The sequence below is a fragment of the Chiloscyllium punctatum genome, chromosome 4 (genome assembly GCF_047496795.1).
Source record: "Chiloscyllium punctatum isolate Juve2018m chromosome 4, sChiPun1.3, whole genome shotgun sequence".
NCBI lineage: Eukaryota > Metazoa > Chordata > Chondrichthyes > Orectolobiformes > Hemiscylliidae > Chiloscyllium > Chiloscyllium punctatum.
The window spans coordinates 28,998,167-29,142,345 of NC_092742.1; the positions used below are offsets into that span (position 1 = coordinate 28,998,167).

The 144,179-nt window shown below is 40.3% G+C and overlaps 1 protein-coding gene across 2 annotated transcripts; it reads left to right on the forward strand.

The window, feature by feature from the left end:
- Positions 1–8,239: 8,239 nt before the first annotated feature.
- On the forward strand, positions 8,240–67,549 carry LOC140476139 (leucine-rich repeat transmembrane protein FLRT2). 2 transcript variants are annotated; one of them, XM_072568268.1, is made up of 4 exons: positions 8,317–8,385; positions 60,476–60,718; positions 61,543–61,831; positions 62,196–67,549. In XM_072568268.1, the coding sequence occupies exon 4, from the start codon at positions 62,636–62,638 to the stop codon at positions 64,610–64,612; it is 1,977 nt and encodes a 658-aa protein (XP_072424369.1). In that variant the 5' UTR covers positions 8,317–8,385; positions 60,476–60,718; positions 61,543–61,831; positions 62,196–62,635; the 3' UTR covers positions 64,613–67,549. The 2 variants fall into 2 exon arrangements, with proteins under 2 accessions (XP_072424368.1, XP_072424369.1); XM_072568267.1 differs by lacking the exon at positions 60,476–60,718 and having other exon boundaries at positions 8,240–8,385.
- The last annotated feature ends 76,630 nt before the right edge of the window (positions 67,550–144,179 follow it).

Sequence of the window (144,179 nt, forward strand, 5' to 3'; positions counted from 1 at the left end):
AAAGCTACTCCTGAGGACATCCCAAAATCCCTTACAGCGAATTAAATATGTTCTGAAATGCAGGTACTGTTGCGATATAAGAATGACGGTAGGCAGTTTGTTTGTGCACAGCAAATTTCCCCAATCTGCACAATCATAATGATCAGATAATTTGTTTTTTGTGATGTCTGAAGGGTAAGTATTTTCCATGGGATTTTTTTTAGGTACATGAAAGAGGACTTTGGGTTCAAATTAACTTCTTACATTTGGCTTCAACTTGTATTCTTGAATGTTGATATTCAATATTTTTTTTTCCTTCTTTTCATTTAAGTTTTCAGATCTTATTCATTTTTTTGCCTTTCCTCCAAATTCATTCCAGTTAGTTGCAATTCTGTGCGGGTCCGTGTAACATTAATGCCTATACCATGTGGACACACTGAGCATGTTTCATAAACATTTCAATTGCCTAACAACATTAAGAATAAGTCAAGCGAAAAATAAAACATTTTTTTTTATGTGCAGACATAGCTGGCAGAGTTTCATCCTAAGAGCATTTTCTAGCAATGCACTTACCAATTTCCCAAACCCAACTTTTTGGGACGGGCTGACGTTAAATTGTAGCTTTCCTCTGCCTATTTGCTGCTTCTTCCATTTCACGTGCTGCACTTTTGCTTTTTGTCATTACCACCTCCCTCTGATTAGTAAATTCCCAATCATTTCCAGATCTCACATTAGGTCTGACATTCAGGAATATAACACCCACCTTTGAGTTGATCAATAAAATTCTCAGTCTGTCAGGGCATTTTTGACTTTGGCCGATAATGCACTACAGATAATATTGATTCAGCCATCCATTAAACTAAATGGAAACAGACATATTGTCAATGCTGAATCAATATTTTCTACTTTAAACTATCACCAACTGTCAAAATACACCCAGGTCCCCCTTATGTGTGGATAGAGCACAAAATTAACCAAACCTGTTGTTGGAATCTATTGTGGTCTTTCATGAGACAGTATTTTCAGGTTATAACATCATGGGTTGTAAATGCTGATATTTGTGCTCTTTAATATCTTTATTCTACCATTGTATAATATAATCTGTACAAATTCAATACTAATTTGTCTGGATAATATCACTGCAATTGAATTGAATTGAATTGAATTTATTGTCACGTTTATCGAAACACAGTGAAAGCTTTGTCTTGCGAGCAATACAGGGAGATCACAGAGTTAAGTAGCATAGACAGTAAATAATAGGTAAACAGTGGCAAAAACAAAAAGCATTTGTGAGTCCATAAACACATATTCTAACAACAGTAGAGTAGAAACTGTTTTGAAACTGGCTGGTGTGTGTGTTCAGGCTTCTGTACCTTCTCCCTGATGGTAGAGATTGTAGAAAAACTTTGCCAGGATGGGATGGATCTTTGAGAATGCTGGCGCTCTTTTCTTGACAGCGGGCCTGGTAGATGAATTCTATAGATGGGAGGTTGGCCTTTGTAATTGTCCAGGCCGAATTCACCACTCTCTGTAACCGTCTCCGATCTTGAATGGTACAGTTGCCATTCCAGGTAGTGATACATCCAGAGAGAATGCTCTTGATGGCGCACTTATAAAAGTTGTTGTTGCTGTTCTTTGAAATAAAATGTTTTTTAGAATATAGCTTCCCAGCTAGAGCCTCAGGGAGGCATTCATATTGCATTGATGGAACAATAACAATATATCAGTATGTAGCATATGTCCTGAGAACACAAAGGAAATTTACAGACAGCAATTGATTTTGAGGTGAGAGAACAGGATATTTTCTGATCACAGGGTAATGAAAAATAATATTCTCTGTGAATCAATGCAAACATGTAATTATTCACTGTAATAACTGAATGGGAATATTGTGAAAGTGTATCCCAAATTTCTGTGATGATACAAATTTAGCATGTAATAGTACAGAAGGGTGCAAACATTTAAAAAATATGCATTGAATGACTGGGCAGACAAGTAGTGGTTGTAATCTAATAGATGAAAGCATGAAGTAGTTGACTTTGAACATATGAATGCAGTCTGGATACTTTAAATAGGAGAAGTTAAATTTAAGATGCCAAGTGCAGAATTCATGAAAAACAATATGATGAATCCTGGGCTTCATCATAAATGGTATGGAAGAGAAAAGTAGGGAAGTATATGGAATGACACATGCAGTTTTGAGCAGGAAATCATAGAAAGCAGAAGCTTACAAAAACAAGCAATATCACAATTCATCAGAATGATGCACAGGATACAGAATTGAATGGATAGGATGAATTTGAGTTCCAGTCCATGGAGCTGAGAAGATTAGGGGTAAGTTGGATTGTGGTGTAAAAACTGGAATCAAATTGTAAATATGAAAATGTTTATGCTCTTAGTAGGGGAGTTCAAACCTAATTTGAGCTAAACTGGCTACAAGCCAATTTAAGGTTTGGGACAATTTGGATTCCATTACACCAGGAGAGCACATTAGACAATTTAAGTGCTTTTCCTCAATAATAATTGATTATTATTGAGGAAACAAATGTAATTATTAGAGGTGGAGAGGTTTGGATAATTAGGATAAAATTGGCAGGTGATATGCTGCTATGAGTAAGAAAAAGGTTGAATCAAGTGGCCCACTCCAGTCTATATTCACAAAAAGTGTGTCTCATTTCTCCAAAGTCCATGCTAAGTATTAATTTAAAAATACATTTAACCTCGATATTTTTACATTATTCATACAGTGTGGATATTGTAAATACGATAGCAGCATGATAGTTCTTGATGAAATATTTAATTAAAATATTCTTTTCACAAAAACAAATCGAGGAAGAAAATTACTTAACCTACCTAACCCAATTTCCCCATTGCATCTACAATCTGACCTGTCAGGGCCTCCATTTAACCCAGTTGACTTCACAAAACTTACCTGAAAGTAAAAGAAACAATCTTCCATTTATTTAGTAATTTTCATGACCATAGATGCCTCAAAGAAATTTACAGTTAAGTACTTTTGAAATGTTGCAATGAAGGGAACAAAGTAGCCAATTTGCTCACAGTAAACTCCCACAGAGAGAGATGTGATAAAGAACAGATAATCTGGTTTTGTGATGTTGACTGAGGGATAAAATGTTGTTTAGGACCTGAAGGGTATGTTTCCTGCTCTTCTTTCAAACATTTCCATGGGCTCCTTTACATCTACCTGAGAGGCAGACTGAGCTTTTCTTTAACACCTCATCTGAAGGATGGCATTTCCTTTAGTCCTACATTGGAGCGTCAATCATGATTTATGTGCAAAAGCATTCTGAACTAAAGTGCAGAATAACAATCTGACCTTCAGAGTCTGGTCTGTGTACTGTCATTTTGTGTATAATCAGGAGAGACTCCGTCAAGACCAATAATAGACAACATAACAGAGAAGAATGTAAAACAGAAACCAACAATAGAATAAGAGACTTTCAATGATAGGTAAAGGGTTCAAAAGTTTAAAGATTGATTAATGTGAAGAAGTTGTCAAAGCAGGTACCATTCCAATAAACTATAACAATGAAGAGAAATTCAGAATGGCTTTGGAGGTCAAATAGGAGAGAGTGACATCTGCCCAATATGTGCATGAGATTGCCACATTAGTTGCACTCCCTTCTTGGAGCTGGCATCAGGTATCTCAGACCATTTGTAGATGCTGGAGAGCTGCTGGCAACAGTGGATGCTCACCTACAGCAAGGTAGCTGAGGAGGGCAGAAAATAATCTGGCTGCCAAGTCAGGCCTTGACTGGAGATTGGACGTGATCCTAGATGGGGGAGGTTTGGTCTTTGTCAGACTGACAGTGGGATATGTTTTGTCAGATCCCAGGACAGATTTGGTCATCCTGACCCTGCAAATTTTAAAAGTATTCAATTTTTGAGCATTCTCTGGCGGACCCAATGACTATGTCACTCAATGCCTGGTAAAGTAGAAGTGTGAATGGTGACTGCACATTTTGTTCTCTTCATGTCTGAACATTGAAATGATGCTCCTAAAAAGGCATGGAATAAGGATTCCATATTTAAGCAGCATCATACCTGAATCAAACTGAAATTCTTAACACTCATTTATGTGACCTGCCTGAAATCCAATAAATTCAATGTCAATGATGTGGCAAATATGTTTTCAACCCATCATGTTTTTTATCGACGATTGGGTAATGGAGTATTATCAGACAGTGTAAATCATGATGATGCAACTGATAATATAATAATACAACACTCTGACATCTGTAGAGTGAAAACACCAGGCTAGAATGAGCCTGTGACAAGAGAGGTCTGAGACAATACATCAGGGAGTTGTATTTGCTAACTATGTACCAATCTAAATCGAGGAGTGTTACAGTAAAGAAAGAGTTAATGTTAAGGAGCAAGCAGCCTCAGGGAAAGTATATGCGCAGATACAACTTGAGACACTTAGACTCATATCTCAATAGGTTCTGAAGAAAGGTCAGAGACTCAAAACACTAATTCAGTTTTTGTACCACAGATGTTGCCAAACCTGCTGAGTTTCTCCAGCAAGTTCTGTGTTTGTTTCAGATGTCGAGCATCCACAGTTCTTTGTTTAATTTAGTACCTTAATGTGCATGTAGAAGTATTGGCTTGAAACACAAATAAAATAGGGCAGAAAGGCCTATGTTGTGCTTATGCAGAAGTCTAAGGTTGGCTTAAAGTTCCTTGGAGTTTGTCCATCTCTAGTAGTGGCTGGTTTGCTTTGTCACTGAAAACTTCCCTGTGTCTAGGTAAATGCAATTATTCACCTGAAGAATTTAAATGGACTCACAGATGATGAGAAAGACATGTAGAAGTATCATGTTGACTTTGCCAGGAAAGGAATTTAAAGTAATAGTATCACAAAGTGCTGGAGAAACTCAGCAGATCTGGCAGCATCTGTGGAGAGAGAAGGTTTGGTTCAGTGTGATTTTTCAACTTGAAACATTGTCTTTTCTTCTGTCTCCACAGATGCCCTCTACTTTTTTGTAATTTACATAAATGATTTGGATGCGAGCATAAGAGGTACAGTTAGTAAGTTTGCAGATGACACCAAAATTGGAGGTGTAGTGGACAATGAAGAGGGTTACCTCAGATTACAACAAGATTTGGACCAGATGGGCCAATGGGCTGAGAAGTGGCAGATGGAGTTTAATTCAGATAAATGTGAGGTGCTGCATTTTGGGAAAGCAAATCTTAGCAGGACTTATACACTTAATGGTAGGGACCTAGGGAGTGTTGCTGAACAAAGAGATCTTGGAGTGCAGGTTCATAGCTCCTTGAAAGTGGAGTCACAGGTAGATAGGATAGTGAAGAAGGCGTTTGGTATGCTTTCCGTTATTGGTCAGAGTATTGAGTACAGGAGTTGCGAGGTCATGTTGCGGCTGTATAGGACATCGGTTAGGCCACTGTTGGAATATTGCATGCAATTCTGGTCTTCTTCCTATTGGAAAGATGTTGTGAAACTTGAAAGGGTTCAGAAAAGACTTACAAGGATGTTGCCAGGGTTGGAGGATCTGAACTACAGGGAGAGGCTGAACAGGCTGGGGCTATTTTCCCTGGAGCGTCAGAGGCTGAGGGGTGGCCTTATGGAGGTTTACAAAATTATGAGGTGTATTGATAGGATAAATAGACAAAGTCTTTTCCCTGGGGTCAGGGAATCCAGAACTAGAGGGCATAGGTTTAGGGTGAGAGAGGAAAGATATAAAAGAGACCTAAGGGGCAACTTTTTCACACAGAGGGTGGTACATGTATGGAATGAGCTGCCAGATGATGTGGTGGAGGCTGGTACAATTGCAACATTTAAGAGGCATTTGGATGGGTATATGAATAGGAAGGATATGGGCTGGGCGCTGGCAGGTGGGACTAGATTGGGTTGGGATATCTGGTCGGCATGGACGTGTTGGACCGAAGGGTCTGTTTCCATGCTGTACATCTCTATGACACTTTGACTCTTTGTTGCCAGACCTGCTGAGTTTCTTCAGCATGTTTGGTTTTCATTTCAAATTTCCAGCATCCGCAGTATTTTGCTTTTGTTTTAAAAGATTTAAGTGAAGATATTGTTGAGTTGGATGAAGAGAGATCACGAAAAAACAGTAGGAGAAAGAAGTGATCATGGATCAGATTGATGTGACAGATCTTCTTGAAAGTAGGGTGGGAACAAGAATTTTCTTTTTTGCTTTAGTGGTGATTTACCATTGATGCAATGTAATGTACGTTTTCACAGTAGGTATTTGAAGATAAATTTTAAAATGAGTTTCCAATAAATCACTAATATAGTGACTTGGGGGTCTTTGACTACACTAGCTGGGTTAGTAGCATTGGCATAACTAGTTGTTTCCTGTGAACAACAGAGCAGGCCCAGCAGCATCACAGGAGCAGGAGAGATGATGCTTTGGGTCCTGATGAAGGGTCGCAACCAGAAACATCGACTCTCTTGCTCCTCTGATGCTGCTTGACCTGGTTTGCTTCTTCCAGCTCCACACTTTTTCAACTCTCACTTTCCAGCCTCTGCAGTCCTCACTAACTCCTGTGAACAATACACTTGTATGCAACTATGTGGTTCAATACCATGTCATTTTTGGGAGGTACCTTTCCTGATTTCTAAATTGATTTATAAATTGAAAAAAAATTTATAAAATCATGAGGGGCATGGATAGGGTAAATCGACAAGGTCTTTTCCCTGGGCTGTGTGAGTCCAGAACTGGAGGGCATGGGCTTAGGGTGAGAGGGGAAAGATTTTAAAGAAACCTAAGGTGTAACTTTTTCACACATAGTGTTATGCGTGTATGGAATGGGCTGCTGGAGGAAGTGGTGGAGGCTGATACAATTACAACATTTCAAAGGCATCTGGATGGGTATATGAATAGGAAGGGTTTGGAAGGATATGGGCCAAGTGCTGGCAAATGGGACCTGATTAATTTAGGATATCTGGTCGGCATGGATGAGTTGGGCCAAAGCGTCTGTTTCTGTGTCATACATCTCTATGACTCCATGAGTGTAATAATTTCATAGAGTCATTAAACATGGAAACAGACCCTTCAGTCCAACAAGTCCATGCCAATCACAATCCCAAACTAAACTACTGTAGTTCATCTGCCTGTGCTTTGCCCATATCCTTCCAAGCCTTTGTTATTCATGTACTAATCCAAATATCTTTTAAACATAACTGTACCCGCATCTACCACTTCCTCTGGCAGTTCATTCCATACACGAACCACTCTCTGTAAAAATGTTGCTCCTCATGTCCTTTTTAAATTTTTCTCACCTTAAAATATGCCCAGTGGTCTTGAAATCCCCCCACTCTTGGTAAAAGACACCTGCCATTCACCTTACCCATGCCTCTCATGATTTGAAACAAACTTCTATAAGGCCATCCCTCCATCTCCTACTGTGAATCCAGCCCTAGCCTCTCCCTCTACATAACTCAAACCTTCCAATCCTGATAACGTCCTGGTAAATCTTTTTGGAACCCTTTCTTGATAATATCCTTCCTTTCCTTTCAGTTAAAGTTAGTGCTGAGTTTTAATAACGGAGACAAGACGTTGCTTTTTTTTTCTTGTCTTGAAATCTAACAATAAAAATGTTTGTATCCAATGGATGAATGTGAGCAGGCACAGAGCGAAGAGTGGGGGCGAATGCGAGAAAGGGAGAATGAGAATGAACGAGGGAGAGAGATAAAGAGAGAGAGAAAAAAAATCACGAACATGTAGCACCTGCCGCAAGTCACGGTATTTAGCATTACAATCCAACAGAACGGGCGTGCTCAATTGTACTCCTATCATCTGAGGTGTAACTGTTACCACTCCTGAATAAACAAAGCGGAGTTGAACGGGGCTGAAGCCCTTTCCCCCTTCTGTTGGCTGACAGAGCTAATTTCACCCACTCCCCTCTATTTACTATTTCAATAACAATGCTCATTGCCTGCTGGTGCACTGGCGGCCCGAGAGGTTAAGTACAAGGGAAGCTGAGTACGGAACACGAGTGCACTTGTGGCGAACGGAGAGATATGAGGCCACTTTGTCAGAGTTGTTCCACACTTAGCCAAGGTGACTGCGCGGAGGAGAGGCACAATGGGGCCGCTCGCTTACCGAGCTTGTAACATCCCTCTCCACAGCATGGCACCGTGTAACTTGACTCCACCTGTGAGCTCATTGGAGACAGCCCTGGCGAATCCCCCAAGCATGCAGGAGGGCCCGGAGAGTGGTCTGCAAGAGTTGAGTTACATTCGTGGGTTAGTGAGATCAGCAAGTGGGCGTTTTCCCGTTTCAGACTGAGCGAGTGCGAGGGTGCTTCAACTTCATTCCGTTCCCAAGAACTCAACAGGTCTGGCCTGTTGTCGGACGGGTAAAGAGCTGCAGTTCTCAGGAATCCGCCTCACCGTTAACGGTAAGCGCTTTATCCTCGTCCTGACTCGGAGCTGTAGATTGGCGCAAGCGAGGCAGAGGGACATGCTCCTGGGAGAACAGGCACTATCCCCCGGTCATGCAGCGTCAAGTCCAGTGGCTTCAAAGTCAGGGGAAGGAATAATCGTCAGATGCAAACAACTTTGACGCGCAGGGTGGAAGTTGTGAAGAAGTCACGCACCCTGTACATACTTTTGCTAAGTTTGCACTAAGTGATCTCAGAAGCAGTAAATCTCAGGGGAACTATGGGAACTGGGTAGGGAGGGGGCTCTTAGTGTGACAATTTAGGGACTCTTGCTAAAAAGTCTTGGATGAACAAACTCCACCGCCCCAGTTTTCTGAGGCACTGTCTCCCTCATTCGCGTCTTCTCTGGGGTTCTCTCTCTCTTTCCGACATTCGCACACACACACATCTTCCACGCCGATCCCTTCACGCTCAGAAGATCATCAATTCTTCCAGGCTCCGATTTCTCGTCCAATAGCCGCATTTTGCAGACTGGAATGTGGCTGAATCGCTCAGTGAAATCGCACAACTTGTTGGAGTTACCAGTTCAGGTGCAAGTTGTTCTGTACTTATGTTACACAGGGCAGGTCGAACCGATTGACTGCACATTATATACCTTTCAAAGGTTACCTGGCTGACTCTCTCTCTCTCTCTCTCTCTCTCTCTTTTCAACAGTCCTCCTCATTCTTACTTCACACTTTTAAAAAAAATGATATTTTCTTTCCCCGTCTTCTGAATCCTTGCATGTTAAATTGCACTGTCAACGCTACTTCTGTCTTCGCTTGGAAGGAGATGAGTTAATCGGCGCAATAATATGTAAAATAGAAATGAGAAAGGTGCGTCTAACCTCTGTTTTGTTTTTAAAAAATTACCCGGTCAGAATTTTAAACTGTGTCAGTGGTTATATATTTGCATCAATGCCTGTTTAAACTCTTCATGTGTCGCCCTCTGTCCTTGCCATTTACTAATGCAATCCGCCAAATGAGCCAATATATCAGAAAAGAAGAAACAAATGTTTCAGATTTTAGAAGTATGTTTTTTTTTTAAATCTAGCATTTTTTGTTTAAGAGGATGGTTTTCACTTTGCCAATATCTACGCCTTTCAGACTTAGTGAGTAAACTCTTTCATTACTGGTCCCAACTGACCTGTAGAGTCAGGATATGAGCCACTGACTTCAGTTGCGCTTTTTTTTAACGTTTCCTTATTAATGTGACCTTTCATCTCCAGTCTATCTCTTCACCCGCTATTAAAAGAACATTGTCTATGAAGGGAATCAATCTTTCAGTGTGCTCTCGTGCGGAACGAGATGAGCTTTGGCAACTGCAGTTATCATTGCTCATTGAACAACTTGAACTGGCTGTGAGCTTTCGAGTTTTGCTGATTTTTAAAATCCCCAGGAGAAAGGGTAATCTGATAGAGCTGTTTAAAATTGCGAAGGTTCGGTAAGGTAGACATCAAAATAAATGTTTCCAAAGTTGGGTGGGGGGGGGTCAAAAATGTGCAACGTAGTCGCAAATTAATCCAATAAGGAGCTGAGGGGAAATCTCTTTGAGGGAAATGGAGGTTTTGAGAGAGAGCAGTTTGGATTCCTGTCAGAGGAAACAAGATAAGGAAGTAAAATGTATCTGTTGTTGGGATGCCTGTGTGAGAGCAAAACTAGCAGCATCGCCCTGTTGGACCCAAAGCCCTGAGATTCTGTGTAAGTTAATGGTCGATAATTTAGTGTGTAATACAGCCAGCAAAACACGCGTTAACCTGACGCAAAGAAAGAGAATAACCCGCGCAGAAAATGACTTCAGGAGAAAAAGACACCAACTCCCCGGTGAGGGAAAGCAAATAAATTGACTCAGTGTAACCCAAAGAGGAAACCACATTTACGAAATAAATCCAGTCTAATAAATATTAACACGAGACATAGCAGAAAGTCTTGGAGTAAGAGAAACGTAATGTCTCCTCGGAGAATTAACTTTATTTACACCAAGTTCAGACATAAACCCCCAAAAAATTCAAATCTAAAATTTCAAGGCCTGATTTGGTAGGATTTGCTGTTCATTTTGTATTCAATGTTTATTAATGGGTTTGAATCAATTAATAATTTGCAAACTAAATATCCATAATGATTCATTGTGGCAATTATAGATTAAATGCAAAACACTTCATCATTTGGGGTGACATTTTGATTTATTTTTTCAATGTCGATCCTAGACACATTTAAAAGCGCCAGATTATTCAAAGTTTATTTTATTAAAGCATTTTGATTGTGCACGTGGGCAGGAGGCCATGATTGGTGAGAGGCAAAATCAATCCTTACCTCAGCTTTTCTTGAATCAGTGATTTCAAGTTTTCCCTCTCCAGTATTCCACCCCCCCCCCCCCCCCCAAACCTCCCGTTTGCAGCAGCTTGGCTCAGTCCAGCCCTGTGTATAAAATTATAGGAGTCAAGAACGCAGATTGAGACTGTGTGCTGGGATGAGATTGAATGGCGCTGGGATTTTGAGAAGCTGCCTGGGAAATATGTCATCACCTGTCGTGTGCTGTAATTTTGCTGTTTTGTTTTCGTGTGACTCATTATGTGTGAGGCCTTCTAGACAAGTTAATGACTACAGAATTCCTCCTGTGTACATTGCTCGATGATCACTGTGCTGAAATGTTGCTGTTTCCCTTCCCACTATTCACCCGTTGTTGACTTGTTTATTCATGTGCCGAACAGAAGGGGCACGTTCCAAAAGCAATATGAGGCGCTGCTTTCTGCAAACTACTTTTTGGAATCTCACCAGAATATTCCCCGCCCCTATTCTTTCTCTGTCTCACACGCGCATTTCTTTTAGGGACTTGTTCATTTTAGGAGCCCGTGTCGCTTTCTCCTTGGCACATTAAGCTGCAATCCACGCTCAACTGTAAAATTTCCTATTGATCCGCATTCTCAGCGGCTCGCCTTGTCAAGGCGCTGATCTCACTCCGAGAGTTGGCGGCAGCGAGAACTGATGTATTCAAGCCATTTGTCTGGCCATGGAGCTGGGACTGGCTGTGAAATTCACGAACCCTGGGCTAAAAATAGTGAAAGGCATCAGGGAGAACGCTTTTGTGTGTGTGTGTGTGTGTTTCTTCAACAGGCACTGGTCACGTTTAAGAGTTCCCGTTAGTCTCTGGTTCACTCAAAGATGTGCACTGCATCCCGCTACGGCCTTATCGAATGTTTTCTACATTCAGCAGAAACCAGAGTGAATATCTCCTGAAGCTACAAAGTTAAAAATCACACAACACCAGGTTATAGTCCAACAGGTTTAATTGGAAGGACACTAGCTTTCGGAGCGACGCTCCTTCATCAGGTGGTAGTGCTACATCACTGTAACACGATGCAACAATCTAGGTCCCTCAGTTTGTTCACTCAACAATAGTTGGATAGTTGAGCAAAATAAATATCACATGCACAAACGTTTGTTTTCTTATCTTGCCCTATTAATTCAAAAGGTAGGGCTCTGAAATTGTACGTTAAACTTTCAAAGGTATATTACTTTTATAAAACAGTTGCCATAAATGTAACATTAATTCTGTTCACTGGCACGAGCCTTTGTTTAACATCAGAAGCTTTATGCTTGTATAGTCAGAATACCGTTTGAGATATGTACGACATGCGGACGGCTGCTGTCATCCATCTCAAATGTTACACATTGCTCCACTGCCAACACAGCCTGTTCCAGCTCTCCGATATCAACACTTTTGCTATTATAAGCAGACCGTTTACCGAGATGATAGCGTTGCATGTGTAGGAGTTGAAAATGAGACATAAATTAATCATATATCATGACAGATGGGAATTGTTCAGGTATACCTGATGCACAAGACAAGTTGAACCGCCAAATGCATTACAAATGAGATTGGTTCATGTACAGATCCGCTTGACATTCATTTAATAATACAGTCACTGGGAGTTAGATTTCCATGGAAAGGGGCCATTCGGCCCACATTGTCCATGCTGGTCATTAACATACATCTATTCTAATCCTATTTTCCAGCACTTGACCTGTAGCATTGTGTGTTATGGGTTTTCAAATCCTCTACTAAACACTTCATGCTTCCAGTCAGTGAGTTTGAGATATTCACAATTCTCTGGTTGAACACAACTCTGAACACTCCTCTAAGCCACCTACTCCTTACTGTGAAACTATGACACTTTGTTATTGATTCCTCTACTAAAGGGAAATGTTTCTCCTATGTATCTGTTCTATGCCCCTCAGGTCTTTGTACACATCAATCAAACCTCCCTCAGTCTTCAAGAACAACTTCAAACATTGAGAAACATCAATAAATTCACCAACTTCAAACACTGAAAGACACAAACATTGTGTTGTACAACACCACCATGAAGGAAAGCAACCCTAGCCTATCTAATCTCTGATCATAGTTGAATCAGTCCAGGTCAGACTACATCCTGATGAATCTCTTCTGCATCCTCTCTTTTTTTACTCACTTTTGGAATGTGGGCATCGCTGGCTGGGCCAGTATTTATTGACTGTCCCTAGTTGCCCTTGAGAAAGTGGTAGTGAGCTGCCTTCTTCAACCACTGCAGTCCCCCTGCTATAGGTTGACCCACAATGCCATTAGGAAGGGAATTCCAGGATTTTGATCCAGCCACAGTGAAGGAATGGCGATATATTTCCATATCAGAATGGTGAGAGGCTTAGAGGGGAACTTGAAATGGTGGTTTTTCCTTATATCTGATGTTCTTATCATTCAAGTTAGAAGTGATCGTGGTTTTGGAAGAAGTGCAATCTTTAGTACATTCACATCCTTGCTATAGTGCAGCAACCAGAACTGCACACAGTACTCTGGCTGTGGTTTTATGAACATTTTATACAGCTCCTTCTTCATTTCCTTGCTCTTGCATTCAATATCTTGACTAATAAAAGGCAAGTATCACATATGCCTTCATAACTGCCTTATCTATCCATCCAGCTGCCATCAAGGGTCTATGAACATGCACACCAAGGTCCTTCTGTTACAAAAATAGAAATTGCTCGAGAAACTTATGATCTGACCTTCCAAGATTCTGATCTTCTGTACTTCCTAGATTCTTACCATTCAACATTTACTCCCTTTCCTATCTATTTCACCCTGTAATCTAAGGCTTTCCTACACCATTAATTTTCAAGTCACCTCTGAAATTAGTGGTCTTGTTCATGTCAAGATTATTAACATACACAAAAAACAACAAGAGAGTCAGCACTGAGCCATATGGTTTGCCACAGGATACAGGTTTCCAGTCACAAAAATTGCATTCAAACATCACACTCTGTTTCCTGCCACCAAGAAAATTTCAATTCCAAGTTGCCAAATTGCCCTGGATCACGTGGCCTCTTAGCTCCTTAATCAGTCTGCCATGTGAGACCTTATCAAAAGTTTAATGAAGTCCATGCAAACTACATCAACTGCATTAGCCTCAGCTACACCCCTACTACTTCTTTGAAAATTTCAATCATATTTGTTTGACTCAACTCCCCCTGACAAAACCATAGTTTTGCTTTCAACTCATTCATGGCCAGAATGGTTTAATTTTGATTCCGAATAGGTTAGTTTGTTTCCAAAGTTTGGAATCTGCAGTTTAAAAATAAAACTTATTCTCTCATGTTTGATTTATAGAGCATTAAAGTCATGCATTAGCTTGCATTTCTGGTAATTCTGTTTCTTTGCCATGATCCAACAAGACCCACTGAGACTGAATGCAAACAATATGCCTTTAAAGTTCCATGAGGATCACAATTGGATTCTCACCCATAACAACAGTAGGAGCCTCACACGGAATTCAGTTCCACTCCATCGATGCCATTTCTGGAGTTTCTGGTTTGCTTCCTAAAGACTGGAAAGCCGAACTGCATTTTAGATGGCATGGGATGGGAAATGCTTCTCAGGTCCTGATACTAAGGCAGATCAGACTCCCGAAGTGAGATCAGACTCACTGGTTGTGCCGAAGCTTCATGACTGATCTGAATCCTCCAAATGAAGGGAATCAAATCATTTCAATTTTCTGGTCTTCTCACACCAGGGATAAATTTGAACAGCATTGGGATTTTTAAGGAAGGAGGCTAAAGTATTGCCTCCTCCACAGGTATGTATTCAAAAAAGGTTTGCATTTTCTGTAGTGTCAAGAAAGTATCCCTAGAACAAGCTCCATGCAAGTAAAGGGCCTTCCCAGTATCCCAGTGATCCTACATGAGGATGAAGACTGGAAATCACTAACTGTCATGACCTACATCAAATATCTGAATATATACCTGTAGCATTTCAAAATATGTGCCCCTCCATTGTATTATTAGGGGACAATGTGGGATTTTGTGTTATATCTTGATTTCAGTTCTAAGGAAAAACATGCTTACTGCATCAAGAGCAATTCTTTTGCTACTGTTCACATCTTGTCACTTCACCCTATCCCCCTTGCATCCAGATGTGAGGGCACAGTTTTTCTGTTCCTGGGTCCCTTGGTATACTAGATTCTCTAGGCAGCAACCAAATGAGCATTTAGAAGGCAATTGCCCTTTTTACTCCCATGTGGTCTAATGCATTCAGGGACAGGAACAGCAAAGATCTATTGATGTGATCACAAGGAATTCAACATAGTTTACAAACTTTCTTCAGAAAAAAAGTAGTTTCATTCTGTTAATTGAGGTATGAGAATTTTATACTGAGCAATAAAACACATTTTGCTGTGCTTCCCAGGACAGATTAGACTGAGTAAAACTTCATTATTTCCACACAATGTTTCTCAATCTTGCAGAGGAGCTGTAAGGTATTATGGTGATCCTTTTTGTGCATTGTCCCTGCTAACTTTTTCTGTGAATACTGATTTTGTGTCAATTAGTGCCTAATTATCCCACAGGTCTCATGCAACTGACTGAGACAAAGAAAGATTCTGGATTAGTGGTGCTGGAAGAGCACAGCAGTTCAGGCAACATCCGAGTAGCTTCGAAATCGACATTTCGGGCAAAAGCCCTGATGAAGGCTTTTGCCCAAAACGTCGATTTCGAAGCTACTTGGATGCTGCCTGAACTGCTGTGCACTTCCAGCACCACTAATCCAGAATCTGGTTTCCAGCATCTGCAGTCATTGTTTTTACCTTTCTGAGACAAAGAAAGGCCATTTCATGTTAAAAGTGCTTTAAGCAGGTGAACAGATGAACATTTCATCTCGCATCACACAATCCTATTATTTTTCTATTCCCTAATTCGGAGTGGTATTTCTGACTTCCCAAGATGCTCTCCCATTTGCCGAGACTTTCTTATGCTTGCTGACTTTCTTACGCATCACTTCATCCTAGAAGTAATTCTTGTTGCTCACTTGCTCTCTGTCGTCACGCCTATCCTGAGCCCACGCTCACATTGAATATTAGGGAGTGGAAGAAGTGAGTGGGAGAATCAAACAGTCCAGCAGTAACAGGGGGAAGAGTTAGAATATAGGAATTAAGTAGATTTAATGTATTGCTTTTTTGCATTGAGTATATTTTAAAAAGTTATTTCATTACTGACATTGGAATGTACAATACTTTGAAATGCAAGGCATGTTTTTATGATTTTTTTAATGAAAAATGTCCTATTGAAGGTAACTACACCTTTTATATTGTTGATCATTGTAATTAGCAGATTCATTTAATGTTGTTTTACTTAAAACTGCATCGTTAAGGAGCACAACTGCATCTTTAAGCAAGGGCTTACTGAAGTATGTATCATATGCAGTGTAAGGCTTCCTTTATAATTTTTAAGAGTCTTTGCACCAGAAAATCACCCTATAACTCAATCAGGTATCTTTGTTTCTGCTTGCCATACAACAGTCACCCTTGAAGAGTCTATGAATGAAATTACCAATGAGCTGTTTCTAGTTACCTATTATCAACTTAGAGAAGAAGCTTTCATCTAACCAACTTGAGACGGATTTTGACCAGAGATGAAAGATTCTTAACATAGCATGTTAACTCTGGACCACCCAATCTCCACAATGTTCTATTTCTGAAATATATAAAGTTCAATGTATTTTAAATGTTAATCAAATGTGAATTCAATTCTAGAATTGCTAACATTCTCTACTCCTTTTTACTTGAAGTTTTCTTTTCAATTGTACCATTATAATTATGATATATGCTCACATTTAACAAACATATTTATATTCAACCTTTTAATTTCTTTGAGATCTTGTATTATATCTAATTGATCCTTGTAAAGGCTCCACATAATTAACCAAAAAAATGTGGAAAGGTTTCTCCAAATAAATTTTTCAAGGTGAAATGTAATTCAAAATATTGGTCAACTAAAGCTGAATGAGTCCCACTGACAACAATTAGGCTTCTTTAAGCTTCCCACAGTCCTCCGTTAACTCAGCTGTAGTTACTAACAGGAAGAAATGAGCTTTATTGTTCAATTAGTTTGGGGGAATAAGCAGACAAATAATAGGGAGTTTCTCAGGCAACAAACAGTGTTCTGAAACTGCTTCTGTTGAACCTCTATATTACACTCAACCTCATTAGTTTCCAACTTTTCCATTAACAGATAAAGAAAAAAGCTCAATGACTTAACAAACACTCCTGAATAATGTACAAGAGTAGGTTGCTGTCTGATAGCCAATTCCTTATTCATCACTCTCCTTCAATTGCTTGCTTATCTTGATATCTTTGCCTGTTTTACTGATAATTCTATTATCAGTAATGGTCTGAGCATTCCACTTTCATTCCTTCCAAATCACTTCCATACTCCATTCTTCCCTGCATTCATAAGAACCAGGAGCAGGAGAACGACATTCAGCCCCTTGAGCCTGCTTCGCTATTCAACAAGATTTTGGCTGATCTGTCCTAGGCCTCAACTCCTCTCTCATGCCAGCCAGTAGCAATGAGCTCCCTGATATTTCAAATACCTATCTACTTCCTCTTTAAATACTGCTAGTGATTTAATCTCTAGACTCTCAGGGGTAGAGAATGGCAAACATTCACTATCCTCTGGCAGAAGAAATTCCTTTGCATCTCAGTTTAAAACGTGTGATATCTTATTCTGTAACTATGTTTCCAACTTAGAGATTTCCACACGAGTAGAGAAACCTGCTCAATATTTACTTATCAAAGACCTCTTTAAGCCTACTCAGAACCTTAATTCTCATTCTTGTATGTTAAAATTCATTCCCTTATCTGATTACTCTCACTCTTTCTTTCCCAGGACCATAAACTGTCGATATTCTTACTTTGCCTTGTTGCTTTCCGTTTACAATGTGAGGGTCTTTAAGATAGCTCTCTCTATCTCTCATTTAACAGTGTGTCAAAATAGAATTCCAGAGACTTGAGTACATAACTTGAGCTATACTGGCAGATTTATTGATTTTTGGATACATTATTAACCAAACATCATCCTTTTTGAGTGGATGTAAAAAGCAGTATTTAAAGAGCAGCAGGGAGTTATCAGTATCTTGGTTAATATTTGTTTGTCAACCAACAATGCTAAAACAGATTATCTGGCCATTATCTCATTGCTGCTTACATTTCTGCATACAAATTGCCTGTTGCATTTCTTATATCACAGGAGTGACAGTACTTCAAAAAATACTTAATTGGCTGTAAATGCTTGCAATGTCTGTCTTATTTTAGATAAATAATGTCAGTGTTGTGGTTCAAGCAATTTTCTTTAAATATTTTAGCAGTTTCAAATATTTCTGTTCTAAAGAGACCATTAGACAAAAAAAAGCTTAAAGAGGAAGACAATCTAAATAATTGTAAAATAATTATCAAAAGACAAAAGTTTACCCTCTCCCTGAGTGACATAATGTTTATGGAGCAGCAAATCCAGGTTTGGTTAGATTGCATTCTCCCTTTGGTTGATGTTGTGAAATGGCTCAGATTAACTTCTAGGGATATGTACCTATTGTATCTGATACAGTCTCTCAAATATATTGTACGTACATTGAAAGACAAAAAAATTAATATAAAAAAAACTAGAATAAAGAGCCCATGGCATTCCGTTGTGTTAAAATTCCCTTTCCCTTATTATATTGACCTGTCCCATTCTCATGTTACTTTGCTGTGTTTTCCTTCACCCATACATGTAATCTTTTATAATCTTGAATGATAAAGTTTCTGTTTTTGTTCTATTTTCTAGTTTATCATATCCTGCTCTTCAATAATCTGTCAATGTTTTCAGTCGAGCTATGGTCCTTCACTGAATTCTTTTCATTATGGGTGAACAGTTTATTTGCTGACTTTGGATTCTTCTCAGCTTGAAACAAAACTCTCTCTATATGAATAGGAAGATTCAAATATCTGGACTGTATTAAGTTTAAAACTGTGTCTACTTGATGGGTGTGAGGAAAGTTAGTGAAGTTTCTTTGGGATCAAGCTAGCTTCAGAACGACTTGCCTGGAACTGAGTTGATCTGCTGTGGAATTTCAGCAATCCAGGATTGGAGAGTGAGAGGAATGCTGGATACCAACATGTTGCTGATGATTCATCTGCAAGACAGATTTACTCATGAGGCACAAAATAAGTGGCTCTTTCATTGGGAGACTAGCATTCTTCCTATGCAGATCCACAAAACGCTGTCAGCATTTCTAAGGAGATAGACTGACAGCAGGAACATTACCAATGTTCTGAATACCTTTTCACTTTGAGGCAATTACAAGTCAGTGGAACCCCTGTGTCAACTCAAGTCTTCAACCATTGATTATGACCACTGGTGGAGATCCGTGTTGGCTCAGCTTAGCTAAGTGAGATATTTCCAGTTATGAAGACAGTAGGCAAACCACAAAATAAATTGCAACAGTATAATTCAATCTTGTTAAACTAATCGTGCGCATCAATGCAATATATGGCTGTGGAGGCCAAGTCATTGAGTATCTCTAAAATAGAGATATATAGGTTTTTGATTAATAAATGGGATCAAGGATTATGGGGGATAAGGCAAGAGAATGGGATTGAGAAACCATGATTGAGTGGCAGAGCTTACCTGATGGGCTGAGTGGCCTAACTCTACTCTATATCTTATGGTCTTATATGTAATGGCTGACCTTCAGTGCCTCCTGGTATCCAAAAGTCTTAATTTTTAAAACCATTAATGGTCTCAGTCCCTCCATATCTTGCTATTTTTCTCCAGCCATATCCCCTCTAAGAACCTGTGTTCTTGTTTCAAGTTTGACCTTATTTGAGAAAGAGTTAGAGTTAAGGTTAGGGCTTGGGGTTGGGATAAACCTAACCAAACCCATTTCTGTTGCCACATGATTTACGTAAGTACTTTCAGCCATCAAAATCCCAAACTTTAGAATTCTGTTCTGCCCTTCTCAAACATTTTCTCAACCACTTAAGACTTGCTTAAAATCTATTTCTTTGATCATGCTTTCAGTTGCTCCTCTTTTTCTGCTGTAAAACACCCATTTTTGTTTGATTATGGTTGTGTGAAGTGCTTTGTGATGGTTTTCTACATTAAAGGCACTATATAAATGGAAGTTGTCACTGTTATTTATATAATCAATTGATTCAGATATTGATTTCCACATGATGTTCCCTTACAGGTCTTGAAACTACTGAAAGAAAATTAGCTCACAAACGTTCAAAGACAAGTTTCATTTCCAGTGCTGTTTTTACTGTTGTAAAAGCATCCCAAGGTACTTCATACAGGGGAGGACTGGCACTGATTAGTGATAGGTTGAGGCTTATTGACAGAAATCATGGCCAAAAAGATAGCTTTTCAAAATACATTTGAAAGTAGAGAAAAGGATAACAAAGGAAGGGATTTGCAGAGAGTGTTCCAAATATAGGATCTAGCCTTTGAAAGATAGACCAGAGTGGCTAGTGAATGTAAAGGAGCCAGGAGGGTGCAGACTGCCACCTGGTACTGGAGAATACTGAGTATGTAGGATTGGACAAGGTCTGGGAAGAATTTACAAATGAGGGCAAGGATTCTGAACTATCTGTGTGAATGGATAAAGAGCCATTAGACCATAACAATGTAAGATTTAGGAGCAGAGTAGGCCATACATAATGCTACGTATGCTCCACCATTCAATAAGATCATGGCTAGTTTGTCAATCTTCAACCCGAAGGTCTTGCTTTTCCTCCATATCCTTTGATTCCCTTAGTAATTAAGCAAAAGTCTATCTTAGCCTTGAATATGCTCAACAATGCAGCCTCAGCAAGCTTCTATAAGATAATATTCTACAGATTTGCTACACTCTGAGAAAAGAAATTTCTCCTCATCTTTGTTTTAAATGAGCGACCCCTTACTTTGAGATTGTATTGTCTGGTCCCAGACTCTCCCACAACCTTTCTGTATCGAGCCTGCCAATCTCTTCTAAATCTGGTGTGGACAAGCCCAATCAACTCAATCTCTCATCAGAAGAAAATTCCTCTATACCTGGATGCAAAGTACTGGACATCCTTTGGACTGTTGCCAATGCCAGTACATCTTTCCTGAGATAAGTGGACCAAAACTGTTCACAGCATTCCAGGAATGCTCTGAGTCATACATTGTATAATTTTAGTAATACCTCCTTATTTTAATTCTTCATTCCCTTTGAAATATAGGCCTGAGTCTGTTTATCTTCCGTATTACCTGATGAACTTGTATTTTAGGTTTTTGTTGTGCAATCATTCAATGAATACTGGTTAGAACAAAATAGTTGGTAAGTGTGAAGAGAGTTACAGAGGCTCAGGTGGTGCTGGTTGTAATAGTAAGTGTGGCCCTGTTGTCACATGGGCACACATCTCCAAGAGGAATATCACTCTCTTGTTATGGACCAGACCAAACCCCCTTCAAATATATCAAGATAGCCTAGACCTAGGTCTTTTTTTAATTTAATGGCAAGTGTAAAGTGATATGTTCCAGATGTAATTTGATTGGTTACACTACTCAGCTTTAAGAAAGCACACTTTATCCTTACTTGGACTAGATTGGGTTGGGATATCTAGTCGGCATGGATGGATTGAACCGAAGGTCTGTTTCCATGCTATACATCTCTATGACTCTAAGTGTGACTTAGTCAGTCATAGGTTGTGGATGGAGGAGCCTGAGGTGCGTTGACTTCAGTGTAGTTTGGAGCTTGATCAGCTATGCTCCATTCATAATAACAGTGATTAGATTCATTTAGATTAGATTCCCCACGGTGTGGAAACAGGCCCTTCGGCCCAACATGTCCACACCGACCTGCAACCCATCCCCCTACACCTAACACAACAGGCAATTTAGCATGGCCAATTCACCTAACCTGCACATCTTTGGACTGTGGGAGGAAACCACGCAGACACAGGGAGAATGTGCAAACTCCACACAGACAGTCACCTGAGGTGGGAATTGAACTGAGGTCTCTGGTGCTGTGAGGCAGCAGTGCTAACCACTGTGCCATCATGCCGCCCAAATTTAATCTGAGAAATCACCAACTCATCAATCTAATTTCAGTGTGTCACTGGAAAAGCGCAGCAGGTCAGGCAGCATCAAAGGAACAGGAGAATCGGCGTTTCGGGCATAAGCCCTTCTTCAGGAATGAGGAGGGTGTGCCAAGCAGGCTAAGATAAAAGGTAGGGAGGAGGGACTTGGGGAGGGACGTTGGGAATACGATATGTGGAAGGAGGTTAAGGTGAGGGTGATAGGCCAGAGAGGGGGTGGGGGTGGAGAGGTCGGGAAGAAGATTGCAGGTCAAGAAGGCGGTGCTGAGTCTGAGGGTTGGGATTGAGAAAAGGTGGAGGAAGGGGAAATGAGAAAGCTGGAGAAATTTGCATTCATCCCTTGTGGTTGGAGGATTCCTAGGTGGAACATGAGGCGCTCTTCCTCCAGGCGTCGTGATGCTATGGTCTGGCGATGGAGGAGGCCAAGGACCTGCATGTCCTTGGTGGAGTGGGGGGGGGAGTTAAAGTGTTCAGCCACGGGGTGGTTGGGTTGGTTGGTGCGGGTGTCCCAGAGGTGTTCTCTGAAACGTTCCGCAAGTAGGCGGCCTGTCTCCCTCATGTATAGGAGGCCACATCGGTTGCGGCGGATGCAGTAAATGATGTGTGTGGAGGTGCAGGTGAATTTGTGGTGGATATGGAAGGATCCCTTGGGGCCTTGGAGGGAAGTGAGGGGGGAGGTCTGGGTGCAAGTTTTGCATTTCTTGCGGTTCCAGGGGAAGGTGCCAGGAGTGGAGGTTGGGTTGGTGGATGGTGTGGATCTGACGAGGGAGTCGCGGAGGGAGTGATCTTTCTGCAACGCTGATAGGGGTGGGGAGGGAAATCTATCCTAGGTGGCGGTTCCTTCGTCATTTCCTCCACCTCCATTCCCCTCACTTCCCTCCTTTCTGACTCCTTAAAAACAAATGTTAGGTGTGTAAGGGAAGATTTTCCATTTATACATATGAGGGCAACTCCAACAATCTGCCAGAAGTGCATCTTGATTGGCATCTAATTCACCACCTTCCACATTCACTCCCACCACCACCAACTCATTGGCTGCAGTATGTGCCATCCATAAGATGCAGTGTAGAAACCCACTCAGACATTTTTGACATGCTCCAAACTCATTACTTTTACCAAACACTGCTAACTGTAAGTTCTCTGACCAAGTGGCCTGGAAATACGTTCCTCTCTTCATCATCAGTGGATCACAGTCCTGGGCCTTTCACCTTAACAGTGTTTTCATCTTATAGGCTGAAGCCATCTCACGGGCAGCTTAGGATAATTAATAAATGTTTGGCTTGCCATTGATGCACATGTGCCCATTAATGAAGCAAATAAACTTGGAAGGCCAGTAAAAAGAGAATTGAAGGAGTTGAAGCTGGAGGTGATAAAGTTAGACTGACAGTTTGACTACTGGCGGAGGAGAGCTTAGGTTCATGAACAGACCTACAGTACTGATGAATAAATAGGAAATCTTGGTGATTGGTTCAAAAAGTAAAGCTGAAACTCAATTGAAGGTAAATTAAGGACATCAAAATTGCTCTGAGTGAGCAACTGGGGAAAGATTTTAAAAGAAACTCCACATGATAGCTTTATACCTGCCAATGTATTTGCATACAAGTGCTCTTTCTGCTGTTTTACTGAATTCAGTAACCATCTCGAAGTAACTGGATTCACCGCTGCATTAAAACTTTAACAAAGGAACAATGTGCTAATGTTCTGTACAACATTTTATAGAACATGGAATTTTGCAGAAAAGCATTTAATGCCTATGTGCAATCTGTAAACAAAGTACGTTTTAAACATTTTATTAAGGTAACTTGTAAGTATTTACTGTTTCAGAATGCATGGTCAAATGGCAAGTATATTTAAAAATTCCAAATGCAACAAAATACGCTGATGCCATTCATATGTTAAAATTTAGTGTGAATCTGCAGTAAATGTGCAAATAGGGTACAAGATGCTTTTCTAAAAGAGTGGGAACAGCTGTTCACACTACAAAGCAAATCCACTTGTGAAAAATATCAAGCATGTTAATTACCATGACAGTAATTTCCCCTTTATCCATCTTTTCCAGCACAAAATCAATCCATTTGCACTTATTTTATCATATAAAGATAATCTATTGTTCTGCCACCCTCATTTTACTGGTGCGATTATGTCCTGATAGCAGTTTCAGTGAAGTTCGTTGTAAACGATCCAAACGATAAGTCAAGTGAAGTAGCTGTACCTTTCACTAGCAATATCAAGTTCTGTATTCAATGTCAAGGTTGTTCATAATTTTGATCTGCAGAAGATTAATACTAATTTTCATTTCCGATTTCCTTTTACCTTAGGAACAACAACTTGTCTCAAATAATATTGTGTCTGTAGTAACTAATCATAGTTTAAAAAATAGAAGTTTACACTTAATTGTTTTAAACAAAGGGATATTCTGGGGTAGTTTATAGAAGTGTAAGAAATTGGATCAAAGCCAAGAATGCAATGAAACATGTGTAATGAGGATTCATCAAAGGAATTTTCTTTTTAACCTAGTTTTCCAATCAACCTGTTCACAGATGTTATTACACACCTCTGGAACAGGGGGGACTTGAACATGGACCTCCTGATCCATGGCTAGGGACACTGCCACTGCACCAACCCCAAAGCTATTTGAATTTAAGCTTCACCAGCTGCTGTGATAGGATTTGATTTTGTTGTTTCCAGAGCATTTAGAATCCAAATCCAATGACATTACCACTTCACAAGATAAATCTTGAAATATAATGCAAATGGAATGTTGTAGAATTTCAAGGCACAGCTACTCTGCTGATAGTCAGAATGACAGCAATGGAAAGTGTGGGAGTTAGAATGAACATTCATTTGCTTTTATACTAGATTGTCTTTATTCAGGTGGACTGAACTTGCTCAATACCTGATTCAAATGGAATTAGTGTGCATTGACTTCTGCAGATTCTAACTAAGATGTGAAGGGATCTTGGAGAGATTTAAATGGAAGGGTGAGAAACATAAATTTGGAGTGTTTGACATTCTAAATCAGGGCAAATATTTGAATAAGCTGATATTTATGAAGTCAAAAAGGATGGCGCTGGAAAAGCACAGCAGGTCAGATAACATTTGGGGAGCAGGTCATGGAGAATGGAAAGAAGAGGGGTCGACCGGGTGCAGTGGAGTATAACAAAGCAAGGCTGAGATTTTCAGATGGGCAGAGGGACGAGCAAAACATTTGGAACAGCAAATGAAAGGAAAATGTAGCAGAAAGGTGGAACTAGTGTTTGTGATGGGGAATATATGTCAACAGTTGCTCAGAACATGTTTATTCTGGTATGAATAGATATGTTCAGTTTGGGCTGAGGTTGAGTGAATGTGTTCAGCTTGTTACAATGGTCACAGTATGTAGTGATGAGTATGTGGAGCCTGAACTGCTTCCCAGAAGAAGTTTGGCAAAACAATGGAAACCCAGTAGCTGGTGATGTGGTTAAGCCAGATTTGATCATTATTTCAAGCAGGGTTAATGAAGCATAGAAATATAATCATTTTCACTTGAATCCCCAATCGTCTCCATTGAAAATCTGTCCAATTCTATCCTCATAACGTTGGAAACCTCCACCCCACTCCATCATCTGTACCATTGAAACAAAACCAACTCAAGAGGTTGCATTGACCATGGGCTTGCTATGTGTTAGTTCATTCATTTCAATGAGATGTGATCACTGCCCTAGTCAAGAATCTATCCAGCTCTATCTTGACAATGCTGCCAGCCAGCTCCCACTGCCTGGCTGGCAAGGCATTCCAGATGTTCTGATGAAAAGTCACATTGTTTTCTTCCCATAGATACTGCCAGACTTGCTGAGTTTCACCAGCAATTTCTGTTTTTGTTTCAGATCTCCAGTATCTGCAGTTTGTTTGTCTCATTACTAAAGAGGTCATTTAGCTTGTAACCTAAAGTGTGCAATTCCAAAGGAGAATTGATGTTCATTGCACAGTGTGGTCCAGATGGCTACATAATAGCACTCATACCCAGTTAAGAGCTAAATAGACTGAAGCTGAGAAACAGCTCAAAGAAGCAACTTAGTTGGTAGTATGGAGATTTGGGACCTTGAATGGAACCTTTTTCACGACTCCAGTTTGGCTCTTAGTCACTGGACTATATAATCCCGAGTAAAGTGTATACTTTTCCCCACAAGATGCAGTAAATAATGAGGTAGAAAATGTTTGCACTTTTTTTGGAAAAGAAAATTCCAATCAAAGGGTTAACATGCAGATGGTCTGAAATACCTGGCTTACTGTGTCGTATGTTTACCTTCACCCGACCAGGTGTCATGCTGTTCAGTCTGCGATGATAAATTGTTTAGATTTCAGAATTTGCCATGAAAGATTACAGATGGTCAAAAAAAGAGCTTCATTGTACCATAGTTAACAGTTAAGACCTTGAAACAGCCAGGGGCAGGAAGTTGTCTGCGGCAAAGAATCTTGATGAATATTAAACAAAGACCCCCTGACACAACTTTCAAATAATTGTGAAGGAACAGCACCTGGAAACCAAAATGTCGAGCATAATTGATTTTTCTTTTTTTTAAATGTACTGCATCTAAATAATTTTTATGTTTTAACTAAAATTAACTATTAAACAACTTGAATTGTATAGTTTATCTGGCACAGTAGCAAATGTGATAAACACAACTGCTATCATGATTTCAAATGTTCAGCATGGAATGAATGCACCTTTGGGACTCAAGGCACATCTAACCTGTTTTTTTTTTAAAATTATTGAATGGATGGAAACTCCTGCAGATCCTACCATCTCCAGGCTCCCAATATATGCTTCTATTTGTGATGCTCCAGATAGAGTTCAAATGTGAAGGAAATGACTGTCCTTTTGGCCAAACTATTATCACCTTAGTACACCTTGTGGTCTAACACTGAGACAGAAGGTCCCAGGTTCTTCCCTAGTCCAATGTTTCTACTTGTGGCTTAATTCAAAATCTGAAATCGTAGATCATAAATGTAATCTATTCATTAAGAAACCTAATAAGGATTCCTGGAGAAATGCCTCTATCAGAAATTGGTTAGAATGTGATACTTGATACAACATAGAGGACTGAAAAGTGTGCAGGTGCATTTTAAAGAAGTGAAGAAGAAAGGAATAGAAGATTAAGTTGACGTGGTGAGATGAAGTAGAGTGGGAAGAAGCTTATGCGACTATCATCTAACCACTTGCTTACATCACCACCACCCCCCCCCCCCCCCCCCAACCAATCAGACCTGATCACGTCACCAAACAGACCTATCGCAAGACTCACCTGCCCACTTGTCTTTCCAACCAATCTCACTCACATTCACTACCTATGTACTCATGCACTCATTCATCTATTCACCTGCTCATTCACCTACTCAATAACATTTGAAGACTGGATACTTAAACTTACCATGCAGTGGATAATCTCTTAAATGGAAGTGTGCCCTTTTTGCCCCTGACTCCACACTAGTTTAGTGAAATTCCTAAGGATCACTGCGCTCTATGCTTCCAGAAAAGCCAGTCTCAAACGGTCCCAAAAGAAATGCAGAGCAGCATTGTGTTGGGAGAATTGTCAAGCAGAGCTGTAATCTAATAACGACTGCTGCCTCTCGGAAGATCTGCGCCATTAACAGTGTTTCTCTGTCTACTTTGTTTTTATTTCTGAGTTGCTGAAAGTGTTTGTCCTCATGCTCCACAAGATAAGCAAAGCGACAATGGTGTGCCTTTTACAACAGATCATTAAAATGGGCATTGCATCAAAATACAACAAGGTGCTAAATTATCCTCCTGAAAAGTGTGGTCAAACAAACTATAATTTTAGATTGGCAGACCAAGCCAAAACTTCTTTGACTTGTGGAACCATTCCTGTAAAGTAAAGGATTAGCAGGCAAATATGCAAAATGAACCACCTATATCAATAGACAATAGACAATAGACAATAGATGCAGGAGTAGGCCATTCTGCCCTTCGAGCCTGCACCGCCATTCAATATGATCATGGCTGATCATTCCTAATTAGTATCCTGTTCCAGCCTTATCTCCATACCCCTTGACTCCACTATCTTTAAGAGCTCTATCCAATTCTTTCTTAAAAGAATCCAGAGACTGGGCCTCCACTGCCCTCTGGGGCAGAGCATTCCACACAGCCACCACTCTCTGTGTGAAGTAGTTTCTCCTCATCTCTGTCCTAAATGGTCTACCCCGTATTTTTAAGTTGTGTCCTCTGGTTCGGCACTCCCCCATCAACGGAAATATGTTCCCTCCTGCCAGAGTGTCCAGTCCTTTCATAAGCCTATACGTTTCAATCAGATCCCCTCTCAGTCTTCTAAACTCAAGGGTATACAAGCCCAGTCGCTTCAGTCTTTCCGTGTAAGGCAATCCTGCCATTCCAGGAATTGACCTCGTGAACCTACGCTGCACTCCCTCAATAGCCAGAATGTCTTTCCTCAAATTTGGAGACCAGAACTGTACACAGTACTCCAGGTGTGGTCTCACCAGGGCCCTGTACAGCTGCAGAAGCACCTCTTTGCTTCTATACTCAATCCCTCTTGTTATGAAGGCCAGCATGCTATTAGCCTTCTTCACGACCTGCTGTACCTGCATGCTTGCCTTCATTGACTGGTGGACAAGAACACCCAGATCTCTCTGAACAGCCCCTTTACCTAATTTGATACCATTGAGGTAGTAATCTGCCTTCCTGTTCTTGCCACCAAAGTGGATAACCAGACATTTATCCACATTAAACTGCATCTGCCATGCATCTGCCCACTCACCTAACTTGTCCAGGTCACCCTGTAATCCCCTAACATCCTCATCACATTTCACCCTACCACCTAGCTTTGTGTCATCAGCAAATTTGCTAATGTTATTGCTGATACCATCTTCTATATCATTTACATATATTGTAAAAAGCTGCGGTCCCAGCACGGATCCCTGCGGTACCCCACTGGTCACTGCCTGCCATTTCGAAATGGAGCCGTTAATCACTACCCTTTGTTTCCTGTTAGCCAACCAATTCTCTATCCAATCTAGTACTTTGCCCCCAATCCCGTGCGCCCTAATTTTACTCACTAACCTCTTGTGTGGGACTTTATCAAAAGCTTTCTGAAAGTCCAGGTACACTACATCCACTGGATCTCCCTCGTCCATCTTCCGAGTTACATCCTCAAAAAATTCAAGAAGATTAGTCAAGCATGATTTCCCCTTCATAAATCCATGCTGACTCTGTCCTATCCTGTTACTATTATCCAGATGTGCCGTAATTTCATCCTTTATAATAGACTCCAGCATCTTTCCCACCACTGAGGTCAGACTAACTGGTCTATAATTTCCTGCTTTCTCCCGCCCACCCTTCTTAAAAAGTGGCACAACATTAGCCGCCCTCCAATCCTCAGGAACCAACCCCGATTCTATTGAACTCTGGAAAATAATCACCAGCGCATCCACGATTTCCCGAGCCACCTCCTTCAGTACCCTGGGATGCAGGCCATCAGGTCCCGGAGACTTATCAACCTTCAGACCTAACAGTCTCTCCAACACCAAATCCTGGCAAATAGAAATTCCCTTAGGTTCAGGTCCTTCAGCCACTGTTACCTCAGGGAGATTGCTTGTGTCTTCCCCAGTGAACACAGATCTGAAGTACCCATTTAATTCCTCTGCCATTTCTTCGTTCCCAGTAATATATTCCCCTGCTTCTGTCTTCAAGGGCCCAATTTTTGTCCTAACCATTTTTTTGCCTTGGACATACCTAAAAAAGCTTTTACTATCCTCCTTTATATTCTTGGCCAGTTTACCTTCGTACCTCATTTTTTCTCTGCGTATTTCCTTCTTACTAATCCTCTGTTGTTCTTTAAAAGCTTCCCAGTCCTCCGTTTTCCCGCTTATCTTCGCTAAGTTATACTTTTTCTCTTTTAACCTTATATGTTTCTTTACTTCCCTTGTCAGCCACGGCCGCCCATGTCTCCTCCTGGGATCTTTCTTCCTTTTAGGAATGAACTGATCCTGCATCTTCTGCATTATACACAGCCATGATGTAAGAGGTCACATAACAGCAAACTCTAGAGAGAGATGATTCTGGGTACATTCTCATTTAAGTGTGATAGTATATATTGTTAGCAGAATGTGAAATACCAAAGCAATCCTATAACCAGCTTGGATTCTAATAGTTACTCAAAACCTACCAAGGAAACAACCATTTCTAAAATGCAGCATGATGATAATGGAATTACAACATGGTAAAATCCATCGGTGTAGACAATAATGATTTATGAAAGTGATGAAATGACAGGGGCTGGTTAGCTCAGTTGGCTCAGATTGTGGTGTCCTCATGATGACCTGAGGTGATTCTTAGAACTAAGCTTCTTGTCTTGCTCCTTTATGCTATCATGGCAAAAATAATGATTCATAATTCTCAGTTGATGAGAATGTTACATGAAAAGAGAGCAAAATTGTGCTTCACATAAATATTGGAGCTTTTAGAGTTGACAACTAACAGGGTAGATAATGGGGATTATGTATGCATATGGGATTATTGGATTTTCAACAAGCATTTCAAGTGCCACACATCTAAATTAGGGCTCATGGAATTGGGCTAATATTTGAGCATGAATTGAGGTTTGATTATCAACAGAAAATTAAGAAGTGAGTAAGAACATTATTTGGTTGGTAGGCTGTAACAAATGGGTTACCACAGGGGTTAGTATTGAGGCCTCAAATTTCTACAATCTGTTAATGACTTAAAGATAGTAATGTATCCAAATTTACTAACAATACAAAACTAGCTGGGAAAGTAATCAGTGGGAAGTTGCAAAGGGATGCAAATGCATATAGATAGGCTAACTGATGAGGCAAGAAGGTGACAAATGGAACATATTTAAATACAGGAGAATGGAAGTCTTGGTGCGTTTGTAGTATGGAAGTATTTCTGCAATTGTACACACCTGGTGTATTATGGAAGTTAAGTCTCTGCAGCTAAGGAAGAATATATCTGTCTTCAAGGTAACTTAATGAAGATTGGCTAAACTGATTCCTGAGATCAGAGCTTTGTGCTTTTGAGGAGAGATTGAGAAAAATGTCTCTATACATTCTTTTTGTAAGGAAAATGAGAGATAATCTTATCTCATCACAGCACTTAAGATTCTGAGAGGGTTAGGTAAAGTGGATACACAGATAATCTCCTGATAAGGGGCTGATTATTTAAAGCCAGGATGAAGAGAGATTTCTTCACTCAGAGAATTGAGAACTTTGAAAATTCTCTTTGCAAAAGCTTGTTGATGCTTAGTCATTGAGTATATTGAAAACGGAGACCAATAGATCTTTTGGATCTGAGAGAACAGTGATATGGGGATCACATGGGAAAGTGGAGTTGTGTTCAAAGATCAGCTGGATATTATATAGATAGAAAAGGCTTGATGCATGACATTGCCTTCTCCTGCTCCTATTCTTATGATTGTAATCGTCAATTTCCAAGGCCCATATTCTATATTTGTAGTTTGAGAAAAACATTGGGAATTTTGGCTTCAAAGCTCAACACAAAAAAAACAGCTGTTCAGAAGTTTCAGGTATCCATGGAGCTGTATCTTTCGAAACTAAGGGACAGAAACAGAACAGCAAAACAAAGTTGTAGTATTGGAAATACAAAAACTTATCTGAACAAAAAGAATCATACAATGGTTACAGCATAAAAACAGACTATTCAGCCCATTAATACTGAGGCACCTCTCTGCAAAAGCAAATCAGCTAGGCCTACATCTTCTCCCATCCTGTTACTGTGACCTGCAATTTGTTTCTTTTCTGGTGATCATTTAACTCCCTTTTGATATATTGTCTGCACCACATTTTCAAACATTGAATTCTTGATCCTAATCACTCACTGCCTTAAAAGCAATCCTTTCATCTGTACTGTAGGGTAAAAGAATGAAGTAATGTAATCCATGGAAAACTTCTACCTATATTCCTGTGGTTCTGTGACTGAATAATGTGCATATTTCACTAGCAGGTTTAAATTTTAGGTATCCACAGTATGTAACAGCATAAATGAGCTCAACTCATCTTAATTTGTCCTGCTCCACCTGCACAGAACTGAACTAATTTGGAACTGCAGATAAAAAAGACTGTGAATAATGCGAGCTCTATCTTGTCAAAACGGTTGTATTGCATTTTTAATGTCTGTTGGACCAATCGACTGAGTTTCAGTTTAACATTCTACTTGAAGGACTGGACTGCTGACAGTGCATGCAGTGCTTCTTTAGTATCATATTAAACTTTCTAACTGCAGGATACTAGCAACTGAGGCAAGGTGACAGTATGAGCATGATTCATTTTGTTCAATGGGATTTGGGATAATTAAGTTGAGAGGCTATGGAACTGCAAATGCAATGGAATGTGAATAATTGCATGGCACACTGAATCAGGAAATGAAAGAAAAGTGTTCATAATAATGAATGTTAATTTTAAAGAATGTGAAAAGTAGCAAAGGATTCAAAGTACTTCCTAAATGTATCCAATTACTGTGAATGTTACCAGTAAGGCTTATCAAATACTGAGCAGATCTGAAGTGATCTGATTATGCAAAGTAGTCATAGCTTATTTTTGTTATTGCCAGATCATTGTTCATGTCATAATTATAATGGTCTAGGCAACTTACTTTAAAAAGGACAGTGATGCTCTGGTGAAAGTTCAGAGTGAAAAGGATTAGACTGAATCTTAAAATTCCAAGTTATGAAGAGGGCCTCAGAGAATTGTTTTACTCTGCACTGGGGGAAAGTAACTTAAAGCATATAATCCTTGTCTTCAAAATACTGACAGGCACTGATGATGTAGATTTAAGTAGACTGTTTAGCTTGGACTGTAGCCACTGATTCTAGAAATACAAAGACAACCTCAACACACCTATAATAAACTAACAGATTAGAAGGAATATTGTTTTTCCCACATAATGGGAGATATGTTGAACAGTCTCAACAAAAATCTATTAATTTTGAGTTTACACACAAAACAGCTGTAAAAGTATTTATTAGGAGGTAGTATTGACAAATCAATTGTATAAAGTCAGTGTCAAGCACTTTGAAAAGAAAGCAGCTATTTTGCGATTCAGATCAAAAAAATTCCACAACTTCAAATGATTGAATCAGGCAGATTCAACACTATTTTAATCCACCTTCTGTGCTGGAATCAGGCTCACTGTAGTTGCTAGAGGAGTTTGGAGAGTTGCTCTGAAGCAGTGATCGTGAAACCCTGAGTCTTTCATAATACGGAGCAAAAATATCGTCTTCCTGATATAAATGCATACTTTTTGTCAATAGCTGGGTGACAGAATCAAAGGCTCCATTGTGCTCCGATATTTCACATGTGATATTGTCAATGGCACAACACAGTGAAAGTTAATAAAAGTCATTTTAGCTTTCAGCTTCTGGTATTCCTCTGTAGTTGTAGTCAAGATGTTTAATATCAGATTGACCGCTTATTGAACACTCTGATTGATTAAGGTTTCTTTTCCACTTAGGTTTAAGGATAAGGTCAGCTGGGGTGAACAATGGGAAGAAAACCAGTATTGCTTGGTTTACATCCTGCAGAAGGGTTACACCTGAAATGTTGACTTCTCCACCTCCTGATGTTGCCTGGCTTGCTGTGTTCTTCCAGCCTCCTGCTTGTCTATCTTGGATTCCAGCATCTGCAGTTTTTTTTCTCTAACCTGGTTTATATTATTGGTACAAGTTACCATTATCCTATTAATCTCACAGATAAAGATCAACTTAAAAGTTCATCCCTAATGAGTCCAATTGGCCTAGCCAAGAACATTTCAGATGCACAGATTTCTAGTTGTATATTCTGTTCAAAGTATGTGACAGTAGATAATGACATACAAGTGAAAATTTTATGTTCAACTCCCAGTGGGGGAAGTATGTTTGAAAGGGACATCTGTCAGAAATAGACCAATAATCTAGAAATCTTATCGGGCAAACCACATCAGAGATTTTCAACATAATAACTTCAACTGCATCATGATTAGTTGCTAAGATTTTACAAGGCCTTCATCAGGCCACACAAGAAGAGTTCCCTTTTTTAGGGAAAGGTAAGCTGCCATTGGAAGTAGTCCAGAGACTTTTCACTAGATTTAACCTGAGCATGAGGTAAAAACAATGACTGCAGATGCTGGAAACCAGATTCTGGATTAGTGGTGCTGGAAGAGCACAGCAGTTCAGGCAGCATCCAAGTAGCTTCGAAATAACCTGAGCATGGAGGAATCTATTTGTGAGGAAAGGTTCAATAGGCTGGGCCTGTGCTGATTGAAGTTTTGAAAAATGAGAGGTGACTTTATTAAAAAATGCAAGATTTTTAGAGAGGTTCATGGGGTAGATACAGAGGGGTTGTATTCACTTGTGAATGAGTTGGACCAGAAGTCAAAATCTTGCAGCAAGGAGTAACCCATTTAAGACACAGATGAGGAGGAATGTCTGCTCTCAGATGGTCGTGAATCTATGGAATTCTTTGCTGCAGTGGGCTGCAGAAGTTGGGTCATTAATATTCAACTTTGGGCTGGACATACTTACAATCAGTAAGGGAGTCAGTGGTTATTAGGTAAAAGGCTGGAAAGTGTAGTTAGGATTAACAGATCAGCCATGATTTCATTGAATGGTGGAGCAGACCAGTTGGGCTAAATAGCCTACATCTGCTGTTATGGTCTAGTGGTCCCCTCCCAACAATTTTCTTCTACTTGCACTTGTGTAGGCACTGACTCATACTGAGGTATGCCTCAATCAGGGCAAGCAACTTGCTGTTTCCAGTCTTAGTTGGAGACAAAAACACTGAAGATGCTGGAATCCAAGCAGGAGGCTGGAAGAGTACAGCGAGTGAGGCAGAAGCAGGAGATGGAGAAGTCAACATTTTGGTTATAACCCTTGAATATAGTCTTAGTGGATATTGTACCACTGTTTAATGGTTATGCATAATAGTTAACAGCAAGAGGGGAAGACGCATCAGAGTAGACGCTAAGCTTTCATAGTTGTACATGTGCTGTTCTGAAATAGGCTTACAAGGTCAATGCCAGTATCTGTCTTCCAAATGAGCCTGCTCCCATACTTTGTCATTTAATCGTATTAAAATACTTCCCATTCATGTTTCACTTATGTGCTTAATGCTAGATCAATTGCTAATTTCATACCTAAGATAGATAGGGCAGGTGGTTATATAGAGTTAGATTGCAGATACACCACTATTTCAATGAATGTTGTAAAGGATCTCTGATGTTAAGTGGTTTATCCCTGTCTCAGACCTAAATTACCTTAAGTGTCTATGTTATGCACCTCCACTACTTTGCGCAGTGAGTTCCACAAGGATCCTCAATTTTCTGTGAAATTTTCCTTTGAATTTATAATATAATAACTGGAGGCCATAAACATTTTATTACTTCATTCATGGAATGTGAGCATCATTGTCTGTGCCAGCATTTATTCCCATCCCTAATTGCTCAGAGGTAGTCAAGAATCAACCACATTGCTGTGGATCTAGAGTAACATGTAGGCCAGACCAGATAAGAATAGCAGTTTCCTTCCCTAAGGGGCATTAGCGAACCACAAATGTTGGTTTTCCCCAACAAACAATATTGGTCATTATTACACACTTAATGCCAGATTTTTACCGAATTCAAATTCAAACATCTGCCATAGTGGAATTTGAACTTAGGTCCCCAGAATGTTTTCTGGGTCTCTGCATTAACAGTCTAGCAACAATACCACTAGGCCATTACGTCCCCACAATATATGGATGTAGATTTCGTATAATCTGCCTGAAGTTCATTTTCAAATTGAAAGAATGTTGAATATTGACCATTTGAAGACAGCTGCTCGGGTGAAAACTGTGAGAAAGACTTAGGATTTTCTCCATCAGCTCCTAACAGAGTGATATCTTGTGAAGAGCTCCTATCATAACCCTTGAATATAGTCTTAGTGGTTATTGTACCACTGTTTAATGGGTTATGCATAATAGTTGACAGCAAGAGGGGAAGACACAAATTAAACCGAGAGTTTTTAAACATCAATAATCTAGACAAATCAAGGAGTAATTATTTTGTATAAAACACTTGTTTTGATTTAATTTTGGATGTTAGTGCCATCGTTCATCAAAATTAAAAACAAAGAACATGCTTGTGCAGGGAGTGCACATAATAATTTCATATACCAATGTAGAGAAGGTATAACAGAGTGGCATGATTGTAAATTCAAGTCACGGAACCAGGAAATGAGCAACAGAAAGAAAATCAGAAGGAGCAGAGCAGAAGCGAGAGAAGAAATCCAGAATGTTAGCAGCGGAATCCTGCAGTGTATTTATGCATAGTGATGAATTTAATCTATGTATGCAACTAAAACTGCTGATTGTTTCCTTTTTTTTTGAATATGTAGATATTTGAATAAAGAAACCATGTATTTCAGCACTATGCACATGAAGACATTTAAATAATGTCAAAGTGACAGACACACCTTCACAACTGCAAACAGGCACCAAATTGCTATTTTACTTTAGCACAGTACACAGGTCATTGTAGTGAACATTTTGTATCATCATTATAACTTTCTCTCTTTTGATTCATTGTTGTCATATGTATTGAGATACAGTGAGAAATGTTGTTTTGCTTGCTGTACAGGCAGATAGTATTCTGCACTCCGCATGATACAATGTTACAGTCACAGAGATGGTTCAGAGAGAGAGATTACAATTTAAAAAATTGAGAGGTCCACTCAAAAGTCTATTAACAGTAGGGAACAAGCTGTTCTTGAATCTATTCCTACATGTATTTGAACTTTTATATGTTCTGCTCATTGGAAGAGTGTGTAATCAGGGTGGGAGAGGTCCTTGATTATGTTGGTTGTTTTCCTGAGGCAGCGGGAAGTATACATGGAGTCAATGGACCGAAGGCTGCTTTTTATGATGGTCTGGGCTGTGTTCTCAACTCTCTGTACGTTCTTGCAGTCTTGGGAAGAGCATTTGCCATGTCACACTGTGATGTATTTGGGTAGGATGTTTTCTATGATGTATTTATAAAATTTGGTAAGAGTCCTAATGGACATGCCAAATTTCCCTAGCCTCCTGAGGAAGGACAGACGTTATTGTGCTTTACTGAGTATTGCGTTGGCATGGGTGGACCAAGACAGATGTTGGTGATCATCACTCCCAGGAAGCTGATGCTTTCAACCATCTTCATTGAAGCAGATGGGGGTGTGCTCCCCACTCCACTTCCTGAAGTCAATGACAAATTCCTTTATTTTGCTGCCTTGATGCAGAGATTGTTATCATTACACCTTACTGCTAAGCACGCAATCTCTTTCCTGTACTCTGTCTTGTCATTGTTTGAATCTGACCTGCGACAATGTCGTCAGCAAAAATGTAAATGGAGGTGAATTTGGCCGCACCGTCGTGAGCGTATAAGGAATATACAATTTTTAACACTTTTAGGAACAGTGAGGAGTACAAAAGAAATTTAAAGATCACTTCCATCACGAGTCTACGTCTGATTTAGCTTTATACATTATCAAGGCTGCACCAATAAGACTCGTGAACGTCTATAGAAATTAAACAAAAGTCATTAAGAAAACACAAACATTGCTCGAGAGAAGGATGGGACAGATGTGTCATTTCAGATGTGATACTATTGCAGTATAGATAGCAGGGTGATGAGCCATCAGCAAACAATGACTTTCTAGCCTTTCAACGTGTCAGAGCTGGCCTACACTACTCAGACAGAAGGCAGTATGATTTTACAAAAAAGAGAAAATTGACACACCTAAAAACAAAACTATAATGTCTTCCCAGACAGAGAGACATATGTAATTTTCTTGAGGAATATCTGTAATAAGGACTTTATCTCTGCATGTTTAAACACACCAGTATAATGCCTCTATTATACCGAGGGTGTTGATATTATGTCAGTACCGTGTGTCTATTAGGCAGAGTGCCCAAATACACTGGGAACTCGCAATGCTTTGGGGAAAATGCTGGGGCTCCAGATGTGGGTGCACAAATACAAGAACAAAGCTTGATTCACTGACCTGCTGCTGTGTTACTGTATGTTTAAGTAAGTATAAATGGCTAATGGAACAGTTAACCCCTTTGAGTCAGAATAAAAATAGCAGTTGATGTTTGAATGCTGATTAATGGAAGGTGAGTAAAATACAATTGGATGGTGGGTGCAGTCTTTTTGAGCAGGTTCACATTTTCCTGCTGGTGCATTGGTGAGTGCAGGTTAGGAGCACCATCCAGATATATGCTGTGTAGACCTCACAGCCACTTTGGCCCCCAACTCAAATTTGAGAATGCTGATTTGACTCTGCAGTCTTCTGGCTTCCATTTTTGTATAATAGCCAGAATGTTCCACAGCCAGTGATCATTCCCTCTGTTGCAGACACTCAAGCAGATAGCTTAAGTGCAAGCCTGCACCTGGGGAATGCTAGGCCAATGTGTCAAGTTGATTCTATGTTGAAATCAGGTCAAATCAGGTAAGCAGCAATTGGGTGTATTCCACCTGACCTGTGCCTTGAGGGTGGGGTGGAGATGGAGGAAAGTCAAACCCAAGACGATGCCAAATTAACCTAATCTGTCAGAAAATATTACTGACAGTACTTGCGTAGTGTGTATATATTTTGTGCCAAGTCAACTAATTATTATTTATATCCTATGATATCAGTCTAACATGTGCTGTATGCTTCAGTGTTTTAAGAAAGTGGCTAATTTAAAGGTATGCCTTTGTTGATTTCTTTTCATTATCAATAGCTTTATCATCCATTAATGCAATATTTTGCCGATACCCTGGAAAAGTTGTAAGTCAACATGATACTTATCTGTGAGGGTCTTCCTTCATGGCCAGTGAATGTAGATTAATCAAATGGGAGAGATTTGAAAAATAATGTCAATAAGTCGGTTGGAGCCATTCAAAATGTTAACTAAAACTTCTAATTTATCGAGGAGATATTTGTGGAGCTATGGTGGAAGAGCAGGGGAATGGGACTAATTTTATTGCCTTTTAAAAGGACTGTGACAGACATGGTTCCACTCCTATGTTGATTAGATTAGATTTCCCATTGACTAATATTCCTAACACTGGGCAATTTAGCATGGCCAATTCACCTGACTTGCACATCTTTGGACTGTGGGAGGAAACCAGAGTACCCAGGGTAAACCCACGTAGACACAGGAAGAATGTGCAAACTCCACCCAGACAGTCACCCAAGGCTGTAATTGAACCGGGGACCCTGGTGCTGTGAGGCAGCAGTGCTAACCACTGAGCCACCATATTCCAGCCAAAGTCAAACTGGGAACTTTATCATGGATTCTTTCCCCAGCTTAAGTATAATAGGGCTGATAACATTTAGAAATGGTGTCGATCTGAACACCTAATTTGTTTGTCTGTCATGGGTGATAGGCCCCTTCTCAAATGCAATGATCAGTTGGAACTGATCAGATAGGGTACTATGAGCTTTCTAGTCCGTTCCACTGGTAATGGCACCAAAGAGGCTTAATCAAAGAAAGTTGAGAAGTACTTTTATCAGAGTAGGAGAGTATTCTGGGCCCTGTCATCTTAAGACTTCTACGCTCTATTGTCCCTAATTCTTTTTCTTCTTTTAAAAGTACAACAGATTAGAGAAAGTTTAGTTTCAACACAGCATTGATGTAAAAATACAAAACTAACCACAGGATAATGTAGGCAGACACTCACATAAAGATAATAATGAACGGCAGAAGACAGGAATCACTCTTGCCTGCCTTGTTTAGTTTCTGAGATGTCCCCCCAGATTTGCTAATCACACTTTTTTGCCATGTCCGTGTCACCTGAGGGATGTCTGTAGATATTGTGATTTGCTTCAACCCTATGCAATCCTGACCTGAACCTTATTGTCTGTCATGTGTTCCAACATCCTGTGGAAATACAGCTACAATGTAACATTCTGAGAGGACAAAGTTGTCCAAAATTATAAAATAAAATTCCCCCTTCATGCTTAAAATTATTTTGTAATCACTAGTGTTGATAGGAACAAGCTGGAGGGTGGAATCATTTACTATCAATTTACTACAGGTTCTTTGTAAATGTTTTCACGTAAGGATAATATTTAGCCTGTGTTCCACTAAATTGTAGCTGTGAATTGTTTAGAAAAGTAAATTCACAGAAATTCAGATTTGCAATGAAAAAATGACAAAGCAAACATAAGGATCTGAGCTAGACATAAGGATATGAGTTCGTGTTATGATTGTTCTGACAGAGTGAGGACAATTATGATACCATTTTATGAGTTGCTGACATGTCTGATGTGCATCATTTTTAAGAAAGTTCTAGCCTAACAAATAGAGAATGTGCATATGCCTGTCCGATTCTGTTCATCCGCATATTTTTATGAAGCACAATAAAATATTATTTCATAAGGATGGCACAGTCCAAAACTATAAATTTTTTTGACAATTGCACTGTATGCCATTCCACGTATGCATTGTTGGACTACTGAAACAGCCCATGGCGTGCAGCAAGACATGGACAACACCCAGGCTTGTGCTCCTTTGTTTGCATTCAGTAATCAAAGGTGGATATCGCTGGCGAGGTCCTCACTTTCTAAAAAAAGATTGATCTGTTCAGAGATGTTCCTGATACTCCGCTGGTACAGGCAGGTCTTGAAGCTTGAAGACCTTTGGGTTCAGAGGTGCAGATGCTACCACTGTACCACAGGAGCCCCAGAAAGAGTGGGCCATGAACAGAAAGAAAGAAGAACTGTGCTTTGGCCATGAATCCAGCACAGATTGCCTTAATTGCCCTGAGGGCAGTTAAGAGTCAGCCATATTACTATTGGCGTGAAACATTTGGAGACACTTATCTAGATGAATATCACTCAAAACAGTTGACCTCATCAGGACAAAACAGCCCACTCGACCGACAATGTCCAAGACCTTAAACGTTCACTCTTTGCATTACTGCTATAATATGGCAGCACTGTACAACAGCAACACAATGCACTTCTTCAACTTGCAATAACTTCTCTCAATGATCTTCCCATTGGAAGTAGGTGCATGGAAACACCACCAGCTGCAAGATAGAAACATTGAAAATAGGAATAGGAATAGGCCATTTAGCCTTTGAGTCTGATACACAATTCAATATCATTCAATTGAGTACCTTGTTCCTTCTTTCACATCATACCCTTTGTTCCCGTTGGTCTGAAAATCTATATCAATTGCTTTCAATGTTTTGCCAACAGCTGCTTTCTGTTGCAGAGAATTCCACCGACACACCACTCTCTGGTTGAAAGGCATCCTTTTCCCAATCACATGTCCTTCTGACTTAGCAACACATCACTGTTCTTTTGTCAGCACTGGGCAAAAATTCTGGAACTCCTTCTTGAGCAGCACCGTGGGAGTACATTCTGTTTGTCCTTCAGTGTGAAGATGATCATGTTCTTTGTCTGGGGTATTTGGTAGGATTGAGGTGGGTGAGTAACTGACAGTTATGGTTGTGCTTGAGAGGTTCTGCTGCCTGTAGGATTGGATACCACCAGTGATTGTGTTTTGGGCAAGTTCTTTCGCTTGGAATTTCATCTGCGTGCATTTTCTCTCTGCTTGTAATGCGTCATCACCGCACGGATTGCACCAGTTGGAGGAGATGGTTCATCGCTTTTTTTTATGGACACTTGGATGTGGAAAGTAAATAGTGGTTTTTCCTGTGATATCCACAACTAGTGAAGGAATGCATTGTGGAAATATTGGTAGATTTCTAACTCCATATTCAGTCAAGACCACCCCACTTGTTGGAGAATTGGTTTATAATACTTGAACAGGAGGCGTCCTAACCTTTTATTGAAGGTCTATCTTTTCAGTTGCATTAGTCTGCCAGGCTGTCTAGTTAATTATCCACAGTGCCCCAGTTTCAGATCATTACAGTAAAATAGCTCCCTTTTTTTTCCTGAAACTTTGAAGTGTGTGAAACTTGAGATTCAAAATGTTTATATATCATCACAAATCTCCTGTTAAGATGCTTATGGTATCCTTGGTACAGTAGTTCATTTTATAAGAAAAGCATATTATACCAGATAGAATTCATCTGATGCATTATCTTCCTCAAGTGTGCATCCCTTTAATTAAATATTTGGCAATTTTATGCAAAGGTTAATTAAAATGTTAAAGTTACGGTGTGATCAGTTGAAGAACTTGTCTGTGTACATCAAATAAGTATCTTTTGTTCCTTTATGTTGCTTTTTAAGTGCAACACAAATATTTCTATTACATGGAGTGCAGTGCGTGAAGTGTGATGGTTAGGAAGTTTTTTTATAATATCGAAGATATGTATTAGTAAATTGCCTATGGCATTACTCATTACGATTCACAGATAATGCTGCAGCGAAGAGGTGTTAATGTAAACCTGTCCTGATCAGACTCTAGATGATTTTGACAGATAAGAACTGGAAAACGACACTGGTGCAAACAGGCAGACATTTATTAACTAATGACTCGAGTGACAGAAACTTTCTTTAGCAGGACATCATTGGACTTTTGCATCACAGTTTCAAGGGATGCGGCACCATCTGAAGGCACTAATGCTGCACTCTAGCTGTTAGTCATTAACCCATTATGCTGCAGTCAGCTGTGGCAGCCATGAATAATAAAGCAAACAAGAGTTTTTTTTCTGGTGGAGATTAGATGAACCTCAGTGACATAAATATATTTATGGGATTGATCATTATTCAGATTGGGAAACTGGCGCTGTGTGAGAAGTGCTAAAGAAAATGTCACGGACGTGTATTTTGATGTGAGGAGTAATGTTTGTCATGAACAATTGCTTTCTGAGCTTGGCTGCAAAGATTTCCCAATTTTTCTATTATGGCACCCTCTATGGAGGCTTTGTGGTATCTGTGAGCAGGTCAGGTAACAGGGAGGATTGAAGAATCAATCTGATTGAAGAATCCTCAGGATCAAGCAAACTGCAAAGTAGGAAGACTTTTTTAAAATATAGGCAAATATAAGATACTTTTGTATGGGAAGTAAAATTAAGACAAAAACCTGGGATTACATGAGTGACATAAAAGAGAAAAGTAGAAAATTAAAACAAATATATAATTTGTATTTTAATCAAATGTCTGCAAAATCAGTTTTCTTTGGGAATCTGTCACGTATAAAATTAATTTTTCAGGGACAGAGAGCATTTTCAGCAATAATCACCAAACGTTCATAACATTTTATAATCATCTCAGCAAAGGCTTTAACAGTGCACATCGCGGAGGGTTCACTGACAGCAACTTTTGGATACAGGGTCATTATCCAAATTCTGGCTATCCAGAAGGCAGTCATGTTTCTCTCATGAAATGTGAGTACTGGAATAGTGTACATACAGAGCTGAAGGGGCCATTCTTGACTTTGACTCCAGAGGACAGGATCAGAGAGACACACCCCCCCACACCCCCCCACACCCCCCCACACCCCCCCACACACACCCACCCACACCAGTGTGGAAACAGGCCCTTCAGCTCAACAAGGCCACACTGACCCACCGAAGCACAACCCACCCATTCCCCTACATTTACTCCTTCACCTAACACTACAGGCAATTTAGCATGGCCAATTCACCTAACCTGCATATCTTTGGACTGTGCGAGGAAACCGGAGCACCCAGAGGAAACCCACGCAGACACTGGGAGAATGTGCAAACTCCACACAGTCAGTCGCCTGAGTTGGGAATTGAACCCAGGTCTCTGGGTGCTGTGAGGCAGCAGTGCTAACCACTGTGCCGCCCCAATCTGTGAGATTACAACACTTCAGCATCTGCCGCCCCATTAGAGTCATAGAGATGTACAGCACAGAAACAGACCCTTCAGTCTGACTTGTCCATGCTGACCAGATATCCTAACCTAATATAGTCCCATTTTCCTGCACTTGGCCCATATCCCTCTAAATCCTTCCTATTCACTAACACATCCAGATGCCTTTTAAATGTTGTAATTTTACCAGCCTCACCACTTACTTTCTTTGAAAGCTCATTCCATAACCCACTCTACTCACTATTGTAGATTTATAGCAAGGCCACATTTAAAAACTATGCACTTATTTGTTCCTGTGCTCTGAGCTCTCCCACACAGGTTCCTCTAAGGTTCTCCAGAGACAAGCTTGTCTGTTCCACTGGGTAAACCTGTCTTGGTCTCAAATGTGTCGGATATTGGATATGCAACATTTATGGTTTTTTAAAATTCTGATTTTGTAAATGCAAAAAGTTGCTGTTAGCTATGCTTTGAAATAACACTGAACACCGACAGCTTTGCCATAATTATTAGTATCGAGGCACTACTTATGGTCAACCTGCTGTATTGTACAGTTATGTTGCTGGCATATTTTACTCGAGACTTCAAAAACAAGACCTCTACTCTGGGCATTGTCATGGTAAGCAGCTGTCAGGATGGCAGATAAACCACTTTGAGGACGTCATCAAAGCGTCCTTCGAATGTAACATCCTCACTGGCTCATGGGACTCTGTAGCCCAAGGCTGCCTGAACTGAAGAAGAAACATTTCTGCCTGTTGGAGAAATTCAAAATGGCTGTCACTTTGCCAGATGGAGACCCAACACCATCAGCGCTATGAGCTTGTGAAAACCTGAGCATTGTACCCAGCTGCTTCAGCAAATACCACATTCCCCACCAATGGCACGGTTTGTGGAACTAGCATTGGGTTATTTAGATAAGGACACACAAGACTGGAGTGCAAGAAAGTCATCCTCAATCCCAAGGGACTGTCTAAGATGAAGCAAAACACAAACCATATGATTGTTACAAGAAACATAATTGTATCAACTAATAGATATATACCCAGAATCAATACAGATTTACTTAAGCCCACAGAAAAATTAAGCAAGACTCCTAGCTGATCAGAAAATTGAAAATCCGATGTCTATCATAATTGACAGTGAAGAGCAATATTTAAGTATTCTTTAGTTTAATAGGAAGGTCTATTTTTGAGCTCTAACACTATCCAGACAACTGTAGTAATCTCGTTGCTGGCCTTGTATGAATGTCTGCAAATTGTAATAAGGTGTTGATTTACTAAATGATCCCTTTGTTTCATTTGTTGAACACTTTTTGAACTTCAAAGCTCATCCTTTTGTATCAACAGAGTGGTTCTAAATTCAGTCATGAAACCTCCTTATGGTGCTCAAGATCAAGGCTAAGTAGAATGGACCAAGTTGAACTCAGCACAATACGACACTGATTAGAAAGTAAACATAACGTTCCACTGTGCAACATTCTCTATCCATCTGCGCTGTATCACATGAATTACATATGGTTTAATGATTTGCAGGGACCACAAGACAATTTCTGAGTTCCCATTTATCTTAATCAATTTAGTCTTCACTGATTCATGTGATTAATTGTGGTTGGTTAAAATTGTATTGCAAGTTATATATTACAAGTTAGGGCGTGTGCGAAATCATGTTCCCATGAGTGATGAGTTTTGTAAAAAAAAAAGCTAAGTTTGTTTTAACTTGAAATAAGAACCAGTTTAACTCAATCATTTTCAGAGAATATTCACCTCCTGTTATCCTCCCTAATCTGTCATTGATATTTTTGTGTTTTCTGAATGTAAAATGAATGTAAAAAAATACATTATGTTTTGAAGAGATAAAATGATCCGTTCACAGGTACAAAGAGGAGGTATATCATATCGTACATGGTAACAGCTTTGAATAAATACTGTGGGTTCCTATTAAAGGATGGATGAAGGCTTCTCTGGTGATATGGTACAAATTTAGCAAAGCGATATATTCCCCCAGAACCAGCAGCAGCCACATCTTGTTAGTACAATATTGCTGCTTTCAGCTCCATTCATGCCTCTGTTTTCAGAACCCCACCCCTCCCAAAGCAACAAGGACAGAACCCCCCAGTCCCCACCAACCTCCGCATCCAATACATCATTCTCTGCCATATGTACCACATCCAGATGGACCCCACCACCAAATATATATATTTCCACCCCTATCAGCGTTCCAAAAAGACCATTCCCTCTGCAAGTCCCTCGTCAGGTCCACACACAACATCCACCCCCCATCCCCCACCCCAACCAGCCCACATCCCACTCCCGGCACCTTTCCCTACCACCACAGGAAGTGCAGAACCTGCGCCCACACCACTCCCCTCACCTCCTTCCAAGATCCCAAGGTATCCTTTCACATCCATCAGAAATTCACCTGCACCTCTACCAATGTACTGTACCCGTTGCACCCGATGTGGTCTCCTCTACATCGGGAAGACAGGACAACTTCTTGTGGATCATTTTTAGAAAGCATCTCTGGGACACCTGCACCCACCAACCCCACCGCCCCATGCCTGAACACTTCAACTCCCCCTCCCACTCCCTCAAGGATATGCAGGTCCTGGGCCTCCTCCATCGCCAAACCATTACCACCCGATGCCTGGAGAAGGAACGCCTCATATTTTGCCTTGGTATCCTGCAACCACACAGGATAAATGTGGACTTCAACAGCTTCCTCATTTCCCCTCCCCCCAACATTATCCCCGATCTAGACCCATCCATCACTCTATCCCGACGTATCTCCTTCTTCCTCACCTTCATCCACCTAGTGCTTTCCCAGCTACCTGCCCCCAAACTCCACCACCCTCCCATTTATCTCTCAGGCCTGACCCACAAGCCTCATTCCTGATGAAGGGCTTATGCCCGAAATGTTGATTCTCCTGTTCCTCGAATGCTGCCTGACCTGCTGTGCTTTTCCAGCATACACTTTCGACTCTGAGCTCCAGCAATTGCAGTCCTCACTTTCTCACAGTTCCTCAGATTGCTTTCCAACTGGCCTCCCAACCTTGCCTGACCTCTCCATAATTTTACAGTCTGACGGATAGTGTTGAGGCCTGTTTCAATTAATACACTTAAGTGACCAATTAAGTATCTAATTAGTGACTATGACTATTTAAAGTATGTTTACTGTCCAGCTTCAATCTTCAAGGTGATGGGAGGAATTCAGGGGTGGGGATAGCCTAGAAAGTGACCCTACTCAGCCATTAAGGCAGGAAAGAGGTACACCTTCACCAGCAAACTCCTTTCAAAATCAGGTCAGTGTTGCGCTTACCACTAACATTTTCAGTGGTGAGAGGGGTAACCTGATCATCCTGAAAATCCTGGCCTTGGATTTTTGTATAGAGCCTTTCACAGCATTCTATAGTTTCTCACAGCCACACACTTTTTGGATCTGTATTATTGTTGAGAAATCTGGCAGTGAAGTTATGTACGGCCCACAAAAAGGAGATAAATTACCAGGGAATCTGTTTTCCTTATGTTCATTGAAGGATAAAGGTTAGCCTAGGCACTGGAAGCATGCCCTTGTTCTTTGCTTAGTGAAATGGGATATTTTAGGTTTTAACTAAGAGGACAGTTAAGTGCCATGCATTTAGATCACACCCAAATTACACATCCTTAAAGGTACACTATTCCCTCAGCACTGCACTGAAGTGTGACCTGGTAAGATTGTGAAAGGGTATTCACTTTGTGATTGGTGATAGCATGAAGGAGGGGTTTCAGACAGACCCATCAGCAAGTAAAACCTGAGGATTTTGACAATTCTAAATGTGTGAGAAAGACAAGAGTTTGAGGCAGTCCAGAGAGGTTTCACTCGGCTGATGCCAGGTATGGAGGGACTGCTTCATGAGGATGGGTTGGGCTGATACTCATTGACATTTCAAGAAATGAGAGGTGGCAATGTTGAAACACATAAAATTCTCACTGGGTTTGACAGGATAGATGTAGAAAGATAGTTTCCTGTTATGGCAGAGTCAAAAACAAGAGGCCATAAACTCAGAATAAGAGATCTCACATTTACGACAGAAATGAGGGAGAATTTCTTCACTCAGAAGGTAGTGAATTAATGGAATTCTTTACCTGAGGGGGCTGTAGAGGTTGGGTCATTAAGTATATTCAAGACTGAGAGAGGCATATTTTTAAACAATAATGGAATTAAGGGTTATTGGGAAAAGGCAGGAAGGTGGAGTTCGGGATTGTCAGATCAGCCATGATCTCATTGATTGGTGGAAAAGACTCCATGGACTAAATGGCCCACTTCTGTTCCCTGTATCTTATGGTTTTCAAATGCATTTAAATCTCTGTTTTGGTCTTACCTGAATGTACAATATTTAGAGCTGATCTCATCTGAACTCACACTGTCAGGAATATGAATTAAAATGTAAACCAAATGGGATATATTTAAATTACCTAGAAACATATAAAACAACACAGAGGACTAACTGGCCTTTTCGTTGTGAGGCCAGATTGTCGGAGTTAAAGCCTCTTCTCATGCTATTTGAAAACTTCTAAAATTGAGTTTGAAATAAAGTCTATAATTATTTATGATTCACATGAACTGATCTCAGGAGTAAAATGCCAATGCAGCTTACTAAAATCTATGCTTGTCCATCTGTGCACAACAGAGGCAAGTCTAAAATAAACATCCAAGATAACTTTTTTTTGTTTTCAATAATGTGCTTTAATAATGAACTCTGTGATACACAATGTTTAATGCATGAAGTAACTAGTTACATCTGTTCATGTAGATAGTTGGCTAGACTATAAAATAAAGTCCAAGAAATGAGGGGGGAGGTAGGGGAACTGGCTTGACTTGTCTCTCTGTTGCTGTGTTAATTTTCCATGGAATGTTGGCTCAGAAAGTACATTTATTTTATTTGAGTCAAAACTCTATGGAAACTTCTCTGAGATGGCTGCAGAATGCAAACTAGAACCATTGATACAATCTTACCCAGAACATATTGCAGTAATGAGACACAGTGCCCAGCCATGACCTGATTATTGTTGGAAAATATAAAGCCACACCCTTTTATTTTTTCGCAGACTAGCAATACCGTGTATGTATAAAACATGTTAAGGCTATTCAGCCCCTTGAACTAACCAAATAAAGCATAGTTGAACCGTATTACAATTTAATTTGTCCACCTTGTTCCAAATCACCTATAGACCAGATAGCCCCCTCTTCTAAATGATCTATGACTCTGTGATGACTTATTGCACTTCTCAAACATGAAAACTATCAATTTCAGTCCTTAAAATTTAAATTGAATCAACGTCCACAACCTTTCGGAGAGTTAGCTCCAGATTTCTGCTCCCTGTAAATAAACTCCTGAATTCCGAACTCCTTATTTAAAGATTATGTCCCCTTAATATGGAGTCCTGTACTAGAAAAAATACTTTCTATGTATCTACTCTATTGAATCCTTTTATCATTTTTAACATCTCAAATGGATGATTTATCAACCTTCCATGCTTCCAAGGGAATATACTTTGCGTTTATGTATCCTATCATCACAATTTAACACTCCACTGAGAAACCTTGAATCTTTGAAAATACGGTATAATGGAAACAATAAAAGAACATGCACTTCTACACTGTCTTTCACTACCTTAGGATGTGCCAACTGCTAAACAGATGATCAAATACTTTTTGAAAAATAGTCACTGTTGCAATACAGGAAGAGTGAAAAATTCTATATAGAAAAATCTCACAAACAGTAAAGAATAAATGGTCACTTCAATAGTCATATTGATGAAGTCTATAAGAAAGTTAGATATAGACATGGACACCAGGAGAAATCCCCTACTCCTATATTTTAAATTGACAGTGTACCCTGTGTCAATAGAGATTCATGCTGTACTCCATTGGAGTGTCAACTAAAGTTGTGTTGAAGTTGGGATTTAAGAAGACAACCTTCTAATTTGGAAATGAGTCAAGAATAGCTGTTTCTCTTTGTAATCGGAAATTCTTAATCCAATTGTAACATCGTTAATAGCACACTTCACAGCTACGTGTTACCGCGGTGTTGCTGGTAGATGATAACTATTTGGGACAATGGGCTTCTACCTGTTATTTAAAGAAAATAATTTTGGTCCCTATTCAAGTTATAGATTAAACACTATTTTGACACCTTATGTCAATCTGATTGTCTACAGTGTGAACTGAGTTTTCCAGTTACCTCACATAGGTGAACGTAATGGTGGAACAAGTGGTAAAACTGCGAAATAGTCTTCTGCTATCTTCCTGCCTTGAACTGAAGTTTCTCTTTCTGGCCTTCACTGGAACCATTGCCAGCTTCTCCTCACCAAGGTATCCACATGGCTGGAATGGCTCATTTAACAACATGGAACAAGTGAATCTTTCAAAGTTTGATTCTTGTCACCACTCACTCCCCACCATCCTGTTAGAGAACTCCTAGGCTCCATTCTGCAGTTGTCTGGGATTGCGTAGTGAAAATCACAAGTTCACTGTGCAGAAAAGTTGTGTTCAGACTTGTGTTGGCAATTCCTGGAGGTGTCCTCACGTGACTGCCTGTGTCTGTCCCAGCTCCAAACTCGTGCCATCAATTTTCCAACTTGTCCATATTGCCTCCTATGACAATCTGAACTTGAATACACTCTTTGTTCCCTGACTGGATAATTTTTCACTGTCAGTCGCAAAGCCTGCTTTTCTATGTTGATATTTTTATAAACTGGAAAACAAAGCTGCTCGAAGAAAAAACATTAAAGACAATATTTTCTCTGTCCCTCTGATTTTTCTTCTGAGTTGTTCGTAACAGTGTTCTCGAGGTTAGTGTTTGATTCCAGACACACTTGGAGCATTGACAGCCTTAGCAGACAGCCACTTTTGATTGTTGTGGAGGAATATTGGACCATATCCAATGCATAGCCTTTAAGTGAGGCAGTGCTTCCTTAGCTTCATCCCTGCGGCCTTACTCCTGAGTGAAGACCAAAAAGCCATCTTTAATATTTAAACAAAAGCAAACGAAAGCAGTGTGAGACTCAACAGAAAATGTAAATCTCATGTCCATTCCTTACAGATTTGCTAAAATTATACAATCTATCCCTAAGGTTTTTGAACTGATCACTTAATCATGTTTAAGTTGTATTTTTAACTATCTTGAGTAATACGGCTCATTCTGCTGTAATGCACGTTTTGTTAGTGGACTGGGGACAATGTTTCCAAAGTGCAAACTTTTAAAATGTGTGTTGACTGTAATGTAATTACATTGCCAACATTTTAAGCACTGTTTCTAAAGTGTGATTTTTCTATAATATGGGGTTGCACAAGAACGCAACCATTGCGTTATAGAAGCACTACCCTGAAAGACATTTTTGTACTAATACAAATCATACACAGTTATTATGCCATAAATCTGCCTCAATTTGTTTTTAAAAAAATCCTAATTGCTCACTATATCACACGTGTCAATGCGACTTGTTGGGGTAGAGTTCAATAGTTATCGGTGTGGTAGGAACATTGTATGGGCAGAGTTTCTGTGAGCCTGCAAATATTTCCCAGGCCTTGAAGAAGTTAGCCATAAATCAGTGTAGGCTTCTACAACCATCCAAGGAAATCTGAACAAGCGTGAACAAATAAACTGCTTGTACAAATTTCCTGTCACATTGTCAGTTCCTTAGTAAGTGGTTTTTCTTTATATGTGAGCACAGGCACTTCAACTACACACAGACACAAACACACATGTCTGGCAAGTCAACAGACTGTACACTTGTGAAGGAAACAGATTAGATACAGATAAGTCCTACTCTGCCCTGGCAATATCCATACATAATTGGGTTCAACAAGAAGATAGTGATATGACTGACTTTAAGCTTCTTCCTCATTCTTAGTTTTGGTGTGCAGAAGCCAAAAGCAGAGTGCCACCTCCAATTATTCCTTCTGCACTCTTACATTTTTTAGTAGAAAATGATTAGCTTGCCCTTTGGCAGATGAATTATATATTGCATATCCACTAATAGATATCACTTTTAAAAAAGGCCTAGAATATCTCATGGTATTCTGCTGATTTCCCTGTGTGACTGAAGACTGTCTGAAAGCACTAAGCAAACAGCATTAAATCAACATTTTTAACTGATTTCTCTGTGGGGATAATGCCAATTTCCTTCTGGACAACCAGCAGAAATGGTCAGTCTTTGAAATCCTCAAAAAAGAAAGAAACAAAACCTGTGGCAAGACTGGGACCCACATGTGATGCCTGAGTCATATGTGGAGTGAAAATCAGCTGACAATTTGCTGTGGTGACTGGTGCCCTGTTATTCTCCGTTATGCTATTCCAAAGCATATCAATATTTTCTCAAATCCTCTTTGATAAAACTGTACATAGCGATTTTCTTTTGGAATTCCAGTTTTATTGTTCAGCTGTTCTGAAACAACAGTAAAGTGACTCCACTGTGAGATCAATATCTCAGTGAGTTCATACTCAGCCACTTGGACTTAGTGGCTCAAGTAGACTTTTTTTGTGACCTTGGGAAGGATGTTGAAAGGATCATCATTTCCTCAGCGTTACTATTCCACTGTTTCAGACGTTCTCTCACTGGGTGACCTTTTCCTAGATTTTCACTACACTCGCTGACAAACACAACCTTTTTGTTCAAACCTAATATTTTTACAGCTTGTCGCAGATGACCAGGATGTAGCCAGCTGAAGTAGTGATGTGAACTTCTTTCCATATTTAATTTGCTATTGACTGAGTTATTTTGCTTAAATACATAACACCGAGCAACTTGGATAAACACCATCCATTTGGCAAAAATTAAAAGTTATAAGCCTTTTTACTATTACTTCATGTGTACATTGCTACAAACAGCAGAATCATATCAGTATCATTTATTGGATATAATAACATAAATCTCCTTGTGCTTTATTTCAGTGAGAGTTTTGGCCTTGCTGTTTCTAATTCATATTGAATAATTGTTATAATTAAAACTTTCCTGTGCATCATATCTGTCATCTACACTTTTATCGATTTTCTTCCACTTCATTGGTTAGGGATCTGTTCTTTTCACCCGTCTAATTGATTATTTTGCCCTTTCGTTATACATCAATGATATTACATAAAACATTTGCACACAACCCCCCCACTCCCCCCCCCCCCCCCCCCAATTTAAGGCTTTCTATAATAGCTTTAGAAATATCTTCACATTCCAATATGAAGCATGACATCTACCCATGGAGCTTATTGTGTGCCTTAAATTCAAAACTTAGCAACACTAAGACAAAACTTGGGCTTAGCTATAACCTGGGGCTACTGACACACTGTTATACAGTCTAGCAAATCTTACACTGCCACTCCACATCGTAGACTGTGACCAAATATTATGTCTGTGAAATAAAAAAAGTGAAAAGGTAAGTGATATATTTTTCAGAGACCTTTGTTAGAACAACAAATTATTGACCAAAAGCTGCAATAGAATCAGGAAATATTATGAAAGTGATGTAGTTAAGTATTTATTAAGATGCTGGGTGAAGAATTTAGGAATGGGATTAAATGAATGCCACTTTGAAACAGTTGGCACAGGCATGGTGGTCAAAATGGTGACAACCTGTTCTATACAAACTGTGTTGAAGAGTGTTACAACTCCTGAGGAGCCACTAGACACACAAAGGAACTTGTTCATATTTACATGGAACCAGTAGTATTCCTTATATGCGCAAAAGCAAAGATCCAGTCCACTTGGACAAGTATCTACCCATATACATTCTAGATGAGGACAGTGAATAGGCAGACTGAAAATGGACACATTTAGTGAAATGTAAGAGGTGGGGGCATGACAGAATTTTCCCTTATTTGTAATTCAATTGCACTTGAGCAGCAGAGATATTGTGATGGAGGGATTGAAAATAGCAGAAATCTAGCTAGGTAGAGGTTAAGGATGACGAGGATTAGAAAGATACACCCAAGGAAGGGTTTAAAGAGGGAAAGGAAGACTGGAAAGAGGAAGAATTGCGGAGAGAGTGACCTATTTTCGAGAAAGAAGGATTTTTTAAAACAGATGTAGAAATAAAAGCATAGAGAGAGAAAACAAATGAACTGCAGACAGAATACAGATTGGAATTTTCTACCTGTGTAGATATCAGATCTATGTGACATAAACCAAGTAAGAGAGAAAATGCTAAACAGATAATGAAGGACGAGATCTTAAGAGAGAAACTGTGTGTCAAGGAAACAAGAAAATGTTGCATTACACAAGGAGATAAACCGAATGAAACAGTGAATAAATGATGACATAACAAAACGTCCTGTTATGATGGATGGTGAAAGATAAATTGTTGAGGGGAATCTGCCCTCTGGGGGGACATTGAGATATTTAACCTTGTTGCACAGAGGGCACCTCTCCAATTGAATGGAGTATGTCCTCTTGGGTCTACTGTGTGCCTGAATAAAACAGCATACCCCCTTACTAACTGTGACCAATGCTGTCGTAGATCACTACATTTTTTTTTCATTATTCACATAGTAATGCATTTAATTAGAGGCATGCTGTAAGAAAGTTCATCTGCGAATCATTCACATGCTGCAAGGCAAATTAAACTTTAAATATTGGAAACAGAATTATAATGAAAAAGTAATAGTATCATTTTTTTTTCCACAGAGGTTATTGCTAATTCATGTACAACCATAGTAGTCACAAAGTAAAATGAGCTGTTTGATAAATGAGTATTTAAGACATTGAAATTATGCCATGTGAATATTAGCTTACGAATTTTTACACATTCTTGCAAATCCCTTTGTTCACTATTTCAATAGAGAGGTTAGTCAATTTTAAACTGATTTAAGCCCCAGACAAAGAAATTTTATATAAATGCCTTATGTTTGCATGTTGAAATTTGCACTGTGTAATTGCATGGTCTGAATCTTGCCAATTTGGTATAATATCAGACCACTCTAAGTTAGAAATTGCTTCATCCTTGACTTTGGTGAGGGTATATAAAATGAAAGGAATTTGCTGTCTCCAGACAGATATTGTAATCATGAAATACACACTGATTATACCATAAACAATAGCTCCAACCACTGTTTTGAAATTCATGCAGCTTTAGTGACATTTAGAAAAGTAGCAGCTGGACTGATGTCCAGACTAGAAATATAAAAGGAAATGTGAAACCTGAGTACAAGATGAACAACATATAAAGAATGAGCAATATAAACAATACAATTAAAATGAAACAGACAGCAATCCATTCCATTTAGCTTCAAGCTCCAAACCAAATTGTGTTTCAGGGAGTTAAATGGTTGACCTGAGAAAACATCTGACAGCATTGATTCTGAAAGTTGCAAATTGCTCAGACATTTGTTCTTGTGAAAATAGGCTTTAGAATACCTGATTATTATGATATTGAGATGTTGGAGCTTAACTTGTAGGTGTTAAAATATATTATCCATCATGCAATAAAGACATAGCTACATTCAGTAGATATCAAAATGTAGCACTTTGCCAATCTTAAAATGTTGCAATTTACGTATTGTTCTAAACATCATTGCATTCAACTGCATTCTGCTGCAGCAGTCATCATCTTCTACTGCCATATCCGTGCCCACAGCAACCTTAAATTCTTCTACTCCCTCACCATGTTTTCGAAAGCCCATCTATAAGATCTCATTGAGTGAGCTTTTAATGACAACTCAGTTCCTGTCACTCCACCCATCCCATTCTCCTGTGCTTTCCCCTTTTCCAGTCTATTCCAAAATGGACATCTTTGCATCTGAAATGAAAATTGTTGACGTTCGGCTGAAATGACAGTGGCTGAAGACTTTTAACCTAATTAATGCTTGCTTTGATACAATTTTCATTTGACCTCTGACAGTGTTTAAAGTGAGGGTTCAGCTTTCTCATCATATGATTTATTCTAAGGTTAATAGATCAAGGTAGGCTCATGATACTTTCTTTAACATTATACATATTACAAAACATAGAAGTATTATAAACTCTGCAAAAATAGCATGAAAGTTCAAAAGGCCATTGTCAGGTTGGCAGAACTGGGCGGTATTGTGGCAGATGTAATGATAGCAGTGAAAGTTGAGTTATTCATTTTGGCAGGAAGAAGGTAGAAAGACAAAATATAATCAAAGGTACAATTCTAAAGTGGATGTAAGAGTACAAGGTGTGAACGTGAGTAAATCACTGAAGGTGACAGGATGGGTTCTGAATGTAGTGAATGGGACTTAATCAACAGGTGAATGGAATACAAAAGAAGGAAGTTATGTTATGATTTGGAGATGCCGGTGTTGGACTGGGGTGTACAAAGTGTTTTTAAAAATCACACAACACCAGGTTATAGTCCAATAGATTTATTTGGAAGCACTAGTTTTCGGAGCACTGCTCCTTCATCACAGCGCTCCGGAAGGCACTGCTTCCAAATAAACCTATTGGACTATAACCTGAAGTTGTGCGAAGTTATGTTAAGCTTGCTTCAAATACTGGTCAGATTCAACTGAACTACTGTGTCCGGTTCTGAGTTCCAAAATTTAGGAAAGAGAGGTAGGGTCTTGCAGAAAGATTTCAGGTTTTGAGGAAGTTCAGTTATGTTAAGTATTAGGAGAATTTGGGGCTCCCCTCCTTGAAAGAATTTGAAAAGAAATTTGATCGAGGTTCCAAAATCATGAGGGACCCAAACAGAAAGAGTGAAATTAATCTCTTTGGTGGAATTATTGAAAGCCAGTTTAAATTTGTGGTCAAATGAGCAATGACGACATGGGGAAAAATGGAAGGACAATTTAAGACATTCAAAGAGAATTAGATTATAAAGTGGAAAGAAGGAATTAGCAGGAACTACAAGAAAGAGCATTCAGTGAATTGCTCTTTCATAGAATGAGCATGGACACAGCAGGCTGAATGGTGATCTCTACACTATAAATATTCTATAATTCTATTAATGGAGGTTCAAGTGATTCTAAAAATTATTATTGAAATTTTGATATATACATTCCAGTAATAGCTGTCCTCACATCTGATCCTGCTGCCTAACTACCTACCCACCCACACACTTTTGTTGAATGCTTATCTAAATTCCTAGCTGTCTATTCCACCCTCTAAATACATGAGCCATGCTCAATGGTAGCATTCCTATCTAAGTCGGAAGGCCATGGGTTCACGTCCCACTCAAGAAACTTCTCAAAATTCAGATTAATATATCAGCTCATTACTGAGGGACTGCCATCCTCTTGTCGTGGCATCTTTTGACTGAGATGTTAAACTGAAACTGCTGTGCCCATTTCTTTGGACAGAAATGTTCCCATTATATTTTTAAGGTGAAGGGAGAAAGATTTAAAAAAGACATGAGGGGCAACTTTTTTCACAGAGTAGTTTGTATATACAACGAACTTCCAGAAGAAGTAGTGGATGTGGGTACAGTTACAACATTAACATCCGCATCAGTAGATGAATAAGAAATGTTTGGAAGGATATGGGCCAAGAGCAGGCAGGTGGGACTATTCAGTTTGGGATTATGTTCAGCATGGGTTGCTTGGACCGAAGGGTCTGTTTCCATGGTGTGTGAAAGGAACATGATGTCCTGCCCAATATTTAAAGGAGGCTTATTTTGTCATTTTCACAGTGTTATTCATTGGACTTGGCAGTGTGCAAATATCTTTTTACCTAATGACAGTGACTACACTTAAAGAATTATCGAATTGGTCATAAAGCATTAATCATAAAATGTGCGAGATGAATTTGATTTAACAAAATCATTTAAATAGGTGCCAATCTCTGAGGGAAGTTTGTCAGATAGGGAGGCAGCTCCTGCTGTGTCATGCGGCCTTTGTTCTCACTGTCTTCTGCTTCCTGAAGACTGTTTGGGGTCCTGGAACTGAAATGCAAACAGAAAAAAGGGACAAGTGTTAGCACTTAGTGACATGAGTAAGCAGAGACAGATGGTTAGTTTCTGAAAGCAGCAGCAACTTGTAATAGTAACCCTGGCTCCATTTGTAGCTCTCTTGCTCCCCCAAGTCAGAGTTGCAAGTTGAAGTCTCATTCCAGATCTTAAACAGAAAAGTCAGCACTGACAATATAGTACAGTACTGAGGGAGTATTGTACTATAATTTGAATTAGGCAATGCATTAGTCAATATTTAGCCCTCCAAATAAATAATTAAATCAGATTATGAGTGAGTTCCTGTTTGTAGGAGCTGGCTGTGTACAAATTAGCTCATACACTTCCTTCATTACAACAATGAAAACACTTCAAAAGTATTATACTGTATTGGCTATAACACAATGTGTGTTGAACTGCTGTTTTGCAAGGTACTGCAGAAACATTTTTTATGCCATATGTTAGACATTAAAGGAGTGAAAAATGGTTTAAAACCATTCAAAATGCCATGCTCTTATTAGGCAACATGCCCATGATGCTTGTCATCTGATCTTCCGATGGGCTCAGTTTCTGAAAGATGTGTAGTCCCAGGTACTGGCTATTCCTGTCAGGAAGGAGCATGGGCATTGAGTGATTTTTGAGCACCTGTTGGTCAGGGTGAAACAGTGGGCTTGTGAAAGATGGGCACGTTGTGAGGTGACAAAGCAAGGACCAACAATGAAAAGCGCAAATGCAGAGTGACTACAGTAAGAGTCTGAGAAGATGTGTGAAATGAAGATGCTGTGGTGATTAATCAGAACTGGAGCAAGAGCTCATTCAAGGCTAAACAGTAAAGAATGGAATATACTAGTTAAGGATGCTGTTGCTGGTGAAATAGTTATAAAGTTCCCTAGAAATGGAACAATGTTCTTTGCTGAGCACTTAAAAGAAAACAAAGAACTGCTGAAAATCAGAAACATAAACGAAAATTGCTGGAGAAACTCAGCAGGTCTAGTAGCATCTGTGGAGTGAAGCAAAGTTAACATTTCAGGACCAGTAACTGTTCTTCAGAGCTGACCTTTACCTATTCCTTTGTCTGGCCAACTCTTGTTCTTCCTTAATAAAAATGGGGGGGGGGGGGAACTGCAGGTGCTGTAAATCAGAACCAAAAACCGAAATTGCTGGAAAAGCTCTGCAAGTCTGGCAGCATCTGTGGAGAGAAATCGGAGTTAACGTTTCAAGGCGAGTGACCTTTCCTCAGAACCGGAAACGTTATAGTTGCTGCCAGACTTGCAGAGCTTTTCCAGCAATTTCTGATTTTCTTTCTTGTGCCCTCTCTCTCTGGGCTCCATCTCCATCTATCGATTACTTCTCCTACCTACCTACTCCACCTTCACCTTTTCCTAGTGACAATCAGTTCTGAAGCAGGGTCACTGGACTTGAAACATGAACTCTACTACATCTCCACAAGTACTGCCAGACCTGCTGAGTTGCCCTAGCAATTTGTTTTTAATTTCCTTCTCTGGTCAATGTCCGTTTGCTCTTCCTGTCCTAAATACCTTTCTACACGTAAAGGATGGCATATTACTAGTCTGACAGAAGTCATTCGACATGACCCACATACAGATTATTGTACGTGGTTTGTAACAGAGCAAGCTTGAAACCGATTAATAGTGACTTGAATTCCCCTACCTCCTTTCTAATTCAGAAACCAATCATCCTTGAAATGTCCACGAAGAAGAAACAAGCATCATTTTTTAAAAAAAATAAACTTTTTTTTGTTTTGCAACACGAATGAGCTTCCTCTGTTTTGAGAGGCGCCTAGTCGGGTGTTAACTCACTCGACTTCCCAAGCCCCCGGTAAGCCTGGCGCCGGGGAGGGAACTCACTGACAGTGACCGTCGGTTAGGTCAGCGGCTGGCTGGGCGAGTAACCCGGGGAAAGGGGAAAAACATACATTCCCCCCCCGCCAAGCCTTCTGCCCTAATCAAACTTCCGCAATTCACCCCCGTAAAATAAAAACTTCTCTTAAAAACAGGGGCTCACATAATCTCTGACATAGCCCTCTCACTCTGTGCCTCGATTCTGAATTGGGGCGCTTCCTGGTAAATGAAGCGCTGAAGATTGTACCATCGCTGGCAAACCAAAAGAGATCGAGCATCAAATGCCACTGCATGGCAAAACGCACTTAAGCATTGCTCACACCTTTATGTAATTATGTTTTTTTGTTTTAAAAAAAAGACAGTCAATATCCACTGACGAGATGTGCGCCCTGCATGCAGTTTGTCCCTCACACAACCACTCTCGGTGTTTGTTCCTGCTATTGTGCACTTGTATTTCAAAGCGCCTTATTTCTCTCTCTCTACCCCCACCCCGTACAGCGTGTCAATGTATCTTTTAATGTTTCTGGTTGGATGGTGAGATTCAAATCATTACGACAGCTGCAGTTTGCAGTGTCTCGCCTTCGCTGCCCAGTAATTCTCCTTGGGTTGCAGTGCCACCTCGCTAGAACCTGCTGCATCTGCTCCTGCCTCTCGCTACCGCAGGCAAAGCAAGCAACTCGCCTCCAGCACTTGTCAACAGTGTGCACGGGGTTAACCCTACCTGACCTGAAAAGGAGTTAACAACAAAATATAAACTGCATTGTATTGGTAGCTGGGTCGCACTTGATGGATCCCCAGAGCGCGCACACGCACACAAAAAAACAAACGCACCCAGAATAAGGGGGCGAATTCATGTGCCGTTCGCCTTTTACTTTTGTGGGGGGTGAAAAGGGGATATTTTCCAGTCACCGGGATCTTAAGCCGAGGCTTTGTGACTTCGGAGTCAAGCCGTTAGTTTATATATATATATATATATAAGTTGCAGCAAATCGTGCGATCAATGATACAATAACCATGCGAACCGACTCGGTAGCTCCCAGGACTGGGTCTCTCCCCTTTGCTGGCAAGGGTTTTAAATATTCGAATCGTTTTGCTTTCAGATCCAGCGTAGGCAATAATAAAAACTCTCCCCCGTTCACCACCCCCGGCCCTTGCAGGATGGTCGGTCACTCTAGCACTGGAACATCTGAAAAGACCCGCAGGGTTCCGGACAAAGAAAAAGGCCGGCGGAGGTGGACGACTTATTTATCTTTCTGCTGGTTTAAAAGTGCGAGTCCTTTTCCGGGCCACGGACAGTACAGAAAATGTTAGCTGGCCAAGTCCAATTTATTATTTTGAAACCAAAAAGAGACAGCGAAACGGCTAGTTGGACCACAAACTGATTGTTTCTGCAAAAGCTTGTGAGTAACTACTATCAGAATCCCTCACAGCGAACCCCCCCCCCCAACTCTCTGTCGAATGATAATCAGCGACTGATCAATGGTATAATTCTGAGTTAACTTCTTTTCTGCCCCCCCCCCCCCCAACAGTTTAATACTTTAATTTGCTGCCAGCTGAGATTTTAGCTGACTGTTGTGAAAGCTTATCAAGTTTGTTTTTTTTTTGGAAATCTTTTTTTTCTTTAAATTGAACAGTAAAACTCGATTTTTTAAACAGCTCCCGTCAGCCATTTGAATGGTGTCGAACCCACTACATTTCCGAGGCGTCTGAAGGTCAGGGAGAGAAAAAACCCCACAGGGAAAAGGGGGGGGGGGGCTTTCACCCTTACCTCTTGGCGGATGAAATTTGGGTGTGGAGAGGGGAGGGGAGTGCAGATGAAATGAAAATAGCAGCCACGGTGGCTGCTTTATCGGCAGTTGGTCCAAAGAAGGAGTGGGCAGAGAGACGTGTTGTGGGGAGGGGGGGCTCCTGCATTTCACCTCCTGCCCAGGACAGAATTGGAGAGAGAGAGAGATGGGAGGGTCTGAGAGAGAGAGAGAGATCGCTGTCAGCTGAATTCATTACTGTAAACATCTCCCAGGGGTTTTAAGAGTGAAAGGGAAGACTTACATTAGCAATAAACAGGCTGATCAGCCGCATCATTACTGGCGTATGACTGCGTGCGGCAGGAATTCAGTCTGGAGCGCAAGAAAGAGTGATAAAGTGGCTGTTTTTTTTCCTCTCCCCCTCTCTCTCTTTCTCTACTTCCTTTCTTTACCTAACGTATAAATCCTCCCGTCTCTAGAAGAGAAGCCACCGGCAGAGGCGACACTTGAGGGGGCTCCGGATGCTTTTTCAGGGAGCGGAGAAAGAGCGAGCCAGAGCATGGTCAACACTGCTGAGGCAAAACCCGGCGCCGCTGGACTGAGCTGAGAACGCCGTCTCAGTGATGACAGAAACCGAGAGCAGGACAAGTCAGCCCCCAGCAACTACTGGGACTGCTCTCCCCAGATTGTCCATCAAACCAGGGAAATCGTGAAGGAGAGAGAAAAGCAGAGGATGAGCGAGTCACCGAATCGGACAGCGACGTAAAGGTAGTTGTAATCTCTTTTTTTAAAAAAAAATGATCGTTTGAATTTTATACATTATTACAATTTTTAAAAAAAATTCTGGTGCTTACAACCATCACTTAATATTAACTACCCATCTCCGCTGCTTAAATTTTAGTCAGTCAGGGGGTATTTTTGTTCCCCATTCTCTCTTCTAAATTGGCTTTTTAATAGTCTTGTTTTATTAACTGGCATGGAGTAAGCTGAAGGCTGTTATACTGACAGCCTATAGATTTTTCCAGCAGAGGCAGCTCTAGGTTGAAAAATACAGTTCTGAGAGTACGTGAATCCAAATGAACTATTCATTTATTTCTTGTGTGTGTGTGTTTTTTTTTATCTAATGGAATAGGATTCTAGATGTACAAGGCAAGCTGAGATGACACCCTTTTCTGACTTGGAGCAGCAGTGTGTGATGAAGAGACTCCAGATTTAATAAACCCACCGAAAGCTGCTGGGCTCTGTCTTTGCATTTATATGTGCGCTTTCAAATTGCCAATCTCCAGTGAAAGCAGAATGTGATGTGCTTTAGTTCTCACCACCAAGTGTCCTGGTTTAGATGGAAGAATTTGCAGGTCTCGGCTGTAGTTTACAAATTGCTGCTTCCACTATTAAGTCATAAAACAAAAACGCACACAAGGATTATTCTCACCAAGCACATGTACTGTTTCTGCTCCCAAGTGTTTGGATGAAGCAAATACTGGCTTTACATTCACAGGAGCTGCCTCTGGCATTGTGGATTTTTTAACCGCCTGCTGTTTTACAATTAGAATTCCTTAATTGTTAAGAGTGATGGGAATGTCACAGACCAGAGTCTGTTTCGTGGACTGGATTACTTTATTGCAGTTATGGATTATATTTCTTTTGGGACTGTGCACACAAATAGCTGAGGCGGATTTTTGTCCTTTGGAGTGTCGTTGCGATAAGAAATTTGTTTACTGTAATGACCGTGGCTTGACATCAGTGCCTGCTGGGATACCAGAGGGTGCCGCTATTCTCTACCTCCAAAACAACGTCATCAACAATGCTGGATTTCCTCTTGACTTGCGAAACGTGCTGTCTGTTCAAACGGTATACTTGTACGGCAATGAGCTGGATGAGTTCCCTGTAAACCTACCAAAAAACATGAAGGAGCTCCACTTGCAGGAGAATAATATCCAGACTGTCTCCAGGGAAGCTATTGGCCAGTTGCAGAAACTCGAAAAGCTCCATCTGGATGATAACTCCATCTCAACAGTTGGCATTGAGGATGGCGCTTTTCGAGAAGCCACCAACCTCAAGTTGCTGTTCTTGTCCAGGAACCACCTGAGCAGTGTGCCAATTGGGCTCCCCTTAGGATTGGAAGAGCTCCGGCTGGACGAGAACCGGATCTCCATGGTGCCGGAGCTAGCCTTTCAGAATCTGACCCTTCTTCAGCGCCTAGTCTTGGATGGGAACCTCCTGACTGACGGTGGGATTGCTGAGGGAGCCCTGGAGCAGCTGGTCAAGTTAACTGAACTCTCACTGGTGAGGAATTCTCTCACTGTGCCCCCACCAAACCTTCCAGGTGATCACTTGGTGAAACTGAATTTGCAGGAGAACCAAATCAATGAAATTCCGGTCACTGCCTTCACACAACTGAAACGGCTTGAGAAACTGGATCTCTCCAACAACCAGCTGCGAATGCTGGTGAGAGGAGTTTTTGATGGCATGACCAGTTTGAAACAGATTCTTTTGAGGAATAATCCCTGGTATTGCGACTGCAACATAAAATGGGTGACCAAATGGCTGCAGTCACTTTCGTTTTCTATAAATGTGCGTGGGCTAATGTGTCAGGGTCCAGAAAAGGTCAGAGGAATGGCTATAAGAGACCTGAATATCAACCTGGTATCCTGCCCGACTACCACACCCGCTCCCCACGCCACACCCATCCCTCCTGCCCCCTTGCCATCTGCTGTGGTGACTGTCATTCCCATGACCTACACTGATGCCAACATTTCCATTCTTCCCTTTTCACCGGGGTCAACCGCTCTCGTGCCTCCCGGAGACAAAGAATTCACGGACCCTTTGCCTGTTGGCCAATTGCAACTAACTGTCCAGTTCGTGAATGACACATGCATTCAAATCAGTTGGCTGGCCATCTTCACAGTGACCAAGTACAGAATCACCTGGGTGAAACTGGGCCACAATTTAGTCGGTGGCATTGTGCATGAAAGGATAGTCAGTGGAAATACGGAGCAACTAAGCTTGCTAAATCTGGAGCCGAAATCGACCTACAGGATTTGCATGGTCCTGCTGGACGCCTCAAATAATTTGCAACCAGAGGATGACACAGTTTGTTTGGAAGCCACCACAAAGTCATCATCTTTTAACACAAACATGGCCTCAAGTCCTGAGCAGGCGGCCCAGCAGGACCTGAGCTCCCCTTTACTGTTGGCAGGCCTCATAGGGGGAGCTGTGATCATCGTGCTGGTAGCCCTGCTCAGTGTCTTCTGCTGGCACATGCACAAAAAGGGCAAATACGATTCGCACTCATGGAAGTACAATCGAGGGAGGAGGAAAGATGACTACTGTGAGGCTGGCACAAAAAAGGACAACACAATCCTTGAGATGACTGAGACCAGTTTTCACATAGTCTCGTTAAACAATGAACAAATGCTCAAAGAGGATTTTAGACTGCAGTCAATATACCCTCCAAATGGAGCAATTAACTTTACAGACTGCCACACCAGAAGCAACAGCAGATACTGTACTGGTGGTGCACCAGATTTGGAGCAATGTCATACATGACCGTGCATAATAAAGACCCTGCAGTTATAGGACTTTCTAGAATATATTTGTGAAATATTGTCCAGACGGATTGTGTCTGCCTACTGTGTAATTTATACAGTGTAAAAAAATTGCTATCTTTTTTATTATAAAAAAATAAGTAGCAACAATTTTGTAATGCAGTCAAGTGATTTAAAAAAAAGAGATTAAGCTGTATAGTTGTTGCTGTACAATCAAGGCCTATGTTCATAAATGATTTTTTTTAAAAAATATGGCGGCATTTAATGATGTAGTTTCACAGTTGGGGTTTAAAACATCTTCTGAACAGTTACACTGGCACCTAATTTAAAAACTAACACATACTGACAGTCGGTCTGATCTGCCCAGGCCGTCCCTCCACCATGTTTCTCACTTTTCTGTCTTAATACTATTTGTCCCTCATTGTAGCATTGACTCCCCCTTCATCGGTACTTTGTCCCTCAGTATGGCCAGATTGATTTGTGAGCCTAAACTTGACTGCAAGCTAGCAGTTTCGGAGGATAATCCACTCAAACCCCAAATCCATCTACTTTCCAGCCAGGAGAGCATTGCATTGCAGTCAGGAGTGGAATCTATCGATGATTTTCTGTTCTCTTATCCCCATCACCCAACCCAATCAGTAGCCGTTTGTGACCAGTTTTAGCACCTTATTAATTAGCCGTGACCAACTAACTCAGCTCAGATAGAAGTTGGTCTTCAGGACTGAAAACCACACCACACATCTAATGACCTATTTCAGAAGATAAGCCTGATGCTTCAATTGGGTGTTTGCTATTTTCAGTATAACAGATGAACAGTATAATTTGATTGGCTTTTCATAGAGTCTTCTCAACACTCCAGTTAAGCTCTGATCTTTCTTTTTATTCAGTGCCGTGATTAGGTTTCTTCCAACAATTAGGTCAATTAAATTTATTCAATTCAAAATCTATGATAGTCAATATTTAATACATTTGAAAAGTATGATAGTTTCATAATAATGAGGTCAGAATAGATGTAGAATTTGTTGCAATATCATCTTATAGTTATAGCGCATTTGTTGAAGGATATTCTCAAACAACAAAAAACTAAGTAATTCAAAGGGTGCTTATTTATTATTGTTGACTTGTCAAAATTTATTTGCTTTTGAGACAAAAAGTTTTCAGAGACATTTTAGTTAATGGGATTATGGCCCAGCACTACCAAGTCATGGTAACTGAAGAATTAGGAGGGCAACTCACTCACCAATTCAGTACATGTGAAGCTAATCATCCAGGAAGAATAAGTGTGTCATAAAATCTCATGAATTGATCAGCATTACATTAGAGTTCTCACAGGTAATATGAAGCATCTACATCTCCATTCAAAAGCGAGGTGTCATAGATTCAAACTCAGTGGCAGAAGGATTAGAGTGGATGTGAGGAAAAGATTTTATACAGATGGTGGTAAATATTTGCTGCCTGAGTTGGTGGTGGAGGCAGAGATCCTAAACTCTTTTGAAAAGTAACTGTATCTGTACATTAAATGCTCTAAGTTGCAAGGCTATGAGCTGTATGCAGGAAGATGGGACTGAAAAAAGGCAGCAGGGTTTCCTTGGGTCGACAGAGGCAAGGTGGGCCACATGGACCCCGTCTGTGCTGTATCATTTCAATGGTTCTGAATGAAAGCTATTTGTTACATTTTGTACTCATTGTACAAATGAATGGGCTACAACTGGGGCATCCAATTATTTTTTAATAATCAGGTGTCCAATTAATTGTTGGAACAGTTGTTTAACTCTTTAGTTATGGTTTAAAAAACATGGTGTCATTTCTTAGTTTAGTGTGCAGATGCCATCTGTAACAGAAGTGCATTGCTGTCGTACCAAACAAATTTTACCCATTCACATTGGCCACTTTGCAACTAAAAACTTTCCTATTCTATACTCGGGGTGTTTATTTCTTCCTTCCATCTCTGTCTGTCTCCCTGTGCCTTCCATGCCCCAAGAAATATGGCTTCTTTCCTAAGTCCCCTGTCTCCTGCCAGCTCGGCTGAGTTGGCAGCCTGAAGGGAGGGTATAAACTCCACCATCAGGAGTGGAGGTCAGGAACTCGCCATGCATAAGCACAAACTCAATCATGTACCATTCCGTGGTGTCACGACCAGACCTCCGACACTTGGGGCTATGTGCCACAATATCTTGTTTAGTTGACGAAAAGGACAGCTTGTTAGCTGAAGAACTGTGACTTCATTTTAATATTAAGAGCACTGCATCAACAGTATTCTATACAATGTCTGAATGATAACAGTATTTTGTCCAATTTCTGTCAGTGTTGGTAGGTAAATTATCTTGGGTATACTGATAATGAAAGCTTAGGAGTTAGAAATTCACTTAAATTTCTGATGATTATACATTTAATTAATTTAATTTGATTAATCCACATAACGCTGACCCCACTACGATGTTCATTCTTTGCATCTTCCACTTAGAAACAGACAGTTCTGAAACTGAGCCAGTTTTGAGAATAAGCAATACTGGTAAACAGACATCACACTATGGTGAACGGAATAGTAACAGAAATCCAGAATCTTTTTTTATTAAGAAAATGCCTAGAGGAAGAATGCTTAAAAATGTATTAAAATCAATTACTACTTTTGTAATACAGATGTCAGAACATGTTTGTGCAAATTATTGTGTCAAAATATTTTGGTTTAACCTTTTTTATGTTCCAAATTTTCCATAGTGCAAGGAACCAAAGTTCATTAGCTTGCACCCTTTTGGTGTATCATGTATGTGCCTTGAATTTAAATCATAATGTTCAGTCCTTGAAATCTCCTCATTCCTCCACCCTATTATTTTGCAGAGAATGTATGAGTACATGAAAGAAACAAAGCTTTTGTGAAAAAAAATAAACAGCTATGAAAGTTGAATATTCAAAAATAAAGTCATGTGAATCATCTTAATTTCAGGTAAAGATAACTCTGTGACTTTTATGTTTGTGCAGTCTTGGAAATCTTCTCTTTGGTTCTGAGTTGTTACAGAAGCAACAAGTATCCCTTTTGTGACATAATGACCACTTTTTACCATTTTAAAGTCTTCTAGAAAATAGACTAAAATGATTGATTTTTTTTAAAAAGTGAGATCAAATAGATTTTGTAGTAATTTGAAGAAAAATAGTGACCAAGCAATTTGTGGAACAGCATATGATGTGATTACAAATTCCCCTTTTAAAATACAAAATAATGTGATCATTTATTAAATTGGTTAGTGATATCTGATACAGTGCAACACATTCCTTTCGATCCAACATGCCAAGGATCTGTTGCCACTATTGACAATTGGTTAACCCTTAGTTTCTAATGGATCATTGCACTGCAAGCTTTTTTTTACACAGCTGCTTCAGAGCCAATGTTGTAATAAAAAAAACCTTTGAAAATATTTTTTCTACTGCAAAATAGATTAAAAGGACACTTTTTTAGTAGGGTGGAAAAGACCCATTTCTGAACCTTAGGGAGTTGAAGGGATCAAGGTCACTTGTGCTCAGTTTTACTGTTTAGCCTTATCTAGAGCAGAAGATCTCATGTTGAGAATTCGACAGTACATTTTATGTTTTGTGTATATTTTTGTCTTGTCAAGGTGGGAGAAAAAAATCTTACGCTTTATATATAAAATGGCTACTTGATGTAACTTATAATAATGCACAAATATACTTGTTATACTGACAGGTTGCAGAATCCAGAGATACTCTGTACCTCACTTGCATATTCCTTACTTTCGACAAATTCTCTGTATTTCTAAAAGATTGTTTGAAGGATGTCCATAACCAAAATACAAAATAAAGTATGGTCACAACATACGCAGTGCTGGCATTAGAACAGCTTTATGTTATTTGGAATAAATGCAAGACACAGAATGGGTCAGGCTTGTGAATTTTTGCTTGCATCCTAACCTAACAATTCGAATGCCTCCACAAATTTTATGCAGTTGAGGCAGCAAGTCTTACTTTGTTGTAGCTGTAATGATTCACAGGGATGGAGAATGCTGCAATGCTAAAGGACATTTTCCCTATAAAAGAGATGCAGTGTAAGTCAAGACTGATAAAAGGTTTTAGTTTGGGCTTTTTAACTATCAAAGGAAAGTCCCTAATATTTGAGTATTATCCAAAGGCAGAGGATTGAGTTGTTACTTGTGCTCATCTATAGACTCGTACATTTTTATATTCTGGCCCCCAAAATCTATCATGAGTACAGTGTTTAATTGCTGCCCTGCTGAGCTGGGACTGCCAAGAGAGAATGCCTGTTCATTCCCATTACTGGAAGCAGGGAAGAGTGATAAGACTTACTCAACACCGCCTTCAACACCGTTCCCACCATCCAAGCTTACTTTAGAAGGACAGGCATAAACCAAATTTTCATCTCCAGTGTAAAGTTCCCCTTCAATCCCCCAGAAAGACAAACTTGTAACTTTTGGAAAGCAACAAAGGGCGGGAAAAGACTGCACCCTTTCAATGCTGAAATGAAACATACCTTCCTGGAATGTTCACCTGGAAATCCCAAATATTTTGTTTTTGACCACAACAGCTACCTTTTTTGTTTCAACCACTATTGAAATATGATACAATATAAAAGAGGATATCACTGAAAAATTGCATAACAATGTAAAATAATATTGAACTTCACAGTGTGTTGGGATCTATTGAATGGGATTTTATAAAGGGATTCAGATTCCTCCATAAATCCAAAAAAATCACTTAAGACACGTTAAAGCTCAGACTGGATCATCTTTAATAATACAGAACACAACGGATTTTTTGTTACCATTTCTCCCAAGAATTTCTCAGTGCACTGAAAATTGTGAAAGTGGAGACATGAATACATTTGTAAGTTCTTATTTAAGAACTTTTATTTTCTCTTATTTATATCTCAAAGGGCACACACACTTTCTTGTTTTTTTACTATATTCGTCTCAGGTTTAATTACCAAAATTTCTTCTCCAGTGTAAGGTTCCCCTTCATTCCCCCAGAAAGACAAACTTGTAACTTTTGGAAGGCAACAAAGGGCGGGAAAAGACTGCACCCTTTCAACGCTAAAGTGAAACATATCTTCCTGGAATCACCACTGGTATTTAACAGAATTGTTTTTAACTGATATTCTTAAATATTAGCTCTATTCATTTCAGGATGCTTGGAGGTCCAGGGCACAGAGAAAGGTCCTTCAGCCCATCAAGCCAGTGCTAGTCAAAAACTAGTACCTGATTATTCTAATTTCACTTCTAGCTCTTGGCCTTGTGTGCCTTGGCATTGCAAGTGTACTTCTAAATACTTTTTAAATGTATGGGAGTTTCTGCCTCCACCATTCCCACAGCAGTCCCAGATTCCTGCTACCATCTGGGTGTAAAACATTCCTCACACCCCCTCGAAACCTCCTGGCCCTTACCTTAAATCTAAAGTAAGGTCACTGAAATAGTTCCATCCTGTCTATATATGCCCCACCATGGTTTTATACACCTTAAATCATATTCTGTCTCAGTCTCCTCTACTCCAAAGAAAACAACCACATTCTACCCAATCTGTCTTCATAACTGAACCTTCTAGCCCAGGTAATATCCTGACAAATCTCCTCTGTTCCCTCTCCAGTGCAATGCCATGACCCCTAAATTATGAATTCCAGAACTGCACAAAATATTCTTGCTGTGGTTTAACCAATATTTTTATTCAGTTCTGCCATAATCTCCCAACTTTTAAACTATATAACTTGGCTAATAAAGGCAAGTATCCATAAGCCTTCTTAACCACTTTATCTTCTTGTTCTACTCTCTTCAGATAGCTGAACATGCCTTGTGATCCTCGGTGCTCCCCATTCATCAAGTATTCTCTTGCGTTGTTTGTCCTGCCCATTACCTCACATTTACCCATTTAACACTGATCAACCTATCTGACTCTCCCATCTTCTTGATCTAAGGTTGGCCTCCCCATTGTTATCACCCTGCCAATTTCTTTATTTGCTACAAACTTACTGAACAACCCTCTGAGCTTCAAGTGTGGATCATTTATAAGTACTGAAACATGCAAAGGCCCCAACACTTATCCTTACCCAGATTGATTTTCACAACTGGTGATTGTTCCCTACTGGTCACTCTTCATGTTGAAAGCTTTAACAGTATGTCCTGGCAGAATACATTCCCAAAGTCATTCCCATCCTGGTCCATATCACATTCTCATAGTTTCAATACAGGGTAGTAGCCAACAATTAAACATGGGAAGTCTCCAGTGTTTGAAACCATCTGTCCCTGAACAAGTGGCACTAATATCAATAGTAGAATCTCCACTGTAAGACAATGGTAGCCCTTTCTCCACACTGTAGAATACATTCACCTGTGAGTTATGTTGTGGAAGTAGAAAAGTTGATATGAATGCATCAAGTCCTGTTGCAGTCTATCTCTTTCCATTTCTACAACACTTTTCATGATAGCAGGATCTCCTGGAGCATGTTATAGCCAAACTGAAAGCCAATTTGTGCACAAAAAGACCACATTACCAAAAAAGATCATGGCTGAGTGATTTGTTTTAAGGAAGCTCTGTGACTCAGTGATAGCATCCCCAGTTCTGGGCCAGAAGCTGCAATTCCAATTCCTACACTAAGATATTTGGCCATGGAGGGTTTGTTTGTAATGTGGTCAAACAGATTGATTATCAGCCTGTAAATACACATCCTAATGGCTGGCTCAGTAAGAGTGGGAGAGTTTCCTGGACACACAGCTATCTTGCAATCACAAAAAACTGCCAAGCTTTGCCCATCAGTATGGATCAATCCAATAGAAGCCCATGGCTCAAACCTCAGAAGCAAGTTTGGGAGAAATGATGGACAGGGAATTGCTTGTAGATTTATTGGTTGAGGCCAGCAAGGACAGCATCCTGTTCTTCTTTAAAAAGGATCTTTTTATGTTCATCTGTATGAGCAAATGTAGATGAAGCTTGCTTTTAAAATCTCATCCAGCAAGTGTCTGAGAGCAGAATTTCCTCAAGAATCAATTACGAGTTTAGTCAGTTTAGGTTTTTGTGTTCAAGTTACATGAACTTACAAGTTTCTGACTCAGAGGCAAGAATGTTGCCAAATCAGACAAGGTTGTTATTATAAAAATGCTTCACCTCCACTCCCTACTTCTCTGTACAACACTGCTCCTTTTGAACTTTAACTTCAATTTCATTGATGACTTACTGAATTATGTGCACATTCCTGTTATGAAAAGGTATTTATAGGGTTAACATTAAAAGATAATTTTTACTGGTTGGCAAACTGCCAATAAGGATATGGGGACCAAGAATTGTTATGACAAAGAGAAAGCTTGAAAAGATTATTGTCCAAAGGCTTGTTACAACAGAGCCAAGAACATCACCTAAAATCAAAGTTGATTACTAGTCAAAAAGGCTGTAAACTTGTAGAGTGAAAGGGCAGAGAAATGGGATGCAAATAGATGTAAAAAATCATGGAATTATTGCAGTATAAAAGGAGGCCATTTGTCCCATCATACCTACCTAGTTCAATTACCAAGCACCAATCTCCTTCCTCTTCCCCATATCTCTGCACGTCATTTTTGTCCAATCATCACCCAATTCCCTTATGAATACTTTAATTGAATCTACCTCTGCACATTTCCAGGCAGTGTGTTTCATATCCTGACTGTTCGCTGTGTGGAAAAAAGCTTTTTTCTCACATTACTCTTGCTTTGTTTGCACATCATCTTAAATCTATACCCTCTCATTCTTTTCTTTGCAAGCCGGAACAGCTTTCTGCTTATCTATTCTGTCCAGCCTAGTCATGATCTAGAAATATCAATCAAATCTCCTCTCAGCTGCCTTCTCACCAATGAGGTTTTTTTCAGTCTATCCTCATAACTGATAAAAGGAATTTAAATTTGCATGACAATGCAAAGCTCATCACAGTCAATGAGATACTTTCAAAGTGAAGTCCCTGCTGAAAATTAGTCAAAAATGACCCCCAAATTTGGATATATCAAGCCCCCATAAAGAACAATTAGATAAATGATCAATGTTTGAGTGAGAGTTATGGAGAAAAAAAACACTGGCCAGGTTACTGGTGACGTGCATCTGCTCTTTGTTAAACATTACTGTATTAACTTTTGCATTCATCTAAGACATGAGATAGGTGCCCAGTTGAATGTTCCTTTAAACTGTCTCTCAGCACTGTATTTAAGTTTCATTCAAGGATAAATCCTGGTATTTATAGCTTAATACGGTGACCACCAGGATGTGTGGGTTTGGGGGGAGAGTGATCTTCAGAAAGCCCACCCACAATCCTGACAGTTTTCCTCCATCAAACTATAAGGTCACCCTTCAGCCTCCAATGTTCCAGGGGCAACATCCCCTGGCAACATCCTTGTAAATCTTTTCTGAATCCTTTGAAGTTTCACAACAACCTTCTTATAGCGGGGAGACCAGAATTGCACACAGTATTCCAAAAGTGGCCTAACTGATGTCCTGAGCCTCATTCCTGATGATGGCCTTATGCCTGAAATGCCCATTCTCCTGCTCCTTGGATGCTGCTGACCTGCTGTGCTTTCCCAGCACCACACTCTCAACAATGTCCTATACAGTCGCAACATGACATCTCAGCTCCTATACTCAATGCACTGACCAATAAAGCAAATGTACGATCTGTCTTCTTCACTATCCTGTCTACTTGTCACTCCACCTTCAAGAAACTATGAGCCTGCACTCCAAGGTCTCTTTGTTCAGCGACACTCCCCAGTACTCTACGATTAAATGTATAAGTCCTGCAACACCTTACCTATTGTATGTAAGTTAGGGTTAATTTTGAAGACCTTTCATATCTTCTTTCAGATTGAAGAAATTAATGGACTTTAACCAAACTTCTTTGAACGCATTAATTTTTGATTAAATCCAATTATATTCTTATTCATTCAGATGCTGTGGGCAATTTTGGATGGATCAGCGTTTGTTGCTCATATTTAGTTACCCTTGAGCTGTCTTCTGGAATTGCTGAGATTCAGTTGGTGTAGATGCACTCGCAACATTGTCAGGAAGACATTAAATGTTAACTCAGCTTTCTTCCCAGGGGTGCTGCTAGATCTGCTTTGTTTCAGACTTCCAGCAGCCTTAGTTTGTTGTTTTACTCCCTGATGTTTACAGGATTTGGCTCCATATTGTCATAGGTGCCAGAGATATGGCAACCAGAAGCTGACATGTCCATCACAATCCTTTTAGTAACTCCTGGTACTGCCCGCATGACACACCTGAATGGGTGAGCAGTGCATCTACCAGATAAAAACAAGGTAAAAACAATGACTGCAGATGCTGGAAACCAGATTCTGGATTAGTGGTTCTGGAACTCCCCCTCCCACTCTGCCGAGGACATGGAGGTCCTGGGCCTCCTTCACTGCAGCTCCCTCACCACCAGACGCCTAGAGGAAGAACACCTCATCTTCCGCCTCGGAACACTTCAACCCCAGGGCATCAATGTGGACTTCAACAGTTTCCTCATTTCCCCTTCCCCCACCTCACTCTAGTTCCAAACTTCCAGCTCAGCACTGTCCCCATGACTTGTCCAGACTTGTCCTACCTGCCTATCTCCTTTTCCACCTATCCACTCCACCCTCTCCTCCCTGACCTATCACCTTCATCCCCTCCCCCACTCACCTATTGTACTCTATGCTACTTTCTCCCCACCCCCACCCTCCTCTAGCTTATCTCTCCACACTTCAGGCTCTCTGCCTTTATTCCTGATGAAGGGCTTTTGCTCGAAATGTTGATTTCGCTGCTCCTTGGATGCTGCCTGAACTGCTGTGCTCTCCCAGCGCCACTAATCCAGAATCCAGTGCATCTACCAGAAGCAAACCAAGTGAGTAGACCATCATCCAGTGTGAATTTGATCCCTACCCTTCATCACCAATCTTTCTCCTGTTGTTAAAGCCTTCCTGAGATTGCTCTGGAAATTGCTGTGGACTGGGCGTGCACACCCTGTAAGAAGAGCATGTTCATGCCAGCTACGCACACTGCTGTGTCTCCTGTGAGCCTGTAGCTCGTTAGTAGCACACCATGCTGGGCTGCTCACTGTAACCATGAGCAGGCAGTACAAAGTTGTCTGCCTCAATGGAGCTGGGTGCTCGGTAATGACTTATCACATAATACCTGCACTCAGAAGGAGGGCTGATTAAAACCTTTCTCCACACAGCCTTCAACAAATAAAGTTAAGAACCAGTTTGTTGTCATTCAGCAGTGAAATGTACAATTTGAATCAAATGAAGTATACATACCTGACAAAGAGGTTTGCATTTTCTGAATATACCTAATCCTATAATAAGAATAACACTCTTCATTTTTGACTTGTCTAGATGTTCATTAAGAAATGATTCAGATTTTAAATTGGATCAAATATTTTGTCTTCCATAATCAATAGTACTTTAAACAAAAGAACTAAGGCCAATTGTCTCTCAAAATATCAATAAGCTACATGCTCTCTCAAATATGTACTTTGTTTTCATTCTTGCCTTGTTTTTTTGTCTCGTGTTAGATTTTAATTTGTGAAAAAGCCACACACTACCTTCAGGTATAGAAAAATTAACAATTTTGTTCCCTTACAACAGCTAAAAAACAAAATGTACTTTCATTTTCTTTCATTGTTTCTGAGGCTTTGATTGAAAATGAATGAAAATTAATTATTGGAGAAATTCAGCAGTTCTGGCCAGCAGCTGCAGTTCAATATGACTGTCTTTCAGAACTGCAAACCCAAGATGTAAATTCTGCTTTATTTTCTGCAGTTGCTGAGTTTCTTCAGCATTTTTATTTCAGTTTTCCAGCATCACATTTTGTATTTACAAAGTTTTGTTTGTAGTATTTCTTAATACAGTGCCATTTCCCATATCATCTGTGTCATTTGACATGGACATCATTTTGCATAATCTAAGTATTGTATTACAATATATAAGTGTTTCAATATCTCATTCACTATATATATTGATGTCCCATTCTTTAAGAAGGTGCTGTAAAGAATTTGGGATCCATCAATATAAGGAAAAGCAGCTCAAATACACTATAATTTTACTATAATTCATCTTAACAGCAAATGGCTCCAAAGAATACTGACAGTGTTTTTATTCCACCCTGGTTAAAAAGTTCGCACTTTAATTAAACAATCGAATTTGGAGGGCAGACTTTATTGGTATTGCCTTTAAAGACTGGACTGCTCTTTCTGCCAGACTATTGGGCAATGGATGGTATAGAGCTGTCCTCATATGATGAATGTCATTCAACTTGAGGAAGTATCCAAATTCCCTGCTGGTAATTGACCGCCCGTTGTCTGTGACCACCACTTCTGGAGTCCGTGTATTACAAAAGGTGCTTGCAGCTTTTCTGTCCTCATCCCCGTGTATGAAAAGTGAACTCTATGCATGTCCAACCACTTTCACTAAGTGTCCACAATGATTAAGAACATCGAGTCCATGAAAGGACCTGCATATTCAACGTGTGATTGAGTTCAAATTTAACCCTGCCATTTCTGTGAATGGAGTGGTGGGTGGGGAGCTGCCAGTCATAATTTTTGTCCTTGTTAGCACTCTGGGCACTGACCCACCAACATGGCTATGTCTGTATCCAGTCCTGGCCACCAGTCACAACTTCTTGCCAACATCTTTTTTGGAATCTGGTTTCCAGCATCTGCAGTCATTGTTCTTACCTTTTTAACCACCCTGTCTAGATATGACATAAACTTCAAAGATTTATGTACCTACGCGCTGGGTCCCTCTGTTCTACAACATTACCCAAGGCCCTACCATTAATTATGTAAGCCCTACCCTTGTTTATTGTACCAAAATGCAATACCTCGCATTTATCCAGATAGAACTCCATCTGCAATTTTTCAGCCCATTGTAATCTCTTTGTAATCTTAGAAAACCTTCTTTACCGTCCCCGTATGGCACCAATTTTGGTGTCGTCCGCTAACTTACTAACCATGTCTTCTATATTCTCATATAAATCATTTATATAAATGACAAACAAAAGAGGACTCAGGACTGATCCCTGTGGAACACCGCTGGTCACAGGCCTCCAGTCCGAACAACAACCCTCCACTATGACTTTCTGTCTCCTACCATTAAGCCAATTATGTATCCATTTGGCAAGCTCATCCTGGATCCCATTAGACTGAACGTTACTGCTATGCAGAACCTTGTCAGAGGCTTTAGTAAAATCCAAAGAAACAACTCAACTGCACTGCCATCATCAACCTTTTTGGTAGCTTCCTTAAAAAACTTAATCAAGTTTGTGAGACACAATTTTCCTTGCACAAAACCATGCTGACTGTCCCTAATCAATTTTTGCCTCTTAAAATGTTCATAAATCCTATCTTTTATGATCATCTCTAGCAATTTACCTTTGAACGAAGTTAGACTCATAGGTCTTTAGTTCCCTGTTTTTTCCTGATAACCTTTTTTAAAAAGGGTAATACTTCTGCAAGGGATCTCACAATTTCCTACCTTACTTCCCACAATGTTCTGGGATATATTAGATTAGATCCTATTACTAATTATTCAAAGTAACAGTGACAATAAAATCTACTTGAATTACATCTTATTGGCTTCTACATAGTGGGCGGCACGGTGGCACAGTGGTTAGCACTGCTGCCTCACAGCGCTAGAGACCAGGGTTCAATTCCCGCCTCAGGTAACTGACTGTGTGGAGTTTGCACATTCTCCCTGCGCCTGCGTGGGTTTCCTCCGGGTGCTCCGGTTTCCTCCCACAGTCCAAAGATGTGCAGGTCAGGTGAATTGGCCATGCTAAATTGCCCGTAGTGTTAGGGGTATGGGTGGGTTGCGCTTCGGCGGGGCGGTATGGACTTGTTGGGCCGAAGGGCCTGTTTCCACACTGTAAGTAATCTAATCTAATACAGTTCAAGTAACTTTGTTGGGTGAAGGGATTGGGGTGTGTGGGGAAATGTCTCAATGTGAATAAGTATTTAATACAGTTCTTTGAGTTTCATTTGTAACATTCAATTGACTCTATTCAATCTTCAGCTGCTACTACTATTGCAATACAATTCTTTTAAAAAATCTACAGAGTTTTATCTTTAAGATCAAACCCAAAATCATAACAAATAGTTCACTCAGTTACATTAGATGATGCACAATAGTAAATCTTCGAAGGAAAGCAGAGTTCAGCAATATAGCTCATTTCATATACATTGAAAATATTTAAAGTTGATAAATGAGTGGTACATAATGTCAATCAGTGGTGTCCCTTGGCTAAAGAATCGATTGTTTATCAAATTTAACCAAAGTTGTGAAACATATCATCATCCATGAGGTAAATATCAAACAAAGCTTTAAAACAATGTTGCTAAGGCTTACGGTGTAAATCTTGCATGTAAAACAATTGATGCGAGAGTAGTGTAACCTCACTGAGGGATTCATGCAACATTAATACAATGAGCAGAACTGAACGATTTTCATAGTACACATTTGTTCCCCCCCTGAAGTTGTGTGAAATTGGATGGTTTTGATAGAAATACATTTCATTGATTTCAAGACAGGTTCCTCTGATCTTAGCAAAACCTCAGGTAACCATACAGCCGTAGCAATGAATGTGATGTTTGGATTATTGTGATTGTCAACAGGACTTTCCTTGTAAGTGGGTCTTAACCCTTTCTTTTCTTTTTTGACCAGGCGCGTCTCAGGCTTCTTTGTTTAAACATTTATTCATATACGCCTGGGAGATGTACATGGTCAAAGTTGGTGTAGAGCTCAAATTTCATTGCAGTAACAAAGGTTATATCCTATTTTAACAAACTTACAACTGACTATTCTGACAGACAATAATGTACAATCAAAAGATTATGCATTTGCTCACTGCTATCTCCATCCAATCGTCTAGTTCACATTTCAAATTCACACAAATGACTGTATCATCCAGTCATGTACAAACTGATACATATGACTATGTTATTCAATCATATCTAAACTAATATGCACAATTATATTATCCAATCACATCATTACATGTTCACATCTTGAACTGTCATTACAATACTTTATGATTACAGAAAATCTATATTGTTTAATTCTTTTCCTCTTTCACTCTCAAGTTTAGTTCATTCCCATGTAACAGAGCTCAAGGGGAGAAGGGAAGAAAGGCTTACATTTATCTGGCAACATCAGGGCATCCCGAAACATTTCACATTTGATGGTGTTCTTTTTGAGAATTGCTGGTGTAAAATGAAGCACTCCACCCAATTTTCCAACAGCCATGGCTTACAATGTCATAATGATTGAATAATCCATTTTCTTTTGGTGTTAGTTGAAAGATAAATGTTGGCCAATGTACCAAGGAGAATGCAATTGCTGTTTTTCAGAATTGTGCCATGAGATTTTTCACATCTGTCTGATAGGGCAGATTGATGCAATGTTTCTTTCAAAAGACTAGAGGCAGGACAAGTTTACACATTGCATGCTGCAAGCCAACATGAGTTAAGAGATAGAACTCTTCAGGAGAAGTGTCCTTTATGTTGGTCATAGATGTATCATATGAGTTATTAGAGACTGGCATATATTGGATGCCAATGTCTGTGGACTTCTAGTGTGCATGACCAGTTTCAATGGAGCATGCCCTGAAATGTTGTTGTCCAGTGTCCAACATTGAGGTCTTTTAGAGCAAGTTGTGAGCTGAAGTTGTCGGGTACCCTCTTTGACTACCCTGTCGAAAATTTTTGATTTCTACTTTCTTCGGCATGTTTAGTAACATAGAAAGCTGAATATTAATAAGGTGATTTATTTCATTAATAAGACTTTGAACAAACAATACTCCCCCTTCATTGACAGTTTCCCACACCAAGAAGCTCACCTTGCTGTCTGGAAGATGCACAAAATATGGAGCAAATTGCTTCTGACATTGAGAAAGGCCTTGCTGGATATCCTGCATGATTCTGCCACAAAAGTTGCCATAGCTCATACAGTTTAGAGACCTATAGGGTTCTGCTCAACCCATCTGAATGCAATATAAAATTGTCATTTAGTCAGTGGACTATTTTTTAAAATAATGAAGCAGAAATTTCTGTAATCGAGGGTCATACATTTATATTTTACTTTTAAACTCACCTTCACTGCGAGTCTGATCTGAAGTGTAAAGGATGTGTGGAAGTGTATTGTTTTCCAAACCAAATGTGGCCAGAGGCATATGATCGAGTAATAAGCATGCGGACTTTGTGATGTTACATTTGCATTGAAGCACAACAGGTAATCGAGGAACAGATGATTATCACTCCTTGAGTTACAAAATGTCAGCTGCCAGTATCGTGCTGGAAACTACTATCTCGTCATCCGAATGGATAGGATATTAAAATAAGCATAACTGCAGTTTTCTGATTTGTGGGACAGGAAGGGTGACAGATTTTGACATTGCACCACAGTGTAAAATAGATGCTTGCAAATTGGCCACCTGTTCTACATCTCTCCCAATTTTTATTTGCCTTCCATTTAAAATCTTCCCTGCTGTGTGCAATGCTTGATCCTAAATAAAGTGATAGCTACTTGAGACAGAGCGACAGCTGAGTGAGAGGGTGTGATACTTAGAATGACAACTTAGTGAGGTTCTTGTGCATATTATAAAATTCTATTGAACAAATCAATTGAATGAAATATTAATGGACAATATGACCACAATTTTCAAATATACATTAACTGCACACAAATATACATTAACTGCACACAATTCTCCATTCTAAAGGGTAACTGCCATGTGACAATGTGTGACAGACAATATATCTAGCATAACACCTGGGTAAAAGTGAATGGCACTTAGGTAAAGGATGAGACTGTAATATAATATATGAATCTATGTATATAATATATGAATCTTTGATGTCAGCTTTTATTGCCAATTTAAAAGTATTTTCCCACTTTTTTCATAATTTTTGTGTAAATTAAGAGAGAGCAAAGATTAGTCAAAAACTAGATTTAGTAAAAATAAAGTTTCTAATTCCAAACATTACTAAAATTCATGGAAGTGAGCAAGTACTTAAATAAAAGTACAGTTTTCACAAGCAATGTTTTTCACAAGCAATATCTAACTTGATGTGCAAGACTGATAAAGAGCTATATCCTGTTAATAGAGCACAAAGATGATCCAAGTTCCCTATATTTAAAAAAAATACTTTTTAAATTGGGCAGCTTTCATTTCTTTTTCTGTCAAACATTGACAGTCATAGGATCATAGACTTTTGCTGAAGTTGTGAACACAATGAATCCATGTGTTTTGAAGGGAGAGACACCTTTTACCTACTCGTCAGCCTCTGAAAGTCTAATAATTTATTGATTGAAAAAGATTATTTATTCTAGACATTTTGGGTAAGTACTGAGGAAGTGTATAACTATTGAGTGAGAGTGTGAAAAGGCTGAAGGATGTTCTGTTTGCAAATCATTGCAAATGGCATGAAAGCTGGAACAAAATGCATTACATTCAGTAACATCTGGTATGGCATGTAGAATAATAATGTTTGGGTGGAACTGTGATATAAATCAAATAATACAATTGAACAGATTTGAATTCAAAACTGTTAAGAGTGATACACAATATCTGGTCAGCTGCTTTCTATCATACAAAATTTTCGTTCTGGCTTGGGTTTGAGCTTTGTTTGCCAATGCAAAAACCCTGAGGCAATCTTCCTGCACACTGCGTCTTAGTGCTTGTCTTTTCAACTGAGGCACGCATGCTTTTTGGATTGTAATAAAAATGAGTGACAGTGAGATGCATATCCTGATGAAAGCAAATAAGGCAAGATAATATCATCCATGAAGTAATAAGGTGTGACAGGATGTTTTTTTCCCTCGTTGGTTACTGCACCACATATAGATATTATTGGATAATGGAGCCTTGAATTACTATTTGTCTATTGTAGCTCTAGAAGCCAAGCAAGACAGGATAACCAGTTAGCAGTCTAGCCTGGTTTCGATACTATTCCAGATTCCAATGATAAGCTTTTTAATATCAAAGGGAAGAGGACATTAGCACCATTCTTTGCGCTTCTTGAATGGTCAATAACAGGACTGATGTTTGAGGAACTTGTTTGAAAGGTGTAGGAATATGATAGCAGCAGTTCACTGTCTCATGACTGGACGTAGTAGAGAAAAGGGAAGAGAGAAAATTTGCGGCAAACATTATCGACACTTGTTGATCTAATGTTTGGTTGTCAGTGCCCTGAAGTCAAGTGATTACCGAGAGGTGGAATTTACCTATTTGCAGCTAAACTGTTCTGTCCAGTGAGATTCATGACTCATAGCCTGCCGTTGGCTCAGAGTGATTTTTCTGATGTAATCCTCTCTTCCTCAACTCATTGATAGAACAACCAGGTTCCTGGGAATCTTTCTTGGGGAATTATGCAGCAGCAAAGGCTCACTATGTTGGGAGCATTCAGCTTTCATGCCTCTAGCACCATGTTTAAAACCACAGCTACTCACCACTTCAGACATTGCAACCCAGGAACTGGCCCTCATAGTCAATACCTGATTGTTATTATTGAACATATGACACAGAGAAAAGGAAAGCTTGCATACCTGAGTCATGGATAATGACCTGGGGTATTGGTGGGTAGAATGGTGAAGGGGAGAGCATTCATTTTCCTACAGACCACTGCAGAAAACCACACCATCAGAGAACATTAGTCTGGACGCAGATCGCAGGCCAGACCAGTGCTGTGTCTTGGATGAAAAAGAATGTTCAATGGTATATAAAAAAAATCAATGATCATCCACGCTCCACAAGTTGAAACATCTTCTCTCTGTTACCTCACACTCACTCACTAACTCAGTTACTGCAGATGTATCTCACCAAGACTACTCTCAATATTGTATGCACCACTCAATAGCTGTCATTCACCATACCCTCTCAATCTGTTAATCCTTCCTGCCTTCTGTGCTTTCTATTCACAGGGGACATCTCACCACTTCTCTGCCTCCTGCATCATCACTAACTGATCTTTCACTTCCTTCCATGATATAGAATCCCTCCCTTTTCCTCATTTGGGAAAAATTGGTCTACACATGATCTGATGACTCAACAGTACCACAAAAAGCCTACCTGTATCCCTGGACTGTCTGTGTTTGATTTGCAGCACCAATTGTGTCTTAATCTCTGAACCAAAAGGATGTAAACCTCCAGATTCTGGTAGGACCAAGCACTTGACTGAACGTGGTAAAAGCCTTGGTTTGGAAATGGATAAACACCTTGACTGACTATAGTCCCCATTTATCCCAATAAATACTGCTCCTTTTTGACTTTCACAAATGGCCAATTATTTGAAGTTCATGTAGTGTCTTTGCCACATAAACTGTTGGCACATGCTGCAAACATTATGTTGACATAGTGTAATACTGCGCAGCAAAAGGTGTGTTGATCATGTTGATTGAGTGTACACTGCTGTCCACCATCACAAAAGTCTGCGTCTCCCTGTGCACTGAAAAGAAATGTAAGCCACAGAGACTGGCAAACAATAACTGGGAACTAAAGATCCTGTGCATTTAGAAAGCAATGGAAGCCATTCGGAGGTTGGTAGGAGGTAAGTGCCAAAGTCCGTGAGTGCACATTTAAAAAAACAATGTGAAATATGCAGTCTCTATATAAGTGCAAATGTGAGTAATTATTCAGAAAGCAAGGTCCATAAGCCGACATGATGTAAATGTATGAGACATCAACTGGGTAAAGCATGTAGTTCATGCTTCATGAACTCTGAGGTCAAGTGTTGAAGGGCTGAAATGGTGGCTGAGCTGATCTGAGAGAAAATATGATGATGTGTTGAGGTTGGTGGTTGTGGATGCCAACATGTATGGATGGAGGATTGTCACCATGAAGCATGCAGGGACCTTGTTGTGAAGAAGCAGTTGCATGATGATGGGGCAAGATTTCCTCAATGCAAACTCCAGGTACCTGTCCTGACTTCTATATTCTAAATTTGTGCCATCTCCCTTCTCAATGAAGGAGAAGTGTTAACCTTGGGTTTTAATTATATGCAAATGCATGGAAATAAGTGGCAAAATTCTTAAATTGATATTTATACCTTGGGGGGAAAATCAAGAAATGTTGTCTCAATGTTGATCATCAAATATGTTTCATTTCATACCTTTCTCGCTGTTACTTATGTCAGACTGAGGAGGGGAGAGGAGAAAATTACACCCATGAGGACGATTGGCAATAGGCAATGCCATTGTGGACATTATGTTGCCCTTTGCATCAATGTAGATTCCTGCACCATTCTTGATGGCTGCTAGAGGAGCAGTACTGCAGGGATTTTGAGCTGCCAGGCAGCCTGTTCCAACACATTGAGGGGTTTTAGCATGGAAGAAACAATGGTCATAGGAAATGCTGACCCCTCTATCCATCAAAACATTGAAGTGCAAGTTGCAAGAATTATATAGCATCTACCCAGATCACCTGATAATTTTGGTCAATGCTCTAAATGAGACATCTCCTAGCTCAATCAACAAAGCCTTCTATTCCCTTCCCTCTTGTGCATTTTTCCAAATTAATCTTCATTGCACAAAAAAGGGAGAGACCTGTTCAATCCTGAATGCTCCTCCAAGATTGTGTGAAATTTATACAAAGGAAATCACATGTTATTCTTTAGATTGATGGCAAACTTATTATTTAATCACACTGAGTTAAAAACAAACATGTGAAATGCAAAATGCTACAACTCTCACCAGTTTTGTTTTTAAAGTGTGATTTCCAGGTTCAAAAAAGAACATCCCTCAATATTTCAATTCACAAAGTTCATGTGAATATCATTGTCTAAATGTGCAACATGACCAGATGAGAGTCCTTTGTTCATAATTTTAATGGAGTTATGAGTCTTTTTATTCAAGATCTGAAAAGCTGCAAGAAAGCAATTTTGTACAAGATAGCTCATATACTAATGTTCAGATAATGTCACTTAAATTGAAATGAAAATTATACGGTTCGTATAATGTGATATACTGCAGTTTATACCTAGGTAACATTTTGGAAATCTACAATTTTATGCATGTCTCTGTATCAAACTTACGTTGGTTTCAGTGTTATCTCATGTTTATAACTTCTCTTGAGCCATCTGACCTGGAACATTAGATCTGCTCTCATCTCTCTACAGATGCCACTTGAAATCACCCCTTCCCCCACCCATCCCCCAACCTCCTAAATCCCCCAGGTTGCCAAAGCATAGAATTGTACAAGAGTCTTCAGGAAATGGAAAGGCAATGGTCATTTGAATTAAATAAAATTTCAGTGATACAAGGATACAGTGGGTATGGGTATGATGAATCAGTTGCTTGCCTTTGTGCTATAAATTACTCTGTGAAAATTGACTGGCAAAACACTGACACTGACAACCATGGTTAAAAAAAAAGAGGTGTTAACAAAATTTTCAATTTTCCTGAGCACTTCTGATTTTTAGCTTTGGAAATAAAGGTAAAAAATGAAGTTCAATAAAAATTGAGAATGGTCCAGTCAGACAGTGAAGAAGGAATAGAAACGAGTTGGAGGAATTTTAACCAAAGATCAGAATTATAAAATCAACTATTGTTGGACTGCAAACCAGTTCAAGTCAGTGACGCAGGGCGGCAGGAGTTAGCAATATAAAGATACAAGCAGCCGATTTTTGGATGAGCTCAATATTCTGGAACGTGGAAGGTGTTAGCCTGGTCATGAAAGCTTTCGAATAGTGACATCTGGAGCTAACAAAGACATGGGTTATGGTCCAAATAGCCCGGGATTGAAAGGTGGTGCTGGTTCGCACACACACAAACTTGTGTTTATATTGACACATATCCAAACACACACCTTGAAAATCCAACAAGCACAATGTTAGTCTGATCCTGAATATAAACAGTCTTCCGTTTAGCCCATAAACCCATGAACAACCCATTACCATTAAATATCCCATGTGAAAGTGGCACTCTAAACTCTCTATAATATAAACAAAACCTTTAGAAGGAAACTTATCAAGTTAAAACAACATTCACAATGGTGATGATGTAGTCCAGCTACCCCAAACATCCAGGCCCCTGGTTCACACCGCCCCCTCCCCATCCCATCCCCGGTTTTGGAAATGCGTCGATACATAGACGTACAACCTTTCTGTTTCTTCTTAGGCAGTAACTTGGCATTGAGGATGGCTTGCCTTCTCTCCCGTTCAGTGGTTTCTGAGGTAGTTGGTAAGTCCAGTGTGCAATCTGCGCACACTATCACATGTGGGGCAGGTGGTGCTTGAAGTGCTGGTAGGTGGGTTGTTTCTGATTACCCTGTAGAAGATGTTTGAAAAGTCCTGTGACAAATCAGAAACAGCAGAGGAACTGAGAAAGGAGGTGGTAGGATAGAACTGGATGTTGTCAGCATAAATTCGAAATCTGATCTCCCTTCAGATTATGGCACACCTCCAGAAATATTTTCAACCAAAGTATTGCTGAGTGTTTCCAGAATGTCACTAATTTATCTGTTAGAGTTTTTAAAATGTACATATTTGTGTTGTATTTTTTTGTATTTTCTTTTAAGATTGTTAACAATCTGTTGAAGAGGTAAAATAATCTCGATCCCGTCCGGCTTTAAGCAGGTTTGCAGGTAACAGTGTGATCGCTTACGAACTCCATCGAGTGGGCTGACAAACGTAGACCTGGATCGAATCAGATGACTAATTGCAACATCAGTACATCACTGACACCTGTTAAAGGAACATCTCTTGCGTTCTTGTTCTGAAAACTGATACATGGCTGCAGGTGTCACAATACTGTGTAACATTTGGCCAGAGCCTATTGCTGCATAAGTTTGGAGCAGCCTTGCTGTGGTAACTGCTCAGAATTTACACATGGGCTTCCTTCCGTTCGTAAAATAAGTCATAAATGTGCTTTTTTATGCACATTACTATTTCCTAGGATTTAATGGACAGAGGGAATGCTCCGATTATATTGTTTAGGTAATTATATTCTCTGCAGTGCAAAGGATTGAATGATGTTTCTCTTAATGCTAATAGTTTTAAATGCAGTCATAAATTAGAAGGCATTACATCAGCGATGCCATGACTGTGTACCCTTTGTTTGCATACCAATTCACCAAGATAAACCACAGTGCTCCATCATTGTATTCCATAAAAGCAAACTGTTCCAATGTTTTGGCTGGATTGGAACTTAGCAACTGAATTCTGAATGGAAGTTCACAAGTCTGTCTCTCAACAGAATTAGCATAGGAGCAATGTTGTAAAGAAATGACGATAGTGTTACTGGTTTAAAATTATAAGGGTGCTGTGGGGCTAATTTTTATTACATAGTGAATAATTCACCTTTCTTAAATTGTTCTTCAGCCTAATCTGAAATGCTAGCATTGAGTTACATGACAACATGATTTTAGATTACTTACAGTGTGGAAACAGGCCCTTCGGCCCAACAAGTCCACACCGCCCCGCCGAAGCGCAACCTACATTTACCCCTTACCTAACACTACGGGCAATTTAGCATGGCCAATTCACCTGACCTGCACATCTTTGGACTGTGGGAGGAAACCGGAGCACCCGGAGGAAACCCACGCAGACACGGGGAGAACGTGCAAACTCCACACAGTCAGTCGCCTGAGGCGGGAATTGAACCCGGGTCTCTGGCGCTGTGAGGCAGCAGTGCTAACCACTGTGCCACTGTGCCGCCCATTTTGATGCACATATATACTTTTAGAACAACACAGCTGCACCACAGTACTGTGGCAGGGTTAGACATAGCACTCAAAAACAGTATTTTAAGATGGCAATCAAATATAAACAGTAAAATACAAATCATGAGTGGAAATAAATTTATATGTTGACATGAAGTAAGATCTTTCTTCAGTGATTGTATCAAGGTCAGCCAGATGGACCTCATAGAATCCTTACAGTATGGAAGCTGGCCATTCGGCCCACTGAGTCCACACCAACCCTCCAAAGAGCAGCCCACCCAGGCCCACTGTCTTATCTTATCCCTGGAACCATGTATTTCCCAAGGCTAATCCACCTCGCTTGCACATCCTGGACACAATGGCCAACTTAGCATGGACAATCCACGTAGCTTGCACATCTTTGGACTGTAGGAGGAAACCAGAGCACCCAAAGGAAACCAACGCAGACAAGGGGCGAATGTGCATGGTCCGAACAGACAGTCACATGAGGGTGGAAACAAGCCCAAGTCCCTGGTACTGTGAGGCAGCAGTGCTAACCATTGAGCCACCGTTCCTCCTTTTGCAGCATTGAATAGTTATTTCAGCAAGCCACCCTTTATTTACATGTGGAGTGTCGTAGAATATGAATTCCCTGATTGGAGCTGTTAACATAATCTAATCAAAGAGACCGAGGGTAGATTAGGCTATCTGGTCAGCATGGACAAGTTGGACTGAAGGGTCTGTTTCTGTGATGTACATCTCTATGACTCAGCATGAGTGGTGGTGATGTTGTGATGGTTGGGGTGTTGAGTCATCACAAAGTCCTTATGCTGTCAGTGCCTGTCAAAAAGCAATTGCCAGCAGCTTCACAGGTCCTTTTTTTCCAGTTTGAATGGTCCTGCTCCTACAAGTGATGGGGTATTATATTTTCTCAGCAACGCTTTGAGGACATTATTAAAGCATTTTCTCTGTCCTCTTGGTAGTTGCTTGCCATGACAGAGCTCAGAGTAGGGAGCTTGTTTCAGGAGTCTTGTGTCAGACATGCTAAACGTGTGGTCTGCCCAATGCATCTGATAAACTGTAATCAGTGTGTCAATGCTGGGTCTGTTGGCTGAAGAGAGGTCATTGATATTGAAATGCCTAACCTGCTATTAGATTTGCAGAATATTGCAGAAACCTTTCTAGTGCTATTTCTCTGAAGCGTATCATCCATGTCTCTGATAGAAACAGCAGGTAGAAACTGCCGGTGAGTTTGGTGCTGGGGTTAAGGTCTTTGTCATTAAACACTTTTATCCTCAGACAACAGAAGGCTGTGACAAAACAGTAGAGTTGATGTTGAGTTTCATCGTCAATGTCTGACCTTGTTGACAGGAGATTCGCCAGGGATCTTGATTGCCAGAGGTGCAATGTTGTAAAGTGGGGCGATGTGTTCCTGATATTTAACCTAAGGTTTAGTGTTGTACAAATGTTCGTGAATGCATCTGACTCTGTCAAGTTAGACCGAAGGGTCTGTTTCCATGCTGTACAGTTCCATGACTCAATGATTTGTGTGATAGGAAGTTGACTGTCTGAACTGGCCACCAAGCACTTATTTGGTTCAAAGAAGGGAATATCATCTCTAGTTGGGCAGACTATACAGCATTCTCCTCAAATTGTGGACGCTTGTAGAAATTCATTAGGGTGAAAGGAAAGGCTGGTATGTATAGGGAATGCTGCTGACTAAAGAAATTGAAGGTTTAGTTAAGAAAAAGAAGGCAGCATATGTAAGGTATAGACAAGATAGATTAAGTGAATCCTTAGAAGAGTATAAAGGAAGAAGGAGTATACTTAAGAGGGAAATCAGGAGGGCAAAAAGGGGACATGAGATAGCTTTGGCAAATAGAATTAAAGAGAATCCAAAGGGTTTTTACAAATACATTAAGGACAAAAGGGTAACTAGGGAGAGAATAGGTCCCCTCAAAGATCAGCAAAGTGGCCTTTGTGTGGAGTCGCAGAAAATGGGGGAGTTACCAAATGAGTATTTTGCATCAGTATTTACTGTGGAAAAGATATATGGAAGATATAGACTGTAGGGATATAGATGGTGAGGAGGAGGAGGTGCTGGATGTCTTGAAACGGGTAAAGGTGGATAAATCTCCAGGACCTGATCAGGTGTACCCTAGAGCTCTGTGGGAAGCTAGAGAAGTGATTGCTGGGCCTCTTGCTGAGAGATTTGTATCATCGGTAGTCATAGGTGAGGTGCCGGAAAACTGGAGGTTGGCTAACATGGTGCCACTGTTTGAGAAGGGTGGTAAGGGTGGTAAAGCCCGGGAACTATAGACCAGTGAGCTTGACCTCGGTGGTGGGCAAGTTGTTGGAGGGAGTCCTGAGGGACAGGATGTACATGTATTTGGAAAGGCAAGGACGATTAGGGAGAGTCAACATGGCTTTGTGTGTGGGAAGTCATGTCTCACAAACTTGATTGGGTTTTTTGAAGAAGTAACAAAGAGGATTGATGAGGGCAGAGCAATAGATGTGATCTATATGGACTTCAGTAAGGCGTTTGACAAGGTTCCCCATGGGAGACTGATTAGCAAGGTTAGATCTCACAGAATACAGGGAGAACTAGCCATTTGGATACAGAACTGGCTCAAAGGTAGAAGACAGAGAGTGGTGGTGGAGGGTTGTTTTTCAGACTGGAGGCCTTTGACCAGTGGAGTGCCACAAGGATCGGTGCGAGGTCCTCTACTTTTTGTCATTTACATAAATGATTTGGATGCAAGCTTAAGAGATACAGTGAGTAAGTTTGCAGATGACACCAAAATTGGAGGTGTAGTGGACAGCGAAGAGAGTTACCTCAGATTACAACAGGATCTTGACCAGATGGGCCAATGGGCTGAGAAGTAGCAGATGGAGTTTAATTCAGATAAATGTGAGGTGCTGCATTTTGGGAAAGCAAATCTTAGCAGGATTTATACATTTAATGGTCAGGTCCTAGGGAGTGTTGCTGAACAAAGAGACTTTAGAATGCAGGTTCACAGCTCCTTGAAAGTGGTGTCACAGGTAGATAGGATAGTGAAGAAGGCCTTTGGTATGCTTTCCATTATTGGTCAGAGTACTGAGTACAGGAGTTGGGAGGTCATGTTGCAGCTGTACAGGATATTGGTTCGGCCACTGTTGGAATATTGCGTGCAATTCTGGTCTCCTTCCTCTTGGAAAGATGTTGTGAAACTTGAAAGTGTTCAGAAAAGATTTACAAGGATGTTGAAAGGGTTGGAGGATTTGAGTTATAGGGAGAGGCTGAACAGGCTAGGGCTGTTTTCCCTGGAGCATCAGAGGCTGAGGGGTGACCTTATAGATGTTTACAAAATTATGAGGGGCATGGATAAGGTAAATAGGCAAAGTCTTTTCCCTGGGGTTGGGGAGTCCAGAACTAGCAGTGTAGATTTAGGGTGAGAGGAGAAAGATATAAAAAAGACCTATGGGGCAACGTTTTCACAAAGAGAGTGGTACGTATATTGAATGAGCTGCCAGAGGAAGTGGTGGAAGCTGGTATAATTTCAACATTTAAGAGGCATTTGGATGGATGTATGAATAGGAAGGGTTTGGAGGGATATGGGCCGGGTGCTGACAGGTGGGACGAGATTGGGTTGGGATATCTGGTCGGCATGGATGGGTTGGACTGAAGGGTCTGTTTCCATGCTGTACATCTCTATGACTATGACATTACCAGCCTCCAAGTGCAGCATAACAACTTGAAATTTATGTTCCTGAACAATGAAACCAGCACAGAGCGCATCTGAGTGTAAAATGGGATTTATCAAGGCAGGTATCAATACATCAACAGCCTTCTCCATATTTCTTGCTACAAACACTCCACCTCATCCTCACTGAAGTCCATTGTTCAAGCTATGTGGTCTCTGTTCCAGCTTCCAGATCAGCAGAACGTGTGTATTGCTATTTATACAGACAACACTTGGATGTGTTCACAATCAGATGCTGCGTCCAAATGACGCAATTAATTTAAAGTAATTCACAGATAAGTCAGTAGCTAGAAATGTGTAGTCTTCTTGAGAGATCTCAATAGAATGTCCATGCTTGGATTATGTGCTGATTTATGATACTTAATATTATACTAATGCTTCATCAAAATGAATGCCCGTTTTCTGAAGACATGCATTCACTAGAGATATTCCCTTCTTTGCATCAAATATTATTGTAGCTGCTTGGTGGTCAATTTAAACAGTGAACTTTCTACTGCACAAATCATAGTCATAGAGCTATGCATATTGAAACAGACCCTTCAGTCCAACGTGTCTATGCTAACCAGATATCCTAAATATATCTAGTTCCATTTGCTAGCATATAGTCCATATCTCTATAAACCCTTCCTATTCATATATCCATCCAGATGTCTTTTAAATATTCTAATTGTGCTGAAAATGTGTTGCTGGAAAAGCGCAGCAGGTCAGGCAGCATCCAAGGAGCAGAAGAATGAATGTATCATGCATGAGCCCTTCTTCAGGAATGAGGAAAGTGTGCCAAGCAGGCTAAGATAAAACGTAGGGAGGAGGGACTTGGGAGAGGGGCGTTGGAAATGTGATAGGTGGAAGGAGGTTAAGGTGAGGGTGATAGGCCAGAGTGGGGGTGGGGGCGGAGAGGTCAGGAAGAAGATTGCAGGTTAGGAAGGTGGTGCTGAGTTCGAGGGTTGGGACTGAGACAAGGTGGGGGGAGGGGAAATGAGGAAACTGGAGAGATCTGAGTTCATCCCTTGTGGTTGGAGGGTTCCTAGGCGGAAGGTGAGGCGCTCTTCCTCCAGCCATCGTGTGGCTATGGTCTGGCGATGGAGGAGTCCAAGGACCTGCATGTCATTGGTGGAGTGGGAGGGGGAGTTGAAGCGTTGAGCTACAGGGTGGTTGGGTTGGTTGGTCCGGGTGTCCCAGAGGTGTTCTCTGAAACGTTCCGCAAGTAGGTGGCCTGTCTCCCCAATATAGAGGAGGCTACATTGGGTGCAGCAGATGCAGTAAATGATGTGTGTGGAGGTGCAGGTGAATTTGTGGTTGATATGGAAGGATCCCTTGGGGCCTTGGAGGGAAGTAAGGGGGGAGGTGTGGGCGCAAGTTTTGCATTTCTTGCGGTTGCAGGGGAAGGTGCCGGGAGTGAAGATTGGGTTGGTGGGGGGGTGTGGACCTGATAAGGGAGTCACGGAGGGAGTGGTCTTTTCGGAACACTGATAGGGGAGGGGAGGAAAATATATCCATGGTGGTGGGGTCCGTTTGGAGGTGGCGGAAATGACGACGGATGATACGATGTATATCCATGGTGAAGATAAGGCGTTGGACATCCAGTCCCTGTACACTTCCATCCCCCATCACGAAGGACTCAAAGCCCTCCGCTTCTTCCTTTCCTGCCATACCAACCACTACCCTTCCACTGACACCCTCCTTCGACTGACTGAACTGGTCCTCACTCTGAACAACTTCTCTTTACAATCCTCCTACTTCCTCCAAACCAAAGGAGTAGCCATGGGCACCTGCATGGGCCCCAGCTATGCCTGCCTCTTTGTAGGATATGTGGAAAAGTCCATCTTCCGCAGCTGCACTGGCACCACCCCCAACCTTTTCCTCCGCTACATCGATGACTCTATTGGCACTGCCTTGTGCTCCCACAAGTAGGTTGAACAGTTCATCCACTTTACCAACACCTTCCACCCCGACCTCAAATTTACCTGGATTGTCTCAGACTCCTCCCTCCCCTTCCTAGCCCTCTCCATTTCTATCTCGGACAACCGAATCAACACGGACATTTACTATAAACTGATTGACTCCCACAGCTACCTAGACTACACCTCCTCCCACCCTGCCCCTGTAAAAACACCATCCCATTTTCCCAATTCCTTCGTCTCTGCCGTATCTGCTACCAGGCGGACCAGTTCGAACAACCCAGATGGCCTCCTTCTTCAAAGACCGCAATCTCCCCCCAGACATGATCAATGATGCTCTCCACCACATTTCCTCCACTTCCCGCTCCTCCGCCCTTGAGCCCCGTCCCTCCAATCGCCACCAGGACAGAACCCCACTGGTCCTCACCTACCACCCCACCAACCTCCATATACAGCGTATCATCCGTCGTCATTTCCGCCACCTCCAAATGGACCCCACCACCATGGATATATTTCCCTCCCCTCCCCTATCAGTGTTCCGAAAAGACCACTCCCTCCATGACTCCATCAGGTCCACACCCCCCACCAACCCACCCTCTACTCCCTGCACCTTCCCCTGCAACCGCAAGAAATGCAGAACTTGCGCCCACATCTCCCCCCTTACTTCCCTCCAAGGCCCCAAGGGATCCTTCCATGTCCACCACAAATTCATCTGCACCTCCACACACATCATTTACTGCATCCGCTGCACCCAATGTAGCCTCCTCTACATTGGGGAGACAGGCCGCCTACTTGCGGAACGTTTCAGAGAATACCTCTGGGACACCCGGACCAACCGACCCAACCATCCCATGGCTCAACACTTCAACTCCCCCTCCCACTCCACCAACGACATGCAGGTCCTTGGACTCCTCCATTGCCAGACCATAGCAACACGATGGCTGGAGGAAGAGCGCCTCATAATCTGCCTAGGAACTCTCCAACCACAAGGGATGAACTCAGATTTCTCCAGTTTCCTCATTTCCCCTCCCCCCACCTTGTCTCAGTCCCAACCCTCAAACTCAGCACCACCTTCCTAACTTGCAATCTTCTTCCTGACCTCTCCGCCCCACCCCACTCCGTATCACCCTCACCTTAATCTCCTTCCACCTATTGCATTTCCAAATCCCTCTTCCCCCCAAGTCCCTCCTCCCTACGTTTTATCTTAGCCTGCTTGGCACACTTTCCTCATTCCTGAAGAAGGGCTCATGCCCGGAACTTCGATTCTCGTGCTCCTTGGATGCTGCCTGACCTGCTGCGCTTTTCCAGCAACACATTTTCACCTCTGATCTCCAGCATCTGCAATCCTCACTTTCTCCTAGAATATTCTAATTGTACCAGTCTCCATCACTTCTTCTGGCAGCTCATTCCATACACGCACCACCCTCTAAGTGAAGAAGTTGCTGCTTAGGTCTGTTTTAAGTCTGTCCCCTCTCAGCGTAAACTTTTGCCTTCCTGGTTTGGATTACCCCACCCCCGGGAAAAGATCTTGCAATTTTTCCTATCTTGTCCTATCCATGCCCCTCATGATTTTAAAAACCTCTGTAAGGTCACCTCTCTGTTTCTGATGCTGCAGGGAAAATTGTCTTAACCTATTCAGCCTCTCATTGTCGCTCAAACCCTCCAATCCTGGCAACATCCTTAAACATCTTTTCTGAACCCTTTCAAGTTACACAACAGCCTTCCTATATCCTTTTTGGGAGACCAAAATTGCACATAGTACTCCAAAAGTGGCCTAACCAATGTCCTGTACAGCTGCAACATCACATCCCAATCCTATACTCAACACACTGACCAATAACGGCAAGGTACCAAATATCTTCTTAACTATTCTGTCTACCTGTGACTCCACTTTTAAGGAATGATGAACCTGCATGAACAACCAAAGTCTCTCTTCAGCAACACTCCCTAGGACCTTACCATTAAGTGTACAGATTCTGCCCTGAATTGTATTTGTGGAACTTAGTAGCACCATATATTATTTGTAAGGGTAATTTTGGTCTGATGTATCTAAAAGTAAGTAAAGCATCTGCTGCAAGTTTATCCGTGCTATTGTTATGCAAAATATCTACATCTAACCCTGTGATGAGGCATTGAATGCTAAAATAAATTTTTCCAGAAAATTTGAGCCAAAATAAATGGCAATCTAGCTCTATGAGCCAAAAGTCACCACACATTTTTAACTAAGGTCTCTCCAATGCTCAATTCAGTTCTTTGTACAAATGTATGGACAGCATTGGGGCTTGGCTCAACGATCCATAAAGTTTTCTGAACTATCTCTCAGTTTCAGGCTGCTACAGATTGGATGAAGTATTTGCAAAATGACATCCCATTGTGAGTCATCACTTTCTCAGAGGGGAGGAGAGACAGGGGAGATAAATACAAAGCAAATAAGAATTTAGGATGACCTTGTTTTCTAAAGGTTTGAATTTAATAAATAAAATGGTAATTACATATGCAAATCAGGAATCAGCATGGTGATGATCTCTCTTCCTACTTAGAATGTAAAACTTGCTGTAACATGAAACAGTTGAAACAAATAAAACAGATGCTTTTAAAGGGAAGCTAGATAAACAGATGAAGCTGAGAGCAATAGAGGTGTTGTGTGTGTGTGTATATATATATATGTGCATCAGATGTTTTAATTGAAATGGGATTGAATAAAGCTCATGTGTAGCATATAGAACAGCATAGACCAACTGGGGACAAATAGCTTGATTCTATATATATTCAATGTAATTAAAGATTAACTGGTAATCTCACAAATATTTGCACGATTCTTGTTACGAGGATAAAATAGCCCTTGCGTAACATGAAACATCAGAGTTGTAATATCCAATCAAATCATGCTTAGCACAAATTAAAGTCATTCCTAGGTAAAGCTTATATGTAAAACCTAGCCTAACTTTAAATGTGCTTTGAAGCAGGTCTGCATGTATACTGATGATAAAATTCACATCACCTCTATTAGAGTTGTCATTACCATATGTAAATAATATACTCTGTGACACACTGCCACCTTCAGTCACTGCAAGAGGGAAGACTGGACGTGCAGTGACATTGTATCTCAGCTTCTAAGAAAATCAAGCTAGAAAACAATTATGGTATCGTTTTAAACACTATTCTGTTGTAAACACTAATTTGTTGTAAGCATCAATAGCACAGTATATTACAAATGCTGTTCAGTGTGCCATCTGTAACATGTAATTTTTCTCCTTTTGTAGCTTTTGCTTTTGTAATTCATGCTTACTTTATTAATCTAATAGCAGAAATCTGACAATAAGTTAAAGGAATCTATTTAAGAGCTTTTAGAAGTTATGCAACATTGTGTGCTGTCTAATATCATTTTGGTTGGAAAAAGAGAAATAATAATGTCACAAAAGCACTTCTGTGAGCTCAATTACTCCTCGGTTAAGAGAAAAATAAAGATTGCTGAAAATTTGTTTGTCTGGCTGGTTCTCACTAAACCTCACCTCACACCCTTCCATTTGTACCTTTTTGACTTCTCTTCATCCTGCAAGCCATCCATCATGCTGTTCTGTGGCCTTTCATTAAAAAAATAAGAACACAGAAATTTCAAAAGGTGGGTGAATTATGTCTAAACATTCTTTGGCGAAACAACATGAGGTGTACGACTAAGTGGATCACTTTTGCAGATGACAAAATAATGGACAGAATAGTTCCATTCTGTGCTATGTATACTAAACTTTAACATTGACCAGTATACATTCAGCTGACATGGATATATGGCAGAACAGGGTATGGTGATGTGAACATCTCCTGTTGATCATTTTAGCAAGTAAAGAATAATTTAGATCATAAAAACATCTTCACTAAAAATGATCAGAAGGGAACAATGTGACTCCTATCATGTGAGCAATACACAAACATAGGTACAAGACATATGTGACCTCTCAATGTAGAAACATACCCTGTATATTGGTGATGGCAGAAGTGTGGGGGACATGAATATACATCTTGTTCCCAGTTTGCTTGGCATTATTTTATCGAAGTAATTAAATGTTTTATTTTTTTGATTTTCTTGCTCTTATATTAAGACCTTTTTCCCAACTATTTCTTTTGGAAGGTGCAGGATTGTAGACATAAATTCATACTGCAGCTTCATAGATGCAAATAATCTAAGCCTTGAGTCAATGTTGAAGACTGCAGCTGTCACTGTTATAATTTACTGTTTAGCAAGCCCATTAACTCATTGGAAAATACACAGAACGGAGTCATTCATGAGGTGCAATTTATTTATTCTGTGTTTTATTCAGTGAGCTTTGCAAGAAAATCTGCTTGATGCCACAATGAGAATTGAGTACCAGGCTTCCAGTACTTGTGAACAGATAGCCACATTTCCCAGATTAGGCACAAGGGGGCTCCTTGTATAAATACAATCCATCTTTATTTTTGATGTGCTGCAGGGTTGAGTGCTTGAAAATTCGCACTCAAAAATGCCACAACAACATCTCGGTAACACTAGAGTATATGTGATACATTTTATTTAAATGTATCACCTCTGATGTTCCAATCTAAGATATTTTCAAAGGACGAAACTGAAGAAAATAAGAAAAGAATAACAGAGGCTGTCTCAGAAGGGCATCATGATTTTTATTCGGTAACCTCAGCTGAACTGGAGACTGAGTCAGAAGCAATATACAATCATCCAAATCCCAGGGAGAGATTACAGCCTCTGACTCATGTTGGTGGAACAGTTATTATTGATTATATAAATATTGTCATCCCTGTTTCCAGGATCCATGACGATATTAACAACTGATTAATTGTGCCTTGATACTGTAAGGGCTAGTAGGAAAAGGTAATTCATTTCACCCAATCCCTTCAGATCCAGAATATGTAAAAGCAAAACAGCAAAGTGTGTAAATTGTGAATTAAAATGCAAGCATTAATAACAATGCATTGAAGTTTGAGGGGGATCCTTAATATCCCTCTGGGGAGTGGGTGTGGACAGCAGATGGCATTGTGTTTGCTTCTGATTTGTGTTGTCCGTGTCATTGATATATGATAGCATTTACCTTTATAAATCAAAGCTTTTCAATGGAATAACTCCAGGTTATATTGATTGATTGATTGACTGATTGATGATCAGCATTTGATGACTGCCATGATCAACGAAAATCTAAGAGATATGATTTTTGGATTGTGTCCATTTTTGCTCATTTAACCTTTGACTCCTGCTGTGTGTCTCTATGTTTTGCCAGTTAGTTGACACTTGTATAAAATCTGATTGCCTGATTCATTGGTAATCCTTTTGAAACAAAATCACATCTTTCTCCCTAGTTTTGTCCAATCCTTGCTTGCTTCATCCTTGTCCAGCTGGAAAAGCAAGAAAGTCCAGGCTGAAAATATTTCCGTCACTGTAATCAATGTATTTCCTTGACAGGATTTTGCATGAGAAGGTACGTTTCATGCCGGGAGAGCCAGACAATGGGTCTATTTACATTGGGCAGCTGGGTAGTGAGGGACTTCCTCAGCTCTGCGCATTATACAATGTAGTGGCAGAAGGAGGTCTATGTTTTGTTTATTCAGCAGGATTAACAAATTTATCAGGCTTCGTCAAAAAAACTCCAAGGCTATAAATCACTTCTCCAATTGAAAATAAGTTTTGCATTCAACTCGGTCTGGCACAGCATGGAAAATCCTCACAAAATAATCGCAATGTTCTACTTACATTATAGCACCTCAAAAGCCTGCAATTATAATCTAATTATGAAGACATAGAGTCCTTTATGCAATAGATTCCCTCTCTGGCACTTGACATAAAGTGTCACGAACGTCAAACGTTAAAAAACCACCCGAACTATAAACATGTAACATACAGACATTCCCTTGATGTGTCTTGCACATGGAAATATTGCCAATGTCTCTACTTTGGACAGTCAATGTAAGCACAGTCAGAATATCAACTGTCTCGTCATTTTTATCTGGACCTCCAAATCTGTTTATTTATTTATGTTTTCTCTTTCTTCCTGGGGTGTGGGCATCATTGACTGGAGCAGCATTTATTGTCCATCCCAAGTTGTTTTAAAAAAGACTGTGTTGAACCGCTGTACCTTCTTGAACAGCAACAGTCCATTTGGTGCAGGTACTCTCGTAATCCAGTTGTGGAGGGGGTTATGGGATTTTTACTCATTGTCAAAAAGGAACAGCAATGTATTTTTAATTCAGGATGGTATGTGGCTTGAAAGCACATGGTGCTGCCCTTGTCTTTCTAGATGATAGTGGTCACAGGTTTGGAAGATACTGTCTAAGAAGTCTTGGTAAATTTCTGCACTACCTTTTGTAGGTTATACAAATAAAACAAAGAACTGGGGATGCTGTAGATCTGATCATAAATACTCCTGCTACAAAGTGCTGATGGTGGAGGGAGGGAATGTTTGTGGATGCAGTGCCAATCAAGCAACCTGATGTTGTTGAACCTCTTGAGTGTTGTTGGAGCCGCATACATCCAGGCAAGTAGGGAGTATTCCATCACACTCCTGGCTTGTGCCTGTAGTTGATTGACAAGCTTCAGGGAGTAAGGAGGTGAGTTACCTACTACACAATTCTTAGCTTCTGACCTGCTCTTGTAGTCACATTATTTATATGGCTAGTCTGATCAGTTTGAGTTTAATAGTAGACCCCAGGATGTTGATAATAGGGGATTCAGTGATGGTAATGCCAATGAATGCCAAATGGCAAGAGTTAGCAGTTTTCCTCTTGGAGATGGTCATTGCCTGTCTTATGCTGTTTGGCATGCAAGTACTCCTATATTGAGGGTTCATTATGAGGTATGCCTGTTGTTGCTCTTGGCATGCCCTCTTGCACTCTTCCTTGAACGGTGAGTAGGAGATATGTTGGGCCATGAATTTACAGATTGTGATGGAGTACAATTCTGCTGGTACTGAATTGGCCCATTGTGTTTCATGAATGCACAGTCTTGAGCTGCTAGATCTGTTCAAAGTCCCGGTGATAGTGCCACCCAGCACGATGGAGGGTATTCTCAATGTAAAGATGGGATTTCATCTCCACTTCCTGCATGATATCTTTGTTACTGGAACTATCATAGATAGATGCACCTGCAGCAGGCAGATTGTGGAGGAAGAGGTAAAGTGTGATTTTTCCTCCTGTTAGTTCCCTCATCACCTGCTGTAGACCTAGTTTAACAGTTAGGACTCTGCCAGCTCGTGCTATTGTGGAAAAAGCTCTTGGTGATGGACATTACTGTTCCCCCACTCACGGTTATTTCTTGCTGTTGTCATTCTCGGTGTAAGAGCTGCAGTCTTCTGCTCCTTAAAGGACATTAGTGAACTGAATGGATTTTTTTTATAGGAATTGACTTGATTTTCAATTGACTTTGCATTCCAGACTTTTTTTTATTGAAGTCAAAGCACCACCACCTGTCAGAGTGAGGTTTGAACCTCAGTCTCTGGATTACTATGCCAACATGTCTCCACTTATTATGTATTATCATCAGATATATTATAATATACTTTATAGCCCTTACAATTAAGAAAGCTCTGCTAAGTTGGATTGGAAAAAAAAACAGTTTTATTCACTGTCCCCTTTCCAGGAAAAGTTAATGCTTTGAGAATCTGAACATTCCATGCAAATCTTTTGTCAAAGAGTGTAATATTTGTTTTTTTTTCCCAATGTGTCCTGAATGACATCTACAGACAAACACAATAGTTTGCGGTTTTCATATAAAATTGGGTAGATTTAGGAAATTCGATCCTCCAAAACACTGGTAAAGATCCCAAAATGCAGCAAAATTGGATATAATCTGATGCAGATGTCAGTCAAAGGCACTTAATTACAAAATTTTCAAGCTATAGATTTGTTTTTGTGAGAACCATAAACAAATGAATACATTTTAAATCATTCTCTTTTTTACCAACTCCATTCCTTTGCATGGTTGGATGCTAATGTGAAGAGGATTTGTGTATAGTTGCTCAAATATTTGTTTCATAGCAACTTGAGGATTAGCTGCAAGTTCTCTTGAGTGTTTGTTTGTTGTGCACAGGCAGTATGTTGAACTATGTGGTTCAACAGTGCAACAGTGCACACACATACCTTAAAAGGATAGTGAGTTGTGTGCGGCCACTGTGCAGGACAATCCCAATTTTATATGAAAAACCAATTCTGGCTTGGTTTGCCCTCTGAGAGGTAACACATTCCAACTTTTTGCCCTTTAAGATGTCCACGCTCAATTAGGCTTCTGGGGTTTTCCCTGCAATCTTTCCGGTCTGACATATAATGATCCACAAATCAGGCAAGTATAATTAATACACTAAGTGAATTATATAGGTTGGCAAAAAAGAAGAAAATAAGCAATTACTGAAATAATTTTGCATTTGCAATATCTTCAGGAATTAAGACAATTAATTATGGGTTGTTGAATATTAAATCATATAAAAAATGTAATGACTTAATTATGAATAATTCATTCTGAACCTGTTATGAACTATATTCCATTTGATTATCTTGTTGATTGAGTTTAAAAACCATTGAATCAGGTGTTGGTTGCTTTTTGACAAATTTTCTCACATTTAAAGATATAAATTAATTTCTTATCTTATGTGTTATGAATACACTTTATATTTGTTATTGATTGGAGGTCTAAAGTTTTGTAGAGTTTTGGAAAAAGGAATTTATTTCAAGTTTTATAGATATATCTTGACTCTTTGAAAGAGGTAAAACTCCACTGTCAGCACTGGAGATTTCATAAGAAAACTTTCTAGAAATCACATAGCAGTTAGTTTTATTGGAGATCCTGCTGGGGGATTTTTAGAATAAGAGACCTGTTTGGGGAGGTGTTTACTTTATTTGGTTCAGTTGGAAGGAAGCCCGCTAAGAACAAACTGGTTTGGAGGAAAGCTTGCTATGAACAATCTGCCCAGCTGATATCTCCCATTTCTGAAAACATCTGTTCGGAATGAAACTACGTGTTCTTTTCAATGTATGATTTTTAAAAAAAAACTCAAAATTTAATTTCTTGAGCAAGCTCTGTTTGGAATAATTTAATGGCAATCATCTGTGATAAGTGCCCTGACCATATACATCACAATATCACAGTGATAGACTCTAGAACTCCTATGCTTTATCTTTTTTCCTTCAAGAATAAGCTATGGGACACAATTTTGTTTTTTGTAGAAAGCCAATCTTTGCAGAATCTTATTCAAATCTTTTCTGATAGAGTGCCTGTATTTGTTTGTATTTTGTTGCTATTTAGAGGGATGGGCATTTACAGTTCGACATTTCTGACCATGTATATTAACCAAGATTTGCATCTTTAGTGAGTAACTTTTCTTTTGATAATAAACCTAGAATTGTGTTTACTAAGGAATTGATTTATAGATATTATTGTTTAAAAGCTGATGTCAATAAGATACTCAACTGGTCATCATGGTAACTGGAAAAATTATCTTTATTTTTATCTTCTTACATATGGAGTAGTGAGGCTAGAACAACAATGCACTCTTCTAGCACTGGTTATTACATGGGCAAATGTTATATTACTATTTCAATGAGAGTAAAGTTGCTGAAATTACACGTGACAAGTGATAGAGCCAGTCACGCTTCAGTGAGATGGTTCTTTACATACAATTATTAAATATGGGACTTCAAAAGGCATATTGCTCAAAGCAGCTTAGTAATTTGATTTATGCTGTGCTAAGGAATGGACAAAAAAATTGAAAAGCAGATTTTTTTTATATAGCCCACAAGCCTGGCCATGGTTGTAATGGTTATAATGTGGGCAGGCAGTGATAATGTTACTAGATTAGTAATCCATAGTTCCAGACTGATATACAGGAAATGTGAGTTCAGATTTCACCTTGACAGTTGGCAAAATTTAAATTCTACAAACAGCCTGGAACTAAAAGTAAGCTATATAATGTCTGTCAATTGCTGTAAATACCTATTTGTTCACTAATGCACTTTGGGGAATGAAATCTGCATTCTTATGTCTTTATGACTCTGGACCCACAATGTGATTGACTTTTGACTGCTCTCGAAAATGTCCTGAGCAAGCCATTCAATTTAAGGGCATTTAGGTACAAGAAATGAAGACTGATCCAGTCAGTGACATCCACATTCAATGAAAGAATTTGAAAAAATCTGAACATATTTGATGAGCCTAAATTGGAGCAGTCGGTTGTAATAAATCATGCAGGAAATTGCTGAAAAGACTAGAACATCATTGTGAAGTGCTTAAATTTAGGAATGGCACTGGCTCCACCTCCTTCCCTGAAGCTACACAATCTGGTAAATAGGAGAATAATTCCCTTGTCACCTTGAATCATAATTATATGATCTAATTGTAAAGTCCAAAACATGTGCTTTCCAGTGCATGCCAATAGCACACAATGAAGTCTCTTGCATCGTTGAGAATGTGTACTTCATCATATGTTATTTTACAAATAATCTACTCAAGTATTGATATCCGTCTTCATGTAATGTAGCTAGGCCTGGTTCCAGATTTGGCACAGGCCTAAGGTCGGAATGGTAATGGTGCTGAAGGTGTGTTCCTGGCCAAAGCTTCACTTTTACCATTATTCGCCTTCTCTGTGCTCAGCACAGGGAAGCCAGATTAAATCAAACTTGTCTGTTTTTGCTACAATCCCTGTGGATAAGAAGGCCAAAATACCAGGGAAGCCCAAATATAAATAAATACTGAGCTTTAAACTTCCAGGGCTCTTGGCTGCTACCCAATTTCAGTTCAAGTCTGTTCAGACTTGGGCCTAAGTGAAATCTAGTCAAATGACCTAAACAGGAGGCCATCTTTTCATGTGCAAGCACAAATCATCTCAGAAATGTTTAGTATGACAGTTGCAGCTGCAAATGTGAGCAGCAAAGCTCTTCAGTAAGTATAGTTCTCTCTCACCTTCCCATTTTAAATACAAAACCAGTGAATTGAATCCATACTGCCGTGTAGCTGATGCATTTGTTCAGCCTTTCTTAACAACCTTGCTGCTACCAGGAGAGGTTTTATTTCTCTCTGTAGGTTGACTTTTTTTTCTCTCGAATATCTGCTACCGTCAACCTCAGTAAGATGGGGTGAAGCAGATTATGCACAAAACAACAATACTTTAGGAACATGCTTCTATTTTAGTTTTCACTTACTAATAACTCAAAAATAACAAATAATCCTTGTCAGCTTGGATTCCCCTGGGTTCCTTCATGTCCCCAGCTCACACTATACAGCTCACTCATCACATTCTGTTCTTTCCAGCATCAGACTGCAGCACAACGACTGAAGCGAGCGATTAGTCTCGGAATGGTTTAAGAGATTGGCTGTTCCCATTGTGCACAGCAATCTTATCACTGACATGTAAAAGGATGAAGTTGTGGACCTACATCAAATGTTATAGAAATGTCAATACTTCAGCAATAAAACTTCATAGCCAATGTTTTAGTTTCCTTTTTCCCAACCTTGCTGGCAACACGTTTCCCTTCTTCGAACAGTCCATCGAAAATACAAACTATCATTTTAAATCTTGATTGTTCTCAAGACAAATGTTAATTTGACTTTGAAAATGTGTGCCAGGGCACAACTGGGAAATTAAATTCAAATTAAAATGTGGCAAGAATGGCAGGATCTTAATTAGATGATACAAATCGTGCTACACATACACGCACTCTCTCATAGACACTCATAACTGTTCCCCCCCCCACGCCTGCACACACACTTACACACACCCACATGCACACACACCCATATAAGTTTGTGGGGTGAATTTGTACTTGCAGAATTACATTTTGTTTTGCTCAGAAACTGTATGAATCCATGTAAGAGTCTCCAAATCCCTTTTTTAGATTAGAATCAGTCTGAACATTGGGACACAGACAGTCTCACCAATTATTAAAGACCACTTGAGAACGTAATTTTAAAGAAGTTCTGCAAGTTACATATGAAAGAACTGAAACCAGCATGTTCATTCTAAAAGAGAACAGACTTAACAAACAATCCAACTCTTTTTCAATATATAATTTCAGTTACATCACTAATCTTTTGCTATTAATTCCATGTTTTGTGATCTTATACTCCACAACCACCTGGAGCAGTGCTCTGAAAGCTAGTGCTTCCAAATAAACCTGTTGGATTATAACCTGGTGTTGTGTGATTTTTAACATGACACAAATCAACTGCAATAAGACATTGGGTGGAATTTAATGATCTCACCGCACCAAGATAGATGGAGGGATTTTTCAGTGAGATAATGGGGACCATGTTGCCTTTTTGCATCAGCCATGATTAAAAAAGGGAAAGCCCTTGCATGACCTCCTGTCACACTGCCAACTGAGGTCCTTATGTGGGCTTCATCCAATCACCACCGTGTTCCCAGCTCAGTTATAACAACAGGGGCTTTCTGATACAAGGTGAGCTTGGAGAACTGACTATTCATTTCCTTGGAGTAGAGGAGATTAAGCTGCAATCTGATGGAGGTGCACAAGAATATGACAGATTTGGATAACGTAGACAAGGAAAAACTGTTCTGACCAGCTAATAATACAAGAGTGGCAGGATTTTAATTAGATGATACAAATCGTGATGCACATACACACACTCTCTCATAGACACTCATAACTCACCCCCCCCCACCCAGTTCTTCAGGCTAGTGGTCACAGGTTCGAGATTTTGAGTAAGAGATGTGGGGGAGAAGTAAGAGAAATATTTTTATGCAGCAGTTGGTGGAATTTGCTGCCCACAAGAACATGAAAACAGCTGATTAGTGATTTCAAAGAAAATCAGAAGCCATCTCAAAGGAGAGCAAAGAGGAAAGTGGGGTAATCGGACTTTTTTCCCCACAGAGACATGGATTTGATGTTCCATATGGTCTCATCTGTGTAAATAATATATGACTTTAATCTTTCTGCCACTGCAAAGTTACTTACAGTGATATGTTGTAAAATGACTTTGTCCGTATTAATGGTAATCCAAATGTAGTTTGCAGACAGAATAGATTCGGTCAGAGATTTGCCACCCAGCCATAACGGCGTTGTAGATTGCTCTTTGATTATTGAAGATAATCGCCCTATCACCAATCGCATTTCCAACACCCCTCCCCCAAGTCCCTCCTCCCTACCTTTTATCTTAACCTTCTGGACACACTTTCCTCATTCCTGAAGAAGGGCTCATGCCCAAAACATCAATTCTCCTGCTCCTTGGATGCTGCCTGACCTGCTGCGCTTTTCCAGCAACACATTTTCGGCTCTGCTGTCCTTACTTTCCCCTCGATTATTGAAGATAGTCAACTTTCAGTTCTAATGATGATTTGGAATTAGTAGGAGATACACAATGGGAATTATGTACCAAGAGCTGAAAGCAGGCATTACCTGCACAGACTATTAATAGGTTCAGCCTGTTTGGAAGTTTCAGCTTAGCAAGGAATTTTTGGATAATTGATAACTTGAAAGCACTGATAGGTGCAAACCAGTACCCTTTAAGTTTAACATGAAACACTCATTAGAAACAATTTTGGTGAAGACAGCAACTGTGGACATCATACATCTAAATCTGCTGAAGCTGTAGATTTTTCTGGCTTGCAAATCCAGGTCGATGCAATACATCTGACCAGAACAACCATATCTCAAAATTCAAATTTAATGGGAATGACAACATTGGCATATTGAAAATACACAGCTGAAAGTAAATCTGATATGGCAGCATTTAACTCATTATTGCTTCAGCAGATTCCATCTAGTAAACTTATGAGCATAAGTAATATTCAGATAATTCAGTAATAGTTGTAAATATTGTCTTTGGCTTACTATTGGAAGTTGGTTCTCATCATTTTCACATAAATGTTAAGTATTTTTGTCTCATGGCGGTACCACCTACGGTTTCCATTAACAGCTCTTACGATGTTTAATATATATTTATAAACATGCTGAGATTGATTTTCTGCTGTGCATATATCATTTCAGAGGAGTACATATCACAGTTACGTTGGGAAAACTAGTAGATCCCTCAGGGAAAGATAAACTTTTGAAAATGTCGAGGACTGTTTTCTTTCCATGGGGGTTTTTCTTGGTCTCCTGTTGGAGTTACAGGGGAAGGTCAGTACAATCTTATAATTTATTATGGCTCATGCTGTTCACTGCAATATACAGTCATCAAATGTAAAGGGAACACTTCCATTTTATGTGGTAGCGTTCATGGTATTTCAAAACACTTCAGAGTCAAATAACTTCTCCTGAAGTATACTTTTTGTTTATATAGACAAATGTACCATTTAGGGTTAGGTCTTCAGACCTAAGAATGACACTCTTGACTGCTTTATGCCAATTAAGTGATTTATCTTTCATATGGAGGACAGAAAAGAAGGCTCCATCTTGTCAGGGATTTTATATTGAACCTTCAGGAATTGGCAGGTGCAGGGTGAATTTTGGGGTCCTGTGCTGCCATTGCAATGATTTTGTGTTCAGAATTTGCCTGATTAATCTGACAGGCAATAGGAAGCCTAGTGAAAAAAGAAACAGTGAATAGTGCAGTAATATTGCATGATGAGCCTCAGCAACTTTTTGCAAGGCTAAATGAGTGAGGTTTGAGATTAATTGTCAGTAATCATTTTGCTGAAGCAGTTGCACGTCTTATGGAAGCCTCAAGGTCTGAATGTCTTCTAGACAATGGTCTTGATATCGGATCATTAATTTCTACACACTACAGGCTGACTCATCACCAGAAACAGAGCAATCAGTAAATATGTCACTATTGCGCTGTCTATCAAATCAATTCATTTGCTGTCAGCTGCCTCAGGAGTAGCTGAAGAAAGGGGTAGATTTCATTCATGTGCTGCTGCACAAGTCTTCCTTCAATTCTGTAAGTAATAAAAGCTCAATCCTATTGGCTTGCCACATTTTCCTTTTGAATGACTGATGCAGCAATTAAACATCTCACTCACTTGCCAACAACGTTCAAAACTGTTAATCAAGCCCTCAGCTATGGCAACTGATGACAGGTATGTAAGTTTGCTGTACATAAAGCAGGCTGTATCTGCTGTCCTATGCTGCGCATTAAAAGTGAAAATTGTGGGGCCATGCAGAGCACGGATGGAGCACTATGCAATCTGTGTGGAATTAAATTGAACATACATGGCATAAACAAGTGATTGAGCTCAATATTACATTAGCATATATTCTCTATATGAGTCTCCAAATATTACTCGTTATTAGACAGTATCAAAATAATCTTCTCTTCCTGTCATGTGTTTATCTCACATTCCTTTCAGTGTATCTATGCTTTTTACCTAAACTACTCTTTTGTCATTGTTAATTCTACATTATAACCATTCTCTAGGTAAATACATTTCTCCTGACATCTCCTGAGTAGAGAAAATACGTTCTATCAAACTTTTCAATAATCATAGACTTTTTCAGATTTAAAAGTCCTAACTTGTTTGATCACTCCTCTCAAGTATAATCTCTCAGTTCTGGGTTTTATCCCTGTAGTTTTTCTTTCACTTTATTCCAGTGCCTCTATATCCTTGTAATAACTTAAATCTCAGGATTATGCATGCTGCTTCAAACAAAGCCTAAGATAGAACCTATTGATGCCTGAGAACACATCTTGTACATCATCTCTATCGCAAGAAATAAACACAAATTTGCAGCAACACTAAGTGGCCAAGTTAAGTTAGCAATTGATCAAGACAACCAGAAGTAACACCACAAGAAAATCATTAAAGTTAGCAAAATGATTTCATCACTGTGGCTCAGTGGTTAGCACTGCTGCCTCACAGCACCAGAATCCCAGGTTCGATTCCAGCCTTGGGCGATTGTGTGGAGTTTGCACATTCTCCCCATGTCTGCGTGGGTTTCCTCTGGGTGCTCTGGTTTCCTCCCATAGTCACAAAGGTGTGCAGGTCAGGTGAATTTGGCCATGCTAAATTGCCCATAGTGTTAGGTACATTAGTCAGAGGGAAATGGGTCTGGGTGGGTTACTCTTCGGAGGGTCGGTGTGGACTGGTTGGGCCAAACGGCCTGTTTCCACACTATTCCACTGTAATATTGAGCTCAATCACCTGTTTATGCCATGTGCGTTCAGTTTAATTCCACACAGATTGCATAGTGGACCATCCATGCTCTGCATGTCCCCACAATTTTCACTTTTAATGTGCAGCATCTAGTCTAAATGCATTGATTGAAATATTATTTTCATTTCTTGGACAAAGAAACCTACTCTGACAAGTCATTTAACAGGTACTTCACAAGAAGTTATGAGAAGATAAAGACTCACAATGCCAATATGAAAATTCAAATTAAATTAAATTTGATAAGCAAAGAAAATAAGGAGTTTGGGTTTGAATGAAAGGTGACTTTCGTCATTGCTGCTGTTGAGGATTGACAACAACCTATGGAAATTCCAGTTAACAGATCATGTGCAAAAGATGGAAAACCTCCAAATGACATGGCCTGAACATGGCCCATCTCCAACATTACTTCAGTCTGTCAACTGCTAAATCCCTCATCATGATTTTTTATCTCCAAACTCCAATGTTCCTCTGGCCATCTTGCCACCATTCAGCATCCATAAATTTCAGGTCATTTAAAGTCTGCTATTGACATCCTAACCCAATTCAAATTCCCTTCTACTGTGTTCTGGATATGTATTGGTTTCTGGTGCATGTTTTGATGTACAAAAACCTTTTACATAAAAATTCTAAGTTCCAATTTTTTAATTGATAACAGTGGAGTTCTCAGTTGTCTTTGCCCTAATAAGATACAAAACTGAATTTCTAATTTGAGGACATGATTTGAACTCTTTCCATTGGCTGAAGATGAGGTCAGATATTACCCCATCCCCGTAGCTAGAGTCACATAGGTTAAACAAATGTCCATCTGTTGGAAAACTCGACAGGTCTGGTAGCATTGGTGAAAAGAAAAATAGAGCTAACACTTTGAGTCCAATTTGACTCTTTTTTTAACTCTTCTTCCATTCCTAAGCATGGTTTATTTCAGATTTTCAGTATCTTTGCTTTTGTTTAAGCACTCATCTTTTATTTCTTAGTGTCCAGGAACTGACATTTCATTGTGCAGACAAATTTAATATTTTATGAGATAAAGAACAGTTGTACAAGCAATGCTACATCTCTTAACACTATCACAAAATATTCACCTAACATCCCCAGGAATACTGAAAAAATTATTAATGTATCTCCACAGCAGAATATCACGATGTCCGTTTAAAAATATGGATATTTTGCTCTACAGATATAATTCTTGTTTAAATATAGCCATCATACTCTGTTCAAGCTATTAAGTTCAAATTTCTTTTTAACGCTGACAATCAAAGATTAAGTTGCATCTAATGTAATTAAGCCAGATAGAATTGGTTAGCTCACACACTTCAGCACCTTTAGATTATTGAAGCCAATGAGACCAGTTCTTTGCAAGCAACTTTTATCTTACTAGCTGAAAATCAAACCAAGTTGTTTGAATAAATAGCTAAGTAAGAACCATGCTATTACTTCAAACCAATAGTTTACACTAAAACTTGGCACTGTTATCAAAATTTACAGGATCAACCTCAGGGAAAACCTGTAATCATTCCACACATCACCCATATTTGGTCTGCCTCCAGTCGTGAACAATTCTGCCTCCAGTCGTACACAAGTAAAAATGTCAAGTGGAAATGTGTGATCCTTCGCATCACAACTGAAGCCTGGGTCCAGGTAAATGTTAGATTCTTGTGCCACACTAGGGCGTTACCAAACCAAACAAGATTTTAGATTTGGAAGATAATGCCCAGTTCTTTGATTTCAATGGATCGTTGCTTACCAGAAGTAACAACTGAATTGATTATTATGATTGTGACGATTATTGCAAATATGCACCATGTTTTAGGTTAGATTACTTACAGTGTAGAAACAGGCCCTTTGGCCCATCAAATCCACACCGACCCTCCAAAGAGCAACCTACCCTACATTTACCCCTTCACCTAACACTACAGGCAATTTAGCATGGCCAATTCACCTAACCTGCACATTTTTGGACTGTGAGAGAAAACCCACACAGACACATGGAGAATGTGCAACCTCCATGCAGACAGTTGTCTGAGGCAGGAATTAAACCTGGGTCTCTGGTGCTGTGAGGCAGCAGTGCTAACCACTGTGCCACCATGCCACCCATTTACTGGAGATGCCTTTGCTAAATCCCTAGTTATGCTCATATTGCTATATAATATGACACCAATAAATAGCCAAGAGCATAAGTGCATATCTGTTACCCTTGACCATACTCTCCCTTTCATAATTGTTTATATTTGATTTGTTCCCTAAAACTAGTTGTTAGTGAATTAGATTTTATCTTAATTATTAGAAATACACTTTCATGGGAAATAAGTGTCAATGCTACAATGCTGCCAATTTCTAATATGAAAGTCAGTGTGGTTACCTGGAGTAATAGCTCATCGCATGATTCAGTGGCCATTCATCCAACTTTATCTTCGCCACATCTGTATATTCCATGGCCATGGCCTTCTTCCATCTTACAGCACACAAGTTGGCATTGCCTCACCACATCATCATGGTTGATTTTAGAACAACCTTCTTCAGATGAAGTTCGCCCTTTAGGACTTCACTTTAGAGTTCAGAGACACCTATGACTTGCATGCTTCTGGCAAATTGCTTTGTCCACAGAGGCACACAGACACACACACGCATTTAAGTACGATGCATCTTCTGGCTTTTAGCTTTCTAGCCTTTGGTAGCACTCAGTCATTTTGTACTTATTTCAAGGCTGCCAACCTCTCTGCTTTGTATTACTCCTCAGTACAGAGTCTCCTGAACGCTAATTTACAGGCTGCCAGCCTCTGCGGCTAGCTTGGGCTTTTAGTGCTGAGGCCGAAGTAGGCTGCTTGCCACATAGTCACATTGTACAGTCAAGGGGGGCAGACATGTTGGTGGATGGAGGTGCCAGCAGCTTACAAAGCAATCACACCACATGTACATCAACCAAATTGCCATGTCTGAAAGTCAAAGAGGACCAAATACCATTCCAAAGGCTTGGCCATGGTTGGTCAGGCACTTGGTCTTAACAGAGTCCATGGATGTTTCCTTGAAGTATGAAGATTGGGTCACAGTCAGACCTGCAAGTCAACTGCAATCTGTTAGTGGATTATAGGAAAATTAGTCAGGGTGCTGCAGAGACATCAGTCTGCAGTTTGAATTGTCCCACCAGTCAGTCTGGAGCGTAGTTCATGTCGGACTTGGGAACTTTGGCATTAACAGTCAGAGGGCTCATTAGGAGCCAGTTAATGGAGTCATAGGGAAAGTGCAAACCTTGGAGGATGTATTGGTGTAATGGTAATGGTAATGTCACAACAGTCGCCAGGCACAAAGTGCCAGGCACAAGTTCAAATCTCATAATTGAAGATGACAAGATTTAAATTCAATAGAAGTCTGAAATTTGTCAGCTGCTCCACCATAGCCCTCGTCAAAGCCTGGGCAGCATTGTATCTGTGCTGTGTATCTGTCATGAGACTGTGCAAAGGTCTTATGAATCATGGTCACATTGGTAGCCCATGTCCCCAGTAACCAGCCTTGTCAGGCTCCAAAAACCTCAAACACAGCAGGTACATGAGAGGGCTCTAATATGTACAAGTGAGCACTGGCAGCTGCCACGGTAGGGGGCACACAGCTCCAGGAAGTGCTGACGATGATCACATATGAATGGAACATTAATCAAATGGAACCCCTTCTGGTTGATAAAATCTGAGTGTTGTGACATGACCTCGCAGTGACATGTATGTACCATCGATGTCACTCCACAGCTGGAGTAACCCAGTCCTACTGCACAGACCAGAGCACTGATCTGGACTTGGAGAAACAAAATAATCTGGTGTGATCTTGCACAGATGACTTCATTTACTGTTCTGATGTGTTTGTGGGTCCACAACAGAGAGACCCACACAGGACACCTGTTTCTTCTTGGAAGAAGCCAGTAGCTTGGGAACCAGGATGCTATAGACCTCCTGGGCACCCCACTTCCAAAGGACCCTGGGGCAGTGACCTCGCCCTGAGCTAGGTGTCCTTGTGCTCCATAGGGACCTGCTGCAGCTCTTGGGCTTGCTGTCGGCCTGGTCCTTTTTCAGCTGCCTTCATCTTTTTCAGAAGGCAGGCACATCCCATCAATGGCAGGGTCCTTGGTTCTCAATGGAAATGATCTACAGTGAGATCAGAGGGAGAGAAACAGTCAATGGTGGTGCTTCGTTCAGTTGACAGCCGAATACACTTCCACAGACAGTGAGAAATACTAAACCCTGATAATGAGCGTCATGTTTCCATTATCTAACCACCATCTGGCTCAGTATGTTCAGCAACTTGGTTAAAGTATCATGCGATCTGAGTGACCATACTATGCCATCAAGAGTATGTTCCAGCACCCTTCCTAACCCTGACCCAAAACAAATCCTCGACCTCTCACTGCATTCAGTATAGGCCATTGAACAGTTAACATGCCATGTGATGAAGTGATGTTGCATGGCTGACACAGGACCTTTGAAAACTGCATGAATAATTGTTCCCCTTCAGCCAGCAGTGGCCTTTTGTTATGCCGGTGCTATGAACTTCAACATTATTGAGATGTTCACAAGCACTAATGGCATATTGCAAATTGCTTTTGACCAATATTCGACCACTGAAGCACCTTCACTCTGCATGCATTACAAATGCACAATAAAATGATTGCAAATTAAATATAGATGCACTTTGCAATTAGCTGCTTCATATATTTGTTGCTGCAATGACTGAGTGTCCAGCAAATGTGGATCCTATTCTTTTGCCCATCAAACTGTCAATTACTCCGCTCACCCTGGGAATTGTCCCAGCTACTTTCTTTATATTAAGAGAACAGAAACTGACAGTAGAGATTGGAGCTCACTTTGGAGACGATCAGCACCAGGCTCTGCCTGGTCACAAGGTAACCTCCCAATTCCTCCACCTCTCACCCATTTTCTCACACAACGTGACAGGCCATTTTTACCCATCACATCCCCAAGAGAAGACCCACCACATTGAATTTCTCCAACAGCTGTTCTTCCTCCCCTTTGGGACCCAATGTCCATTGTGCTCCTCCATGCTATCCTCGTGAATGGCCATGGTGGATGTCACTGTAACTAACCACCCTCCATTTTCTTTCCATGCCCTCCCATTCTATTCCGCATCTCTCCAAGAACCTTGAATTTCACCCGATCATCTTCCTTGTCACCGCCTCTTTAATGTCTCTGCTTCCCCCACCCCTAACCTCGAATCAACCTGTTGTTCCTTCATCAGAAATTGACAGATACACCCTCAGGACTGCATTTGCCTCAGTTTTTTTAAAAGAGGAAGCCAAATATTCATGAGGTGAGTTATGCTACCAACAATGCCCTTAACAAACAATAATCCCCCTTAATTAGCACCTCACCCCTGCCTAGTGAGAAACTACCACACCGCTTGTGAAAAACGTAAAGGTTTCTTCCAGATGGACTTTGACAAATAGTCACTAGACATGACTGACCAGACTACTGTTCTATTGTTGCAGGTCCCTAACCGATGATATGTGATTCCCCTGACTCTATGTGCAGGTCCTACAGAACTCACAGGTGAAAAACCCTTGGGTAGTACTGGAAAAGATCCCCTGACCACGAATGCTCCAAGTGGGCACCTGACCATGGCAAAGCAGACTGTGTACTAACTGATGGTACTGGGGCTCTTTGATCAACAGCAGCCTCCCCCACCCCACACCTTTCCTGTACTGAGACCCGGCCCCCCCACCCCAGTTTCTGAGCTATGGCCATTTATTTGAATGTATGCACAGTGTGTTTTCTGCACAGACAGCTGGCACACATGCTGTAGGTGTTAGGTTGATTTCCCTGTGTGTAAGAAGATCTAAACTCCCAGTAGATCCCCACGGACAGGGAGACTGTCTGTCTGTGCTAAAGATCACCTCAGTATGGCAGTAGTCATAGCCTTTGGCTCTGGCAGAAGCAGGAATGGAAATGCAAAGCATGGATGCTAACAACATGAAGAGGCATGTACTGAATGAGCAAATGTCTAGTTTGGTGCATTTTTTAAAAGAGGAATGAGGTGAGTTATGCTACCAACAATGCCCTTAACAAGCAATAATCCCCCTTAATTAGCACCTATTTAGAAACTACCACACCACTTGTGAAAAACGTAAAGGTTTCTTCCAGATGTTCACAATGTTGAGACTGGCCTTGCTGGACTTCTCATCTGAGTCTATCACGCATCTCACTCTAGCCCACTTTGCTCAGACTTGATTAGATTCTGCCCTCTGTTTCTGCAAAGTAGTTCAGGAGCTTAAGAAAATTATAAATGCTGATTAGATAAAAAACTATTTTTTAAATCTGACCTCTTATCATACTGATTACATCTCATCTGAATATCTTAAGGTGCTGATTTGCATTGAAATGAGCCATGTATTTTCCTCGTTATAATTTTGTCTCTGATTAAGCTGGTCTGCTTCTGAACAAGGGACTTGATACTGAGGACATGGAAGGTCTAAAGAGGCAAGTAAGAAAGGACAGTATTAGGCCAAGCCTTACTCAGTACACTTTTGGCACATTAGATTAGATTCCCTACAGTGTGGAAACAGGCCCTTTGGCCAAACAAGTCCACAGCGACCCTCCGAAGTGTACCCAGATCCATTTCCCTCTGACTAATGCACCTGACACTATGGCCAATTTAGCCTGGACAATTCACCTAACCTGCACATCTTTGGATTGTGGGAGGAAACCAGAGCACCCAGAAGAAACCCACGCAGACAATGGGAGAACGTGCAAACTCCACACAGATAGTCGCCCAAGGCTGGAATCAGATCCCAGTCCCTTGTGCTGTGAGGCAGTAGTGGTAAGCACTGAGCCACCGTGCCGTAATATGGTAGAGTGTTATATTTCCATGTAGAAGGATGTTTTCTGAAATAACGGAGGAATAACACACTGGGGAGAAAAATAAAGCACCTGCAGAAAATGCAATGTAGCCAGATTTGAAAGATTATTTATTTCCACTGTGTGTAACACTCTGTCCTCATTCGGTAGTAGCACTGGTGTTAATGGTGCTCCAAAAAGTTGAGCTAGTTTGGTCAGAAATGTGTGCAATCAACTAGCCATCTTTTATATGAAAATTACTTTACAACAGGAGCATCCTCTTGTCTTTTACTGCATTTTCCTTGAGAGTTTTTTCTTAATAATCTTTAGCACATTATCCTTAGCAATACCAAATTCCACTTATTTAACATTATTAACATTATAAAATATCCCAGGGCAGTTCACAATGGCCGGCATCAAGCAAAATGTGACACCGATACACATAAGGAGCTATTTCAGCAAATGGAGAAGGTCTTGGTATGTTTTATGAAGTGCCTTAAAGGGTATGAGAGACACTTTCATGTGGTAGTGATTCTGTAACAGGCGATTTATATATAACGGGCACCACAAAAGCAATAATAACTTGAATGGGGATGGCACAGTGGCTCAGTGGTTAGTTCTGCTGCCCCTCAGTGTCCGGGACCCAGGTTTGATTCCAGCATTGGGAGAATTTTTTGCACATTCTCCCCATCTGGGTTTCTTCTGGATGCATTAGTTTCTTCCCGCAGACCAAAGATGCGCAGATTGCCTGTAGTGTCCAACGATGTGAAGGCTAGGTAGATTAGCCATGGGAAATGCAAGGTTAGGGAGATAGAGCGCAGGGGTGGGTCTGAGTGGGATACTCTTTGGAGGGTTGGTATGGACCCAATAGGTCGAATGGCCTGATTTTGCAGTGGTGATTCTATGAAATGATTTAGGATAGGAATTTCAAAGTTTGGGGTACCTGATAGCTGAAGGAACAACCACCAATAGTGGAACAAATACATTAAGGCATGGTCAAGAGGTAAGCATTGGGATTTTGGACAGTTCCGTCAATGTTCTATTACCTTTGCAACCTTCCCCTCCTCTGCCAAGATAAGCTTATTGTTTATCAAACAAATTGTCAGTTTCAACCTTCAACTAAAGTAAAATTCAGATTACTGAAGGAACTTAGTCTACTTTTCCAGCTGTAGATAGGGGCCTGTAATTAAATAGGCAAAAGATAGGACTGCAGATGCTGGAGATTAGAGTCCAGAGTGTGGTGCTGGAAAAGCACAGCAGGTCAAGCAGCATCCGAGGAGCAAGAAAATTGACCTTTCGGACAAAACCCTTCATGATGATGCTGCCTCAGATGCTGCCTAACCTGCTGTGCTTTTCCAGCACCACACTCTCACCTTAATTCAATGTCCTTCCTCCCAGGAGTTTTGAAATGTGCAAAATTACCTCAGGGTAGAATATATGAAAAGGTTTATTATCACAGAAACAACATTTTCTTTGAAGCTTACAATCCAGAGTTAAGTATTCTCGGATATTGTTATCCAGATGTAGGCCCATGGGAATTTATTTATGAGATTGAAACTCTGTTGTACTTGCTTATGAATATTTATTGTAAAAATCAGTTCCAAATTACATTACAATAATGAATACCATATCATAGAATATTAAATGTAGATATTTAAATTCACCTTATATGACTGGATATTCAATCAAATACATTTAAAGCAAACTGCACCACAAGGCAGTACACTTTCCATACCTTCTTTGTCTCATTAAAGGGAGTTTTAGTGCTGTGCCCTGTATTGGCTGCTGCTCTCTCTTTCTGTCTGTCAGTTTTTCTCCCTCCCGCTGTGTTTTTTTTAATTCATGTGTGTTGTCTTATAATTTATCTCTGTGGCAGAAAGAGACAGGCTGTCTTTGTTCATTGCATGTCTACAAAACAAGTCTGATCAACTTGCTTATGCAGTTCCTTTAATTAATTCATACGGTTCAAACAATTGTCCCATCCAGTTTTCTCACAGATGTTTGGCTACCTTTCAAGGTCCCTCAAGGTCCCATGCTTTTCTTTACAGTGCTTGTGGCACCATATTCAGCTGCTAGATGTAGTGATTTCATTTCTTAATTCAGTCACAGGATTTGTGCATCTATCACGAGGCTAGAATTTATTACCCATCCCTAATTGCCCAGAAGGCAGTTAAGAGTGAACCATTTTGCTGTGGGTTTGGAGTCACATTAGACCAGACAGGTAAGGACATTAGTGAAGCAGATGGGTTTTTACAATAACTGCAATGATTTCGTGGTCATCATTAGATCCTTAATTGCAGATTTTTATTGAATTCAAATTCCACCATCTGCCATGGCAGAATTTGAACCCATGTGCCCAGAATATTATCAGGGTGTTTGGATTAATTATCTAGTAATAATACCAGTAGTGTTAACTAATTCCCCCCATAATTTGGTCAATTTCTTTACAATAAAGCAGAAAGGGATGCAGATAATGGGATGGGTGAGGTCATTGGAATTTGAAAGAAAGGACAAGAATTTCAAAATTAAAATTATTGTTCGGTGGAGAGCTAACATTAGTCTGGTCCACAAACTTTGCAATGATGGATGAACACAACTTACTGTGAGTAAGGCTTTGGTCAACAAAGTTTCAGATGAGCTTGAGTTTATATCAAGTGAAAGATGGGACACCAGTTACAGAGTATTAGAATAAGAATATCAAAAAGTAACAAAGTCATGGATGAGGTTTTCACACTAAATAAGCTGAGATAAGGATGGAGTTGGATGATGTTCTGAGCATTAAGAGAAGTGAGGCAAAAGTGAGGACTACAGATGCTAGAGATTACAGTCAAGATTAGAATGGTGCTGGAAAAGCACAGCAGGTCAGGCAGCATCCAAGGAGCAGGAAAATTGATGTTTTGAGCAGGAGCCCTTCATGAGGAATGGCCCTGATGAAGCGCTCCTGTCTGAAACATTGATTTTCTTGCTCCTTGGACGTTGTCTGATCTGCTGCATCAATAGAAGTGACCTTGGTGACTGTGTGGAGAGGTGATCAGACACTCAGCATGGGGTCAAATACAATACAGACGTTTGTGAATGATGTATTTCAGTTTTAGACAAAAGTCAGGTGAAGGGTGGCGTTAAGAACCAGGAAGTGGAATTTATGATAAGGACGTAAGGCATTAGGATCTGAAGGGGAAGCTGATTACCTTCATTGTGAGACAGAGGTAGGAGGTGGAAATCAGATATCTTGAAAGGTGGCATGGAGCCTTGTTTAGGAAAAAGAGAGATTGGAACTTGGTGGGTTGTTTCAGAGGAGATTGGGGGTCTCAGGTGATGATTATGGGGGACAACCCAGTTGAGGATCCTCTGCAGGCAGGCTTCTTGATACAGCAGGTAAATGTGAAAGCACTCACATTCTGAATTGACCCTCACCTTGAGCTGCTGGGACCCCCCTGATTTTTCAATTCTGGAAACCATTAATTAAAAGTAAAGATAAAGTTGCTATAGTCCTGCTCTGTCATAAGAGAGACATGACTGGTGGTAGTTTTTCTTGAGGGTTACCATGCCTCAGTTGAGGGGAGAGGTTGGGAAAGAGAGTCCTTCATGTTAACCACAACTGATATAGGTATTGAACCTGAAGCCAACCAGCCTTACAAGCTCACTTATCCCCATTGCACTCCCGGACAGCAATTAAACTTGAGTGAAGAACATCAGTGAGACTGACAGCCTCAACATCATAAGTAAAAATCTTGCATTGAATGAGTTCCCCACATATATTTTGGTGTCAATTAGAGCTGGAAATAAGTGGGTTGGAGCTTGGCCTGGATTAGGAAGTAGGTTTTACTGACCTTAACCTTCCCACCCAATGCAAGCTCACACAATCTTCTTTTAAATATAAAATTCTTGGTCACGTTGTAATTTGTAACCATTCCAGGATATTTCTGGGAGTTCTGGGACCACGTCAAGTCAAACCACTGAAGTTTATTTCTATTGCAAAAGCAAAGCTTGAACAATGGGTCTGCTGTTTATCTCAGTTTACAGAACCATCAAAGCAACATTTGGATAGGAGGTAGGAAGAAGGAAATGTGGCCCAGCTATTTTATTCAATATGCTGAGCATTCTGTGGCCAATCTGAGTGGGATGGATACTTGAGTGCCATTGAAATCTCATCCTGAAGCTGTGCTGTAGACCCCGTCCACTAAACCACCAGACCAAACAAGTTCAGTGTATTAAACAGGACTGGGTTAATCACGGGTTCACAGAGCGTAGTGTCCAATCCATTGCTCCACCCATTATTTCATTGAAGTTCTGATATTAGTTGACTCCAAGTCAGAATGGAAATATAAATGGTGTGTAGTGTAAAATAGGCTGCTGATTAACTATGGACCCCATTTTAATTGATAAATTCCAATCTCTTTTTCAAAGTCCAGTGAATCAGAGTTTGTACTTTTTAAAAATTTCTTAACATATATCAAGTATACATTTCTGTGCTTCAATTAAGTGTAAATCATCCTTTAAGTTTCCAATGGTTGTGCTGCTTCTTTTCCTGACAGTTTATGAGAATAATTACAAAAGTTGCACTTTTTAAAAATTGGAACAATCTTTGTTTTGGAGTCTAGGTAAACTGAGGTTTATAGATTTGACAAACAAAACACTACCAAGAATGACGTCTTGGAACCCCAAACTGTTTAAACTCTTACTGTGATAGTCTGTTCTCATCATTGTTCCCAAATTCCAAACAGTCTTAATCTGAGGGAATAACCCTTAAAAATGTATAGTCTTAATGTAGATTTTTCAATCAGTTTTCCACAGGTTTCTTGGCATACCAATGAATGAAGAATTCTTCTTAGCACATTGCACTCAGCATTAAATTACAGAAGGTCACCAAGAGGTTAGAATTTTCAAACATAGCATTTTAAAAAAAAATTTGCAGTGGAATTGAAGTTTTTCAATCTACTAAATGTTGACAGGTTTGTCATTTTAAATTACTGTGGATTAAGTTGTGAGGTATTATCAGTACCTCAAACTTTCGCTGGCCTGGCAATACCCTTGTGGCTTTTGATTCCAATGACACGTCCAAAGCATGAATTGCTTTGTGTAAAAGCACCTGAGAGAAAAAAATAAAGTCTTGCATTTATACCACAGCTTATCGAATTGCTCAGGAATGACTCAAATGCATTGGCCCAGAAGCTGTAACATTGCTAAAATGCAGATGAGTTTTGAGTTTCAAATATCTCTCTGCTCTATTTTAGTGGAAGGATTAACCTGTACTAAAATAGCAGAGAGCGAGGAATTTCAGACAAATATGTTAAGCCTCGCTATGCGGCTGTGTATTCTCTGAGCTTATGTGTTCCTTTGAAGTCTGCAGTTATGTGGATAAATGCAACAGGCATTTTTACAGACAAGAAGCCCACAAATAGAAAGAGATAGAGAGCTATAACCAGTTTATTTACATTTGTTTGAGTGAGGAATGCTGTTTGAAATTCCTTCTCTCAGCAGTGGCATTTAATGCCATATTGAGGACATCATTCACAACTGAAAGGAAAGATTTAACAAGATTGGCTATGAGTTCAGTGCGGTGTTCATTTTATGGAAACTGAATGAGGATGCGGGATATTTTCTAATAATAGTAATACTGTTCAACTTTCAACTACTCTTCTCCCTCCACAAAACTGAAGTTGCTCATCCCTGATGCCCTACTGGTAACTCTCCTTGAAAATCTCAAGCCATTAACCTTCTTCCTAAAGTATGGTGCATACAATTGGAACAATACCATAACACCACGCTTTTACCCATTGAGGCAGCGCTTGGGAGTTGGGTTATTTCCTCATACTGCTTTTCCACTTCCTCTTCAATTCACACGCTCCTGTTATTCTGTAGGTCAGGTCAGATCAGAGTTAGAGCAGCTGCCAATCAAAGCAGCGCTCAGGCAGGAAGACAGGAAAGCAGATGCCAAGATGGACAGTTTACAAGGCCTGGCTCCATTCACTTGGACATTGGCCTGATCCAAATTCTGCTCATAACAGCAAGGCCCTGGAACTGTCATCTCTCAATCCCACCTACTAACCATCACCATGTCTCCTCCCTGACCCCCATCCTCTCTGTTGTAAAGTGAAAGGTGAATAAGTGTACCTTGACTAACCTTGACCGGTTTGCAGTAACAATTTTCAACTCAAGGGTGCTATACGGTGAGATAGACAAGGGGTCAAGAGTGAGGGGAAGATCAAACACAATTTTGTTGAATACTGTATCAAGGAAAAACAATATTTTTCAGACTATACTATTGTATTTCAATTAAAGTCTATCAATCTGTTCACAGGACTCTTCAGTAAACAGCCTTAAATCTACACTAACTATCTACTTTTGATCCGCACATCTGAGGATTCACTACACCCTATCCATAGCTCCCTAAACACTGTATTTGAACTGTTTGAAAGGACTGGTAATACCATTCAATAATGCTAAGACAGGCTGCTCCTCAGTCTTTGAGGGTTGGCTGATGTTTCAAGATCTGCATTCGCTGATTTGGGCTCTCCTTTCTCCCAGGGGTGGTTCTGGTCTTTGGAATGCCTCATCCAGGTGGTCTCTCTGGGTCTGGTCAGTCTAATAATGCTGGCCATGAGGTACAAGGAGCTGGAGATGCTGTATAAGTCAACTGCAAGTATCTCCAGAGATGCCATTAGGGAAGGTGCAAAAGCAGAAGGTGACCGGGGGTTCAGGATGCACCTTTTATCCCCCTCTTTGTGTGCTTCTCAAAGATTCTGTGGCCTGTGTCCAACACCAGTGTTGGGCAGAGGTAGGACGATCCAGTGAGGTGACTACTTTCCATATTTGGAGATCACAAAACATGATTTTCAACTTTTAACTGTCAAGTGCAGCTTTTGTCACACTGAGTTTCTCGTCTCCAACTGAGCTGGGTGCTACCAAGTCTGTGTAACTTCTTCAATCATTGCAGCTTCACTGGAGGAGGAACCAATGAGTCATTCTGAAACAATGTGGCCATTAGGTCCTGGCCAGGTAGCTCCACATCTGTCTGGTTTCAATGGGAGGTTGATTGCCCAAGGCCTGGCTGCATGAACACTCCGCAGTTTGCAAATTACAGGGTCCAGCTAGGTTTAAACTTGACTTCCACATTTGGAGTTTTTATCCGCAAAAAAAAAAGAAAAAGGTTCGTATTTCTGTAACAATCCACTCCTCCACATTTACTCAGGAGAAAGTGAGGACTGCAGATGCTGGAGATCAGAGTCGAAGAGTGTGGTGCTAGAAAAGCACAACCGGTCAGGCAGCATCTGAGGAGCAGGAGAATCAATGTTTCAGGCATAAACCCTTTGTCAGGATTCATTCCTGATGAAGAGCTTCTGCCCAAAACATCGACTCTCCTGCTCCTTGAATGCTGCCTAACCGGCTGTGTTTTTCCAGCACTCCATTCTTTGACTCCACATACTCACCCTGTATCCACTGTGTTAAGAACTCAGGAACTTAACAATTGGAAGTCTTTGAAATCTTTATGAAACTGTCAAAATATACAGGTATGAAAATGAACCACACTTGAAATTAAAACTAATTTCTCTCAGGACCTCATAGATCCATTAGGCAAACTGAGAATCATTCAAACTCCACTCAAGTTAAGCTTCATAGTAAGTGACTAAAATAGCAGACAGCAGTCAAAAATGAGTGCAAAAACATAGTTTTGTTCAGTACTTATAAAACTGCCAATCAAACACAGCACATAGACTCCTTGACAGTTGCATCATTCATGTCCTGAGCTGGATCAGTTAATAGGGTTCAGAGCTCAACCAAGCATTCATAATCAGATTCTGTTGTACAACTATGTCAACAAACCTCCAGACCTAAATACGGTAAGGTCTTTGAAGTTACTTGAACAAATGGCTGATAGAACAAAGAACATAACAATCTGGTCTGTATTTTCAAAGACTGAAGATATGACTGGACTACAAATTCATATAAATATCAACTATGTTCCATATTACACATTACCATCTAATTTCAAGACAGTCCAATGCAGAAGAGATCATTAATAACAGGAGAAGTATCTTAATGCATCAGAATACTTTCACAATGCTATTCGATATAACTGTCACTTCCTTTTGAAGGACAAAGCCCTATCATTAATAATTGCTTAAAAACGGACTTAATTTCACACTCAGCATCTAATTATGGCATTTGAAGGTGGCAACAACATTCTGCTATATCTGGCAAAGTTCCTGAGTCCACAATCAGCTTTTTCCAGGTTCATGAATTTGTGAACTCGGTGTTCTGATATGTTAATACAAACTTCAGAAATCCATTGTCTTGCTAAAATCTCTGAGTTTGATAAAGTCAAAAGTGACAAAGCAATACTGTGGAAGACAGAGTGTCAGTTTGGGTATATACATATTGGGATTCACCATGTTTCCTGTGGACATGGTAGCTTGGAACCAGCGTGCAAATTCATATCTATGTTTTCCTCCATTTGTATCCACTCAACATGGATTTACTCTGTGTATGGTCTGGAGAATCCAGTCCTTAGGACTATTGATAAAGCCAAGAAACCTGTAAGCTTTACACTGTTGCAGTTTTAAAGCATTTCTGCTGCTCTTGTAGCTGCTACTGCCAGGAGATCTGTTGTCATGATATGTCACATTTATTTGTCATGCCCCATTCTCATATGTCCACTGTAGCTCATGTATAACCAGTCTGTGATGCATGCCCTCTAGCTATACCCAGGTTAACCCGCTTTCTGCTGCCCTCCAGTTTGTTTTCTAGATGAGATCTCTGTAGCTTTTCAGTTCTGATCAACTGGCTGAAATACTGACCTTCTGTTGGAACTACAAGTACTTCTGCATTTCTCAATTGTATATATGCACATTTTTTAGCAAATGACTCAGCATCCATATTACAAAGACCTCTATATTCTTCCCTTGCTCTGTACTTATTGTCCAGGTTTCTGATGTATAAAAGAGATTGCATAGAATGTGGTATCTTATGAGTTTGCGCTTGTTTGAAGCTTGATTTTTCTCATTATTAAAACATCTTTCACTTTCACAGAATTACCTGTGTCAATCTCTATCATTCTTCTAACTTCTGCGTCATATTTGCCATCTTCACTTGTCATCTGTCCTAACTAGCCAAACCTGTCTATTTGTTCCAGTACAACACAATCCATGTCAATCTTTACTTTAAATTCTTCAAACATATTCCTTCTGTCTACCATTACTTTTACATTTTTTGGTGTTTGTGTTCAATCTATTCAATTCTAAACCTCTCGATTTTAGTTGATCAGCAACATATTTTAGGGCCTTCTCTGATTCTCCAAGAAGTGTTGTAAGTGTACCAGCATTTGTTACCTTGTTGCCCCCATTTTTTTACTTTTTGGAATAGTGTATCATTCTCTTAATATTTGTTCTGTTTACAAACTGAAAAATATAGAGAGAGGACAGAGCATTTTTCTCTTCTTGAGTGCTCCTTTCATCACTTTGAAACATGTCTAATTATCACCACTTTAACCTGGTGCTAGGTACTTGGTCTTAATAAAAGCCTGAGATGAAATGCATATTTATGTTATTAATGTCACATTTCAGCAGCCCATCTAGGTGATGGGCACCATTGAATGCTTGTTCATATCCTATGAAATATGCGTGAACTGTCATCTGTACTTTTGGATATTTATCAAAGACATTTCATAGGTTAAATAAAGCCTCTCTTGTTCCCACTCCAGTTCTAAATTGAAAATATGCTCCATCAATTACAAATGTGCTGTTGTTTATTTGTTTGTTTTATAATTCTGAAGATTGCTTTAATGAGATGTTTAAGCTTATAGTTCTGAAATGATTGCACTCCCGTTTGCGTTTCTGAGGCAATGTTGTGAATAATGAATGTCTCAGCTCCCTTGGAATGTAACTTTTGTCATATATTCAATCACATATTTCTGTTATCACTTCTAAATCTGTATCTCCAAGAGTTTTTATATATTCTGTGGTTATTTCATCTGAGGTTTGCACCAGATGCTGAAATCTTTGACAGATAAGAGAGAGGGTGATAACAACAGAATATGAGTGCACAAAAGACAAAGATGGTAAAACATTGCTTGGGAGAGATGCAAGAGTGAAAAAATGAACAGAATATAGAAGCGAATTGTGCAGTTATCCAAGTCGAAGGAGTAATCACAATATAAAGCAAATAATTTAAAACATTACGTTGTATCATTTTACCAATGTACAGGTGAGAGACTTATGGGTCTAGCTTTCTTTTCAGTCAACTAGCTTGAAATCAATAAAAAAGCCAGAATTTGTCTGATATCCTCAAAGATCTCTGTACTGTCAGTGTTCCTCAAGTCATACAGAGGTCTTAGTATCTTAAATGCTGACATCACTGTTCTGTTAAAAAGAACACAACAGGAAGTTATATGGAGTTGAATTGACAAAATGCTTCACAGTATTTAGTGGACAGGAATTTGATTTAAGGTTTTCTATATAAACAATTATACACAGTGTTCTATATTCCTTTTTCTATGTCCCCTAACTCTATCACAAGCAATACAAAGTATATAGTTCATTTCCTCATGTAGAGCAATATCAATGTGTTTGTAATTAAAATAAAGTGGCTGGTTAAAGACAAACCCTGAGAAATAGTCATATCGACTAGCTTTGGCCACCTCTCCAAAACAAAATTCTTCTTCATTGGCTTTCTTTTTTTGGCAATGCTTTGTTGAAGACATTGCATAACTGCAATTTATTGTTGTTAATTATAATGGAATTCAGAAAATGTGTTGTATTTTGTGACAACTGTTTATCCTTCTCCTCCGCACTGCAGTTTGAGCACAATTCTGGTCGGTATGAAAACTAATCCTAATGCACAAATGCTGAAGATGCAATGATTTGCTAAAGAAAAGTGTGGGCTGCCCTTTCAGATAAGTGGAGGATGTCCATTATTATCTCTTAAATGTCATTTCACCAACATCTCCTCCCCATTCCTCCTCCTCACCCAACCCTTTCTTTCCTATTAAGTAACTCTGAATCAGAAGTGAACTGCACCATTTCAGTTTCTTCTCACAAAAATGTGAATTTAACTTTTATAAAGTTTGGTACTGAAATGTGCATAATCTGGATTTAATTTACATCTAGCTATTACATTTAATCGACTCATTTAACTGGTATTGTAAATTAAAATAAGATGGTATAAATCCACTTTACTACGATCAGCACTGACAGTGCTGTAGGGATGGCAGTGTTACTTCTGATCCCATTATATGCCATCCCAAGTTGCTTTCTCATTGGCTTCATTGGAAAGTCACATTGCACAGGGTGACTGATCCAAGTTAATTGCAAGTCCAGCCCTATCAAATTAAGAATTATCCTCACCTCACTCTTTTTAGATGAAAAACTATTGATGCTATTTGTCCAATTTACATTTCTTAATTGAATAGCACTCAATTCAAATTCTTAGATAACTCACATATATTGTAGTGCTAGATTATCATTTTGTTATGCAATTTACTTGGTTTGATTCCATTTATTGAGTTATTTAAAGTGTTCTTGGCTTTTAAATGTGGCTGAAATATGTGAGTAGACTGCATACATGCACAATTTTACAATTGTATTTCTTCATTTTTTTCTCGATATTCACACTTGGAGAGTATTGCCGAATATTAATTAATGGAAACACATTTCAGTCTCTGGAGAGTTATTTTGATGGCGTTAACAAGCAACTTTGGTTCTTAATTACTTCATTACTTTGTAGTTTTTAGGTAAACTATTTTGCCACCCATTTAATTTTCAGTTAAAGACTTAGGAATACATTGAGTGAAATAATTATTTATGCTGCTTGTAATTGCCACATTATGCAAATAACTTAAAATTAACTGTAATTAAATAAATTGACTGTATTGGAAGTACTATGTCTTAATTTATTGTTTAAATGGACCATATGTATGCTTTTTGTGATATTAGTTTATTGGCCATTACGTGGAAACAAGCCATCAATTTGGTACTAATGTGTATCTACAAAAAAGGCAGCAAATGCACACAAGACCAGTAAAGATTGTTACTTTCAAATCTTTTGAATATGTCCTTCAGATAAGGATATTCAAATAGTGCTGTGCAATCTTGCACTTTACCTACCCAGGGATGCGAAAGAGAGTTGGATTTCTTACTTGTCAATATTTATTATCTGACAATCCCTGCAAATCTAATGGCAGGAAATATACCAATATCATGGTCTCTCTCACACTATCATTCCCAGTGCCTCAAATTGGTCAAATTAGCTGTATTGGCATATCACCTTGTCCTTATGTCTGACATAATATTTCTGAAGCAAGTTCTTTGCTCTAGGATTGAAAAAATACTGGGATTTCTGGAGATCTAAAACAAGGAAAGATTTAACATGCAGCTTACATGCCCATGTTGCTTGTTGCTGGAGAAACCCAATAGGTCCGACACAATTGTGAAGGGAAAACAGAGCTAATGTTTTTAGTTCAGTGACTGAAGGAGGGTCATCAGACACAAAATGTTAATGTTGTTTTCCCTCCACAGATGCTGCCACACCTGTTGAATTTCTCCACCAATTTCAGTCCTCCATTCCTGGCTTCATCATGACAAGTGGCTACTAAGAGGGCAGAGGAAAAAGATTTCAAGGTTTTCTTCAAAGCCTGCCTGACAAAAAAATGCCACATTCTGACTGACTTATGGGAATCTGTTGGCCAAAACTGCCCTAACTGGATAAGAAACATACAAGAAGGTACTAATTATCTTGAGCAACTTCAACATGCCCAGTGGAGGCGAAGCACAAACATCAGAAAGAGGCTGTGAAAACTGAGCCGACCCACCCACCTCTTCAAACAACACCTGCAGCCTGTGAGGCAGAGTGTGTAGATCCAGAATTAAAGGGTTTACTCACCTCAGGACCCACTTCTGGAATGGGAAAATACATGCTTTGTTTTGACGGACAGCCTAAGAAGGAAGTAGATAGCTCTTCCCCATTTGGTCAGGATATTTTCATATAGCAGCAGCACAAAAGCTGGGAAGGAGCCTTCCACATCCATCAAAGTTTTACTTGCACATCCACTAATATCATTTATTGTATCCGTTGCTCCCGATGCGGTGTCCTCTACATTGGGAAGACTGGGCACCCCCTAGCAGAGCGCTTTAGGGAATATCTCCGGGACACCCGCACCAATCAACCACACCGCCCCGTGGCCCAACATTTCAACTCCCCCTCCCATCTGCTGAGGACGTGGAGGTCCTGGGCCTCCTTCACCACCACTCCCTCACCACCAGACGCCTGGAGGAAGAATGCCTCATCTTCCGCCTCGGAACACTTCAACCCCAGGGCATCAATGTGGACTTCAACAGTTTCCTCATTTCCCCTTCCCCCATCTCACCCTAGTTCCAAACTTCCAGCTTAGCACTGTCCCCATGACTTGTCTGGACTTGTCCTACCTGCCTATCTCCTTTTCCACCTATCCACTCCACCCTCTCCTCCCTGACCTATCACTTTCATCCCCTCCCCCACTCACCTATTGTGCTCTATGCTACTTTCTCCCCACCCCCACCCTCCTCTAGCTTATCTCTCCACGCTTCAGGCTCGCTGCCTTTATTCCTGCTGAAGGGCTTTTGCCCGAAACGTTGATTTCGCTGCTCCTTGGATGCTGCCTGAACTGCTGTGCTCTTCCAGCACCACTAATCCAGAATCTGGTTTCCAGCATCTGCAGCCATTGTTTTTACCACATGTAAACACTTGACTACCAGAGTTTTACTTTAGGCCACCTCAAGCAGGCAGCATCACACTGGTTTGCATTGGGAGCAAAATAAATAAAAACTGATAAATAACAACAGAATATTCCAATGCATTTTACCATCAATGTAGTAATTTTGAAGTGTAGTCACTGTTGTACAAAAAGTGGCAGCAAATTATGGAAACGTGATAATGATCAGATAACCTGGTTTAAGGTGTTGAATAAGGGATAAATAATGGGCAGGGCATGGGGAACATCTGTTCTTCAAAATAATGTCTGTGAGAGTTTCCAGGTTCATTTGAGAGAGAGGAAAGTGTCCCAGTTCAATATCTCAGCTAAGAAATAGCAAGTCACATAGTGCAGTATTCCCTTAGTAGTGCAGAGGAGCGGATGTCTTGATTGTCGTTCTCAGCTCTTAAAGTGGGACTTGAACCAACAAGGAGAAAGTGAGCACTGCAGATGCTGGAGATCAGAGTTGAAGAGTATAATGCTAGATAAGCACAGCAGATTTTCTGAGAAGCAGAAGAATCAACGTTTTGAGTAAATGCCTCTCATCAGGAATAAGGGTTTGTCACTGGAGAAGGGCTTTCCTGATGAAGAGCTTACATCTGAAATGTCAATTTTCCTGCTCCTCGGATGCTGCCTGACCTGCTGTGCTTTTCCAGCACCACATCTTCAATGTTGAACGAACAAGTCTGACTGAAGGCAAGAGTGCTATCTGGGAACGGAGCTATGTCGGGCATTACAGACTGTAACTGCAACTGGTATTTTATGATCTTTAAAAATGTTCGTGTCATATCTTTTTTAAGAATTAGAAAAATTTAAACTTACCTTTGAGTAATGGTAAGTAAATCTTTCTGCATTCATCAATTGCAGGAATGAACTGGATCTAGAGGAACAACCTAAGCTGCAGACTCTACGTTTTTATAAGTAGGTATACATTTCCACACAGTACTTATTCCATACAGTCATAGAATAATAGAGTCAGACAGCATGGCAACAGACACTTCAGTCCAACTTGTCTGCCCAATCAGACAGCCCAATCTGACATAGTCCCATTTGCCTGTATTTGACCAATATATCTCGAAATGCTTCCTACTAATGTATCCATCCAGGTGCTTTTTAATTGTTATAAATACACCAACCTCCGCCAATTCCTCTGGCAGCTCATTCTATACATGCACCACCCTCTGCTTGAAAGATTTACCCCTCAGATCCTTTTTAGATCTTTCCCCTCTCACCTTAAACCTATGCTCTCTGGTTTGGTTCCCTCACTCTAGGAAAGAGACCTTGGCTTTTCACCCTATCCATGCCCCTCATAATTTTATAAACCTCTAAGGTCACCTCTCAGCCTCTGATGCCCCAGCCTAGTCAGCCTCTCCCTACAACTCAAACCTTCAAATCCCAGCAACGTCCTTGTAAATCATTCCCGCACTTTCTCAAGTTTACCACATCTTTCCTGTAGAAGGGTGACTAGAATTGTATTCTGTATTCAAAAATGGCCTCACCAATGTCCAATGTAGCCATGACATGTCATCCCAACTCCTATAATCAATGTTCTGACTAATGAAGGCAAACAGGTCAAACGTCTTCACCACTCTGTCTACCTAAGACACCACTTTCAAGGAACAATGCACCTGTACCCTTAAGTCTCTTTGTTCAGTAACACTCCCCAGTGCCCTACTATTAAGTGTATAAGTCCTGCTCTGGTTTGCCTTACCAATATCCAACATGTCATATTTATTTGAATTAAATTCTATCTGCCACGCCACAGTGCACTGGCCAATCTGATCTAGGTCCCATTCTACTTTGAAATAATCTTCTTCACTGTTCACTACATCACCTCCTACATTCACATCCAAATCATTCATATAAATGACAAAAAGTGGCGGACCCAGCACTGATCTTTATGGCATACCACTAGTCACAGACCTCCTGTCCGAAAAGCAACCCTCTATACTTTAAAACAAAAGACAGAAACATAAAAAGCTAAGAGACCCCCTCAATACTACTCTGCTCAGAAACTCCCAGGGACAGCACAAAGTGAAACACAGTTAAACAAATGGTATTCATTTGAACCAGAAGACAAGTATCTCGACTTTGTTATGCAGAAGTGAAGTTCCAGTTATGTGGGGGAAAACAAAAATAAATAAATAAGCAGAAAAATGGCTTTCCCTTGACTCCATCCTGATCATCCACTTCTGGGACAGGGACCAGAAGGAGAGAAGGAGGAGTGAAGTGAGAGCTGCCGGGAAGGTAAGGGCTTAATTTATATTTGGGCAGTGACTGTACTAAATTGGGCCAAAGCTAATTATATCAAACTTAGACAGGAGCTGGGAAATGTGGATTGGACACAGCTACTTGAAGGGAAGTCCACATTTGAGATGTGGGATGCTTTCAAAGATAGGTTAAAGATAGTGCAGGATAGGCATGTCCCGTTGAAGGCAAAGGATAGGAAGGGCAAGATTCGTGAAGCGTGGATGACAGGAGAAATTGTACAACTAGCCAAGAGGAAAAGGGAAGAGTACATAAGGTCTAGGCAGCTAAGAACAGAATGGGCCCTGGAGGAATATTGGAAGAGTAGGACAAGTCTTAAATGAGGAATCAAGCGGGCGCAAAGGGGTCATGAAATAGCTTTAGTGAGCAATATTAAGGAGAATCCCAAAGGATTTTATTCTTTTATAACTAGATAAAGGATTGGTCCACTAAAGGATAATGAAGGAAGGCTGTGTGTCGAACCTGAGAGAATGGGTGAGATTCTGAATGATTACTTTGCATCAGTGTTCACTGAGGAGAGGAACATGATGAATCTTGAGATGAGAGATAGAAGTTTGATTAGTCTGTATCATGTTGGCATAAGTAGGGAAGAAGTGTTGGGTATGCTAGAGGATATTAAGGTGGACAAATCCACAGGACTGGATGGGATCTACCCCAGGTTGCTGAGGGAGACGAGAGGAAATAGCTGGGGCCCTGACAGATATCTTTGTGGCATCCTTAAATACAGGTGAGGTGTCGGAGGACTGGAGGGTAGCTTATGTTGTCCCCCTGTTCAAGAAGGGTAGTAGGGATATTCCGGGTAACTACAGACCAGTGAGCCTGATGTTAGTGGTGGGGAAGTTGCTGGAGAGGGTACTAAGCGATAGGATCTATTTATATTTAGGAAAGAATGAGCTTCTCAGTGATGGACAACATGATTTTGTGCAGGGGAGATCGCACCTTACCAACTTAATAGAGTTCTTCGAGGAAGTGACCAAGTTGATAGATAAAGGAAGGGCTGTTGATGTAATATACATGGACTTCAGTAAGGCGTTTCATAAGGTTTCCCATTGTAGACAAATGGAGAAAGTGAAGTCACATGGTGGGCAGGGTGTTCTAGCTAGGTGGATAAAGAACTGATTGAGCAACAGGAGACAGAGAGTAGTAGTTGAAGGGAGTTTCTCAAAATGGAGAAAGGTGACCAGTGGTGTTCCACAGGGGTCAGTGCTGGGGTCACTGTTGTTTGTAATATACATAAATGATCTGGAAGAGGGCACTGTTGGTATGATCAGCAAGTTTGCAGATGACACAAAGATTGGTGGAGTAGCAGAAAGCATAAGGGACTGTCAGAGAATACGAGAGAATATAGATAGACTGGAGAGTTAGGCGGAAAAGTGGCAGCTGGCTTTCAATCCAGACAAATGTGAGATGATGCATTTAGGCAAGTCTAATTTGAGAGCAAATTATACAATGAATGGAAGAGCCTTGGGAAAAGTTGATGGGCAGAGAGATCTGGGAGTGCAGGTCCATTGTACCCTGAAGGCTGCTGCACAGGTGGTTAGAGTGGTCAAGAAGGCATATAGTATGCTTGCCTTCATTGGTCGGGGTATTGAGTATAAGGGCTGGCAAGTCAAATTAAAATTGTACAAGACATTGGTTCGGCCGCATTTAGAATATTGTGCACAGTTCTGGTCACTACATTACCAAAAGGATGTGGACACTTTGGAGAGGGTGCAGAGAAAGTTTACAAGGATGTTGCCTGGTATGGAAGGTGCTAGCTATAAACAAAGGTTGAGTAGGTTAGGTTTATTTTGACAAAAAAAAAGGAGGTTGAGGGGGGACCTGATTGAGGTTTACGAAATCATGAAGGGTATAGACAGGGTGGATAGAGACAAGCTTTTTCCCAAGGTGAAGGATTCAATAACTAGAGGTCATGCTTTCAAGGTGAGAGGTGGAAAGTTTAAGGGGGATACGCGCGGCAAGTACTTCACACAGAGGGTGGTGGGCATTTGGAACGCGTTGCCAGCAGAGGTGGTAGAGGCAGGCACGGTAAATTCATTTAAGATGCCTCTGGACAGATGCATGAGGAGGAGGGGAGCTGAGGGATACAGACGCTTAGGAATTGACTGACAAGTTTAGACAGTACATTTGGATCGGCTCAGGCTTGACGGGCTGAAAGGCCTGTTCCTGGGCTGTAAATTTTCTTTGTTTTCTTCTTTGTTTATAAAGCTGTTGGGGCCAGTTCATTAGATATATTCAAGAGGGAGCTGGATGTGGCCCTTGCAAATATGGGACTCAAAGGGTATGGAGAGATAATGGGAGCGGGATGATGAAATTGTATGAACAGCCATGATTATATTGAATGGTGGTACAGGTTCGAAGGGCTGAATGGCCTCCTCCTATTTCGTGTGTTTCGATCTTCTATGTCTCTATGTTTCTAAATCTTTGATCCGTCCTCATTGATGCACCTGGGATCGTGACAGCAAGGGTTGGAAAATCCAAAGGAAAGTTCTTCTACTCATTTTAACTAAAAATGAAACTCCCCTCACACCAACCCCATCAAACACAAGCAATGATTTGGGGTTTAAATAAAAGCCCCCTTTAACTGTTCCCAGGGGTCGGAAATCAATGCAAATGAAAATAAATCATCCCATTTCTCGACACAAACTTAAAATAGCAAATGGAAATTTATGGTACTAATTCAAAACATTATTGCTCAAACTGATGATGACTCCCAGCCCCCAAGTCTGCCATGAAAGACTACCCATGCTTCCACTCCAGGGACATCTGAGCATGATGTAACTGTGAAAGAAGGACAGACAGTCAGAACCAACAAGCTCCTCATCAGCTTGCTGCATGGACCCGGTAATGGCCATTTTGGGCAGGTCCAGGAGCACAGCTATGAGTAGGATCCGAGACTCATCCCTGCCCATGTCTCAAGAGCATGAAGTGCAATCAAAATTTCAAACGCAGCCCCTTTAAAAACTGAAAAGATGCGCTCAACATAAATGTGAAACACCTTTTCGTCCAGGCTACAGAACCTGTACGTGATGTAGCATTTGATAAATTCATTCAGTCACTGGTTGCACTGGACCAGTGCGTGTAGCACTCTCCAGCCCAGATCCCTAATGTAAAAGAGGAAGACTCCTTTGTAGAGGATCTTCCAGTGGGGATCTCCACTGCTGGGGGGCAAAACATCATGCCAAGGCGTGTGCAATGAGCAGGTGAAAGCACTACGGTGGAGAGAATGCAGCATCAGCCCATATAGTTAGTACCTCAACTGGGAGGATATCCCTAAGACAGCTCTGATTGTGAGGCACCATGTCGTGCGGTAGGGTCTACAGCATGGGGACCACTGTCGAATTCCAGAAGGTGGGGGGAGGGGTCAGTTCACATGGATGTCCATTGCATGCTTGAGGTGTTGGTGCAGAGTGCCTTGCCCATTGACTGAAGTCTCTATTTCCCTGGCTTTTCCTGATAACATTTCTTCAATAATGGCACCACATTAGCCAACTTAGTCTTCTGGCACCTCATGGTTGTCAATGGTACAAATATCTCAGCAAGCAGCCCAGAGTTCTGAGAATCACCCGATCAGGTCCTGGGGATTTATCTACCTTTATGCATTTTGAGACCTCCAGCATCTCCTCTTATGCAATATGAACTCTTTTCAAGACATCATTATTTACTTCTTCAAGTTCCCTAGCTTCCATGTCCTTCTCCTCAGTAAATCCTAATGCAAGATATTCTTTTCATATCTCACCCATCTCCTGTGGTTCCACATAAATAGAGTTGATCTTTAAGGCAGAGCAAAGTAGAGCAGATGCTGGAATCTGTACTGAAAACAACCAATGCTGGAGATCACAGTGGTTCAGGTAGCATCCATGGAGAGAGAGCAAGGTACATTTTGGGTCTAGATGACTCTTCATCAGAGCTTATGCTATAGTGGGAGGGAGGAGGATTGGAGTGCTGGGAGAGAAAGAATGTTGATAGCTCAGATTAAGTGGCAAAGGAATTAATGAATAACAAAAACAAGAAGTTTGTGAAAGCCAATGAATCCTGTCGCCACCCAGTATTCTCAAAACTAATTGGTTGCATCATCGGCACGGTGGCACAGTGGCACAGTGGGATGGCACGATGGCACAGTGGTTAGCACTGCTGCCTCACAGCACCAGAGACCCGGGTTCAATTCCCTCCTCAGGCGACTCTCTGTGTGGAGTTTGCACATTCTCCCCGTGTCTGTGTGGGTTTCCTTCAGGTGCTCCAGTTCCCTCCACACAGTCCAAAAATGTGCAGGTTTGGTGAATTGGCCATGCTAAATTGCCCGTTGTGTTAGGTGAAGGAGTAAATGTAGGGGAATGGTTCTGGGTGGGTTGTGCTTCAGTGGGTCGGTGTGGACTTGGGCCGAAGGGCCTGTTTCCACACTGTAAGTAATCTAATCTAATCCTATAATTGCTGAGGTTACCTACAATAGTTTTTTTCTTTAAAATCCCCTTCTGATGCTCCGAATAATACATTCATGAGATCTCATGATGTTTGTCCCATTGTTTCTGAATTAAAATATCAATAAGGCTTATAATTTTGAAATCAGTGTCTTTAGAAATCAGTGTCTTCGGAAACCACTTAGAGAAAATCCTTTATTATTAAATTCACAAGGTAGTTGGGTGTAACGAGAGCCTTCCTTCAAAAATCATATCCATTGTCCATTAGCCAGCTTCTCCGCCACAAATTACGAAATATGTATCAGCTTCAGCAGAAGTCAGGCTGATCCTGAAGGCAGATGATTACACATGTCTAACTATAATGCATAACAAATACAGGCACAACAGAAAATGTTAACAATGCCCCTTTTATTATCAGATAGGAAAGGCTGAAAACCAGATTGTCATTGATATAAGGTCAGAATAGGCTTACATAGCTTCATGTTAATTTGACAACTATAATCAATTCGGCGAGTTTTATCATGTCTTTTATAACTACTGTATAGTGCTCTGAGTTGCATTACATTGCATAGATATGAGTAAGTCTAAGATTAAGACGTGACTGCAGTTCTAAAAGATTTTGTTAGTTTAAGTACTGATTTATGGCTAAGTGACAAGTTGCTTCTGTGGATCATTCCTTTCTGAGAATTTACATCCTCATAGATTTTCCCACAACTGCTTTCAATCATCTTCTTACAGTCCGACAGGCCTGTAAATGTCAGCCCCCTTTCAGTAATTTCTCTGTAAATTTTGAACCACCTGTAGCCAGCTGGGATCTCACAAACCTCTCCCTCAATGACTCACTCCCACCAAACAGATTGGCAGTAAGAATCAATAGTGAAGTGAATTGAACACAAAAGTGGTTAAAAAATACAATTCGAGGTATTTGCAAATGTTCAGACATACAAAACTGATTCTGATTCAAATACACAGCTCTTTTTAAAAAGACATAGCATTATGATTTTACAGAGCAGCAACACAGCTGGTTGGGAATTTTTTTTTACTTTTGACTTCCATCAGTATGAATGTACAGACAAACAAAAATATCAGATTCCTTGTTCATGCATTTTGGATAGCCATCAGATGACAGGCAGTCTGACGTGGCTTGTGATGAACTTAGCTTGATGCATACTTCAGATCATTATCTGATATAAAATGTTTTGATTATTAAATTATTTGATTTGAAGAAAGTCAATCAAAAGCAAAATGCAGCTGCTGCTGGAAATCTGAAGTAAAAGTAGAGGAGGCCAGAAACACTCAGCATGTCAGGCAGCATCTGAAGAGAAGCAGAAACATTTCATCAGAGCTGGTGAGATTTAGTTAGATTCCCCGATAGTATGGAAACAGGCCCCACAAGTCCACCCAGACCCATTCCCCTACCCTGGATTTACCTCTGACTAATGCATCTAACACTAGGGGCAAGTTAGCATGGCCAATCCACCTGGCCTGCATGCCTTTGGATTGTGGGAGGAATTCTCATGTGTAAACTCCACACAGACAGTCACCTGAGGTGGGAATCTAACCCAGGTCCCTGGCACTATAAGGCAGCTGTGCTAACCACTGAGCCACCAGGCTACTCCAGTTGGAAGGCCACTGAGACATTGGGTCAGATGTGAAGAGCCACTTTGTCAGTTTGCAAAATATTAATTAAAGCTATTTGTTGGTCAGGACAGATGCCAGATGGCTATTAAAATTCATACGTATTCGAAAACCTCACTTAGTACCTTAACTGTTTAAGTTATTCTTCAAAATTATTGTCTCCTTCTTATGCCTGTTTTCTTCAAAGCAAAGTATTTTCATGGGTATGTGAAGATCCGTTGGAGTGATATTTGGTCTCTGCCTAAAAATGTGTTCAATCTGGCTTCATCCTGGAAGCTAATATGGTAGGAATCCCCAGAAGCACCATCACGAATAATATTAAAACAGGGGGAATGTTAAGGGTATTTATCAGAAGTCTTCAAAACCATGATTTGTTTCGTAAAGTCAACAGGTCAAAACTGTTTCCAGTGACAGAGGGTTTGAAAAAAGACACCATTTTAAAGGTCTTGGCAGTGCACCAGAGGTGAGATGAGAATTTTTTTTAAATGTAGTGATTTGATATGACCTTCTGTGCATTGCCTGAAAGATCTACTGTGGGAGAAATTAGCTTCACCTTGAAAATGTACATTGGGTTCAAATACTATTAGCAAGTACTGATTCATGGTTATGGAGGCTGCATGTTAAATCCTCGCTTTCTTTCTTGAATGATTGCTACATACCAAGTAATATTCTCCACATTGTTCATTGATTGTACACATTAAGTGGAGGCCCAATCTCACAAGTAGTTGGTTCAACTTTAAGGCAGTTGGCATCTAATAAAAGGGAAGTGTAGGCCTGCAAAAAAGATCTGGGAGGTTTTTCAAGTATTAATCTGTGCCTTGATACTTTGAGAAGTTGGCTAAATATGTTAGAGCATAGATATCATGGTTTAATGCAATGAAAATATCAGTGCGTGGAAGGAGAGGCACCTATATTTTCAAGGGGAAAAAGTCAGAAGTCACACAACACCAGATTTATTTGCAGTTACAAGCATTTGGAACACTGCTCCTTCATCAGGTGAAGTGAATGAAAGTGCACAGGCACTGAATATATGGGTGGAGAGATAATGCCAAGTTAATTCCAGGAATTAAGAGTGTCAACTGATAAGCACAAATAGTGCTCATCATCCAGTACTCCTCCAGAGCACAGAAACTATGCCATGTCCTTCGTAGCCTTCAGCATGTCATTGATGATGAGGAACATCTCGATAAGGCCATCCCTACAGCTTCAAACAGTTGCCTAACTTTAAACAGACAGTTGTTTGCAGCAAACTACTCAGTCTTCAGAAGAACAGCGACCACAACACCACACAATCCTGCCATGGCAACCTCTACAAGACATGTCAGATCATCAACATGGATACTACCATCACATGTGGGAACACCACACACCCCATGCATAGTATGTATTTAAGAGACATGGCCAACATTGTCTACCTCATATGCTGCAGGAAAGGATCTCCCGAGGCATGGTATATCAGCGAGACCATGCAGGTGCAACAAAAATAGATGAACAGATACAGTGTAGCAATCACCAGACAGGAATGTTCCCTCCCAGTCAGAGAACACTTCAGCAGTCAGGGACATTCAGCCTCCAATCTTCGGATAAGTCTCCTATAAGGCAGCCTTCGAGAAACACAACAACGCAGAATTGCTGAGCAGAAACTGATGACCAAGTTCAGTACTCATGAGGACAACCTGAACTCTAAGCTTGGGTTCATGTTGCACTAGATATACCCCCACCACATGACCCCCCCCCCCCCCCCCCAACACTGTTATGCATTTTAAAAATCTTCCTTACTGTTTTGTTTTGCCATCATTACCTTCATTACTTGTTATGATCTCCCTACCTTAATTAGTTTGTACAGTCTTTTATTACTTGTTACTTTACCTCATATGCCACTCTGACACCAACTCATGTTATTTGAGCCATTTGATTCGTCTCGAGCATCATCTTATTTTTGATTATTTGTCACGATCTCTCTGCCTTAATTAATCAGTTCATAGGTCAACCCTTCACTTGTTATTCAGCTGTTGACACTTTACTCACACCATTCAACACTTTTGATCATCTGCAAAGACTTGTTATTCAGCTTGTTGACACTCCAGTCACAGTATTTGTACTTATCGGTTGACACTCTGAATTACTGGGAATGATCTTGCTATTATCTCTCGACCAATATATTCTGTGCTTATGCACTGATGAAGGAACAGCATTCCAAAAGTTTGTGATTTCAAATAAACATGATGGACTATAACCTGATGTCATGTGACTTCTGACTTTGTCCACCCCAGTCCAACACCAGCACCTCCATGTACAAAGGGACAGGAAACTTCCAGACATATTCCCATGGAGCAATGGGAACAAGTAGAGGTGAAGATCAGTGCCAAGTGATCCAATCACTGGAAAGTAGTCAATCTGACACAAGTTGTCAAAGTGAGTGGTTGCATCTTCCAATAGAATATCCACCAAATGCACAACTAGCCGCATCCACTTCTCAATTCACCACAATCTCACCATCCAACTCCTAGCAATTTTTATCAGAGTGCCTAACACTTCAATTCATAATCTTTATCTAATTCTCACTAATGTTCCAATACTAAAACCTCACACTCACAACTTGCTGTACACATACACGCAACTATGACATTAACCAACATGTCACAGGACATTCACTGACACATCCAACTTCTCCACAGGAAAAAGTGGCACATAATATCAGGCAACGAGAAGGACAAGCAGTTCTATATGTTTTAGTACTATGGAAAAGCCAATGCTGCCAATGGATTTTTTGTGAGGCCATGGGTCTAAAGAGAATGAATATGAGGCTAGCGACACACCTAATCATCCTCCTCTCTTCCCACTTCCATCAGCCATATTCGAGTGGCAGAGCAGACTAGATAGGCTGATGTCTGGATTAGTGGTGCTGGAAGAGCACAGCAGTTCAAGCAGCATCCAAGGAGCTTCGAAATCGATGTTTCAGGCAAAAGCCCTTCATCAGGATAGGACAATGGCCTAATTCTTCTCCTATACCTTGTGGTTTTATGGTGTCTCCCAACTAACAGTTGGTTTACACTCAAAAGTTGTAGCTAATGAAATGAGGCAATTCTTATTTTCTTCTCCCCTCTTAATGAAACACAACTCTTGTCTTTTTTCACAACTAAGGCAATGACTACAAACAACCAGCTCAAACTTAAAAAATACATAACATATTTACAACATTAGATGTAATTTGCTAATTGGACAACAGACTCATTGACACATACAGCACGGAAACAGACCATTCGGTCTTGAATGAGTGAATAGTTATACCGATAACCAAACTGGGATCGCCAGTTAGACTCAAAGTGTGGCACACATCAGTAAGTTGGAAATGATGTGTGTTAATTCATAAGACCCCATGTTTTTTGCAAACAGAATAGACATCAATATGCAATTTGCCTGTCTCAATTCAACAAAATAGGTGATAGCCATTTGCTGTCCATCGCAGAGGGCAACACTTTGACCAATCAGGGCAGCATGGTGGCTCAGTGGTTACGGTGCCAAGGACCTGGGTTGGGTTCCTGCATCAGGCGACTGTCTGTGTGGAGTTGTCCCATTCTCTCTGTGTCTACAAGGGTTTCCTCCAGGTGCTCTGGTTTCCTCCCACAGTTCTAAGATGTGCAGGATAGGTGAATTGGCCATGCTGAATTGCCCATAGTGTTCAGGGATGTGTAGTTTAGATGCATTAGGCAGAGATAAAATGTAGAGTAATAGGGTAAGGTAATGGGGCTGTGTGGATTACTCTTCAGGATGTCGGTGTGAATTTGAAGGGCCAAATGGCCTGTTTCCATTCTGTAGGGATTCTATGATTCTATGATAACTTACCTCCTTTAAATGTGAAACAGCATTTGGTAGTTAATTGTCAATCAGCAATAATGGATAAATTATCATGGCAACACTTCCATCAGAGCTGACTCCCAACCCAATTAGCACTCTCCTCTCATACAATATAAAAAAGGCTTTTCCTTAAATTGTATTATAACAAATTGCCCTGACGAATGCAAGGTGATATGCTTCGACAAAATGTGTCTTTTCTTTAGCAAAACAAAGGTGCATTCAAGAGCTGGCTCATGCATGTAAATTACTAATTACTAGTTCACTTAGAATAATGAAAAATAAGTTACATACCTTTCATCAATTTTCAAATGAAACTATTGCAGACTCGAAGGGTTTCTCTCTCCTGACTATTTGCAGTTCATTTCAGTTTGGAATTTTCTGCATTTTCAAAGAGCATGGTTGCTGAGTTTCTGTAGAGAAAATATAATCTTGTCAGTGAAAGCAAATTAGTTCATCTACATATTGTTTGGGTAGGAGTCCTTTTTTTCTGGTTGAGGCAGTGCTGATCTCTCTATCGTAACTAGCTTGCCATGGCTTCTCCTTAGAATAGTACAATTTGCTGTCTCAAGCCAATTTGTATCATGTCACCAAAGAATCAATATATGTACTTCCAGTATCCACACAACTGATCCAATATCATTAACTATTGACACACATGGGGGCTGTTTGTTCCTCCTTGTGACAATATGGTTTCCACACAACTCTGTTAGGTAGTGAATTTACAGACACCATGGATAATAAAGTACACAAAAATGTTCAGCTCATCTGCAAATTTTTATTTTTCAATGCTATTTCCTTGACTCAATTTCTATAGGAGCTTTATTAACTACTTCCTGTTTGCAATATTTAAAGATGGTCTTAGTATCTGTTTTATATTCTCAACTAGCTTTCTCTCATATTCAGTTTAATTTTCTTTAAGATTTCCTACAGCACGGAAACAGGCCCTTCAACCCAACAAGTTCACATCGACCCTCTGAACAGTAACCCAACAAGACCCATTCCCCTACGCCATATTCACCCCTGACTAATGCACCTAACACTATGGACAACTTAGCATGGCCAATTCACCTGACGTACACATCATTGGACTGTGGGTGGAAACCCACGCAGACATGGGGAGAATGTGTAAACTCCATACAGACAGACAGTCAGTCACCCGAGGCAGGAATCAAGCATAGGTCGCTGGTGCTGTGAGGCAGCAGTGCTAACCACTGAGCCATTGTGCCACCCCCTTTCCCTGTCTATATTAAGCTATAGGTAAAGGGAGATTTCCACAATATCAACCTGATCATAAAGAGAAAAAGGAACAATTGAGAGATTCTGGGGAATGATCAGAGTCTTGGGATTAGCTAAGTGGCTCTTAAGAGAATTGGCACAAAAATAGTGGGCAGAATGACCTCCTTTTTTGTAATAGCTATATTAAGTCAGGGCTGTCACTTATATTTGAGTTTCTTAAAATATCCAGATGATTGGAGTTATGAGTTCTACAAATAAACTAGTATTCTGATTTTTATTTAAAAAGGACAGTCCTCCATTGGACATTTCTATCTTAGCAACTATCTGGAGACATGAATTAACTCCTCTGTACAGCAACTACAAAAGGGAATTTGATCCCTGGACTGCATCTAGGGTCAAGGTAAATTGTCCACATTGTAAAGCTTTTTTCAAAAGGTATAACAATCATTATCTTCATTCTCATATTTAAAAAGGGAAGTAGACAAAAGATGGGGAATTATAGACCAGTGAGCATCTGTAGTAGGGAAGATGCTTGAGTCTATTATGAAGGAAGAAATAGCAACGCATCTTAAAAGATTTGTCCCATTGTACAGACGCAGCTTGGATTCATGAAGGGCAGGTCATGTTTCACAATTTTTTTGGAAATCTTTGGAGACATTTCAAGCAAGGTGGACAATGGGAACCCAGTTGATGTGGTGTACCTAAACTTCTAAAATGCATTTGACAAGGGGCAGCACATGAGACTGCTGCATAAGATAATGATGCATGGTGTTAGAGTTAGAGTGTTAACCTGGATAGAGGATTAGTTACTAACAGGAAGCAAAGAGTGGGGATAAATGAGTGTTTTTCTGGCTGGCAATCAGTGATTAGTGGTATGTTTCAGGGATTGGTGTTGGGATTTGGAATTGGGATCCACATGTATGGTGTCAAAATTTGCCAATGACACTAAGATGAGTGGCAGAGCAAAATGTACAGGGGACTGCAAAACTTTGCAAAGGAACATAGATACATTGAATGAGTGGGCAAGAGTCTGGCAGATGGAATGCAATGCTCGTAAATGTGAAGTCATATATTTTGGTAGGAGTAGCAGCAAAATCGATTATTACTTGAATGGTAAAAAAGTTACAGCATACTGATTTTGAGAGGGACCTGGGTGTCCTTGTGCATGAATCACAGAAAGCTGGTCTGCAGATACAACAAATAATTAGGAAGGTAAATGGAATTTTGTCCTTC

What these genes read in the sequence shown, in the direction of transcription:
- LOC140476139 (XM_072568267.1), top strand. Translation starts at nt 62,636, where the DNA reads ATGGGAATGTCACAGACCAGAGTCTGTTTCGTGGACTGGATTACTTTA.